At 45.5% G+C, this 144,179-nt stretch overlaps 3 protein-coding genes across 4 annotated transcripts; 2 read left to right on the forward strand and 1 right to left on the reverse strand.

Moving 5' to 3' along the window:
• Positions 1-2,411: 2,411 nt before the first annotated feature.
• On the reverse strand, positions 2,412-69,449 carry nr6a1a (nuclear receptor subfamily 6, group A, member 1a; the record flags this gene model as incomplete). Of its 2 annotated transcripts, XM_079749510.1 has the most annotated exons (11): positions 2,412-2,824; positions 3,505-3,657; positions 3,872-3,993; positions 5,701-5,955; positions 7,137-7,370; positions 8,380-8,546; positions 10,392-10,447; positions 11,271-11,501; positions 29,961-29,984; positions 52,492-52,539; positions 69,383-69,449. In XM_079749510.1, 11 exons carry the CDS (start codon positions 69,447-69,449, stop codon positions 2,688-2,690), a joined length of 1,494 nt encoding a protein of 497 aa, XP_079605636.1. In that variant the 3' UTR covers positions 2,412-2,687. The 2 variants fall into 2 exon arrangements, with proteins under 2 accessions (XP_079605636.1, XP_079605637.1); XM_079749511.1 differs by lacking the exon at positions 29,961-29,984.
• A 3,291-nt stretch (positions 69,450-72,740) lies between these two features.
• LOC307070646 (olfactomedin-like protein 2A) lies at positions 72,741-90,009 on the forward strand. Its single transcript, XM_079729213.1, has 8 exons — positions 72,741-72,991; positions 80,295-80,558; positions 82,662-82,769; positions 82,982-83,158; positions 83,581-83,821; positions 85,253-85,561; positions 86,502-86,687; positions 88,472-90,009. Exons 1-8 carry the CDS (start codon positions 72,923-72,925, stop codon positions 89,074-89,076), a joined length of 1,959 nt encoding a protein of 652 aa, XP_079585339.1. The 5' UTR covers positions 72,741-72,922; the 3' UTR covers positions 89,077-90,009.
• Positions 90,010-128,648: 38,639 nt separating this feature from the next.
• On the forward strand, positions 128,649-130,101 carry LOC307090473 (Golgi-associated plant pathogenesis-related protein 1-like). The gene is made up of 6 exons (XM_079757137.1): positions 128,649-128,679; positions 128,812-128,863; positions 129,029-129,238; positions 129,335-129,412; positions 129,583-129,732; positions 129,927-130,101. Exons 2-6 carry the CDS (start codon positions 128,857-128,859, stop codon positions 129,929-129,931), a joined length of 450 nt encoding a protein of 149 aa, XP_079613263.1. The 5' UTR covers positions 128,649-128,679; positions 128,812-128,856; the 3' UTR covers positions 129,932-130,101.
• Positions 130,102-144,179: the final 14,078 nt, after the last annotated feature.

Here is a 144,179-nt window from a genome sequence, read left to right on the forward strand (position 1 = left end):
CACATGATATAAAAACAACAACATTCACAATAACTAGGTACTTGAAAATGTATTAAAAATCAAACCACAATATAGAATCTACCTGCCACATGTGGAAGGGTAAGGCGTGGTGAGAATAAGAGGAGACAAGAGTTCAGGTTGCTAAGGCTGGAATACACTGTGGTACATAAAAAGGGATATTACCGCTCTGGATGTCACTACGGACCCCTTATCTGATCCTGTCTCGCACATCAAACACCATCCTATTCCACCAAACAAAACAGAAAACCACATCCATAAAACATAAACCAAACAACAACCTTTGTAGACACGTGAATTGTGTGGGAGTGGACACATTCTACAATAAAAGAAAAAGACCTACCAATGTGCTAGGCTACTACTACATGTACACCAGAGTGGATGCTGGGTAACTCCCCGAATGCAACACGTAACACTCACTTTACCCTGTTTTAGTCGCAGGTCTACAAAGACCAGAGAGAGAGAGAGAGATAGAGAGCGAGAGAGAGAGCGAAAGCAAGAGATGGATAGAGGGAGATGCAGAGGGAGAGAGCAAGAGAGATGGATATAGGGATAAGCAGAGAGCGAGAGAGAGAAATGGATAGAGGGAGAGGCAGAGAGAGAGAGATGGATAGAGGGAGAGGCTAAGAGAGAGAGAGCGAGCAAGAGAGATGGATAGAGGGATAAGCAGAGGGCGAGAGAGAGAAATGGATGGAGGGAGAGGCAGAGAGAGAGGCAGAGAGAGAGAGATGGATAGAGGGAGAGGCTGAGAGAGAGAGGCAGAGAGAGAGACGGATAGAGGGAGAGGCAGAGAGAGAGAGGCAGGGAGAGAGAGATGGATAGAGGGAGAGGCTGAGAGAGAGGCAGAGAGAGAGAGATGGATAGAGGGAGAGGCAGAGAGAGAGAGATGGATAGAGGGAGAGGCTGAGAGAGAGTTACACACTAGGTGGGCAGTGTCCGAGGTCGCACTCCAAGGCCTCGAAAAAATCCTGACTGCATAGTGTGCAAAATAAAAAAGTCATTTCAAGAACTGCATTTGTGGAATAATCTGTGTTTTTCTTTTGACTGCACATCAAACGGTCTTACAAACTCAAGGAAACGGAACAGAAAGCAGAGGAATTATTCAATGACAAAAAGAAAAAAGAAAGACACTTCAAGTTGGTTGAAACAAATCATCTCAAACTTCCAAAAATAAGAACCACTTCATATGGCTTCTTTTTCTCTGAAGAATTAAACATTAGAATGTGCATATCTGTGACAGTAGGTGGAGCTGGAAGATTTCCCTCGGCTTCCAACCGTCAGACACGGTGGAGTCCCCCGTCTAAAAAATATAGCAAACCCATCGCTCTTTCATCTCCACCCGCCTATCCTGTCAACACCCACCTATCCTGTCAACACCGCCGGAAACCAGGTACCAGGTTTAGTTATAACCAAGTTAATATTGAATAAAAAACTAATTTCATTGAAAATCCAATATTTAACTATTTTAACCAACTGTTTCTCCCAGTTGCCACCGTGGCCGGTTCACACCACTGTCCAAAAGGGAGCATGTGCTTTGGGCCACAGAACTGGACCCACAAGGACCCTGCGTGTCAGGTTCCAAGGGGTGTTGAGGTGTGTTTTAAGGTGTGTGTGTGTGTGTGTGTGTGTATATGCATGTGTTTGTTTGAGAATTCATGTGTGTGAGGCGGTTATGTGTGCGGGTGAGTTTGCGAGCTTCAGGGAAAACTACCTAGTGGGATCCAGCAGTACACTCATCTGTCCAGCAGAGGGCGAACCCCCTTGTTCCAGACACAAATTGATTTAACTTCTCATCTCCATCCTTCGCCGATAACAAATCAATACTCAGAGCTGATAGCTCGAGACCCATCAATGGGCTTTTGAAAAATAAAAATAAAAAGCATTGCATAACACTTTGGTCAAAAAGCGAGGCTAATCACTATCATTAGCCTCCATCGCTATCAAGTCTTAGATCCCAAGTCTAATGATTGTAGAAAATACCCGTAACACTCCTTAATGGACGACCATCACACACAAATCTAGACACAGTTCATTCACCTCAGGAATCTGGAGACTGAACTGAGTGATGTTTAGGACGCGCTAGAAGGCGCTAAACCCCATCGGTAAATAAGCCGTTTGAGTCACCATCTAAATAGGGACTTATTTTTTGGTTTCTAGGGGCTCAGCCTTTGATTGTGGCGCCAAAGCATTAAATTGCGGTTCTTAAATTCACTGCTTTCCTATCTTTTCTCTTTTTCTTTTTTTTGGGACAGGGCAACTCTTAATTCCTAACTTCAAGAAAAGGTACCTGAATATAACAACTAACATCTTCCTGAGGTAGTCTTAACTCTCTGGCGCACTTCCGTTGGCCCGACCAGACTAAAATACTCCTTCTTGCACTAGGAGTGGCAACACCACGCATCGAGCACATTGGATAAACACTTGTAAACTCCAGACCAACGCATCCACGTGTGCGTCCACGTGCATTTGGTTTCTACAGAAGCATGTGCACAGTGTAAATCAGCATACATTCAGCTCTGTCGTGTAATAAATATATAAAGAAAACTAAATACTAAAAATTAGCTGCTAGTCACATTCAGAGGAGAGGTGTCGGCGTGTACCCCCCCCCCCCCCCCCCCGAGCAGAGGTGGAGCTCCGGGATTGCTCAGGGGGGCAGGGGGTGGGGGGGGTTAGTTTCCAGGCAAAGGCCCAGTCACCAGGCAGGGCGGAGGCCCGGCCCTGTAGCTGCTCAGGCTGGATTTGCAGGAGTGCAAGACTGCTTTGAACAAGAGAGGCAGCTGCTCCAGGGGAACGTTCACCAACTTCCCTGAAAGTGTCCACAAAACATGAGGTTAGCTTCACTTGTTAGCTTGCACGAGTTTGCTTTACATCTACGTTCACCTTCAGACACCTCAAAGGTGTCTGAAGGTGAACTAAAGAGGCTGAAAGAAAACAGACAACAAAAATTGGGTTGGCTTCGTCCTGTTTAGTTTAAGCCACGTTTCCACTCCAACTACCGTTGGACCAAGAGACTACTTCTGCGTTTCCATGGTGTCTTAAAGACCCATGAAGATTAGTCAGATAAAGGTCCTTTAACACCAGGAACGTAACAAATAAATGACACTAAAAAGCGAGAAAAACACTACGCAATAGGATGCAACGAATGCATGAGAGGATTGTTTTACTGCATTTCGACGTGCGGCTGCAGATGTTTAAAAATGGTGGCCGAATTACAGTGATGCAAGTAGCCTACACTTCCCAAAATGTTCCGTGCTGCAAGACCGAACCTAATTTACACCTGAATCCCTGCAAAGGTTTCCCATTCCTGGGTGTAGTTCCTGTGGTGGAAACGCGGCTTTACATAAACACCCAAAGAGCTAAGAACACAGGCATCCACATGGCACAGGTTCACATTTAGTTTAACCAATTTTATTTTACAATGCAAATTGATCAGACAAAATGAACATGTGATAGGATGGGCCCGTGCGCATTGGAGGTGTGACTTACGTGCAATGCAGCGAATCTCAGGCAGACACATCATGATCTCGGGGAAGCGTTTGGGCTGGTGGGGGTACTTGTACTCCGTGTAGTCCTGACACACGTACCAGTAGCGCTTGTTCAGCTGCTCCAGCTGAGACACGTTGGTCAGGCCGCGGATGTCTGGAGAAGGACCCGAAGTTAGAAAGGAGGAGGCCTGACTTCGTAGTCATATCTAACATTGCATCTCCCATTTCTAAAACGTATACTTACTTATATATATATAAACCTTTTTTCTTTTGGTTTCACCCTACAGCTACACAGGTCAGTTTCAGTCAAAATGTATCCAGCCGTCTGCATGGGTAAAGGAGAGGTGAACACGTTTGTCCGGCCCTACCTTGGTTGAGGAAGTTGATGGCTTTCATGCAGGCGTACTCCTCGTTGCTGACCTTCAGCTGGTGGAACTTGCGGAACAGATAGATCAGCCGCTCCATCACCTCCATACCCTCCTCACTGAACCTAGAACCAAGAGAGAACCGTCAGAACACGCACACAGACAGTGACACACACACACACACACAGGGTTGTGAGAGATCGCTTTCTTATAAGCTACAAATATTTGGTGTGCATTTTTGCAACAGAAGAATACTGAAAATGTTTGAAAGGTGTCTCCTGTTTGTTTGAACAGACTGATGCCCAAGGATTTGTAGCCATGAGGAAACCACTACTTATCACTAACTGCGCGAGACAGGAGTGTTGCTTTTTAACAAGCGTTTAGATCTTACTCCTATAACAGAGCCAAATCGAGCACGGCATAATGAATGCATATGTTTTTTCTATATTTCCTAGGTTTATTCATCTGTATTTTAGGGTTTATGTTTCCAATTGAGTTTCGTTCTATAGAAACCATTTTTTGTTATAATGTGGCAATCCTGAACAATACAACCGTAACAAACAACTGGGGATGAATAGAGTCGGAATCTATTGAACCGTTCCTGGCGGTGTTTTACTGAGCAGGAAGGAGATGGGATACAATAGAGAGACTGTTCTCTCAGACCATCCGACCCAACCGGGCACAGGTCCAGAACCACAGGTTCACAGGAGGCGCTAAATCACACATTTAATGCTCAAATTACCTCACAATCTGGAGACAAATTGACCCAAAGACCTCAAAACGGCCCGTAAATCTCCCGCAAAATTAGAAGAAGGGTTATCAGATAACTCATATCTGATTAACAGACCTGACACGCATACACCCACACACAATTACAAACACACCCTTCTTGCCAACCATACACACACTCCCTACAAACCACACAAACACCCTACCACACACTCCCAACCCTAACACATATACACACCCACTTACCCAAGCACACACACACACACTACAAACCATAAATACACACCCTAAAAACACACATATATATATACATACACACACAAACACACACAAACACCAACAACACACACGCACACACAGCCTCCCAACCAAACACACACCCTTCCAACTACCAGTACACACACACACCCTCTGAACAATTCTCCACCCAACACACCACCCTCTCATACACCCAACCCCCCTCATCCGGCCTGGGCCGGAGGTGTATTTCATTCATCAGACGGTGCTGGTCAGAGCTCTGGGACCCTCCCCTCTACGGCTCTCTGGACCCCCGCCAACCACAATAAGGGCGCTGCCATGGGAATTATTACATTACTGCTGCGCTTTTACTTTGGAGATACCGAGCCGGCCCGAGCAGAACAGATTTCTGCTCCGCCATCTGGGACGCCGCCCCCCCCCTTGCTCTGCGCCCCGCGAAATATATTGAGTTGGCATAGGGCCGCGGCTGTGAGACAGAGAGAGAGAGATGGATAGAGAGAGGCACTCATAGTGTCTCTCTCTCTGAAGAGTGTGTGGGTGTTGTACATTAATGGCGGGAGATAGCTCCAACGGAAGGGAGGCAGGAGTAATAGAAATCAGTCTGGCTGAGAAACCTGATCTACTCTTCCTTTCGTTGCGCTTCGTTCACACGTTGCTATAGCGATATAAATATGCGTATACTTTTAAACATACATCATTAATAGAGGCAGTAGGTGGCATTCTTAGCAATCCTGCAGCTTGTAGACTGATGGAGCATTGGTATCTAGCATGCGACTCGGTGAATATATAGATGGAAACGCACACACGATCACCCCGACCCACCCACCCGGCTCGCCATGCCTCACCCCTGCAGTTCGTCGTCTGACGGCGTGTACTTGGCGGTGACGTCGGCCAGGTCTCCGAAGATGTGCGCGCTGTAGATGGTGAGGCAGGACAGCAGGATGAGCTCCTGCCAGGTGGAGCTCAGCAGACAGGTGTAGTCCTCGATGGACAGCTCGCAGAAGAACGGCAGCTTCTTGATCCACGAGATCTGCCTGAACAGCAGCTCGTCGGCCAGCCGGCACAGCAGAGCGAACAGCTCCACCTGGCTCACCTTGTACCTGCAGGGACAGGACCAGCAGCAGGCAGAGAGAGAGGTGAAGCTTGTGAGAATAGATGCAAAACAAATACATTTCATGGAAGGTTTGGTGAAAACCTTCCATGAAATGTAAAGGTTTTCACCACCCCCCCCCCCCTAAAACTATAAACAAAGCAAATAAATACATATTCAATTACTATCCTTCTATCATTTTGTAACTCTTGTGTTGACACCAGAGAGAGGAAGAGCACGAGCCAGAGAGAGTAAGAGAAAGGAAACAAAGAAACACTTTTAAAAATGTGTGGATGTAAGTTTCGAAAGGCAGCCATCGTTGGAATTTCCCGTCTGGGATTTCTAAAGTACACCTAACCATTTTGTGATGTGGTATTTAATCATCTTTAAAAGGAGTTATTTGGAAACAAATACAAATCAATTAAGTTACCTTGTTACCCCCTACAGACCCTTTCTCAGTCAACATCATGATCCCGAAGCATAAGCTTGAGGCAAAACAAAGCAGAAACTCGTGGCAAATACGAAATGTAGGCTACACCAACTATCCAAACTATGTCTTCTTGCTGTGTGGTTGAGTGCCAGGAGTAAAATATTACTGTTGTAGGTATGGATGTCTTACTTAGGTTCACCATTTCGGCCTAAATGCTCCATTTACAATAACCATAGCTTCATAGAACTGATAGTATTTTGCATTCAAATATGTTAGTCACTCTACAGCAAAGTAAACAGTAATTATCGTTTAACTTTTCAATGACTGGAAATAATAAGAATTTTTTAAGTACATTTGCATTGCATATTTTATGTATATTTTATGTTTGTATGCCTATGTTTTGCGTCGGTGGATCTGAATGAGGTATTAATGTAAATGGTAAATGGACCGCATTTACAAATCATATATTTTTTATACCCCTTCACAATAGTGCCTAACATTCACCCATTCATACACACATTCACACACCGAAGGCGGTGTGAGCCATGCAAAGCGACAATCAGCTCGTCGGGAACAGTTAGGGTTAGTTGCCTTGCTCAGGGAGACCTCGACACTCGGAGGAGCTAGGAGGAGCCCGGGATCGAACTAGCAACCTTGCGGTTACCAGCCAAAACGCTCTACCCCTCAGCTACTGAGGCCCACATTATGGAGTGTGAAAACGGTGAATCGTGCAGGGGAACGAAAGGTGAACGTGTTCTCACCCGTCCTCTATGAGCATGGGCGTGGCCAGGGGGCTGAGGTCCTCTGCGGCCACCAGCTGCAGCACCATGGGGTGGGACTGTGGGTAGAGGGAGCGGGGCTGGGGGGTCAGCAGCCCCGACTGGGCCGCGTAGCTGAAGAGGTGGGGCAGCAGCTGGTAGTGGGTGCTCATGGACGTGTTGATGTACTGCTCCCTTAGCGCCGCCGCCGTGTAGCCCGTCATCTCACCTGACCGGCTGGGTGGAAGGGGGGAGGGAGAAAGATCAAAGGTTAGGTGCGGTTTAGACTAATCGAGTGACCGCCAAGCGATGGTTATACACCGGACTTTAGAAAGGCTCGCAGTGTGGGAGGAGCTGGGACGAAGGAGGTAGGGGACAGGAGATTATCAACTGCTCTTGGTAGTTTAGGAACCTGCTGCATGCTGGGAAATGTTGTTCTTTGGGAATCCTGTGATGCCATTAGCCTTTGGCGTATTCACCACAGTACTGAAGTAGCTTTCAATTCATCTATCTCCATCTATATCTATCTCCATCAAAGCAGTTATCCATCCATCTGGATTTCACCAATCAATTGCATGACGTTTACTTACCTTAATAAATAATTAATAACATGCATGTTTATAGAAGCTCTTACGCATATGACTGAAAGGGCTTTAAGACACTCCTTCAGTTTTGCTACACCCAACATCCACCCACCCAGCCACCCACCACCTAAACAAAACGGGCCCACATAGCTGAGACACCCAGGTCACTGCATCGGCATGCTGATAATTCCTGCTGCATTTCATTTACAGATTTCATTTGATTAGAATCACGAGGGGGGGGGGGGCGGGGTTCTTCAGCTATCTGTTATCCTCGCTGCTGAGGGTGTGTTCGTGTTCATGTGCGTGTGTGTGTGTGTGCGTGCGCGCGATAAAGGCCATGTTTACACATCGAGTGATCAGAATACACGGCATGAGCAGACAATATGTGGCCTTGGCAGGAACACAGACAATGCACGTCGCTTGCAGATAACAGCCGCATACTTATTTATTTCTGCTGGTTTTTATTTCTTTCTTTCCATAATTTTGCATCGTGGAGAGGGAGTGTGTGTGTGTGTGTGTGTGTGTGTGTGTGTGTGTGTGTGTGTGTGTGTGTGTGTGTGTGTGTGTGTGTGTGTGTGTGTGTGTGGGGGCAAGAGAGCTCACTTGGAGGAGAGGGTGGAGGAGGGAGGAGGGAGGGTAAGAGGGAGTGGGAGAGAACTCACTTGGAGGAGAGGGTGGAGGCCGGCGAGGGCTGGTTGCCCTCGGACGCCCCGTTGCTAGGGGAGCTGTGGTCGCTGTCTCCAACGTTGCGGTCCCCCCAGGTGTGCTCTGCCGCCTCCTCCTTGAACTCCTGCCCCGACATGATCCTCTCTATCTCCTCCTCTGAGATCTGGTGGGGGGGAGATGATGAGGAGGATTAGGGAGAGAGAGAAGACAATATAGGTTAGAGAGAGATACAAAACGTGGATGAGGATGAGGAGCTAAAAACAAGAGTAGGGAGGAGAAGGGCAGCACTGGGGCAAGCTCGTCTTTAAGAATAATTGTATTATGTCCTGGAGAACCGCTATGCCCCATTCAGACAGCCTGTTTCGAGGGAATGTTGCAGAACAATTTCATGGCACCTCCTGACCAAAACATCTTTAAGTGCGTGCAGAGGCGGTCACAAAGGCCGGATTGACGTCTGTGGACCAAGAAGGTTTGGTGATACAGGGGTGGGAACCTTTGATGACCTGTTACGTGAGCGCCACGCCACAGGAGTTGTTTTTCCATCGGTGGTGAACATAAAGAATAGTCAGAGACCGCTGGGAATGGACTATACAAAGGCGCAAACGTCTCTGTAGACGGTGCCGACCTTTCTGCGAGAATAATTGTGACATAACGCCTCGACACGTTGTGTACGATGCCCAGCCAACGTGCTTGTGTTTGGAGAGTGGTATTCACCCTCCATTGTTGCTCATGAGGCATGTCGCATGCTGTCCTGTATGTTATGTACTAGACACTGACGATGTCATGCTCCACGTCCTGCTCTGATTACAAAACGCCAACACGGGGTAAGAGTCACGTCGCTTTTGTTTGGTTCTTTGGTTATAAAAGCAAAGCCAGCATAATAACGGATCTTCTCTACGGTAATATCGCAGGATCTCTGTATAAAAGGGGCTAGTGTGTGTGTGTGTGTGTAGGTGCGTGCACGTGCGTGTGCGTGTGTGTGTGTGTGTGTGTGTGTGTGTGTGTGTGTGTGTGTGTGTGTGTGTGTGTGTGTGTGTGTGTGTGCGTGTCACTGACCAATGGAAAACTGAAAGGAGCAAGGACACGAAATAAAGAGAAAATGAATGACGGGGCACCACAAGAGTGTGTGGGATGTGAGTGTGTCCACGTGTATGCCAGAGGGTGTGCTTGCATGCATTTGAGTCTGTGTGTCTCTTGAGGGTGACTAGGTGTGTGTGTGTGTGTGTCTGTTTGAGTGTGTGTGTATGTGCATGTGTGTGCATGGCGAGATCGGGCTATGGGTTTTTAGGCGATATGGCTAAAATAATTGAACCTTTGCCGTTCCATGCAAAGACAAATTAAAAAGGGTACCAAACGCATAACAAAGACATTAGCCTGCTAGACCGGGCGCCACATCTCTGCTCTATTGCCTCAAACCGGGTGTGAGGCTTCAATTCAAGCATGTAAATCGAAACGGAAACTCATTGAAATTAATGACATCAGGGTCCCCTTCATTCACGACACAAACCGAGAAACTATTTAATAGCTTTTTTTTTCTTGCACTTTTTGACTCTGCAGGGGAGAAATATAAAGAAGAAAACACACACTCTCTCTGAATTGTGTGATTATGACGGTGTTGAACGCAGCATCCCTTTGTGCACGCGGAGACCTTGGCTGGGGTGTCACGGGGTGGTGCGGAGCCTGGCTGGGTTTGTTCTGAGCCATAACCAGCAGTGTTCTGAACATGGATGCTCGCGGGTTCAGTTGAATGTTGGGTCATAACTACCAAGCACTTTCACAAGCAGCCACGGCAAGCTCTTATGTAAATATGGACGAATTATTAAATCCACACAGTGGCGGGAAATGTGTGTTTATTTGTGATTTTTCTACAGTTTTTACAGCCTCTAAATAACAGGTGAAGAAAGTTACAGCTGAACTTCATGATGATGGATTGTTCATGAAATGAGTTGGGAAATTGTGGGACATAAATGGGACGTGTTCAATGTTAAAATGTTGTTGTTGTCATTACCTGAACCGGACCGATGCTTTTGTTCCTCCCACCTGGCATACCATCTTCTCTGATTGCTGTAAGAAAAACGTCATACGAATCAGAATGTTGAGCTCTTTCATACACACAGCAGGGCCTAGAGCTCCACCTAGTGGACAAAGTAATGAAGCCTTTACAACGGTTGAGTAAAACAATCTATTGTATTGCTTTGCCACTAGATGGGGGTATATCCATACACAGGAGATGGGATGTCTAGATGCAAAGTCACTTGGATGTTAAATTGTTGCGGCCTCCATTGATTCGCCATATGAATGTATTCAGCATGTAGCGACCGATTTAGATAAATCGACAAAATGACTCCTTGGCCTTATTCACATGTTCATCAGCACAATGACCAGACGCTTAGTTTAAAATGCAAATAAAGACCAGGATAAAGGGGAGCCTACTACAGTCTGTCACATCAAATTGGGAGAACAGGTACTTAATTGTGTAGCGTCTACAGTAGCTGCTATCGTTGCTTTACACGGGGAATGGGTTAGCCTAGCGATTGTAATACTTGCACTTGGTTCTATGAACATCTTTACTGTACCGACAGCGATATATTGTTTCACTTCTTATGACAAATGTACTTATTGTAACAAATGCACTTCTTGTAAGTCGCTTAGGATAAAAGCGTCTGCTAAATGACCTAAATGTAAATGTAAATGTAGAACAGGCTACTCTTGCTGAAGGACTTCATAATAAAATAGTTCAGAAAGGAGGCTGTTGCTCAAAGACTGCTTGGCAAATAATTATTAAAATAGTGAGAATAAGAGCGTCTTCCTGAATTACTAAGCAAGATGGGAGCCTCTTGCTGAACGACTAAATGGCAAAAGAGTGAGAATAGGAGTGTCTCCTCACCTTTCCGGTTCATGCCCATCTGTAGACATTTGAGCAGCCGGCAGTATTGGCACCGGTTGCGTTGCTTGCGCGACATCTCGCAGTTCTTGTCGCGGCTGCAGCGGTACACGCGCTTGTTGCAGATGCTGCGCTTGAAGAACCCCTTGCAGCCCTCGCAGGAAATGATGCCATAGTGCAGGCCTGTGGCGCGGTCGCCGCAGATGAGGCAGGTACGCAGCTCAGCCGAATCATCTGTTAGAGAAAAACACAAACACACACACACACAACAAGGGAAGACGTGAATATCGGTTCATGTAAACCCCTTGATTCAGGATTTGTTTTTGCCACACCTTTCACAGGGAAACCTGCGATATCAAACATCCTCTTTTTGGATAACTGGCAAACAACGACAGTGTGTGAATTGTTTTATTGCCCCGTTATTAACAGAAGATGTGGCAACAGGACTGAACCTGTAAAAGACCAGTAAACATAAGAAAACTACGGAGCTGTCACATATGGCTCAAAATATTTTTTATTTATTTTTTTACAATTTTCAGCAGTGGGGCTGGGGTGTGTCCGAGGGGCACCATGGTGATGTGTGAGTGCATGCTGCTGATGAGCGCCGCCGCAGAAAGAGATCCTAGTGTGATTCCGATAGGGCTCAGGTTCATTCACGATAAAAGAAAAGTATAAGCCACATTGTTTTTGCCATTTAAGCAAAAAGAGATGACAATGTATAAATTGAAGAGGGTGCAGATAGGGCACCTATGATACATTTGTTTTAAAGAACGAATAGCATTTTTGGGACGTCTATTGAATAAAACCGATAATACTCTGTTTGCAGCACCACTGCTAGATGCATTTAAGAAAACACTGAGTTTATGTGCTCACCAGCAACGGGTTAATCCAGAGAGTGTTGCTACGATGAGGCTGCGCTACAACGATGTAAGAAGGTAAGGGGGTGCTCAGGAAGTTAAGACATCTTGCATGTTTAATTCAGCCGCTCGGCTCAGAGAAAGCCACCATATTAAATAACAAGAGCGCCTTCGCTTACGTCTCTCCTTTCTCCCCCTCTTCCTCTCTCCCCTCCACCTAACCCTGGTTCTGCTTAGATGAACAGGAAGCTGACATGCATGACTACGCTCAATAAGCTGTGTAGTCTCTTGAATGAAAGTGTGTCTAATGTATACACAGCGTTTATACAGCATGATAAACGCATTATAAACGCCAATGTCCTAAATTACTTTAAAACCAATCCGTCCTTAGTTTAAGCTGGTTTAAATGTTTAATGTAATAAATAATACATATATTTAATTATTACGTTCTTTTAAATGTAATTTTGGAGTTGGTTTCTAAAGTCAAAATAGAGGACAATCAGGAACACATTTGAGGAGGAGGAGGGACAAAGCAAACAGGAAGTACCAGGACAGGATTTCCTGTCCAACGACAAAAAGAAAATGTAGAAATGATGTTCAGAACATTTTGCTGACACAGCATCCACACATCTACCAAATGTTACGATTTCCATATATGTATTTGTGTGTGTCTAATGCAAGTGAGTTTCCATGGTTAATGGAAACGTCTTCTAATAATCAACTTTCTAGTCTATTAATTTAAAATTCAGACATGTAGACTCTAAAACAGCTTTGTGCACATCCATCGAAAAAAACAAAAAGACAAACATCCACCCAGCCCTGCAGCACCTTCAACATTCTATGAAGACATCAACCATCACCAGCCTCAAGCACAGCACAGAGAGGTCTGAGTCAAGGTATCCGCAGACAACTCTGCTTCGAGGCTCGGCCTCTGGGTGGAATGCAACAGAGCGATTATCTATATCTTTACAAGATCAACACCACCTTGGGCTGAGGAGAACATACCAGAACACAGCCCTAGCACCAAGTCTGTTCCTCTCACAATGCAAATGAGTGGAGCAGGATCGACCAGCAGTTAGCGTTATTTGATTCTCTTTGAAAGGTTCTGGGTTCAAACCCATATGCCGACAGTTTAACCTGTAGCAGGCCTCCTCGAGCATGATACTCCCTAACCCCTGTCCACTCTTCCGGGACATGTGTCCCAAGATGTTATGTCATTTTGTCATTAATTCACACGAGGGAAGCTTGTACGAAGAACAAAGGAATCTGAAAAAGTGGTAAAACTGTGCTGTCAGAAAGAATTTTGTTTGAACTGTGCGTTCAGGATGGCACAGGACCAGGGTGTACAGTTATCGGTCGGGGTCATGGCTTAACCCTGAAGACGAGCTTCATTTGAAAAAGGAATGCATTTGAAAAATATAGTTTTAAGAAATTAAATCCCTCAAATACAGCATTGATTCATTTTCTCATGCTGTACCGTGGTGATGGCTGATTTCAACCTGCAGTGGAAACTCAAAGCAGCACTCTATTGTGTAGTTCATTGAATGAGATGGATTAAATAGCAGAATGATTGTGATTGGGGGGGAGGGGAGTCACCTGATCAGGCACGTGACCGAGATAACATAGAAACCACTCCTAAAGAATCAGCTTTTAAAGAAGGCTTGCGTACTCTAGGTAATTAGTGTGTGTGTGTGTGTGTGTGTGTGTGTGTGTGTGTGTGTGTGTGTGTGTGTGTGTGTGTGTGTGTGTGTGTGTGTGTGTGTGCGTGCGTGCGTGTATCACACCATAAGGTTTCAGTGAATGGAAGGTTTGGCAGAGCTCAGAATCAGGGATTTGGCTTTTAAGTGAGTTTTAAAATCCTTCCTCAGTGTTACAATACTGTAAAGCAACAAAGAGAGGGGGGGGGGGTCAAGCAGTGACCTAGTCTCTGGATTAGACTAACTGTTGTAGTCATTAACCCTGCAGACCCCAGAGATGCGTAAGACCCCCACCCCCCTCCTAGTGAACACAAAAGAAGATCACAGGTCTGATAGAATCAATATCATGTTGACGAAATCCCATCTGAAAAAATAGGTTGAATCCTAAAATAAGGGTTCATGACTTTAACGGAAGGCTGGGCAGGTTTCTGCAGTAATGGTGCAAGGCAGGCCAGGACACAAGTGAGACTTGAATGTGATTATTTCCATTCAAGGATTTGATGAAAAGCATCTTCAGACGGCTCATACCAACAAAGCAACGTAGGTGGGGAGGGGAGACGTGTGCCCAATATTGTGGAACACGGTGACATAGGAGAAACAAGACAGGGATGAATGGAAAGAGCCAACAGGACAATAGTAATCAATATGTTTTGTGTGGCACTGGAGTGGTGAGGGAATATTCATAGCACAACTCCACATGTTGAATAACTATACTACATAAACTAGAGACTAACTAGAACCAAAACACTACGCAATAAACTGCACAACAGTACACGTACAAAAAATACAACAAACATGTGCAAAAGCCATCACCAACGAATCACACCAACAATTAAAGAGATTCAGATGAAACCAAAGCACCATTTTAAAGTCCCTGAAAGAAAGTAGTAATTGCAGTTTCAAGGGTGTGCCTTAGCTCATTCTTCTGCAGGAAGAACATGACCCCAGCTGTCATTGTCTTCCCCAAGCCACTAATTTGCCTAGTTAGCAGAGAAGCTTCCAGATATTTAATCTGACCAGCGGGGTTTTTACACAAGAGCTTGTTTAAAGCCTCAGGATAAAGTTCTGTCGCTGCTCCCTCATTCCCGCCCTTCCTCAATGAAACCATTTGTCTGCCCATGTGGCTCCGGCATCGACGCGTTGAAAACCCGACTACACTTCGCCACAAACGCCCGACTTCCTTTAATCAGAAGGGAAACAACAATGGCTTTCAGTTTCCTTCCCTCGCACCCCGCAAAAGACTGATTTATTTGTTGGATCTCTCACCCTCCTCTTTCAAGTGCATGGCCACCGTTATTAAAGGAGAGTTCACACATCCACACACTTGATCTGCCACTGCCACATCCCCCCCCTCCGCCCACCCCATCCCCCTGGATGTGTGGCTTTACTGTCCCTGCTCCCTTCACACCTCACTATTCACCATTCAGCCATTTTGTCTTTTTAGCAGGCGCTTTTATCCAGAACCACATGCAAGGAATCTTTTCAAACGCATGTCCTTACGGAGCACCTTGCTTTAGGATGTCTACAGATAGACCTTGGACATTGGGATGAAACCTTGGGTGGCAAGTCAAACATGAGACTAGCCTGACCCCTCACTCTTATATATTTTAAGAGGCTTAAAGGCCCAGAACCTAGCAGATAAAGAAAAGAGAACTAATGGCAGAGCGCTGATATGAGTAGCAAGCTTACCTAACTGAGGGGGGTTGACTATGCTAGGATGAGAAGCCTGCTGGCAGCTAAGTTAGTTGAGAGGGTAAGCTTTGATGGAAAAGAATAGCTGATTGACACCCGGGTCATGTGACTACAATAAATCCCCGGGAGGAGACATGTGGAAGAGTTATAAAGCCAGTCTTGAACTCTCTCCCTCCCCCTCTCCGCCTCCTCCCCCGTGCCCTGGGTCTCCCCCTCCTAATCATTAAAGGCTGCATTGTTTCCCAAAGGTCACGCCAGGTTTCACTCTAAACTTTTAAAGCCAACTGGGAAACGCCAGCCAAGCATTTTAACCTCCCGTCAGGGCAGCAGTCCAACAGCCAGCCCGGGGCTCCATATGTAGATCAACTGTGCGCACAGCCCCTACCAACTGTAGAATTGATTGGAGATTACAGTCCAATTGTATTTTTAGTTCAAACATATCCAGGTCAGAGGTCCTTGGTGACTTCAGGAGCACATTGAACAATGAGTGAAACGCAAATGCCAATAAGTCCCTACAATACACTGGAGAAAACACAAACACCATCACTGTGGCTTTGACCCGTTCTTTTTGGAAATACACACATAGCTATTTCCAACACAGTCAAATCCTGTCTTTGTGGGCTAGGGAGGAGGACAATAGCAGGGACAGAGAGTAAACCTAAGATAGAAGAAAAGGTGGAGAGAGCTGGAAAGACCTTCACACACACCAGTGGTTTGTCTTCCCTCACAATACCTTCCAGCTGAGAGGGAGAGAATGAGACGGACAGAGAGCGAGAAAGAAATGGAAATATATAAATACACTTTTCACATTTAATAGTACATTTTTCCTGTTTGCTCTTTTTTTTATTTCGTCATGTAAAGGTTTAGTTTCCATGCCGATAAATCTATCTGAAAGAAATTGATAGGTATGAGAGAGGTATTGACAGGTTAGGAGGGGGTGTGAGGGAGGAGGGGAACGGCGAGAGCATAGAGGAACAGCAAGAGAGAGAGAGCAAGAGAGAGAAAGCGGGGGATGGAGAAATCTAGTATTTTTCCGCTGTGAACTGCGACCCTCACACACGGCACATCTGTTGTCAACTGAAGACAGCCACGGTCAGTCGTCCAATGAGACAAATGGCTTCCTCTGCATTTCCTCCAATCAGACGTAAATGTCTCACTAATCTAGCTACACATACATACTCTGTGTTGTAACAAGATACCTCAGACAGATAGAGAGAGTGGGGGAGATAGAGCCCTGTTTTACATTCTGTTACTCTGTTTACTTACTTAAAAAAAACGGTTTACTATTTGAAGCCCAAGTCAAGTACATTTCCAATGTGTAAAAATATTTTTAGATTGTTGATTGTAGATTGACTAGAAAAACCTATTTTTGTGCTTTAGCAATGTAAATGTAAGTTTCCCATCAAAATGTGGCCCATTTGAATTGAAGTGAGAGAGCGACAGAGAGCGACATAAAGAGAGACTATACAGTTAAATGAAGGAGACCCAAGGACACAGAAACAGACAGAAAAAGAGACAGCGAGACAGATATAGAGATATAGAGAGAGACAGAGACAGAGTGAGAGATCAAGACTGACAGAAAGAGAGGGAGGACGAGAGCGCCTTGGGGGTAATAGATACAACACAGATCTTACATTCCACCAGATGCCCCCCACCTCCACCAGCTCCCCTGCCTCCCCCCATTGTCATGCTAATACCAAAAACTTCCATGGAGTTCCACATATTCCAGATGACAATGGTAACCTGTTGACGTTGGCCGTCAAGATAAGATACACCCTGGCTCCGTCTTAACCAGCCCCACCACCATGACTCCCACCCTAACCCCCATTCCGACCATCCCCCTACACCGCTTGCCTGTCTCAGCCAGGACTGGGGCCAGATCATTAACACAGAGAAAGATCGGTTATATGTAGAAGATGTTAACTGAAGGATCATGTTCAATACGTTGGTTTATTGTGGAATAGAATAGAGTTGTTACAGCAGTGGAGGTGTATGTATTTCACAGTTGTGAAAGAGAAGCCAAGTGTTTTTTCCTTCTCAGTAGAAATAGCTACCTTACACCAATGGTGATGTTGTGTATGTATGCAGGCTTATCTGTAGGTGACTAAACATTTTAAATCCCAACATGGTTTGCATGTATAAATTGTTGATGAGTTTACATGTAGGTATTTCCTGTATTACACATATATATGTTGAAATATCGGACATTTGTCAGATCATTGGAACACACTCCATTACTGCTATGCATTAATGATACCATGGTATTAGCATGGTATATACAAGTGTGTGTGGTGTGTGTTTACACAGGGGGAGGGGCCAGTGGGGATAATACACCGTTGGAAAAGAGAGCTGAATATTTTCACACCGTGTGTAAGGTTAGGTCAGGTCAAATAACAAATAAATGAAAAGCAACTTGCACGCCTCTCAGTTGTGTTACAGTACAGGGAGAGGAAATCAAAAAAGCGGATGAAGTGGAGGAAGAAGGAAAGAGAAAATGGCTGCCATGCTGAGGGTTAACTCAGGGGCTATTTATAGGTAAGCAGCCCCCCCTCCTTCCACCCCCTTATTGATCTACACATTACTGCTACCGCACAGATCCAACACACCCGCAAAAAAAACAACACACCAGGCTATGCTGCTGCCTGTAGTTTAATCTCCATCTCCCTCTCTCCTCCTCTGCTCCTTTCCATCTCCTCCTCTTTCAGATGCACCTACTTATCTACGCACACCCGCAGGCACATGCACACACATTCTTTCCTCTGACAAGAATGTGGAGGGGTGGTGGTTATGGGCGGTGGGGGGAGCATGGTTAGCGTCTTAGCATGATGAAGGACTACAGAGTATCTTAACCTGGCAGACTAGCTGAGACACTAGTGAAGATGCTAGCCAAGCAACCAGCAAAGACGCTAGCCAAGTGACTAGTAAAGGCTTCAGCCTAGCAGACTATAGCAAAGACGCTAGCCAAGTGACTAGAAAAGACACTAGCCAAGCAAACTAGCAAAGACACTGGTCAAGCAAACCAGCAAAGACAGTGGCCTAGTGGACTAGCAAAGACACTGGCCTAGTGGACTCGCGAAAGCACTGGCCTAGTGGACTAGCGAAGACACTGGCCTAGTGGACTAGTGAAGACGCTAACCTAGCGAATAAGCCAAGCAATAGCCATGTTGAATCAAGTAGACACTAGGCTAGGGGACCAGAAAGACGCTAGACAAGCAAACTAGCGAAGACTCTAGCCTTTTGAAAAGACATACAGTACAAAGGTTTCCCATACATGTTTATTGTCTCCATGACTGCTGTCTCATTGTGTAGCCAGGACCCAAGATAAGAAAAGACTAGCTGCAGATTATATTGGATATTTAGAGTAAAGAATAGTAGCAAATGGCCATGGGCAATTGACTGAATATGCTGATTGAAAGAAAGGCAGATATAAAAGGAAGAGAGAATGAAAGAGAAAAGAATGGGGCAGGGGTGAGGAGGGGGGATGTGTTTCCTGATGGGAGTGACGTGTTGTGAGGGAGGGGTGGTGCTTGTGAGGGATGCTTGGCTTTCTGACACTATCCTTACAGACCAGCCATGACAATAGCAGACCAGTGAAGACGTTAGCAAAGTGTACTAGCACAATCACTAGCCTAGCGGACTAGCAAAGACGTTAGCCAAGCGAACTAGCACAGTCATTAGCCTAGCCGACTAGCAAAGACGTTAGCCAAGCGAACTAGCACAGTCATTAGCCTAGCCGACTGGCGATGATGCTAGCCAAGGGAATTAGAGAAGATCCTATCCTAGCAGGCTAGTGAAGATGCTAGCCTAGCGGAATTGTGAAGACACAGTAACAAGCTTCCCCATACAGGCTTGTAGTGTCCTAAAATGCTTCCTCATAGTGTAGCCAGAACCCAAGAAAAGGGAACACTAGGTGTAGACGATATGGGATGTTTAGAGTTTAGAATATAGTAGAGAATGGTAGTGAGTGAATGACTCAATATGCTGTTTTCAAGAAATAGCAAGATAATTAAAAGAAAAAATGAAAATAAAATAAAATGTAAAAACAATTGAAGGGAAGAAAGAAAGAAACAGAAAAAAAATACCAAATGCATAAACAAATGCAGTACTGAAATTTGTCAGTTTCGCTTATTTAAATTAAACACAGAAATGTGGTGAGGGGTGGACGTGTGGGTGACCCCAGCAGGGCCCTTGGGGGCTCCTGTTGGTGTGTTTCTACTGGCCCTTCACATAAACACTGCTGACTAGGGACAAACCATTTTCCAGATGGGCAACAAAAGCCCAATAGAGATCAATAATGTAGAGAACAGTTCTTTACAGCACCTAGACTCCCCATCAGTCCTCCACACGCACAAATAACAACACAACGCTCCAAGGCAGAGGCTGTTAATGTGGAAAAAAGGTTTTAAAAAAAAAATCCCTCAAGTGCCGAGGTAAGCTTGGGGATAAAAAACACAAATTGTTTTCCTTGAGTGAGGCTAAAGCGTTCCAAGGACAAACTTCTTGTAATCGGATAGAATACAAAAACATCCAACGTTGTTTTGCTCAACGTTGCCTCACTTTATTATCCATATGTAAATAGGCTGACATGTAAATTCTGTGACATGTAAAATTTTTCCAGAAAAACAGGAAACAAATATTTGACATTATGGTAATATAATCAACGGCAGGGCAAGCTCATAAATTCATTCAGAAGTCAGAAGCCTCTACCCAACACATACAGTTCTCTCTCTCTCTCTCTCTCTCTCTCTCTCTCTCTCTCTCTCTCTCTCTCTCTCTCTCTCTCTCTCTCTCTCTCTCTCTCTCTCTCTCTCTCTCTCTCTCTCTCTCTCTCTCTCTCTCTCTCTCTCTCTCTCTCTCTCTCTCTCTCTCTCTCTCTCTCTCTCTCTCTCTCTCTCTCTCTCTCTCGCCAACCCCCGGTGTGTGAATTTAATCCTTACCTTCCCATGTATCCATCTCATTCTTCTTCTAGTCTGCCCACAGTCCATTAAAGCTTGTAGTTCACTAGAGAGGGAGCCCTGAGGCGTGCAAGCCTTGGCCTCATGATTCTTCCTGTCTTGCTCTCTCTCCCTTTCTCTATCTCTTCCTCTGTGTCTCTCTCTCCAGCAGCCTCTCTCCTCTGCAGCTTGGAGCTCTCTGGTCACTGTGAGAGCCGTGAGCCATACTGGTCTCTTCACTGCCTGGTCACATGACCAACAGAGTTCACCCCCAGGGGTCATGGCTTGGCTTGAGCTCCAATGACAGCTAGGGGTTATCTGGGTAGAACTGATAGTCCTCTTTTCCCTACCGCTCAACAATACACCCCCCTCACCCAAATTAGCCTCCCCAGCCCCCCACCCCCTAGCTAGCCTAGGGCTGCATTAGAGGACCAAAGTGCACCACCAAGCATAAACAGTTTCAAGCTGACAAAACACACAGACACATAACTAATTGAGCCACTCCATTCAGGGAGTGGCGAGCTGACTTTATGCAGCTAGTTGTTTAATGGCTGAAAGTATGGAAACCTTTAAAAATAAATAAATAAGGACCTTGGTGAATAAGGTTGAATGGATGAATCGACAACGGGGAGAACAATTTCGATGTGGGTCCAGCTTTTACCGCTGTTCCTTGTCAGACCGTATGTTGGGTCTGGATGACACGGTAACACGCCTTTATACAAGCTCTTACCAAGACATGATGGTCCATTAATACAAGGTCTGAATAACAAGCTTTTATTAAAACACGCCTCAGTAAAAACGTTCTTACCGTCCAGCGGGTCCTCTTCCTTGACCCCCCCCAGAGAACGGGACAGGGGTACAAACTGAGACACATCCAGCGCTGCTCTAGGAGAGACACACTCCCACGAAAAACTCTCTCCCCCAGACTCCCTTCAGGGGGCTTGAATCTCACAACTTAACCTGGCTCCTCTCTGAATGAACCCAGTATCAGACTAGCGGACACACCGGTCCTGCTCAGAGCACTCAGCCGCCCACCCCCCAACCCCCGTACCCATCGGCCAGAGCTCCACCCTGTAAATGCTAATGCTACTGCTAGCTACTCACACCCACTCACCCCCCCTACCGAGCTCAGAAACCCCCTCCCCATGGACCTGCCAATGCTAATAACCATGGCCCCTTTAAGAGATAATCAAGCTTTTTACTATGAACCACTACCAAGCGAGACAGACTCTAATGTGGTTGTTTAAATAATTCCGGTACCAGTAGGAAAGAAAGGAACGGATGGGCGGTTAGCCTTTGGTAAATAATCGGTTGCATTTCGGAAACCAAGTATCACCGGCAACAGATGTTATGCATTTAAAAAGCACAGCCCAAGCTCCCTGCTCCTGTTGCTCCTCCACATTAAGCCTGCCGCCTGCTGCCATAAGTCAGTGCACCGTACGGCTTACAGTCGCTGATGCGGCGCGCGTAATCTGCTGCGCTACCGCACTCGCCTCTCCAATGCATCAAAACGCTTGTTTTTTTGGCGCTGCACAAGCGGAGGGTCGAGGCCGGTCAACTATCTTCTGGGATTCACCCAAAACATGGCCGCCTGCTCAAAGGGTTTAAAAGTCAAAGATTCAACAAGCGAGAAAGGACTTCCTACATGGAACAGATCATTCATTTTATGACTCTGGATGTGGAAGGCCGTTTGTGTTGATGCCTTATTCCCCAGGAGCGTATGATGTCCCTGTCGATACCAACTGAAGATCAAGGGGGGGGGGGTGCATGGGAAGTAGCCATATGTCACCCTTGACCGCGACTCATTCCCTCTCCCACGTGGCCGAGATGAACAGAATAATCCCCCACGACGTTGCGGTTAACCTTGAAGTGCCAGCAAGCGACCAGGGACAGTTAGGGTCGTCAACTGGGCCCACACTAGGAGATGCCGCTGGTCTGCGGAGCCGGTGGTGGTTGTGACAGGGGGGGGGGGGGGGGGGTTTATCCACTCACGAGCCACCATGGAGCGGGGGATCAGAAATAAGCAGGGGGCTGCAGGGAGTTGTGAATGTTGGAAGGAGATAACACTATGAGAGGGTAAATTTGCCTCAAGGATTTTTGTTCCATGAAAAGGTAATGATAAAATGAGACAAATGCGATTTTCAGAGGAAAACCTCCCTGCGGTCCAAATGATGTGAACTAGCGCTCTATGACTGCCGGATAAAGGAGTTTGAGTGTTTTAAAATCTTTGAAATCACTTTATTATAAGGCTCAAATTGATATCTCTCAAGGGTTATGCCAATATTGTGTCGGTTGAATAGAATGATTATGATTCTGTGGAGCCTTGGACTCAGAACAACCTTGCTTTAAAAGCAAACGGTACCATAGATTCAAAGGTTTGAAACGTAATATACAGTATATTATCCAAGTTGCAGGACTAAATCATATCTGCAGTCTATCTTATCTCTTAACTCTGCTTAAAGACGATTATATATGAACAAAAGAAACACGGGAATAAAGGTATACCATAGAATTCATCCATCTTTCTTTTAAAGTTGAAAAAGAGATAATTAGTCATTTTATTATCCAAGTGATCGAGATGGGTGAACCCATAATCCTTGATTAAATGCTAATTATCAATAATTAAAAAAGAGAAAAAATTATTTAAACAGAATTGACAGAAAAATGTGTATAATTATTTGTAAAAATACATTTGATTCTTAATAATCCAAATAAATCTAAATCGTAAAAAAGGTTCCATTAAACGCATAATACATATTTTAATGGTCAGAATATAAAAGCAGTTATTTAGCCAGGGAAAGTAAAGTTTCACGGATTTAAACCTGAAAGTGCCTGAGGAAATGCACTATTCTTACTCTACATTGTTATTCTGTTCTTGACCTTCTCTCTGCCCCCCCCCCCCCCCCCCGGCCCACTCTCTCTAAAACAAAGAGGAGCCCCAAAGTTAGCTAAAATGCTAATGCCGTGCAGTGTCATTTCAAATGTGCTTATTTGTAATTTAGCTTTTTTGCATTTCACTAAACATTAGATTAACAAAGGCTCCTCCTTTTGTTTGAGCCCCACACGGGCCGCTCAGCTGTCCTCTGGCCCCCTCCCCTGAGACAAAGACTCGCAGGAAAAACTAGACCAACCCACCTCTCTAGTTGTTTGGCACTCCCAAACCTCAGGGGCCAAACCCACTCAGGAGCCACACAAAATGGAGGTTGCTCAAGGGCCACACACACACACACACACACACACACACACACACACACACACACAGTGAAGGGACAGAATTTGATAGGTGAGGTCAGCTTATATGGCTGAATTGTTTTTTTACTAATCTTCTGACAGAATTGCTGAATACCAATTAAGGGATTTACACATGAACACAGTGAAGGGACACAAAGACAGGATGGTACACACACACTTAAGACTTAGGGTATAAGTAGCCTTCTAACAGTATTACTATTGAACAATTTACTAATTCAGTCAACGCCCTAGCAGCTCCACCGCCCTACCCCCCATACTATGGGTCCCTGAAACGTAATGACTCTTAACATTGATACACGACACAATACATTTCAATGACAGCACACATACACAAACACACACCCCTATTAATTATTCATTTGTAATTCTATCCAAGACGGGGTTTAGGTGACTATTTATAACTTTGTTTGCCAATTAAAACCAGAGAAGAAAGCTTTTGACCAGCTATCTCAACTCTCTTATAGTATTTTATATCCAATATTCCCCTTCTCCCTGAGGCTCACACAGAGGTTGAATGGGAGAATGAATGGACAGATTTTAAGGATAAACTTTCAGTTTAAATATGATACAGAGAACAAATAAAATGACTTGAGTCGTAATATTATTGCTATGGTTGAACTATTATACTACGACTAATATTATAATTTGACTTGAACATTGCAATAGCAGCCAGTCCTTTCATATTCATGATAGGGCTATCTTAATAGCATTAGCATATCTTCATTAGCAGTGTTCTTACGGAGTAATGCCTGAGTATAATTAACACAACTGTGCTTCCGAACAGGGGCTGGGGGTGGGTGGAACGGCATGAACAATGCCTTTGTAAACAGCTGAAAACGTAAGGAAGTGAGTGGGGGTTAAGATTTTGAAGAAAACCCACCTCACACATAGAATGGACATTTGTAGCTTTTTATTGTATTGTCTTTATATAACTGCATTGCAATTTTTTAATTTGTATTAGTTCTTCCATTTTCTAATTGACATTTGTTTTGCTTTTTCAATGTCAATGTTTTTTATGCCAATAGAGCCCTTTGATTTGATAAAGCTGGAGTCGAGTGCAGTGAGTGCCTGCAGTTAGAAAAATATACCACTAGAGTGCGCCGTCAGCCAGACCAGAGATTACAAGCAGATTTTATAATAACATTTTCGCCTTTGTTCGGACAAAAGCAACGATTACTTTGAACCTGTAACAACTTGCCTTTTAAACATAGTTCAGAATCCTTACAGCCTGTTCTGGCAAGGCCCATTCCTCATTTTGGCCTTTCTAGGTTTCATAATTGTACCTTTGCTACTAAATCTATTTATTAATAATCATATTAAATCTCAAAATGACATAAGGAGGAACATTTGGAATTTAAACATCAAGAATTATATGTTTTACATCGTAAATTATTTATTTGCAAATGTCAAATTAAATTGTTGGTTGAGGCAAAACATACATATTCCTGATAAGAATATCAACAGGCCTATAACAATTCTGTTTTGTGTTCTGTGTTCCGTTTCCAATTAGATGTGGAACAAAATAGGATTATTGAACACAAAGTCTACCTTAAAATGTTTTTCTGTGTCCCAAAGATGATCAAATGTGTATAACCTTTTTATTATCCATTTCTTATGTGCTGGAATGCAAGTCCTTCGGTGCCAATCACACTAAATGGACAATCATACAAAATAGCCAGGTCCTGGTGATCTGATGTCAGATTTACAGTGTAGACCACCCTCCTATCATCCCTCCATCACCCCATCATCCCATGGCTGATCTAGAAAAGGTTCTTCATCATATACACCAGTGTGTTTCTTTGGTTGAATGTCCTTGATCATACAGACAAACAACTGTGTCCCCAGTGTCCTTGACTGGTTAAACTTTATTAAAATATACAGAATTTAAAAATAAAATAATTCGTCCACGTAACAAAAATAAAATCTGTATCTTTCCAAAGGACGCCGTGACCAGGAAGGTACAGGAACGTTGTTAGCCCTCCCTCTCTCCTTTTTCTCTTCCAAAAGACAAGCAGAGCTGCGGTATCTCTGTCGTCTCGATGTTGTTATCCCTCTCCTTCCTGTCAGCCATGTTGCTAATGACAGGTTAGCGCCGCAGCTCCGCCGCACGCCCCCTAACACACATTACCTCGCTAGGAGAGAGAGGCTGTCAAATTACACTTGGATCCTAACTCTCTCGCCCCCTGTTCCTCTCTCCCCCTCCCTCGCTCTCTCCTCCACCTGTCATCTCTCCCTCTCCTCTCTCCCTTTCCCATCTCTCTCCTTCCATTTGCTTTTGCCATTGATGTTTATTTGTTTGCATGGCTCGGCGTGCGTGCGATCGTGTATGTGTGTGCGTGTGCGTGTGTGTCAGGCAGGCAAGCGCGCGCTCGTGTGTGTGCTTGTTTGCACACTTGCTGGGCCAAAGGCCAATAATTCCCATTAATTTCATTGTACAACACAAAGACCTGAACTAGAATCTTGTAGAAACACAAACCTAAAATTTGCCATCATATTTAAAATATAATATCTTCTACGGCACAATTTGTCAGCCAATGGTTGAATCTGTTTGATGGACAAGCAGCTCAGTGGAAGCCCACACCACCTCTAACCACACAAACACAACTTTAAAGTACATATTAAAAACCTATTAATATAATGTATATGAATACATGGTTGGCTGTTCAGCTCATTGGAGCCGTCCCTTACGATCTCCATGAGAGCTTAGTTCACATCCAGCTAACGTCCATGGCCCCCTTCCTCCTCTCCGCATCATCTCCATCCATCCCTCCATCTCTTTTAACAACCCCCCTCCTCCTCCTCTGGCAATTTATCCCCCTTCTCTCCACTATCTATGAACGCTCTCTCTATCCCTTCACTCAATCAGCTCTCCCTCTCTCCACCCCTGACTCTTCTCTCCCCCTCCCTCCTCTCCTCCCCCCACCATTCTCTTCAGCCCCCCCCCCCCCCCCCCCAACAACCCCACTCTCACCCTCCTCTACTCTTCCCTCCTCTGCCCCCATCTATCCACCCCCCTCCTCTCTCTCCTTCCCTTGTCCAGTTCTCCTCCTCCTCCTCTCCCTGCTCCAGAAATGTCAGATGGAATTACTTCTCTTCACGCTCACAGCCTGTAGCAGAGTCACCGTGAACGCACCACGCGGCCCATAGCAGCACAACCGTGAACTTAGGCCAGGGCCTGTAGCAGAAGAAGGCTGAACTTAGGCTAGGCGTTGTAGCAGAAGAACCGTGAACTTAGGCCATGGCCTGTAGCAGAAAAATACTGAACTTAGGCCAGGCGTTGTAGCAGAAGAACCGTGAACTTAGGCCAGGCCCGGTAGCAGAAGAACCGTGAACTTAGGCCAGGCCCGGTAGCAGAAGAACCATGAACTCAGGCCAGACATTGTAGCAGAAGAACCATGAACTCAGGCTAGGGCCAGTAGCAGAAGAACCATGAACTTAGAGCAGGGCCAGTAGCAGAAGAACCATGAACTCAGGCCAGGGCCTGCAGAAGAAGAACCATGAACTCAGGCCAGGGCCTGCAGCAGAAGAACCATGAACTCAGGCCAGGGCCTGCAGCAGAAGAACCATGAATTTAGAGCAGGGCCAGTAGCAGAAGAACCATGAACTCAGGCCAGGGCCTGCAGCAGAAGAACCATGAACTTAGAGCAGGGCCAGAAGCAGAAGAACCATGAACTTTGAGCAGGGCCTGCAGCAGATGTAGAGCCTACAGGATATAGAGCGGGGCCAGCAGTAGAAGCGTGAACGTTGCGTGCGACCTGTAGCAGAAGAGCTGTGAACGTAGTGAGCAGCCTTTATTCTGCTGCTCCAGTTAGCTCCAATAAAAATCAGCACAGGCTGCTGTCAGTGCAAATACCAACATGACCGCTGAAACACCACCACATCACCCGTACACAACACGACACACCTCGCTCCGAAGGGCAGCGTTAGCAGACGCCGCGGAAAAAGGTCACAGGAAATAAGGAGTTGAAAGATGCTCTGTGTGTGTTTGCGTGTGTGTGTCTTTCTGTGTTTGCGTGCGCGTGTGTATGTATGTGAGCGAGAGGGTGGACACGCTCTGCTGTTTAATGATTCCCTTGACTCTGCCTGACTTAAGAGTCGTTCGACAGCTTTGCTAAGACGCTGCTCATCAGGGATCAGAAAGGATCCATGTCTCAGGGACTGGCAGTGGGCCTTCCAGCTCCGCTAATACACCCTGGCCGGCTTAGCCCCGTGAAATCCACCCTGCAGGGTAGAGATGTGGATGCTTGTGAAAAAATAAAACTAAAAAGACCAAACACTGCTGTGACCGATATAGGACAATATGTGTAGAGTTGTGTATCGTGCAGAGACACGAGGACAAAGTCAACGATGTACACGATATGGTACATGAACAACGTTCATGATGAATACCCTGTGTGGGTGTATGGACCGTTATTAATAACCAAAGAAACATTCCCGGAGCAATTATTAGTTGGACAACAAGCAATCACAGACATATTAATACAAATATTAAGCACAGCGTAATTTTTCCAGTAATCAACTCAGTAGCCAGCCGTGGAAGGCTTAGGCTAATAATCAAAGCAGATTAGCGGAGGCGCTATGATAGCTCATGCGCTAGCCCAGCTAATCGCCAACGTGATAACCGTGAATCACCCAATCGGGGTCAGCGGATAAGCGGATCGTTTCAAATTGCATTTTTTTTTTCCTTAAACAATCTCAGTATCGGCGCCCCCATCGATGACGGAAGGGACTCTGGTTGACTTCTGTTTGCCTTTCCCCCCGTCAAATGTCACAGAGAAACCTCCATCCCAATATAGCAGATAGTTAGCTTTGTGGTGGAAAAAAGGCTGCTTGTGAGCCTCTAGTTACACTGGGGATGTTAAGATGGCTGCTTGTTGACCGCCAGTCAGAATGGAGATGTTAATTGAACTGCTGGTTAGCCTAAATTATGCTAACATAGAGGCTGGCTTGCCTGGGGATTGTTAATATAGTGGCTAGTTATCCTACGGGATAGATAGCCTGAAGTTGTTAATATAGCCCCTAGCTAGCCTGATGATATTATATAGCTGCTTGTTAGCCTGAGGATGTTAATATAGCCCCTAGCTAGCCTGAGAATGTTAATATAGCTGCTGATTAGCCTGAGGATGTTAATATGGCTGCTAGTTACCCTCAGGATGTAAAGCGCAGGCGGGGAGAAGGCGGGAATCATCGGCACCGGTGTGACTGTCAAGCCGCCAGTGCCCTGTGATTTCACCCCCGCGGTGGAATGACAGTCTTAGCTGCACGCTAAGCTACGCTAGAAGAGATGCGCTAATGACACACTGCGTAGGCTGACGCTACCATTAGCCTAACGCTACCATTAGGCTATACTCTCTGCAGCAGCAGCAGCAGAAGGAACCAACAGGAACACAATTCTGTCATTACAACCGAGCGAGACATCTAATCAGGGTGGCGGGGTGGTTGGGGGAGTCACCGGTCGTATTCTGAAGGTGATGGGGGGTTTTGAGGAGGACTACTGTAGGTCTGTACGCTAGCAGACTAAAGCGAACCGGCAACTGGGACAACGGTTGCCTCGCACACGACGAGATTCAAGCTGGGAAACAATCAATCACACACAAAATAATCGCCCCGATTCAGTTAATCACAAACTGATGGGTACAAATAAACCTTAAAAAACAATTTAAGAAATCCTAAAATGATCTCCCTCCCGATAGTTTTAGGATTTCGTGCATTGTTTTTAGACACAGGCCAGCTGGCACACTGACACACTAACTCGCCAGGCATCTGTTTGGTCCTAAGTACCGTTTAGGAACCTCTAGTTGGCAGCCGTATCGCCACGAACACGGCAGCCAGCTGGAACCGAGGGCTCCAGTTTGAGAAGCCCATGTGGAAATGCCTCGGCAACCCCCTGCATAAGACTAAACCATCCCATTCACGGACCGCCACCACCTCGTTGGGTAGGTAGAGTACATACCGACTCCTATACAGATCTATTATGAGTCTGATACGATTTGTGGTTAGGGATGTGCTGATATCACAACCAATTTGAGAATAAAGGAGATGACTGCTGCAACTATTGGACGACAAAACTCAAATTACAACAAATCGAACAAGTATTTTGATGTGCCATTAAGGAAAAGCATTTTAAAAACAGTTATTCCGTGATTGGCTAATCAAAGTACTTTGAATCCAGTTGGGGGAATATTAATACTCAATTTTGTAGCAGTACTTTGCTATGGTAGAGTCGCTAGAGTCGGTATTAGAAGTATGGAATGTACTCACCAAGCTGGCTGTCATTGATGGCATCTGTGAAGAAGAACAACAAGAAAACTCATCAGTCAACAGCAAAGTTAACAACAACATTCAACAAACAACCACCCAAAAGAAATCAAGGACAACATGAGGTAGGGATATTAAATTGTGAAGGTAGATAATTGCGGTTTCTTTTGGGTTTTGTGACGTGGCCGATGTTTAGTCTGCCCGCCGAGTCGATGCGTTCTTTGACTTGCCTGGGCCTGTTTAACCGCAGAACACTGGTAGGTATGTGTGCGTACGTGCACAGATGTGTGCGTGTGTGTGCGCGTTTGTGTACGTGGACAAGTGTGTTTGTGTGTCTTGCACAGCTCTGTGCATGCGTGTAGCATCTCTGGTATGTTTGTGTCACGGTCCAACCAACTCACTACCCACAGTGCAGGTGTTGTGTCTATGTCTCTACATTATGGTTTACTATTCCAAAGGAAGTGAAACACAGTGGCTATTTACAATAATACAATCAACTATTGTGGTTCTGAACTGCACAAATATTTCAGTTTTGCAATTGGTACAAATAATCTTGTTACGTGAAGGGAATTCTAGCCAGAGCTCTCCCTGAACAGGTAGACCAGCACAGATGAAGAAATAGATGAAAAGATACATAAATAGAGATTTATAATTGCCATGTCGATATAGAGCACAACAAATCTGTAGCTTGCTGACATCGCCCTGGCTCACACTGACCAGCGAGTCAGGCAGAAGCGATGACATCACCGGAACAAACCGGAATAAACCACAACAAAATAGGCCACAGCTGTTAGCATCTTTAGGCTACAAATTAGACTGAATATGTCACTGAGCATCAGATCAGCCCGGACACACACACACACACACACACACACACACACGGAGGAAGATGTAAGAAGTGGGTATTTGGTACAAAAGCTGAATTATGGAGACGTTTTGAATTATACATGCCGTGCGCTCCAGAGAACCATGTTAGAGGAGTGTGGGAGAGGCATGGAGGTAGCATGACACTTTGGGAACCATACAACCACAAAGGAGATTCTATGCAAGCACCATTATACCTTGTGGCGTGCATTATCGCTTATCAACGCATCAGACTAATTATTCTCAGGGAGAGCGGGGGCACACACACACGCACACTGTCACCATAACTCTGCATCAAAACACAAAACATGTCCGCCATACCTATAGGCTTCCCTGCATGGGCTCATAGAGGGAAACAAGATGGAGGTCAGAATCTAGGATACTGTCGCCACAGCTGTCTCCATGACAACGACTGGATTATGGGACATAAAGACAGGCTCCCTAGAGCTCTCGAAACCTTCTCACAAAGTCGTCACAAACCCCTCATTCTCCCTCAATAGGTCGGTACCTATGATACTACTTTAAGTTATGGAGTGCTTATTCAGTTTTAACTCTTTCGATTTCTACCAGTGTGCGTTACTTCCTGAAGAACAGCCACATCTCCAGTCTGGGATTAATAAATTACATTGTATCCCATAATCCGATCCAGTGATGTAAGAGCGGAGGAGGAGGAGGAGGATTCTCAGCAGTTAGAGGAAGAATTGGGGGACCATCAGCTGAGCTAGAAGAAGGAGAACAGGGGTCCCTCTCCCCCAGACCTCCACCCGGAGCCTCCAGTGCTAAAAATATCCCCCGGCACCTCAGGGGGAAGGCTTCCCCCGAAACAGCTCAATAATTCACTGGCGGGGTGGGGTGGTAACCATAGGGTGGGAACCAAAGGGTGGGGTGGGAACCTTAGGGTGGGACACAGGGGTGGATGGGTATGGGGACAAAGAACAGAGAACTCTGAGCAGAGGTCTCTGTGAAACCACACAGGGTGGGACTGTGCGGAACACCCCTAGGACGAGACGGTTCCACTTTGGAACATTTGGAAGGAATCACCAAGACGCTTTTATCCAAAACCGCATCAACAAGTGAAGGCTACTTTTGAACCACAGTAGGCGTTCAATATCGGAGCAGCTGAAAGCCAGAAAACCACCTCTGGCTTTCAGTTTTATTTATGTAAAATTATGGTAGATTAACATTGGATCATATTTTATCTCATATCATGGTCTGTTTGATAGTAGTTTGGAGCGTCTGATAATTCAAGGGATATAGCGATTTGTGTTCGTTAAGACATTTGAACTTGTTGGCAACAAGGCTGTGTTATGCTTTTTGTCAAGGAAGAATGGGAGCGTCTAGCTAATGGCATTATGGGGTCCCCCGACACACACACACACACACACACACACACACACACAAACAAAGGGTTGGGGGGGGGGGCCGTCATTAAACAAAGATACAGCCCGTCTCCCAACCCCCCTTCAACACCTGACATCAGACCCCCCCCTCCCCCTCCCACCACCGCAGAGGTGAAGGTCAAAGTGGAAGAGAGAGGAAGACGAAGCCGGGGCAGTGAGATCAAAGTCAACGGTCACCTCAGACGAAAACATTCACCGCTCAGCTCAAAAACCTTGAGAAGCCTGACACCTTCTGCTTCCCCGAGAGACATTTCAACTTAAGCTGTCCTCAGGTAAGCAGTTTGGACCGCTGCTGGACTGAGTCAGGAGGTGCTTCATTGTGAATAGAATAAAAAGGATCAAATAATCCCAACAGTTTAAACCGGTGGTGTTTGATTTCGCTGCAGTAGGTACCGTGTGTGTGTCGCTAGGGGTGAAAGAAAGAGCAGATACCTCGTTTTTTTCTTTCATTTCATGCGTTTCACAAAGAATCATAATCCACACGCCTCACATTAGTTTAAGGCACTCTGTGTGCATTCTGATTTCAGCATCCGTGGATTTCTAACGAAACACTTATGAATGACAGAGGCGAAATGAGGTGGGATATTTTCCACTCGCCCGAGCTCGGGAGCGTTTCATCTCGCTGCTCAAACGCCGGCTTTCTTATTCTGCTTCGGCTTCTTAATGCTGCGGCATTCACGCGCCACGCCGCTTATCGAAGCGCCACGCAACACTTGATGGAATTTGCCGGCGTACAATGGTTGGAAAACACACTTCAAAGGCTCCATGCATCTAATCTCTCCCTCTCTGCTCATTGGCTGATAATACGCTCCTGCCTGCCCAGCCTTCACACAGATCTGAACTGAGGGAGTCTCATCCCTGACTCTCTCTTTCTCCCCCTTTCATTGTGGGGGGGGGGGGGGGATGTTGGGTGAGGGGGTAGTACTGCAGTCAGCGGGAATATCTGCAGAGCTGCATAACAGAAGCGCCTTGCCCACTCTTACGTAAAAGTCCTACTTTCGCTATTATTTATTTTTCTACACGTACAAATGCACACGGTCCTGGATGTTACTTGTGCATGGATGTGCACACTCAACACTCACACACACACACACACACACACACATACACACGAGTGACAGCCCAGCACAGTGACCTAGTTTTCCCTGAGTGGCCCAGATCCGGCATGATGACTGCTCAGATCTGCTAAGGGGGTAAAGTCCTCCTGGGCTCGGGGTGGTTGGTCGACCTCAGTGATCACTGGCCCCCCCACCCGCCCCCAGGTCAAATCCCACCGCCACGGGATTCATCGGGGCCGGGATCTGGGCCGGCTCTCACCTCCACATCCCTCCATGACAGTGCGGTCCCATCAAAACGCCATGCCACGCGATTAATAACCCACCCCGTTGACTTTGAATCGGGGCGCAGTGACGTGCGGTGCGCCGGCTTGTTTGGAAGGCTTGCGGCGTGCAAAAGAAGTAGGGCAAAAATGTAACTTTGGTTAACGAACGGCGATAAGCACATTGTAACCCATTCCTGGCCCGTTTTATCCGGTGGTTGACATTAAGAGAATTCCGGTGAATATTATCCCTCGGTTTTCGAGCTCTTCCATCAACAAGGCTGTAAGCTCCCACCAGAAGCGACTAGGGGGGGGGGGGGGGGCACACGACGACTGTGGTCTTGATGGCCAGGCTGGCAACGCAGCGCAGGTGTCCGGGATCAGTGCATCCCATCCGGACTCAGGGGGGCAACGGGGGGCACAAGGGGGGGCGGAGGAGACCCTGCTGGTGAAGTGCGATGCGTTTGTTCAGCATTGAGAACGGGTCAAGGGACTGATTTTCTACCCCCCCCTCCGCAGCCCCCATGCCCTACATACTCTGCTCCAACCCCACAGGGCTGACAGCGGGAACATGTGCGGCGAGGTCTCAGCGTGGCGATGGAGATGCTATCGCTAAGCGGGCATTAGCATTACAAAGGGCTGCGTTCGAGAAAAATAAACACTAAATAAAACCTCCGGGTTCCGGATGAAGTTTTCCGCGGTATTTCCGTGTCGAACAACACAGGGGGTTTACGTCGAGGCGTGACGGCATGAGAGGTGATGAAGTAGAAGAGGAGGAGGTGTGGTGAGCGAGAGTAGCTCGCGGGCCGGTGAAATTGGCTTTTGCTTTCATCTGATCTGATCGGAGCTAGGTACGCTGCCAAGGGGTGTGGTCCCCGAACAGGGAGTCTGGCACCCCAGCAGTGGAGTGGGCGGGGCTGTACTCATGGGCTGCTCGTGGACCCCCAACAAACCTGATTACCTGGATGCCTGCGCCTCCAGGGCCTGGTATTGGCTTGTTTGTATGTGGACCTCTGCATATAGAAGATTATTCTTCAAATACTGTAGATTAGATCAGGGGGATAAGGGATAGAGTAGTGGTAGCTTGTATGGCCGACAATGTTGGCATCATTCCTGACGGCATCCCCCTCAAACCCACCCCCACCTGCTTCTGAACAACATGCCTTTGGTCACTTGTCACTTTGTATAAAAGTGTTTAACCAAATAATGAATGTGTTAAACAGATGTAATTCCCCCAATGTCAATTGTATAAACACCTATTACGAATCAGGTTAGTAGCACACTATGGACGAATAACTTCAACCAGCGGCCTTCTGTGAGCCACAGTAACATCGCTACAATTGTCCCACAACATTGTAGGACAATACAAAACCATGGTATAGGTTATTGATAGGAATCCAGAGAACATTGGAGTACAAACCTTTACTTTGTCGGCACATGTCATGTAGTCCATGTTTAAATAAAGACGTCAACGTCACCCAAACCATGTTTTCTAGACGTTATAGCGGTAGAAAGGGTCAGAAGAGGCCGAGTGGTTAGTGTGTTCAGCTCCCAGCCCTAAAGGCTCCATGCCCAAACCCCGACCCCAACGTCTAGTGCACGTTGCCTGCTTAACCACTGCAAAAGACGTTGGATAGGAGCGACTGCTGTAAGGATGCAGCCTCAGTAGAGGAAGCCGACACGCTCTCTTAGCATCAGTAGCCCCAGTAACAGCAACGCCAGGAGGAACCCCAGCTCCGTGTTAACTGACTGGAGACGGCAGTGGAAGCGACACGCGGCTTTTTTTACCACTGAGGGTTCGAACGCGTTCAGACATCCTGATGCTTTAAAATGTCAGCGCTTGAACCAAACGCCGGATGAAGTGCGTGGCTGAGCGAGGTAATTTTGAGACCAAAAGCGTGCGCGTGGGGGTGGGGGTCGGAGGGGGGGGGGGGGGGGGGGCTGAGCGTGCGGCGATGCTATCCGGGTCGCTGTGATCTAATCAGGTGTGAATGAAAGCACTTGGCTGAGCTCCAGGCATCTCCACCCCCGCCCTACCCTCAGCACCACACAACCCCTACCCCGCTGTCGTCATCATGGCCCAGGGAGTCGGGGGGGTAGAGAGGGGGGCAGGGAGGGGGGCAGTGCAGGGAAGCGGGATAAGATATGGTAAGCGTGTACATTCGCACATGGACAACTGCACACACATTCACGAACGCACGCATACACACTCCCGAAAAAAGAAAAAAAACGCACATACATGACTACACACACACACAGTTTTTTGTATACAATATTTTTCAATTGTGGCACAGAAAAACTGATAAGGCCAGAGAAAAAAGCAGTTTCTGAGGGCTACTCTGTCATATTTTAGTTGTACATAAAATTATAAAGCATCAAATAATACTAACCTGACAATAATTGTATATCAATGGATTATTCCATTTTTTTGTTAATGATTCTTCCTGAGCATGTTTCATTTCAAAAGTCAAATCTCCAATGATAATGACTATTTTAAAATGGTGATTTATTGGGGAAGTAATGAATAATAATGATGAATAATAAATATCAATGAATAATAATAAATATGTTGTGTTCAGATGCGGTGCCAAAAACTCCAGAAATGTTATTTCTCTTCTCTCTCCTCCGTCTGTCAGCCGTCTGTTAGCCCCGCCCCCAAAGCCCACCATTCAAATGAGGGCAGTTCTGCTTTCAATGGCCCAAGGTTTCCACCAATCAGTGAGCCCTAGCCACGGGCTCTTGCAGAATCAGCCAATCAGGTGGCCCTGAGTGCGGCACATGACAAGGTGGGATCCTGTCTGTCAAGCGGCTCATATAAAGGGCACGCAGGGAAAATGTGGAGCAGTTCAATAAGTTAGTAGCCGGCTACTTTGTCTGGCTAGTTCCTCTCAGAGTGTGTGTATGTGGGTGTGTGTATGTATGTATATGTGTGTGTTAGTGCGTGCATGCCTGCATCTACGTGCGCTTGTGGTTTGGTGTGCGTGGGAATGTGACTGTTTGTTTATCTATGCAGAAGTGAGAATGGAGAGAGAGAGAGAGAGAGAGAGAGAGAGAGAGAGAGAGAGAGAGAGAGAGAGAGAGAGAGAGAGAGAGAGAGAGAGGAGAGAGAGAGAGAGAGAGAGAGAGAGAGGAGAGAGAGAGAGAGAGAGGAGCAGAAGCAGGGAAAGGGGGGGGAGAATCTGGATGCAGACAGAGAGCGAAGCGGGAGAAGAGAGCGCTCCATAGACAACCAGACAGAGTGAGAGAGCGAGAGCGAGAGAGAGACAGTGACAGAGACAGAGTGACAGAGAGAGAGAGAGACAGAGAAGCACACATTGATCCCATTTCAGCAGATACCAGCCGCCATGGGGCACGAAGTTCATCTCACGCATGGAAGAATTTTGTTTTTTTCTGCGTTATGCTTTGTTTTTTCCTCTCTTTTTTTTTGCTGATGAAGTTTTTTCTCACACTCCAATCTTCCGCTCCGACTTAAAGAAGAACTGAAAGCGTTTGGCAGTTGAGGTAAGCGTTTTACTCCAGGGAACTTATTCTTGTTGCATGCACTTCTTGTATAATGACTGACCATGAGGGAATAATTCTGGTATGTTCATGAATTCCAAATATGCGTGTTGTGTAAACGTGTCAACTCTCCTGCCAACTGGGCCAGCTCTGAGGCTTGGGTCTGCTCCTCGTCTCGTCGTTTAAAACGGACTCACACACACACACACTTTTTTCCCAATTCAAGACTCTGGTGGGAAAACTAGATTATCTGGGGGTCTGATTTCGTGGCACATTTATTCGCTTAACCGGGATGGCAGGCTGTAAGGAAAACAAAAACACATCCAAAGGGAAAAGTAACCCAAGACCCAGCCAAACAGCAGCCAGGGGAAACACGTGAGCAAATGGAGGTTGTGGTGGAGGATTGTTTAATGGTGCGTGTGTTACGTGGTGTTTGAACGCTGAAGTTTGTGGAACAAAGTGTACCAAGTCTTCTCCACAAGAGGATCAGTGTGTGGGATCTGAAAGGGAAGTGTGTGTCTGTCTGTGTGTGTGTGCATGTCTGTGTGTGTGTGAGAAAGAGGGGGGAAAAGAGTGAGAGACACAGACACATTGTGTGCATCGGACAAAGTTTGCAAAGTGTGAAAAAGAGCGCGTGCACCAGCGTGTGCGCATGTGTGTGCGTTCTCTGTGGGAATGCAGCCTGCGGTTGCCGGTAGCCATGTTTGCATGGGAGGAACTGAGCCAGACAGCAGACAAAGCGACTCTCCCAGACAGGGGCAGGTCAGCTATTAGCGGGCCGACTGGAGGCCAGGTCAACCAGCTGCTACCACCGCGCACACAAGCCCCCCCGCCCGCGCTAGCCCCCCATGCTAGCTGCCCCTACACCTCGCACAGCGCTAACCCTACCCCCCCACTACCCTCGGCGCTAGCTGCGAGGAGGGGCGCCTGTCGGCCGCGGGGTGAGAGGGTTCACTTCACAACCACCTCTTTAAAGAAGAAAAAAAACGAAAAAAGAAAGAAAAACTAGGGGCACTCAACCTCACCTTGCACCTCACTCCCATCCCCCTCCACTCCTCTCTCTCTCATTCTCTCTCGCTCTCTTACTCCCACCCTTCTGTCTGTGAGCGTTTCTCGCTGGCTTTGGCCCTGTCGTCAAATTAAGTTGAGGAGAAATATGTGTGGTGGAGCAGTCGCGGGCGTCACAGGAAGTAGTGGAGCGGCTAAATATAGCAGGACCGGCAGAAGAGGAGGAAGAAGAAGGAAAGCCTATGATTTCCACAAAGAGAGAAAGAGTCTGTCTCTCTCCCTCGTGTGTCTGCTTTATTGCAGGGGTCACTGGGTCCGGAGTTCGCGACAGGAAGTAGGGCCGATCGCCGCTTTCCCGGGCTGCCCTGCTTTTGTCCCAAAGCCTCGCTAATCCTCCGCAAACGCTGCGGCAAAGAGTCGCAACATCGGAACACACACACACACACATACACCAGACCCCTGTGCCAACACAAATACACAATATTACACACACGTACGTAAAAGGCATAAAAAAAAGGGAAAAAAAAAAATCCATAAAAAAGTGGTGATTGAACGCCAGAAACCGGCTTTGAAGGTTGTTCATGAGAGGATAAAACAATTCTGCACCTCAAGCCTCGATTCAAAACCAACCCGTCTGTTATTGGGAACATGTGCTATTTATAACTTGTAAAAATATGTAAATATATCGTGTAACATCATATTTGGATGACGTCTGGGCTTCTTTGTGCGTGTTTATATGCATCCCCCTACAAAACAACAATCTGACAAAGGCCGAGCGGGAGCGAGCCAGAGACAGGGAGCGGAGAGATTATGAGTCAGCCGGGGAAATGCCTTAACATGTAGTGTCTTGTTACCGACCCATACACATCTGCACTCGGAGCGCCGGGACCGCCGCGCAGGGGCTGCACATTCAGTACGCGGGCGGTTAGAAACCAACAGCCCCCCCACCCCCCCTAGACACACACACACACACTATGAACCACTTGGTAAGGCATTGCTGACACAGGGCTCCGTGGCACCTTTAAAAAAAGCCCAGAGTGAACGCGTGACTTGTTGATCGACAAACGACTGGCTTTAGGGCCCTGGCGCCCTGTGGCTCTGACCTCCCCCCCCCGCCCCCACGCCATGGGCCGGACTTTGGTCCCCCGAGAGGCCCGGCGGCTTGCTAGGCCGTTCTCCCTCGACCCCCATCGCTCCCCCCCAGGGCAAGCGTACCTGGATTTGAATAGAAACCAGACAGCAATGCCCCCCACCCCACAAGCACACACACACACACACACACACATAACCACACACACCCTACCCCCCCAGCCCTGTCATCGCTCCATGAACGGGACAATGAGGATTTGTTTAGCGGTCGGACGCGAGCCCCAGCAGCACAAAGCGCACCCCCCTCTTTCAGCGGTAAGGAGGGTTGGGGGAGGGGGGGGCGGATGATGACGGCGGGGGGCAGGGGGACGGGGGGACGGGACTGCAGAGCTCGGATTAGAGAAGTGCTCTGAGCGGGGGGGATGGGCCCGAGACCCGACAGGAAATTACTGCCTTTGATGAGGCGGTGGGAGCACTGCACGGTGCTAGAGCTGCCACCCAGTCATCTCCTCCTCTTCCTTCTCCTTCTCTACTCACCTCCTGCTCCTCTCCACCACCTCCTACCCTCCAACACCTCCTTCCATCTCCTCCTCCTTCCCCTCCCCCCACCTCCACCACGTACTAGCCAGGACCTCCTCTTCCTCCTCCTCCTCCTCCTCCTCCCCCTCTCTACCAGCCCTTACTCTTCGCTAGGTCCATCCCCTCCTCCTCCACACTTCCCGCCTCCTCCCTTCCGCAACCCGGGAGGGAAAAGGGAGACACATTTGGGAGAGAGATCTTCACCGAGCACTTCCCACGTGTCAGCTCCCCGCTTGTGTTGACGGAGCTGTTAGACGGAGCAGGGAGCGGTTGGAAACATCTCTCTCTCGCTCTGTCCCTCCCCCTCTCCCAGTCCCCCTCTCTCTATCTACCCCTCCGAGTGTTGGATGAGATCGCCCCGTGGAAATCCTGTTAAACCCAGCGCCCGCAACGACAAGCAGTTCACGTGATGTCCCCGAGCACACAATCAGGGAAACCAGAGAAATAAACTCCACTCTAAACGCTTCCAAATCAAAATAAACCCTTTAGGCTAAAACCCTGAACAGATAGAGCAATATAAATCAGAACCAAGGAGACGTCGTCTAAGGGTGACAGACTTGTTGAAACAAACCATTGGAAAAAAAAATTATCTTTTTTTTCTCTTTTGACTCCTAAACCAATTGTCATTTGTCTCGCCGAAGTGCAAACCATCCATCTTCAGTCGTAAGTTTTAAGCACTCTGTTGATCGGGTGAAGGGTTTTTATTATGCCATATTTGGTTTAAAACGAGCGGGACAGATGGCGAATTCAGCTCTTACTCGCTCTCTCTCTCTCTCTCTCTCTCCCTCCAACTCCCCCTCTCCCCACCAATGAAATAAACATCCTGTCTGTCTGGGAACAGGACGTGGATCCTCTGACATTAAAGGGAATCTCTGAACACACAACGATGAGACATGAAGTAGAGTGGCAAGACAGCACGCACGCACATATACGCACGCATGCACACGCACACACGGCTCCCTCCCCGGCTTGCTGAAGAGACTGGGGCTGGTGAAGAGGGAGGGGGCGGGGGATTGCGTGGGTGGGAGAGGGGGGGGGGGGGGGGGGGGGGGGGGGGGGGGGGGGGGGGGGGGGGGCGATGTTATGTTCAGTGAATATCAGGGTCGATTAGGGAGAGGGCCCGTCTGGCCGAGACACACGGCAGATTAAGCGGACGCCCCGAGCTCCGGCCCGTCTGCCGCTCTGACCCACATCGCCGTGATGTCACTTCCCATTCCCCCGACTGCCCGATGATGTCGCATCAGCTGAGCGCGAAGCCCATCTGTGTGTGGGTGTGCGTGTGTGCGTGTGCGTTGCATCCCCCCCTAGGCAGGATTGGGGGAGGGTGACTCACGATGTAAAGTCTTGCTGCGGTGCTGTCACGTTGCTAGTTGCCGAGTGTCCTCCCTGCAATGGCCTCTGGGACAAGTAGTTCTCATGATTATGATGCCGGTGGACCGTGCATGATGCGTTCAGACATACCGTCACTGGCCATGTTCCATGTTTATGCATGGCTTTATATGGTGCTATGTACTGGCTGGCAGGCTCACACAAGAGAGTCTTTGAATCCAAGCCGAATGGTACAGTGTTCAATTCCCAATTCGCCCAGTCTACCTAGGCAGTCGAGACAGATACCCTGATGACTCTCGCTTTTTAAATAGCCAATCACTACTAATCACTAGGACAGAGAGGCCTGATGGTGGAGGTGGACAGAGGGCCTGATGGTGGAGGTGGACAGAGGGCCTGATGGTGGAGGTGGACAGAGGGCCTGATGGTGGAGGTGGACAGAGGGCCTGATGGTGGAGGTGGACAGAGGGCCTGATGGTGGAGGTGGACAGATGGCCTGAAGGTGGAGGTGGACAGAGGGCCTGAAGGTGGAGGTGGACAGAGGGCCTGAAGGTGGAGGTGGACAGAGGGCCTGTTGGTGGAGGACACAGGGATAATTGGCAGCTCCAGAGCCGGAGCTCAGCAGCAGATAAGAGAGCTGGGGGAAAGTAGCATAATCAGCACGGATTAGCAGGCGATAAATCGCTCTGGCTCTGCAAGTATGCTGTCACTGCTGCCACGCGTAGGAAAATAAAGATAGGAGGTGGAGGTGAGAGAGAGGGAGAGAGAGAGAGATAGAGACAGAGGGTAAAAGCGCAAGATAGAGTAAGTCTGAGAAAGCTTAGTACAGAGGAAAGTGGATGTTTTTGCAGTAATTCAAAATGGCAAAACACAATAATGCCATCTATCAGGTCAGGCACGTTGGAGGGAGAGGCGAGGGGTGAGGAGGGGTAAGAGGGGGTGCAAAGAGGGGAAGAAATTAAAAGAGCTGCCAACACTCGGCTAATACAATCTTCTGCCTGTCAGATTACCTTCTTTAATCCAGAGGAGGTTTAAAAACGCCTCTGAAACCCGACATGAATTCAGCAGAGATTTTCCTCTGCTCTCTGGAGGAGGATGAGGAGAAGGGAGGATGAGGAGAAGGAGGAAGAGGAGGGTTAAGTCTCTGTGAGAACTCTGTAAAGCGCTGGCCTCGACAACTCTTCCTCACCGCCCGCGTCGCCGTCAAAAAACTACCCTGGTGACGATCATCATCCCAGTCGGATTACCATGACGATGAGATCCCCCCCCTTCGCCCCCACCCACCCAGCACTCCATCCTTCGTCAGAGTCTATCCCTTCCACCGCAGTGCGTTCTCATCGCCGCTGAATAAGTTAGGAACGCCATGATAATGAGGAGACTGGAGAGGGCCTCAGCCAGGCGTTCTGTATAAGGGGAAGAGGATAGTGGTTCTGTTGATTCGATGATGAATGGTGTCAACGTGCTTTCATCTGAAAAGCTACTTTGGCTAAATGCAACGCTCAATAGACCAAAACATACTGGGTCCCACATTGCGTGTGCGTGGAGTGTGTGTGCGTGCGTACCCCTGCTGTGAGGGGGAGCTTGGGGGTTGGGTGCGGTGTCATCTCAATTTGTGCTCGCCTGGCGTGTCGGACATCCTGAGAGCCGTGCCGAGACGCAGAACAATACGACACACAACCGTGACCGTGCCGGCGACAGAACACCGTCACGAACGGCCGCGGAAACAGCTGATTGGAGGGGACGAGGGTGGCCTTGATTAGAACCGATTAACAGAGACCAGGTCCATAGAGTATCCCTGATAGCCCACTAGGCCTCTCTCTCCCCCTCTTTCCTTGTCTCTCTCTCTCTGGGCTGATCCAGGGGGGGGGGGGGTCTAAGGGCTTGAGACACAGATAAGGATGATCTCCCTCATACATTATTCATGGAGATCCAGGGCACGGCATGAACATCTTCAACTTCTGAGCAAAACCACGCCAAGCGGGTTAGCACTGTTGGTCAAACACAACACGTAATATTTTGTCTCCGGGAGTGGGTTTTTAGAGAGTTTTCTTCTGTTGTTTTGTCACCCGGGTTTAGACACAGGAAAAACAAGGGGTTGCGGGTCAGGCATCATCGCGCTGTAGAAGATGAAAGCGGGGGAAAAAAGGAGAACAAAATATGCAGGAGGGAGCTCAGCATCAAGGATAAACCCAGACGACAGAGAGCTCTCGTCTGGCTTTGTTAGGGATCTGCGCCGGAGGAAGGAGTGGGTTGACATATCCATCATATCTCTCTCCCCATCTCTCTCTCTCTCCCTCTCCCCCCCCCCTCTCTCTCTCTCTCAGCAGATAAGAAGGCTGGAGCCTGGCTGATGTGACATGATCAAATACATCACTCCGGTTCAAAGGTAACCGCTAGAAGGAAACAGCCAGCCAGCCAGACAGAAAAACAGACAGCCAGACAAAGCAAGCCGAGACTAGAATCGATACACCGGCAACAAATGATTTTCATTAATACCGCCGTTGCAAATTTAAAAATATATAATAAAAATGTCTGAAACTGCATAACATGGTAGAAAGGTGACAAAGTGTCAACGCTTAACTCAGAGAAAGGTGAGCGAGGATTAGGAACCTTGGGTATAATCAAGTGCACACACACCCACACACAGACAGAGAGAGACAGAGGGAGACAGAGGGAGTCAGATAGAGTGTTTTGGTGACCAGGTGTGTGGCGATGGTATGGTGGAGATAGCAGATAAGTAGTTTTGGCTTGTGGTCAGATTGGCGGTGGAAGCCCTGAGCCTTGGCAGCATCATGGTGCTGAACACGTGGAGAAGGAGAGGAATGCTTCTAGAAGGAGCTGGCTCTGATCCCAGCCTGAAGACTTTCCTCCTGGGGAGCCCCGGGGCTTGTCCTCTGATTGGCCGTTGTTTCGGTAGCTCCTGTATTCTGATTGACCGTAATATTTGTGTGAGAGTATAAGAGCGTCTGAAGAATAGCACACACTTTTAGTTGTAAGGGGTTGATATTCTTACAGTGACTAACACTGTGACCACATGCATGCGTCGTAAATGCAAGGGGAAATCCAAAATAAATTTCCATACTTGGCCTAAAGTGGGACACCACAACCATTTTTGAAGAAAAATAAAACATAAGAGACTGAATCTAAAAAATTACAAACAGATTATTTTTAAATAGCAATTCAAAAGTTAGCATTCTAACTGTGTTGCTGGTTTAGCTAGTGATACATTTTGACTTTTGAATTCCAAATGCTATGCTAAGTGAATGCTATGCTTAGTACAGATTTCGGTTGTTAAACGTCAGCTAGGACTGTGTTAAACGAGTGCTCCAGGTTAAGTCTAGCTGTGTTATGTGCGGCTACAGCGGTGCGTCTGGGAGTGCTGGTGAGCGGCTATCGGAGCGAGGCGATGGGGAGTACACTGTGTGCTTTTACATTGTCGGACCTCTGGAATGTGCTGACGATGCTCAGTTCACACCAGTTCACTCATACTGTTGCACACCCATCCTCATGCTCTCTCTCTCTCTCTGCCTCTCTGTTACGTGCTCTCTCTCTCTCTCTGCCACTCTGCTCACTCTCCCTCTCTCCCTCCCTTTCCCTCTCTCTCTCTCCCTGTGTGTTGCACTCTGACGGTTTAACTATGCAGACTGTGTGTTTTGCATTTTATCTGCACAACATCCAGACAGCTATTTATTTATATATATATATATATATATATGAGGCAGGCTGGGGGCCACTCCCAACCACTCCCAAGCAAGAGCGTGGTTACAGTTAGCACGCTTTACGTGAGCATGTTTCAGGAAGCACGCTTTGAATAAGCATAGCTTGAGTTGGCATGTTTCAGTAAGCAAGCCTCAATATAGCATAGCCTCAGTTAGCACATTCCAGTTAGCACCCTTTGAGTAAGCATAGCTTGAGTACGCATGTTTCAGTTAACATGGTTTGAACGATCATAGTTTGAGCTAGCATCTTTCAGTTAGCACGATTTGAGTTAGACAAAAAGTAAAGAATACTCAAAAACATACAAGTCCTTCTAACACTGCTTACTAAACTATTTCAGTACCTCTGCTTGAACTTGCAACATGTTCACACATTAATATTTCATCACTATAGTTTAACAGCCACACAAACGGCATTCATTAATTGATTAACAAAAGACAACCAAGTTACATCATTGGTGATTTGGGCAAATAAAAAACAATCCCAAGAATAAATGCCATGCCTTTGCTGTATTCAAAGCATTCCAAATTGCTTCAAAATAAAGCGTCAGTACTCACAACCTCATGCGCTCAGACAACTGCAGACAGATTATCAGTAAACACGCAGGACTCTGAACTGTCATCAACGACAGCTCGGCTCCAGATCTCAATGATTGAAACTGCCAATACCTCGACCATACTGGTTTCACCACTAGAGCTTGCTGTTACCTAAACAGAGGTTTTTTAATTTGCCGTTTGGTGGAAGCAGTCACTGCTGAAGCATTATAAAACTGTAACATTAACCTCTCTTGGAGACGGCATAAAAGCTCAAACGTTGAAAAACACCCACAGAACAAAGGGGACATAAAGAACAGCGCTAAGCCCCCCTCTTCTCAATTCAACGAGCCAGAAGGAGGGTACAGAGGGCATTAATAAACCATGACTGCATTATTATTTTATTTTTAAACCTCAAAGAGTGGCGCGGCACTGTTAGCCCAGAGTTCAACGCGGGGTAACCGGAACACTTAACAGAGCCTGGTTGCGGCACTGCGGCATGCACTGGTTGTGCTAGCACTGCGGCAAGAGCTAGCTACACTAGCACTGCGGCACGCACTACCACTACTAGCACTGCGGCACGCCCTAGCACTACGGCACCCGCTAGCACTACTAGCACTGCGGCACGCGCTAGCACTACTAGCACTGCGGCCACCCGCTAGCACTACTAGCACTGCGGCACGCGCTAGCACTACTAGCACTGCGGCACGCGCTAGCTCTACTGCCACTGCGGGAGGCGATAACTCTAGTCGTAATGTAGCACGTGCTAGCTCTACTATCACTGCGGCACACGCTAGGTCTATAGAACCGCATCGCGCCTCAGCTCTGCTAGCCCTGTGGCGCATGCTTCTACTGCCCTAGACGGTAGACCTAGTCCGTCCAACATGTTTTGGTTCGTTCATTCACGTTTCTGAGTGCCTGTGTTGTGCCTGTTTCCATCAGGTGAAGGTCGTCCAACCCTGAGAGAGATGGAGGATGGCTCATCACATATTCCTGCTGCTCCCCCTCCTCCTCCTCCTCATCATCAGCCTCAGGAGGAGTCCTGATGACATCATAGATGCTAACGACTTAAAATAGCTCCTGAACACTAGCGCAGGTGCACGCAGAGACAGCATTGCCATTCAGCTAGCTGGCTAATTAACTCTCTAAAAGAAGAAGAAAAAAAGTTACAAAAATGTAATCATTTTCCATCATCTGCTTTTTTTATGTTTTGGATCATATACAAAGTCACTCTTGTTAGAGTAATGAAACATGGCGTTCTCGGGGAACATTCAACGCTGTCGGTGAGTTTAAACTCTGAGGAAAACCATCGATCGTTGACTGTACCCTGCGACACGCCGCAAGACGCCACCACAGAACGAGGGTTTTTTGGAACATATTATACCAAGGCACAAAATGTTTATAATCAAATAATCTTTTTTTAATGACAGCTGAAACAACTGCATGTTTAGAACTGATAAAACCAAAAGTTAATAACAATATATCAACATTAATATGTCCTCTGAGGTAAAAACAATTTAGTCGTGATAGAACATTCCATTTCCATGGTAACGATGAAAGGTCTCCGCATGCCTTCACGTGACTACAATACACCTGCGTGAGCACTTCACAGACAAACGGATGAAGCCACACAGAGCCCCTTATCTTAAGGCTGCACTAAACATTCATTGCTGTCGGTGGGTTTCTGGTTGAAACGACTCATTGACGGATGAATGCAGACTGCGGTACAACACGTCACTATAGGGGCTCTGGGTGTGATTCAACTGCTGACCTCAAGGATGGTTCCCCGCCTACGTTCTTCTAGGTGAGTTTTTAACCTCTGTGATGGCGGTTCAGAAGAAGGTTGCTGGTTTCAAACACCCATTTTCCAGGCTACCAGGAGGCAATCCATACGAAGTTGTGGACATGGTCGTAGATTAGCCTCACTGTTTAGAAAGTAACCATCATCTCACAATGTTCTCAGAGTATAAAGAAGATCAACTCTTACATCGCAGCACAAACACATTAAACTCTCTCCCCTGAAAACACCATCAGATCTGAACCCGTAGTTCACCTGTCCATGCTGGTTCTAGTAATGGTGTAACTAAACAGGTTGGTTAACAGGGTCAAAGTCTGTATTGACTTTGACCTGACTTCGAGGCTGGTTAAAGGAGGGTTGGTGGAGTATATGTCAGGCAGCATCTATTGAAATAAAGTATGGCAGAGAAAAAGGTGCCTGATCTTAGCGCATTTTGGTATCACACCCATATGACTATTATACACAGATATTGGCTGGACTTTATTATGCTTCATTATATACCCAGCTTTGTATGCAGAGGTCAAAACCATCCGGCATATCTGTAGTCATAGCCATTTTAAAATTAAATAAATGGAGAAACCACAAATGAATGTTTTTAACACAAATCTTTTTTTTTTATGGGCTGTATTCACAGCCCATATGATTCGTTGCTCTGGCCTGAACTGTTCAACTATATATATATATATATATATATATATATATATATATATATATATATATATATATATATATATATATATATATATATATATATATATATATATATATATATATATATATATATATATATATATATATATATATATACATATATATACATATATACACACACACACACACACACACACACACACACACACACAAATAAGACGGTTTGGGTGAGAAAGGGTTTAAAGTATTTAAACACCCCCCCAAAATATAAATAAAATGTTCTTGTCTGTTTGAAGTGTAATTAATCCCAGAGACCCCCAACAGGCCAAGTACCTCGTTGTTCGGTGTGTAATAGTTCAAGGCTTCCACATATGGAACGGATTGCGCAGTAATTGGCCGTTTAGGTTAAGGTAACATGTTGGGAGATTTCAGACACACTGGCGTGCCCCGGCCAGATGTAACACTTGTTCTGTTCTTCCACTAGGGCTAGGAGAAAGTACATTGACTTAAAGTCAACGTCTTTTAATCGTTACGCTCCAACCAACGACCAAATAATACAGTTCAACTTTGTCTTAAACATAAGCACACTCAATCACTCGTGAGGTAGAGAATGAGACTAATGTTTTGAACAGATCTAGTGTATAGTTTAATATATAGTTAAACGTATACTTATGTGTACAGTATATTTTTGAAATTGAAATCATTGTTAAGTATTGCTGTATATGAGAGGACAGAGGACTTGTTTAGGTATACGTGTACCATAAAGATTTATACTACAATTATATGTATAGTCAAGTGTATAGTTATATATCTATAGTTATACAGGTGTGTATAGCTGTATGCGAGGAGCCAGGGTTTGTATGTAAAAATGGATTGTAAAGTGTATACAGTTCTATATAATTGTATCGTAAAGTGTATAGTTGGATCCAAGGCTTGTGGAGGTCAAAATGTATTGTAAAATGTAAAGTTCCATACAGCTTTGTATTGTAAAGTCTATAGCTGAACACGAGGAGACATTGCTTGTTTACGCCTGCGGAGCTCTGCGTTGTCATCGTGAAGTTATCGTTCCTGACACAAGGAACAGCGTGACCCACTTCTCCACGACCTGGAAACACTCCCCGGGCCTGCCCCCTCCCCCGCAACCCCGACCAAAACCGCGCCCTCCCCCCGCCAACCAGCCCAACGCCACAGTGAGTCGCATCAAGCAAGAGAGGCGGAAAAAATGGAAAAAGAATCTAGGCTAATCATAATTTATTTAAAGCTAAAATGACAAGCGAGTGGTTCAGGTCAACGCACAAAACACTCTGAGGCTCCGCATCGCTCCCCGCCGTCACTGGAGAGCTAAGATGGTGGACACCCATGTGGGGGAGAGTTAGAGTAGAGCAAGATGCTGTCTACCTTTTCTCTTGCTCATTTTATTTATTGGTATGAAATTTGTGGGATAAGGCCACAAACTCAGGATAACAAACCAAGAAAAAAGGATTGACTTTAGGGACACACACACACACACACACACACACACACACACACACACACACACACACACACACACACACACACACACACACACACACACACACACACACACACACACACACACACACACACACACACACACACACACACAATCTGGCCAAGTGGCCAGATTTGTTCCAAGTGGTTCCATATGGGCCAGAGATCATTCGGTCCAGGCAGAGATGAGAACTAAGGAGCGCTGGCGCGAACTCACAGGGGGACTCTGATTCCCCCGTGTGGCCATTACCAAACATTACATGGAACAAGACGACGATTTTTTTTTTTTTTTTCATTTCTTCAATGTTTTAAATTTCAGAATCTAAACTCAATAAAGACTTATTAAACCCGTTTTGTGCTGTAATTTCATAAATTTAATATAATTGCTATTTTCATACATCTTACAGATAATCTCTGGACATTTGGTTAGCAATCAGTTTTCTGTTCATAAAAGTAACCTAACTGAAATCAATATAGGATGATCAGTCAACACATCCACATTACTATGAACTCACTTCTATTTACCATGAATTATTATTTTGAACCCCCAACACCATCACATATTAAGAAAAAAATGAAAAAAATTATCCAAGAGTATACTTAACAAAAGTGTCATGATTTGTGGGGGGGGGGGGGGGGGGGGGGGGGGGGGGGGGATGTTAGTGAATGATTGACTGGAGTACAGAGGTGGGAACCAAAACCCTTGGATGACCTGCCCATCACTGATTAGTTAGCCCTTCCAAACAGTACACAGCATGCTCAAATGATCATGTGAACCAGCCAATGTTATTTGGGTTATGGTCACAATATAGCCATCATTATAGAAATTCCACTCAAGGTTTTAGGATTTAAAATAAATATGTCAATAAAATAAATCGCAAACAATAGGTTATATTATTAGTCATTCGTTTTACATTATTTTATTCTTAATCAGGTTTTCGTTAATCAAAACATAACTAGTGCTAAGGTACCAGTAATATCTTTGATAAACACCATTATCTCATTGCCTAATAGCTTTGCAAAACCAACAAAAATAAACCTCTCATATATACATTGATTTCTTTCGAGCTTTAGTCAATTTTTTGTGTAGCCCTTAACTAGATTTAGAGTCTCAAAGGACTTCACAGGCCACATGTACACAGAGACAGAGAGATGAACCTGAATCAAGTGATTATTACTTTGCGTTTTTGATTGGATCACTGAGGGCCGGGAGGCGGCCATCTTGATCCTACAAGAGCCTCCCGGGGCCCAGCTCTAAAAACCAGCTGTTGCCAACTCCACTATTTGGCCCCTGACCCGGATTTGACCCTCTGAATGGGGCTGTTGGACATTCCCACTCCTCTGAAGATTTTACAAGCCCCAAGAAACATTACACATACACACTATCCCTTGACCTTAGCGTCACCCTTGCCCACAGTGTGTACCAGGACATCTCTGCTGAGGGGTGAGAGACAGATCAGACAGACAGTCAGAGAGGAAAAAAGAGAAAGAGTGACCAAACGAGAGAGAGAGGTTGAGAGACACAGAGGCAGGGAGAGAGAGCGCTGGTCAGGCCACCCCCTCATGTTTACAGCTCATTGGCCCCTCAGCTCCATAAATCCACAGCTCATCCTGAGCCCAGCAACAATCCAGCTCTTTCTTTACGTGCACACATTTAATAGCTTCTCCTCCCCCACACTCCACCCAAGGTTTATAGAGGCCCTGGATGGCCTTTCAGGTGTGTGTGTGTGTGTGTGTGTGTGTGTGTGTGTGTGTGTGTGTGTGTGTGTGTGTGTGTGTGTGTGTGTGTGTGTGTGTGTGTGTGTGTGTGTGTGTGTGTGTGTGAGGTCAGAGAGGAGTCATGGTGAGGTCAGCATGGGTGTGTTAGCAGTTTCTGAACTGAACTGAATGTGACCTCTGACCCTCGAGTGCGACGCCACCTGGCGCCGGGCCGAGGGCGGTCACTGGCGACCTGAGCCTGAACCTGGACCTTAACATTGGACCAAACCCCGCCCCCCCCGACCAATTCCTGCATGACCCCAACCACATCTTCTTCCTGTCTGACCCCCACAACATCCTCCCTATCTGACTACATTTCCTCTCCAACCCTCAGCAAATCCTCCTCATTCCTGTTGGACCCAGACCTCTTCATCGCTTACCAGCTTAACTTCCTGTCGGAGTCCCAGCATTTCCGGTTTGATGACCCGCCCTTCCTCTTCCTATTTTTCAACCACCACTTTCTCTCCTGGTCTGATACTCACAACTTTCTGTCTTTCGCATGACAACATCCTCTCTGGCCACCGGAACTTCCTTTGTGACACCATCACTTCCTAGCTGCCTAATACCTACTCCTCTATTCTGATTGGAGAAGGCCAGGTTGAACTTTCCATTTTAAAATCAAAACGTGGCCAGGATTCACTGCTATAGAGGCTCTGCATAGAGACCATGCAATATGGCAAATCATAAGCAACCTATGAAATGTATCATTGCTCATAGTGCCACACAAAAAAAGGCCAACAAACTACAGCATATTACCGAAAGTAGACACGTTATGAATGTTTATATTTTAATTATGTATTTGTGTGCCTCCAAGAGTCTTGAATTTGGAAGAAGGTAAGAAAGAGGAAGAATTTGTGCCTTTGGTTGTGCCAGGGTAGCAATTTGGAGACAGTTAAGTCACTACATTTAGTGAGTTAATTTAGCCGCCATTTCTACATGTTATACTAGGGGTATCCATATAATTGTGCTGGTTTGCTCTTGATGTTAAGGAGCCCAAGATTACCAGGGCGCTATCGTTGAATAATACTGCCCTCTTGTGGATGTAAAATAAATGTAACTGCATTGTCTCAGTGTGCAATACACAATTTTTCCGCTAGAGGACAGGCTTTGGTTAGATGTTGTTGGCCCTTCCAACCATAACATGTTTATAAGAACCCCTTCCAGCGCAACAGAAACCCATCAGCTTTACAATTAAATCCCATGTGACCGAAGGCAGCCCTGTTTGTTTCTAACAACACTAAAGAGATATCTTGAAATTGATTTGAATTACCTGATTGCGTGATGTTATTAATTGAATGCATGTTGCTTATAGACGTTTGCATTTCTCCTAATTTCTACATCATGTATCAACAAAATAGATTGTTCAATGACTGTTTAATTAGGTAGGTATTATTGGCAGAAAAATTGCTGATATGATACATATATTCCCCCACTAATCTCATGATGGATAAAAACAAATTGGGAGAACGTTATTTGAACTCACCCAAGCTGTCATTCTGCTCCCCTTCTAGCGCATGGTCACCGTAGAAACCTGCAAGAAACAATACACACATTCGGAAAATCAGAAAACACGCAAACAAACAGGTGGGTATCTCTCTATCCCTCAACAAAAACCTTGATGCGTATTATATTGGAGTAAATCTGTGCCATCGGATTTTGAAAATAAAAAGCCATTGAATTCCAAGCACTGAATATTTATGCATTGAAATAACGTATCTGGATTTTTAGCCCCTGAATTTAACTTTTTTAAATTTTTAAATTTTTCAGCTTTATTTTTCAATGTTAAAAAAATTCAAAATCAATAATCAAGTTCAAAAATTCAACTTAAATATTTTCAATGTTTCCAAATTCAACATGCCAAAGACAGCTGCAAAATTCAACGTAGGAAATTCCGCGTTAACATCGGGGACCCAAGGAAGAGCAATCGATCCTAGATGCTAGATAGCGGTCAAGCAAGGAGAGCGAGCGGGTGTTACACAGAATTCTGCATCCCACCGAAAACTGTGACCCCAGGGGGCGCTGTTGCACATTTTCTGCAACATGCACGAGATTGAAGCGTAGACGTTTGTCTCGTCATCGATCACTCAGATTGGGGGTATTCGTTTTGTGACACCGGGCGCACGTTAAGTGGCTGGAGTAAAACGATTGATATGCCTCTGTGGTGGCATAACAAGAGCGCGCAGAGCCAACAGTATTCTGTACCGAGTGACATGATACAGACATGAGGATGAAAAGGTAAAAGCGGGTTGCTGTCGGGGGCTTCTTCCCGAGGCACGACGAGCTTCCACTGGAACTTTAATCTGCTGCCGCTTCAGTTGCCCAATACTGTCGGCTCTGCGCTCTCGTTCCACAGTGGGCTTCCGATCGCCCCAGTATCACACAAAACGTAGGCAAAGGGACCTCGGATCGCCCCAGATTGGTGCACTAATAAATTGGGCTCCTTAACCCACTACAACACATGTCAATATCAAGGCCCGCGGGCAAGACATGGCCCTCCGCGACTTTTAATCAGGCCCGCCAATAAATTCTGACAATCAATCTAATGTGGCCCGTGCGCTGATGTTTACATTTACGTCCATGACAATACAACATTGAAACACAGGAGGCGCTGCAGCGCTCCGCTGCCATGCTCCACTCCCGCGCTCCACTCTCACACTCTCACGCAGAGACAATACAAACAACGTAAATGCTATTTGCCTTTCCAAAGGTAGCTAGCTAGCATTATCAATGGCCCAAAAAAGAAAAGTTGACAATGAAAATCGACAATTTCAAGAAAGATGGGAAACAGAATATTTATTTTGTGAATTAAAAAAATGTGACATACGGCCAATGTGTCCGTATGTCAAGAGGCATTGGCAGTTTTCAAAGAGTATAACCTTCGGAGGCATTTCGAAACGAAGTATGAGCATTATGGAAACATGGACATGGAACAGCGGCTGCAAAAAGTCAAAGAATTAAAATGCAACCTTCAACAACAGCAAAACATGTTTACTCGCATCAACAGTCAGTCTGACGGAGCTGTGAAGGCAAGCTTTATAATAGCGGAGGAAATAACAAGAGCATGCAAGCCGTTCACAGAGGGAGAGTTTATTAAAAATTGCATTGAAAAGGTATGCGATGTTGTATGCCCCGACAAGAAGCAGGCATCTGCAGATATCAGCCTCTCCCAAAATACCGTGGCTAGTCGGGTGGATGAGCTGGCCTCCGACTTACAGATCCGGCTAAAAACTAAAGCTAAGGAATTTGTTTCGTATTCGTTGGCTGCAGATGAGAGTACAGACAGGACACTGCCCAGCTTTCCATATTCATCCGGGGGGTAGATGCTCAGTTTCCGTCACTGAGGAACTTTTGGATTTAAAATGGATTCACGGGACAACTACTGGACAGGACATTTTCATACAAGTGGAACGGTGCATCAACCAATCAGAATTGCAGTGGAATAAACATGTTGGGCTGACAACGGATGGTGCACCTGCGATGTGCGGGGAGGTCTGTGGTTTGGTTCGAGAGAAGATGGGGCACACGGGAGGAAACTTGACAGCCTACCACTGCATCATCCACCAGGATGGCCCCTGTGGAAAGGTGTTGGGCATGGGACATGTAATGACAGTTGTAACCAAAACGGTGAACTTTATTTGTTCACGGGGCTTGAACCACCGGCATTTAAGGGCACTTTTAGAGGAGGAAAACTGTACGAGGATGTGCCATACCACACGGAGGTGCGCTGGTTGAGTAGGGGGAAAGTGTTGCGAAGATTTTATGATCCCCGCGTTGAGATCGCTCGTTTCATGGAAAGCAAACAAAAGGTCATCCCCGAGCTTGAGGATGAAAAGTGGCTGAGCGACTTGGCGTTTATGTGTGACGTAACGGAGCACCTCAATGCCCTGAATGTAAAACTCCAGGGTCGAAAGCAGCTGATCACTGAAATGCGAGACTCAGTAAAGGCGTTTCAAATGAAACTGGGTCTATGGGAGGGCCAGATGCGCCAAGGCAACTTGGCTCACTTTCCTACTTTCCAGTTAGTCAGTGACACAGTCACCATCCCATTCCCGACCAAAGTGTATGCTGACAAACTGAACACACTCAAAGTGGAATTCAGCAGGAGATTTGCTGATTTTGAATCACAGAAATTCAACCTTGATCTGTTCGCAAATCCATTTGCAATTGATGCTGACACTGCACCTGAGCACTTGCAGTTGGAACTCATTGAATTGCAATGTAACGGTGCTCCGAAGACCCAGTACCAGTCAGTTGGGGCTGCTGAGTTTGCACCTCTACTCCCTGAATCAATGCCACAGGTCGCCTTCAGGCTGCACGCATCATGTCTGTTTGGAAGCACCTACTCGTGCGAACAGATGTTCTCCGTAATTAAACTGAACAAGACATCCCACAGATCCCGCCCCATAGACCAGCATCTGGTCTCGATATTGAAAGTGGCCATAGCAAATGACATTAAGCTTAGAATAGACGAGATCATTTCTAAGAAAAGGTGCAGAGTGTCTGGTAAGAGTTTAACTAAATAGCAAGCACAGTGCCTATTTTGCTTAGGTTTGGCATTATAGGCCCTATTGTTGTCCTTTCAAGTTTCCAAAGTAAGCCATACAATTTGAGATACGACTTGTTGCATTGACTATTTTGCTTTTTTAATCAGTTTTGCTGGTAAAAAAGATATTTCTTGTTGTTTTGTTAAAGACAAAAGTACTGTGATGCAAATCTGGTTTGTTTAATTGTGCAGTTATCAATACAAAAACATTGTTCAGCACTTGATAAATACTGTTTTGCTTTATTAATCAGTTATGCTGATAAGAATTACCCACACACATGGAAAAACTGTCTGGCCCCTGATTTTATTCACAGCCCTCAACATGGCCCTCAGTAAGTTTGAATTTGACACCCCTGCACTACAATTACCCTTACGCTGCATGTAAATCCAGCCAGGTCAGTGCAATCTCACACACAGTTCACATACAGGCATTAGTTCATTGTTTATTTCATAATGCAGTAAAAAAAAAAAAAACACGGTGTGCATTATAACAAAAGTATGAATAAAATATATGATTCCCCCCCCCCCACCTTGATATTAAATGTGCTTAATAAATACATTTTATTTTATTAGCATTTTACCGACCAATACAATGGCAGTGTTTCCCGCAGGATTTTTTCAGCAGTGGTGGTGTGGTCCCCGAACCCTCTAGGGGGGTCGGGGGGCATGCCCCCCCGGCCGAAATGTTTTTGTACCCTTTACATTGGAATTCATGAATCTGGTGCACTTTGAGAGGAGAATATGCACTTAAATCCTATTCAAACAGTCCTGTGTATTACTGTAGATGGGATTATTGGTGTTGTAACTTTGCCTTTTGTGTCTTCATTTACAGATTTTTATATTTTGTATAGTAATATTTAAACAAAAAATGCCACAACGCAAATATAATTTGCACAATATATTTACAGATTTTTGCCTAATGCTTAAACACTAAACATGGTTGCTATCCCAAAAAGAGCGACAACACGCACACACACACATAGGCCTACACACACACACACAATACTAGAGGAAAAACGGCACGGAGGTTGCGGTTTATAGATACAATAAAATGATTGGGCTCAGAGGGTTTTTAACACTGGTGGTCATGTAGCGACACATTTTAGCAACTTACTTTCTCTCTCTCTCTCTGTCTGTCTCTCTCTCTCTCTGTCTGGCTCACTCTTTCCTTCTTTCTTCGATCTTCCGCTTCACTCGCTACTGCTAGAATCAATGTAACTTTGCAACCGTGTAGGGTAGCATACTGCCAACAACTGCCACACTCGCTGTGTATTTTTCTTCTTTGACGTTGGTTACGTGACGATGTGCCGCGCAATTGACGTTACGCGCTGTACATTTTCTAAAAGGAGCTACGTAAAAAAAAAAAAAAAAAAAAATTAGGAGAAGGATTTTTATAGCAGCGGCGGAGAAAATTCAGCAGCGGCGCTGCTGTGTGAACGTGGGGGAAACACTGAATGGATAGGGTGTTTAGTAAGGTCCACCACCGTTGCTTCTCTTCCCATAAAAAGCTACAGTAAGTGTTTAATGACGTTGATTTACCTTTGAGCATTTCCTATTATAGGCTACTGTGTAAAATGCTGTTTAGACCTAACGTTTGTAAGAAAGAACAAGCGAGTGACGCTCTTATTCCCGCTCTCCTTGCTTGACTGCGATCTAGCATGGATTGCTCTTCCTTGGGTCCCCGGCTGTTAACACTGAATTTCATACGTTGAATTTTGCAGGTGACTTTGGGATGCTGAATTTGGGGACGTTGAAAATATTTAAGTTAAATTTTTTAACATTAAAAAAATAAAAAGGTGAAAATTATTTGTTTAAAATTTTAAAGAGTTGTATTCAGAGGCAAAAAAATCAAGATACGTTTCTCAATGCATAAATATTCAGTGCTTAGAATTCAATTGCTTTTTATTTTCAAAATCTGATGGCACAGATTTAATTCCAGAATAGTAAATAAAATGTTAACTGTAATTGTTAATTGTATTCGGATAATGAAAGATATATCTATAACACGAGATGATAATTATGTGAACATTTGAATAATTAAGATCAGTTCTTCTGGGTGAATTTCTCAAAAGGGAGAACTAATTAGAAGAAGAAAAGAAAGTATCTAGAAATAGATTCCATCTCGTTAGAACGGAATAATTCTTTACAAAAGGCCTCATTCTTTAAGACTCTTTGAGGATGAACGACCAATACTTGATGCATGACCAATAGTTGATGTATGAGCTTCTTTTGATCAATAGAATTACCCCCCCCCCCATGAGTTGACCGCCCCCGCCATAGCACAGTATACCCTCCCCTTTGTCTCCGGCGTGTGCCTGGTGTATGGAAGCCAAACGCCAGCTTCTCCAGCTCCACTAGGACACGCCATCTGCACATCACCCACCACCCCACACACACACACACACACAGCCCCTTACAGACCCACACTACCCCTAACAGACTCACACAAACACACTGCCCCCTTTCGAATCTCTCTCACACACACACACAGCCTATTTTACACACACACACACACACACACAATAAGCTCCATCATACAGACATCCACACAGATCTGAAGACCGCTCGCTAGCCCCCCCCAACCCAGTGTACCACCCTGCTATCAACAGCTGGACACCCCCTGACCCGACACACGCCAACCCAGCCCTCCCCCGAACCCCCCGGTCAACAGTGGCATATGTTCTCCCTAGAGCATACACACAGACACACACACACACGCACAAAGTGTTCAAAGGCACGTGCCCCATTCACGGACCAACATGCCCCACAGGACAGCACGTGTGCCCCAAGGAGCTCAGGGTAGTGCATGGTCCACGTGCACTGAAGCACGCACACGCCTTATGGAGCGGCATTTAGGCAGAGGTCCAATGATCACTTTCCGATTACTACATTAACCAAGATCCTTCCAGTCCCTAGTATTAACACAAACCCACTTCTCACCATATTAAATATATCTGCCTTTACCACTTCCAAATCGCTAGTATTAACAACGTATTGCTGCTTTTATACCCCCCAAAAAATATAATATTATATTAAATAAATATATCTCCAATAACTGCTTTCAGCAAGACCTTTAAGATAAGACATCTTTATATGTTATACATAAACATATAAATGACATACAAATACATTTGAAGTCATTTTGTTACTATAATTTCCATTTCATCTTAATCACACAGCGAACACTTGCCTTACGACAGGAATCGAATCAACAGATTGAAGACACTGTACATTTCATAAATAAATCACTCAGATAAACAAACACTGATATCTTTCAGCTCTTGTCTAATAGAAAAAACATGATAATGTGAAACCTTTTAGGCCTCATCTGATCAAAATACTTACCTCCATGAGAACAAGGTGGATATCTTAATTTCATGTCAAGGTGGCCACTAATTACAGGCTGAATGCCTTATCAACAATAATTTATGACACTTCCCCAATCAGAAGACGCATCAGCCTGACACACAAACACTATGGAAGCCTTGTGATCAAAGTGAAGAACCACATTTATTCTTTTAATATGGTTACGTAGGAGAAGGTTTGGTATATATATATCCACACTTACCTCCACTGTACATATCTCTTCTTTTATATCCCATTAAACCTTTTTTCAGACCCCTCCCAAACACGACCAGGAGTAACAGGAGAAGGTGCAGGAGACCCAGGAGGTGTTAGCGGACAATAGACCCAAGGAGCAGAGAGGAGGAGGAGAAAGGATCTCTCTCTCTCCCTCTTTGCTTCAGTGTGTGGTCTCTGCTGCTGTCCCTGCAGCCTAGTGAGCACTCCCACCCCAGGGCACACTCCTCCTCCGCTCTGGGTCTTTGTGTGCATCTTTAACCTATGACCTTTAAATCCTCAGCCCCCTCCGACACAATCGCCTCATCATCAACACACCACCCAGACCACGCCTGATGCGGCTGCTTGTGTCAGCGCCGCTGGGGTGTCTGGGACACGTTATGGAGGCAGGCGTGCAACGCCAGCCATGGCCAACATGACCATTATCGCAGCGCATTCAATTATTCCCAGTTCCCCTGTTCATACACGGGCGCTGAATAAATGAACATACTGTCCGGCATCTGAAAGGCTAAAGACGGGTAACTTACTAGAGGTTATGATGCTTGTTTCCGGGTTTACCCATGCACACACACCGATTCAACTAGATTCCATACAGGACTTCCCGACTCTTTACACAATGCAGAAATCTGCACATAATACTAAAGGAAAAGCAAAATAATTTGGTTTACTAAGCAGGATTCAAACAGGCTTGCTTCTATTTACGGCATGTAAACAGAGAGAACCCAAACGTAAGAGTGGTAAACTACGGCGCACAAACTCTTCTCAATGTCGCGTTGAAATCCCGACAGCGCTTATACACGTTGTATAGATGTACACATCTATACATCTATACTAAAGCCAGTACGCGTACTGGCTTTCCTATAGGTTAGCGATTGGTGGGTGCTTGTAAGGGGGCGTGTGATGAGACAGAGGCCAGCGATGCTCCATAGAGAGCGAGGTGTGGAGATCATGTTCTCCATTGAGAGCGGAGGGGCGGTTAGCGCCACGGACCCACCGTGCAGCGGGTGATTAATGTGCATGCAACATACCCCGTTCTCTTTCAAAGTACAGCATGTGAATGATACGCACCCCCCACCAAACCAGAGAAGCCCCCCCCCCCCCCGCCTCGTCCCCAAGGCCATTAACATCGCCTCGTGTGTCACTCCCAACTGCTCCCCACCAGAACCAGCCCGGACCCCAAGCCCCCAAGTACGAGGGGGTCCAGGCCCTTACACCCCAGATGGCCAGGGTTCCGCTTGGCCAGCCGAGGGGCACGTCTCCCCGCCACCCGAGTAGCGCTGGCGGCTGGCCACCATCTTCCTTCCCGCCACTCGGCCAACCCCTCATCCATCTTCCCCCCTCCCTGTTCCTCCTCTCCATTCGCTTTTCTATCCATCCATGCATCCTTCTCTTCCTTCATGCCTCTCTCTCCCCCTCTCGCTGACCCATCCATAAAACCCTGTCCCAAATTTGGGAAGAGGTTGGGGGATGGTGGAGAGGTGGTGTATGGTGGTGGTGCAGCAGGGGTAAAGAAGAGTATGGGGAAGGTGGGGGAGGAGGGGAAGAACAGGACAGAAAAAGGAAGGGGTTCATGACCGAGCAGGTGAGTGATGGGTCAGCAACCAAATCTCCATGACGGACGTGCTGACGACGTGATTCAACAACAACAACAACAACATGCGCCCCTCCCCCCCATCTACAGTTAGATAATACAGTACTGGTGGGATGTGAGCCATGTCAAATCTCACCAATCGATCAGACCCGCCCCCCCCCCCCCCCCCCCCCCCCCCCCCCCCCAGCCCAGTGACGCCAAAGAGATGGATGGGAGGAAACGTTGAACAAACAGATACACCATTGTCCCTGCTACGTTGGAAGCTGTGTGTGTGTGTGTGTGTGTGTGTCCTGGGGCAACACTTGATCCCCCTCGACGGAGGAGTGGAGTGGTGTGTGTGGGGGGGGTCTTGGAGAGGCACACTTGGAACAGATGGGGGGGGGGTCTATGGTGAAGACCACCTGGTGCAGGTCATGTTTAGCTGGCTAGCGATATGTTGTGGTGCTCTGCTGTTTGGAGTGGTTCTTTGAGGACCTGAAGGAAGCACTGCCAGGGCTCTTGCAGTGACTAACAGTTGAACACATTTTTTTATTCCTCACCTGAAATGCACAGTTGAGGAAGCCTGAATGTCATGCATATCATGACCATTAAAAATGTCTCTATGTTGTACACTGTCACACATGACCAACCATCTTTAAACTTGAAATGGAGGTTATCTCTAAGTGGTTCCTGCAGATCTATGCACCGAATCATGCTAGTATATCGATCTCTACCACCAGGTGGCGCGCCCGTGTTCACAAAGATGGTGGCTGAAAAGTGCAGCATAAGTTTTACCATGCTCAGTAAACACAGGACGATTTTTTATAGTAGAAAACGTGAGGGACCACACAACCAGGATAGATAGAGATATATTTAACTTGTTTTTAAGCGAAGGAAATTATTTTGCCCACACAGTTCCCCACACAGTGAACAATTCCATTCCCACAGTTTTGGACACCAACAACCCAGTCCTGATTCTCAAAACCAGAACTCAAGCAAATTGCAATCGCCATCTCGTCATTAAAAGAGTGACTCAAACAAACATGGCTTAAACACACATTGTGGATGGTGGCTTAATTTCCAAACATCCCATAAAAATTCCAAAGTATTATCATGGACAAAGGTATGGAGATGGTTGTATTGAAGCATGAGTAAGACTCGTCCATTTCCCAAATCGACCACACTTCGTCGCGATTTCAGCAATAGGCCACGTTTGATTTTCCTGAATATCTCCTAATGACAAATGACAAATAACTTAGCAGCAATGTTTGAGGTCAAGACACATCCTTCAGCAGCAGGTGGGGGCGAGCTGCCTGCTGCTGGTAGCTCGCCCAACAGCAGGTGAGCTGCCAGGTCGACTGAACATCCAACCAACCATCCTCACCACTAAACGAGACCGTCCAAGTAAAATCAGAACGATGAAATTTCAAATGATACCCAATACCACGCTCCCTGAGAACTCCTCCACTCCTTCCCCTAGCCCCTCCTGTCTGGGGGTGACATGGATCCCAACTAGCCATATCCTCCAGCTCGCCCCCCCGACAGATTATGTAGGAACTCAAGTGTTCACTCCACAGGCTGCTCCACAATCATCCCTCTGACCCCCAGAACGACCCCTGACCCCCGACCCTGTGGTGTAACACGGCACAACCACAATGTCTTCCCCCCCCGCATCCCGGCAGAAGCATGCGCCCGTCAGGCAGCGTCAAGTTCAGCAACAACAGAACCCCTCCTTCAACAGCCCCACACTCTCTTGGGGCAATCAACCAGCCCTGCACTCTCTCCTCCTGGCTACCCACTAGCTCCAACACTCTCCTCCTGGCTACCCACTAGCCCCTGCACTCTCTCCTCCTGGCTACCCACTAGCCCCTGCACTCTCTCCTCCTGGCTACCCACTAGCCCCTGCACTCTCTCCTCCTGGCTACCCACTAGCTCCTACACTCTCTCCTCCTGGCTACCCACTAGCCCCTGCACTCTCTCCTCCTGGCTACCCACTAGCCCCTGCACTCTCTCCTCCTGGCTACCCACTAGCCCCTGCACTCTCTCCTCCTGGCTACCCACTAGCTCCTACACTCTCTCCTCCTGGCTACCAAGCCCTTATTCTCACTCCTCCTGGCAACGGAGGACACATCCTCGAGCCGACCACTGGTGTTGATTTCTAGGGACCAATTTTGAGAATGCACACTATTTATGGCTGGCTCGATCGATCCAAAAGGCATTCCTGAGCTCCAGTTTTGTGCACTGCGTACTAATACAGAGTAAAACGCATGTTCCAAAATTGCCATTTCAGCTGCACACAGCTCTTCGCATGCACAATCACTCCTCCCTCACCTATCTTCCCTCTCTCCGACAGCCTCTCTTTGCTTGTCAGGAGGCCCCCGAAGGAAGACCCTACCGGACTAAAACTTTCTAAACTGAGAAGAAAATACAGTATTCACCAAGAGGAGCAGGAGCAGACATTAACAGCCACTACTGATCATTCTCTTGCTTTTAAAAAAATTATAATTTTAAAGTGGCCTTTCTGTGCATGTTGCATGAAATGATGTCTGTGCGCCCGGGCGTGTGTGTGGGCGTGTGATTATTATCAGATGCTGGTGGACCGGGGCGGTGCGCTGGCCCACTCAGCCGGGCTGTAAAACACTGACCCCCGACCGGATGAAAGGAAACGAGGCCTTTGAGTCCGTCAACCTGTGGTGACGGAGGACCCCCGCCTACACTCCCCCACCCAACTCCTCAAAATAAGACAACAAGAAAGGCCGTGACCACAGCCTGACCTCCGGCACACACACACGCACGCACACACACACACACACACACACCTCAGTGTGCGGTGTACATTAAGGTAATGAGTAGTCATAGGAAGGATTAGGCTCCGCCCACATAGTTTAGCAGTTAGCCGTCAAGTGGGCGGGGGAGGAGGAGGAGGGGCTTGGCAGTTGACTGTGAAGGAGCCTGCGGTGGATTGACACTACGGGCTCAGCTGCTGGGCCAAACTCACCCTCATACTACCAGACTTCCACATAGGACCAAATTGGCTTCACGACACAAGTATGGCCTCAAGCTTTCTCTCATATAAAAATGAGAAAACCATCTCTGATGGTGATGATATGTGTGAAGGACCAGCGTAAAATAATGTGCTTTGGTTTGTTCTGAAAGAATGATCGCTATAAAGTAAAAAGCAACAGATAGACACACACACACGCCGAGAGACAAGAGACAGAGACAGGCAGAGACAGAGACAGTCAGAAAGAGAGACACAGACACACAAAGACACACACACAGAGACAAAGAAAGGGACAGACAGAGAGATTTTTACTGGACATACCAAGTTCAGAGTTTTACAGCTGCCCATAAAGTCATCCTGCAGCCAAATTCAAACTCAAATTGAAAACGTTTATGACGGCTGGCTACTGACGTGTGGCATACCACAGAGTACTGACAATAGTACTGTACTAACACACCCACTTGGCCAAATGTCTCACACACACACACACTCTCCCTCTCTCACTTTCTAACACACACACACACACACACGTCACACACAGGCACACACACAAATGTAAAGGCAGAAAATGGATGTTTACGACCGAGTCTCTCACACACACACACAAGCGCACCCTAAATGCCAGCTGCTGATTGGCTGTGGCCAGAGGTTGAGCGCTGGGCTGTGAAAGGCTGCTGGGGATCAAGTGAAGGTTGTAAATACCTTCCTGGGTCATGCAGAGGTCAGGACAGAGATGCTGTAGCTGGAGCAGCATCTCATGGGTAGCTCCAAGCGTGCGTGCGCACACGCACACACACACACACACACACACACACACACACACACACACACACACACACACACACACACACACACACACACACGTCCCAGCAACACGTAAAATCCAATACACACTCTGAGGCTGTGGTGACCAGCGCTCCTTTCTATAATGCTGTGGTGGTGTGATCGAGGAGGCAGCAGGAGAAGAACCCCAACAGACTAATGAGGAAGGCTGGTTCTTGTTCTGGGGGGAGAACTGGAAGCCCTAGTGGCCAGCCCCAGAGAGGAAGATGCTGTCCAAGCTCCTCTCTATCCTTGAGAAGGACTCCCACCTGCTCCAGAGAGCGCAGTCCGATTAGAAGCGTACGTTCAGCCACAGACTCTCGGCTGCATGGATGTTCCACAGGAATTTCTTTATTCCTGTGGTGCTCCAACTCTTTGTTTCCTCTCACTACCGGAAGTCAGTGAGTGACACTGAACTCTGCATTGTTGATTCTTATTCAACCTAAGTCACGTTGAACTCAGCCACTTTTTATCCTAACCAAATGACCTGTGTAATTTGCATGCAACATGCTTGAGACACTTTACTAAGTGTCAGTTACTTAAAAACGTTATAATGTAAATATATATTTTTATGCAATACATATATTGAGCTGAGCAACTGTAACATTTTCCTTTGGAATCAATAGAATATGTGCATTTGAGCACCAAACACAGGAAAAATGTTAGACACAATAAACTCCACATACACACACAACCAATAACACAATCACACTCACACACAACCAACTGTAACACAAATTTGTTGTGTCACTGCTAAAAAACATACGATCACAACTAATGTGTCCTGGCTCACGGTTTCCATGACCTAGGGATTCATTTCAAATTGTGATTTGATTTTGTATACTAATTGATCCCATGGGGAAATAAATGTTAAATATAACAAACTCAACTTGGAAATTTGTGGGAGTAATGTCCGGTTTAATTAAGGGTTAGGATACAATACCCACAGTGCAGTGTGTTGTTCTTCTGATGTATGCCTAATGGCAGCATGATAGGATATCGTAGCAAATATCATGTAGCTAGGATACTGTGTTTCTGGTGATGGTAATGTAAGTGACTAAAGCTAATGAGTGGTCATAAGAGGGTTACGCAACACGTTTCCTATCCTAAACATCTGGGCACCTATATATAGAAAATTGCAGTTACATTGTGATGGTATTGGGATCGGCTCTGGTCTAATGATCGGCCATCTCCTCCAACAGAGGCAGATATGACCACTGGCATGTCTGTTGCCTAGCAACCCTTAGGTCAGAGAGATGAAGGACCATGCAAATCCCTCCTTCTCTCTGCAGGGTCAGAAGGCTGGACACTGGTGTTATGGTCCATCTACTACTGCCAACAAATACAATTTAGAATGCAAGGATGTATTTGCAAGATTTATATTGTTAATACTTGTATTCATTCCCTTCAATACAAAGAAAAAATGGAGGAGGTAAATTATAGGATATAAATAATTTACCCCAAAATATTTCTGATAAACATAATTGTCGAATAACTTTTATTTCTAATCCTAACTGAAATCAGAAAAATGTGTTGGGGTATGAAGTAAATGGAAAATATTATTACCAAATTAAATGAATGTCATTGTAATAGCAGTGGAAGAGGGCAAGTCTATGAATGAATCTGAAGCATTCTAGTTTCATTGACGCCATTTATTTTTTCGAGAGATAAAAATGCCTTCAATTCATACTTTTTATTGATTAAATAGCCTAATGTGTACATTTTCCAGAAGGTAACGGCTTGGTGGAGGCACAAGCTGGCATGTCCACACATGTCCATCTCTGCACTGTGGTCTGTCCAGACACAATATCTCCACAACAGACATATCTCCACAATACAGCTAGTAGTCCGAGTTAACCGACTCGGGGTTCCTTTTTAAGAACCCATAACACAAGAGGGGTTATCCAAAAGGGAACACAGAAAGCTCAATATAGTAAAGAGGAGAGAGCCAGATGATAAGGGGAAGAGGGTTCTACCCAACTAGCTCCTCTTGATCTAGTTCTTATGAATATAGTTGAATATAGTTCATATCATTTAATATAATTTAATATTTCAGGCCGATTGTTAAAAGATTGAATACAAAAAATATATATTTGTTTTATTCAATATTAATGTTTTTTTCCTATTAGTTTATATAAAAAAACGAGTATAAAACTGATAGGGGAGGACATTGACGGCTACCTATTTCTTTACATCTCAGTTGGTCTGTTTGATTTTAAACAAAAATAAGAATAACATTTTGCCTCATGAAATGAATATTTTATTTACAAAATTAAATAGGAAAAAGTGATGTCCATAATTTCCCATGTTTTTTGATTCAATATGTCATCAAGACTACACCACCCAGCATGAACAGACTATTAATCAAATCAAGAAAATTGCAGACACAAGCTGGTTTAATAAGATAGCTTAAAGTCAAATATCCAGCGTATCATTTTAACCTGTACCATCTTTGATGTTGATATCCTAATCAGTGGAGAGAGAGACGAAACAGAGGGATAAAGAGGAAGAGACAAGCATAGATAATGAGATAGAAAGGAGAGCCAGAGACAAACAAAGATAGAGAGATAAAGAATGAGAGACAAACAGATGCAGATAGTGTGAAAGAGAGAGAGAGATAGAGAGAGGGGGTCTTGCTGACGCAGGAGATTGTAAGGAGGGGTGGGGGGGGGGGTGGGTTAAGTGAAGAAGACATGATGGATCACATCTGCCTGTTTGTGTGCCCCCCCGTCCCCCTTCCCTCCTCCTCCACCGCCCCACACCCAAATCCTATACTGTACCGCAACCCCCCATTCAGCCTCACCACAGGGGGTCCACATCCTGGCCCTCCCACCCACCACTCAGCCTACCCACCCCAGGCCTCGGCATCCCCACCCCCGGCTCTACCTCTGAAGGGAAGGACAGTCCTGTAAACCCTCTCCCCAGCCAACCACCGACCACTTCCCAACCCACCCCCTCCCCTGGATCACCGTCACCGGCCTGACAAAGCACTTTCTTTCTCCAACAATCGTCTCCCGGACCCCATCAGCAGCAGCATCAGGCCCCGGAGCTAGTTTCCCCAAAAATATCCACCACCACACCCACCCCTCACAGAGTTCAATTACATTAAAACAAGCGCCCCATTGACCACACAGTAGAAAAGCCAAAGTTCTGTTGCCACGGGTCAACGTAAAGATCAATGTAAATTGAGTTTAGTCTTTAAATCCGTTTACGGGATAAAAGCAGCAATCACCAATAAGCTGTGGAAAAGTGTTGCATAGCACAGAGGCATGGAGCCATTGTTAAACACCGACGAGTTTGAGTGGAAAGCTAAGGTCCAGCAGATAAGCTTTACTGTCCGTGCTGGAACAGCTGTTGGGAACCTGGTCAGGAGGGAAGGGCTCTCTTTGACCCTTCTCTCACACACACACACACACACACACACACACACACACACACACACACACACACACACACACACACACACACACACACACACACACACACACTTTCTGTTGCTGCAAAGAATGCAAGGATTCATACACTGATGTCACCTCCCACTGTCTTTCAATAAAATAACTTTAATCTGCATCAGGTATGTTTGATTACATGATAAAGAGAGGCTGCTTGTTATGTATATTTGTTTTGGGGAAGAAGAAAAGGCCATTCAAATGCATGTTGTATTTTAAGTTAAATTAAGTGGTATAGGGCTTAGGATAAAATCCCGGGGGATAAAAAGGGCCGATATTGACAATACATTTAAAGACAAAACAAAAAAGACATTCTCCCCGCGACGGTACGCATCACTTAACAGCCTCTGGTGTCACCCCGGCCTTCGTGTATTCGGTTTAGGCTTTATGTAAGCTCTGGTCCTTAATTTCGATTAGATCAAGATCCAAAGTGTAAGAACATTAATCTGGAAATGTCCCCACATCTCAAAACACGCTCACAGAGTTGTCGCTTGGCCGAAACTGCAACGTTTCATAATTTAAGATTAAAAACAAAAATACATATTTTAAGAGATAAGGCGTTGATGTTTATGGAAAGGTCGGATCATTTGATAAAATCATCCCACAGAGGTAAATCAATCAGAAATTGTTAATCGTTAACCTATCGTTTCGTTTTCTTTGATTTACACAAACCCTTATGATTTATGTGACATGATGGTGGCTGCTGGCCTGCTGTTTAAAGCGGTTATATCCAACCGAGAAACCCAACTTTGATATGTTAAAACCCCTTTTATAATGTGGAGACTTCCCCCGTTTTTGTGGCGTAATTGGGAACACCGGATTTTGTGACTACACTCAACAGCTTCGCCAAGTTCAAAAGTTCAGCTTTTACGATCTCTGCCACCCCTCGCCCAAACATTCCTGCTCCGTTCCCAGCAAAGAAAATCCCACACTCATCACAATATATCCTCTATACTCTTTACCACATACAACGTCCACTAAATGTATGCAACAACCATGATCTTAGATGCGTTGAAAATCCCACAACATTTTGCATAAACCAAACCGCGCTCAGATCAAGTTGTTATAAATTGTGGGCCCAGATGAGATTAAGCGTTAATTAGGGTAACAAGGGTCATTTGTTTCGGGGTTTTTTTACACCAAAGTTAACGCGATGAGAGGCATGAACGCAACAAGCCAGTTGTGTGTGTGTGTAAATTGCAACAGGCCCATGTCAATTCCAATAAATAAATACATGTCTTCTATAAAGCATAATAATAAGGAGCCCAAATAAAGATGAATTCAAGCAGCGATGAACCAGCTCGAGTTAAAAGTTTGCCATGTGGTCTGAATAAAGACATCAAGTAGCGTTGTGTTGTGTTTGTGTTTGAAGTAAACCTCACTGCAGATGGACGGATCTTCACCTACCGTTCACGGACTTCGCATTGTTTCTGTCGGGGTACTCGTACCCGTTCGCCCTCTTCTCCACCTCCATCCTCCTTCATGAGCTGTGGCGTCTTCTGTGTGCTGGTGGCTCCTCTGTTGGACGCTTGCAACTTTGATATTCAAATGGCTGGATGATTGCGGAAAGCTGCGTGATGAGTCCGTCCGCGGTGCTCAGTGAGCGGATCGCGGAGCCATGCTGGTGTCAGTCAGCGGGGAATATCTCTCTCTTCACACACCCCACGGCCACAACACATACACGCACAGGTCTGATTACGCAACGACGCGCGATAGGGTACGACTGCATTGTGGGTTATGGGGTTCCTATAGGGCCCTCGGAGAGCCATCTGTAGTCTCACAATTGTGTGTAGAATTTTCTCCGATCGAGAAACGAAATCAACTAACTAACTAACAATTAACTTTGACTTTTCTAAAGCAAGGTCAATTAATAGCTTAGGCCGTAAACGCAAACCTCAATCGCCGTTCAGAGCATATAATAAGACAATGCGTCACATTTTCATAAAAAAAATAATGAAGGCTAATATATTGCATATAACCATAGAGGCTATTTCAAACCGGTGTTACTAAAGATTTGTATATTTGTATTTATTTTATAGCGCCAAGACAACACCAAACTGGAGAAAAAAAACGCTTTTGTTTCGGATTCAAATTGGTTTCCAGTTCATTTTTTAGTGTACATAAGTATACATAATTCTTTCAATATTTGTTATTGGTAAATTGAGCATTGCTTTGTATCATCATGGGGCTACTTGACGTGTCATGCTGTGCAGGGGCCTCTAGGCAAAGTGAGAAGCAGGGGCCACTTTGGGTGGTTGTTTGGGGCAAACAGCAGGGGGCGGTGGAGGTTCTAATTGTATTTTTACTTTCCTCACATGAAGACGACGACGTTGTCTACCGTGCATTTCCATGTCTGCATTTTATATCATTCCTCCTCCATTTTTATAATTACTCATCCACATTACGTAGATAACGTATTGATTTTGAATCTCAGAAAATCCTTGATTCATTAATGTCCTGGATAGATTATCAACAGGCAGCATTGAATCACAATGTTGAATTCTCTCGTGGCCCATGGTCCTCTTCATATGAATAATCCTGCTGAGTGACCTCCCAGACCTCCACCTTCTCTAGCCTTGACCCTTCATCAAGCTTTGCTTCAGTCACACAGGTTAAATGCAATGGAAATTGTCTTTCCATTGTTGGTTCCATCTAGCCTGGTCCTACCAGACTCTCGTACTTCTTTTCATTTGCACAGAGAGTCTGGACCCACTCAATTGACTAAGGTTAACTCACTTGAAGGCGGGTGTCTGTTGAAGTTTAAAACGATTGGATCTGCCCAGTACCACTCTGGATCTGCCATAACCAATCGCTAACGTTTGACCGGGAATCACGCTGCGCGCAGGCTGTAAACAAACCAAACACCGTGCGTGAAGATGTCCGTCAACAGAGCTGATTTAACGTCATTGTTCTCAGCCACTCCCTCTGTTCGCTGATTAGACGCACTAAATTTGAACGGAGAAAACCCACCAACATACCGCAGAACCAGACGTAGTACTGATGGGAAATTAAAATTGAGCTGAAGTACTTAGGCGGGTGTTCATGAATAAAACAGTTAATTGCTTGGCACTACATTTATTCAAGCATCAAGGAACACTGGTGGACCCCAGGAAGATGCCCATAGACTTGCCAGTAACAAATATGAACATTTTGTTATATAATGCAATAATAGTTATGGATATTCCAAAATATAGCAGTGGCAAGTCTGTTGTAAAATAAATAAGCAATAAATTTACTTTTGGGAAACAAAATAAATTTTAAAGTTTGTTTTGGGTTGTAATATGTAGGCTAGAGTCCTTTTATACAGCACAGGTAACTAACGAATGTCATGGGTTGGGTTCAGAGAAATAAATCATATAATACAATTATTAATAATAATTAAAATAACATTAATATCCATAATACAGCTTTACTGTCCGTTCACACTAAAGAACAACAACATAAGTTAATGTTGGACAAAAAAGAACATCTGACATAATATCCTCTGACATAAGAGTTCTTGAACTTATACTGTATATTTTATAATAACAATTTAAAAAGAATGGTAAATAGTAAAAGGTTCCTTATTTTAACAAAAGCTATAATTGATATAGGGTTGATAATTTGAGAAGTCTTTGTAAGCAAACTGAGCTAGAGAGTAAGAGTTTCAGTTAAATTAATTACAAACAAATTTGAATGGCCCTTGAGAGGCGCAAGGCTGTAGGCCTTTGATTCTTATTCTTATTCTTACTATTTTCATGTATTTTAAGTTTATCATTCGAGTAGCTTATTTGTTCTTCAATGGACTATTCAAAATACCTTATACCAGCAACAAACGTGAGGTGGCCCTGTCGCTCTTTTCCAAAAAGCCTATTTAGCAACGAGGGAATATTAAACCAAATATTGAAGTCACACCGGTAACTCCAATAGAGGGTCTGTCTCGGAATTAAACATAAAACTCTTATTATAAATCAATTCATTAAAAAAAATGCAACGAATAGGAAGAAAACCATGAATTTAAAATTTGTAAGAGTTGGAAAGTCGGTCCGCTGTTGAACGGAAAGGCCACAAGGTGTCACTGTCGCGCTGCAAAAGTCCTACCACTCCGTGTCTGCTGCACCACTCGCTGCTCCGCTCTCTCGCTGATCTTCATCGTTATCCGAGACATAATTGGGACATAAGCAGACACTAAAGTTCCACATACTCTGACTCAAATTTTATTTCATGATAAATATTACTTGTATTGATTATCACCTCTGTCCTCGCCTTGTTACCCGGCCTCTACGGAGACATTTGCGTTTCAGCATTTTAAGTTATCGTAAGACTAGGCCTATTTGTTAATTATCGTGCATGTTAAAGTAAACCTTTTTTTACAGGCGCTAAAAGTTTGTTGCTGTTATTGTTATTTCATTGTTATTGAGTCAATGATAGATAGACACATTCTTCAATATAAATCCCAGTCTATAAGGCAATGTGTAACTTATTAAAAAGGATGAGAGGGTAGGACGATGATATTGATGATGATGATGATGATGATGATGATGATGATCTGCTTCACTTATTAAATCAATACAATAGGCCTATAAAAATAAGAATTTTTGCGGTTATAGTATACAGCGTTTATTCTAAACACTGTTTGAAGCAGCCTATTTTCCTTCTCCGTGGTCTTGAGAGGCCGCTCCAAGTTATTTCTATGCTCCTCCCATCTCCGGAGGACCGAGGGGGTCTGACGGACGACGCAAACATTGCGCACTTTAGGAAGCCGTTGGAGACGACTTGCGCGTTATTGCGCTCTGAGTTGCGCACCGTGCATAGACCTTAGTATACAGAACGCTCCTTGCATGGATATACATGGAGATGATAATTCAGTGTTAATGTCTTGCCTTATGGATTGAACTTTTGTGTATTTTGCCGTTATTTTGTTGGCAAAGGAATTCTCCAACTTGTTCCTCCAAAACGCCCAGAAACATGTGGAGATACACGACTCTGTTGGCTTGTCTTCTGGTTGTGTTGAATGATGTCCACGCTCAGAGCAAGGTAAGCAAAGCAAACACACGTCCCCGGTTCTAGTGATAGAGTTTGAATCTCATTCATCATGTTGGGGGACTTTAACGTTTACATCAAGTTTTCCTTGTGCGGAAGGAAGACAGGAGGTGGTCATTTCGTTCTGCATCAAGTTCAACTAATGCATGCATAATGTAAAGGTATATCTACTATTAGTTACAAGTCATTTGACAGATGAAGATCTGTATGGCTAGTTGATGACCAGACGGGGAAGACATGACACGCGTGTCCGTGTGCGTCTGCTGTTGTTTGCACAGCTGCCGGACTCCACTAAACCCTCTCTGGTCCGAGACAGGGACATTCCCAGGGAGGATCCTAACCAACCCTAATCTAATCCTGCACCCGAGAGCGAAGAACAACCGACCCCAAAAAACTCAGAGACTAGCCTACCGTCCTGACACCGGGGGTTAGTCATTGCTTTGGTGATTCTTGGTCACTGTACTAGACAGTGGCTTCGTTAGCTTCGTTTAGGAGCAGTGTGGTCACAGTTGTAGCGGGGCGGTGGTAGGCCTACCGCGACCAGGGGCGATGATTCTGAGACAAAAGTTTAATAGAGAGGCGCACGGCGACGTGGGAACATGCGCGTGCACCTGCTCCTTGTTTTGGCTGTAAACAAACTCCTGTAATACCACCAGAGGTCGATTTGAGGACACGATAGCAGCCTGCCAAAACCGCCATCCCCATTTAACTTTTAATTTAATAGGATGTTTCTTTAAAGTCTTTTAATATTGTTGTTACTGTCAACGGGTCTGGTTACTTCCAACGAGTGACCCACCACCACCACCACACACGCGCACACGCACACACACACACACACACACACACACACACACACACACACACACACACACACACACACACATACAGACCAATACACGCACGCATTCATTGACACTACAGAATAAAGGCTTAATCTGATATTCAGTCTCTGATATTCAGGTGTGGTTATGTCAGCGTAGTGTGAACAAATGTGAACATGTTGATTCAGTTGATTTTTCATCTGGACCACATTGGCACTGGTCAATCTGATCCGTATCTGATATTTCTGAGGCAATTATGCGGCATGCAGTCATACATCGGCCAACGTCGAATGTCGATAAACGTCATCATTCTGCATTTGCGGGACGTCTGTGGAGAGGGAAGGCTGCCAAGGTGTTGGTTACTGTTTAGTCAACTAGATGCTTTTGTCCAAAGCAACTTATAGGTGCATTCAGATACAGCTCAATAAAGAACAGGTAGGAATAAGGGGGCATCACGCCCTGCCATACACACTGGTTTGATTATATGCGGATTTGGATTCCAACCCAGAACCTTTCAGCTGAAAATAAAACACACACAGAGTGTTGGCTTTATTAACAGCAAGCACCGTGTTTTCATTGCCGGTGCAATCTCAACAGCTTCTTCTGTGATGCTAGTGCTCCTGAACGGTGACACACACTAAGCACACCGCTGCTGGGCCAAGGGGAGTCCATGTTGTTGGTCTGGTCATGTGGGCTACCTTGGGAGCGCGGCCAGTTCACACAGCTGTCTGCCTTAATTCACATTCAACAAAATGAATTACGAACAGCCAGACAATGGAATCTAATCCGGGCAGCGACTCTGGAAAATCCTTTTGCTGTAAATCGGCAAATCTTCTAACCAGCATAACCAAAAATCTTTTGACCAGTGCTCACCCCACACTGTCATTGCTTCTCAGTGCCCAGCGGTTGCAGATGTAGGCGTTGTATAAACTACCCGTCACTGACCCCTGATCAAGGGGTCTGGTCCCAAGGACCCTCGCAACGCGTCTGGCGGCCGCCCAAGCATCTGCTGAACAACCAGAGCATCTGGATACGAGGGCTGGCCGCCCACACCATTCCAGACGGGGCTGCGGTCGCTTGGCACACTCCAATCATTAAGAGATTGATACGATAGGTTCATGAGGCGTCCAGACCGTTTATGGGCAAATCTGTGCGTAAACAATGTGTGTGTGTCTGTCTGTGTATCCATCCGTCCATCCATCCGTCTGTCTGTCTTTCTATCAGTCTGTCTGTCTGTCCGCCTACCTGTCTGTCAGTCCGTCTGTCCATCTGTCCGGCCCGTCGTTTGTCCGTCCGTCTGTCCTGTGTGTGTATCAATCTATCCATCCCACTATCAATATATCATTTTGTGTTCTCTATCTGTTTGAATGAATTTGAATCCGACAGTTACATTCTGTAACAGCCTGGGGTCAGGGGAATGTGGATGTGTACTCCTAAAAGCAACAAGTGCTGCACACACTCAGTATCCCTCTAATTACCACCTGGGTGCCAGTGCACAGGCTTGTTTGGTGCCCCGTCCGTCCGTCTTCTGGTCTCCTCCACCCTCCCTAATCCTCTTCCTTAGGAGCTCTGAGATTAGTTTAGGAATCAGGAGTAGAAATCCGGTGTACAAAACCTGGCTCCAAAATGTCCCATCTGGGGACTTTTGAAGACTTGAGGGACTCGTCTTTTCCTGTGCCAGCACCACCACTATATCAGAAACCACCAGCATATGAGCTATCTATGCTGCTGTTTGTGTATTGGGAAGATACAGGTTTCATACAAGGAGTCCAAGCTCTGATTGGAGGCAGAAATGCAAAGGTTATCGTGCACTAAACCAGATGCCTTTGTTGAAATTTCAGCACGGCAGCAGACAGCAACCTGACGACTGGTTTTTGACAGCGGTTCCCTTTTCTTGGCTCATGGACGTAATTTTAGGTCTGAACATTCTTGCAAGCCGAACATTTTTGTGCATCTGCTTCCGCACACATAATTTCACTCCAACAAACATCTGCCTGGAATAGCAATGTCCAAGGAAACACATGCTCATCACACCACACCAACTAATAGCAGTTTGCATGCAGACCTATAAATTCTACTTCATATATCAAAATGCATCATCAAATATAGCTCTCAAGTATTCCAGGACCACATCTGAGTAACAGGGTGACCTCAGCCGGGGTCTAACAGAACCGGTCCTCTTTCGGTCGGCTTCCAGCAGTTTATCTTATAGAGCGTTCTCTCTAGCGTGCAACCCCCCTAGAGAGTAAAGGCCCAGTTATAGTTCCACGTCAATGCAACGTAAGGGGGTTTACGGACCCATTAAGTCCTTGCGCACCATCCCTGCGTCCACTGCAAGGGCCGACGTGCCCACTAAAACCCGACGCAGAACAAAAAAAAGGTTCATGACAGCGTCTTCGTGTTTATTGGGTTGCGTGGACGTGGAACCATAACTGAGCTTAGAGATGTGCATGTATGTCTGGCTTACATTGGTCTCAGCCTGAAACTTGACCGTGCCCGTGGGGGGGGGGGGGGTCATGGTGGGAAGGGGCGCTGGAGCATGTGTTAAGTGTTCTGCTGGCGCTCATTAACCCGCCAGGCTTGATCTCGCTGTCAGTTCTCACGCTGCTTGGCCGGTCGCCATGCCAACGCGTATGATCCCTGCGCGTGTTCATACGCCGCTAGCCAATTCCATCCATCGAACTTTAATCGGAGGAGGCTCTGGGCGTGTGCCTGTCCTCTACCCTACAACCGATCGACTTCGCACTTGCCGGGTGCGACGCTGAGTGCAGTGCCGAGTGTGATGTTGTTTGGATGAGCCTTTCTCGAGAAAGGTACAAGCAGCAATACAGGTGGCCAAGCAATCGGCCTGTTCCGAACAGTCACGTTTTCAACGGGCGCTGAGCTAGTTAATTTAAAGTAGTTTTCAGTAATCATTTGCATGCTAATATCGTAATGTTTATTAATATGTGCTTCTTTAGCACATACTTGTTTTTTAACCTGTGTCTTATTAGGTCTGCGAGTATTAAAAAAAAGGGCTCTATCCTAAATAAAATTCAAATTATTTAAATGAGGAAGACAGTGGACCATTCCACTTGTTTAGCTTCCCCCCCCCCCCCCCCCCATGTGATGAGGACAATGGTACGGTCCTTGTTGACTAAACAGGCCCACGGCCCACCGCAAGCTCGGAATGAGGAATTTTCTCAGGCTCCTGAGGTGCTTCAAGCATCTTATGCTGGAGTTGCCATGGAGACGGGGGACATGATGGTGGGGGCTGGGGGCTTGGGCCCCATTGGGAAGGGGGACAGAGGGGGAGTTGGATCTGCTAATCCTCCGTGTTTTCATTAAGCCGCCCGTCCCGACCTGCTGCCTAGTCACTTGACACGGACCGGCGTCGGGCCGTGCCCTGCTCTGGGGAGGCTGCCCTGGCATCAGACCCTTGTCAATGACTGTGGGGCGGACTAGAAGTTAATAACCCCCCCCCCCCCCACACACACACACACACACACCTTTAGCTGTATCCCCCCTCCCCTCCCCTCCACAACTGCCTCCCTCCCCTTCACGCAACTCGCATTCCTTGACTAATGAGCCAACTACCTTGAGCACACTCACAAATGCACACAGTTAACACACTCAATCTTACAAGCACACACATACACACACGCACACACAAACACAATCTCAAACACTCTCAAACTCCCACACACACACTCACCCAATCACACACACACACACATTCACAATGTTGCTAGTGTGATTAGTTTATTGGCATTCAGTCATTCAAGACTTTGTATTTCATGTACAATTTTTGCTAAATTATTCTTCACCAAAATGAAGCATCTGTCATTGGCAGCTGCACATGATAACTATTCAGTTACCTCAGTTAAGGTCAAACCAGAACTAGGCTCACAAAAACTCACATGCTCTTAAAAAAGGGTTACTAAAAGTGGAATAGAAAGACCCTTAAGATCCTGAGGCATCTTTGATTGGCTGCCAGTCTTAAATATGCACATCCTCTTGAAGTAATTTTAAAGGTTCTCACAAATATCATACCACTCTGGGATTGGTCGCCTGGCTCAGAGAAATAAGACAAAGAAGGCAAAGAAGGTTCCCATCCCATCCTTTTTTGCCATTTGAGACCGAAAATCTGAAAACCCAAAGTTCTCACTTGGTTGTGCATCTTCTTCCACACACAATTGAACCCAATCAATATATGCACTTAATATCAATTCCACAGTGAAAATGCAGATCACAACACACTACATAATTTTAGATGCTTGTAAACGTGCATTATTATATATATGTGCATTATTATATGTCAGCACTATCCCACAACCTCTTATACATATTAGGTGATGCCAAGGTTGAGTACCACAGGATGAGGCAGACAGTAACTGTCTGCTTTCCTCCTGATGCTATACATCCAAACAACCTTCACACTTCACCTGGGATGTACTGTGGTTCAGTGACCTCCAACCGAGAGAAAGCTCTGTTTCATACGGCAGTATATCTTCCTAGACCTGGAATGTAAACAGTAGGTCTCGCTTTTACACTGACTGCAGTGTCTCTAGCTGCAGGGCTGTACATGTGGTGTTTGAGACGTTACATCAGTTCCGACAGTGTGTTCAGGGAGCTGCTGTCAGAAAGGAGGACAGAGGCCACAGCCGGCCTCCTTGATGTATCTCTGGGAAGATGCATTCCTCTGACAGCCTAAATGCTACCACATGTGGGCCCCTGGTTGAGGCCCCTGGTACACCGGTACAGGCCCTTGGGATATAAAGAGAGAGATGACATGTCTGAAGTCTCCACCCTAAACACCTCTCCCCGCCTCCATGCTATTGAACAGCTCCCTCCGACGCCTCCACCTTGGCTTGAACACCTCCCTCCGATCCCTCCACCCTGAACAGCTCCCTCCCCCCTTCTCCCGGAACACCTCCCTACCTACACCTTCCCTTAGCCACCCCCCCCCCCCAGCGCCAACACCATCCTGAACCCCACCTTCCACCACCTCCATCTTGAACACCTCCCTCCACCACCTCCATCACCTTGAACCCCTCCCTCCATTCCCACCACCCCTGAACACCACCCGAAAATCTCTCTGCGCTGAAATTGACTCATTGCACCATTACTCGTGGCTCAGTGTTTTTTTGTTATCTGGGTCAGAGCCATTGGATACACCGCAACACGGCTAGTGGAGCGCCTTCCTCTGACTATGATGGCAGCGTATCCGAGAATGTAGAAACTGAGGAACATGATGAACGTTCACTAATTGCATCACTCAATGTAGCTGTCGACTGATGACAAGTGGGCTGGCCCAGTGCACTGGGGGAACATGCACATAGAGTTGCAGGTACGTAATCTTGTATCAAGTAGTCAACTATATTATAACAGAATGTATTTGGGGAGAAGGCACATAGACTAGGCAGGAAGCCAAGAACTGCAAGGGGCAGAATTACGCCTGCTTTCCTGTTTCGTTACCAGGAGATAATCTGCCGAAGAAAACTAATTTGTGCGAGTGTGAGAAGCTTTCGGAAGGGGATTTTGAGAAGTGTATTTCTACACTGGCCAGTCCACATGGTATTGATTTGAAACCTTTCTTGAGATTTCTTTTTATGGTTTACTACTGCTGGCTGTGATCTTGTTTGCCATTGACACACTTCCAGAAACATGATTGGTCTTAACACTATGAAGTAATATGTGAAACGCCCTGTTCACCCAGATTCAAGTCTTCCTGCCAATACTGGTTTGTAAGACTAGCAAAACATTGTTGCAGGATATAAAAATGTGCTTCTTTGTGGGGTAGCACTGTTAACAAAACAATCCAACCACCGCATAAACTGATCTTGAAATAAAGTTGTCATTTTTCTGACACATTTCCAAGCAATGTTATTCTACAAGCATTAAAAAGGTTTGTTGTTTTATTGCAGTGATTAAACTTGTCATCAATCTCTTTTGATCTAGTTGTTGGTGCAATACCCATCAGGCTTCATGCTTCATGTTCAGGCTTTTGCAGTGATAAGCTGGAGGTGTCGGTGAAACATATGTTCACTACAAGTGCTCTACTCCTGGTGGTCTCCTCATGGCTTCTGTACAGAGTGACCACCAATTTACACAAAAACATACAGTCAACAGGCTTGTTTTTCTATGCCTAACCCTAACGCCAATACGCCTCAACACCCTTACTTTATTTTTTATTATTATTTTTTTTAATCTCTTGAGTCTTTATCTTTTCTTCTATTTATCCTTTCTTCTCTCTTACGCTCTCTTATGGCCCATCTTTGTCTCATCCTCTCCCTCCTGCTCAATCTCTCACTCCCTAGCTCATTCTCCTTCCCTCCTACTCTCTCTGTCCCCTTACCTCCTATCCCCCCCCTTCTCTCACTCCTCCACTCCACTACATACAAATAAAATGATAAAATGTTAAAATTAAACATAACAAAGCATTCTCTCTCTCTCTCTCCCTCTCCCCCTCTCTCCCTCTCTTGCTCTCCCTCCAGATCTTCGGGGACTCTGAGCAGGTGCGTATGACGTCGGAGGGCTCCGACTGCCGCTGCAAGTGCATCATGCGTCCGCTGACCCGGGACGCCTGCCAGCGGCTGAAGACAGGCAGCGCGCGCGTGGAGGACTTCTACACCGTGGAGACGGTCAGCTCCGGGTCCGACTGCAAGTGCTCCTGCACGGCCCCGCCCTCCTCGCTCAACCCCTGCGAGAACGAGTGGAAGATGGAGAAGCTGAAGAAACAGGCCCCGGAGCTCCTCAAGGTGAGAGGGGAGGAGGAGGAGGCTAAAAGGTTTTGCTACCCCTACCTGCTCCTAAATGACAGGTTACATCGGAGATCATTGTAAGTCGCTCCGGATAGAAGGTGTCTTGTGGAAGTGGAAATACTAAATTTCAACCTACAACCTACCTTGAGGCTTTGATGTACTATCCCTAGCTACTGCTTTATGAAGTGTATCTAAATGAGCTGAATCTTGGTTCACTGAACGTAAACTTTCAGTCAATTATATTGTGAAAAGTGTATCCATTCCGATCTTCCAATCACTCAAACTTTCATTTCATAGCATCAATGGCCAAAAAGTGCTTGACAACGGTAACGACACAACAAAATCTGACCTTCTTCTATGCCTTCTAGCAGTTATTTAGTAATAGCAGGTTGTCTAGTCTAGAGGGTGGCTGGTATCATCCTTGGTTCCAGGCAAACTCCCCTGCTGGTCGCCTAAATATCTGGTTGTTGCCTTTTTGTCCGAGTGTGAATGGGGTGAAGGCAGATCATTCATTGTCCAAACAGTGCATTTACTATTTGAGCAACTTTACAGAATGAAACATTGACTCATTATTGATCCATTATTGATCCCTAGGCTCGATGTTGATCAGGTTATGATGCTTTCACTCCACTAACACATGCTAATGCCTAGGGAAGAATGCCCCTGAGGCTAGAGGCTATGCTACAGACTAATGCTAAGAGTTTCTTATCATCACCGGCTTCATCATAGTCATAGTCTGTTATGTTTTCTAACAACACTACTACCACGTCTTATATTGGACTTACCACATATGAGCATACTAATACTATCTCTAATATAGGACTACCAATACAGTTTCTCATAAGATAATGGTATAGGATTGGTCATCTATGATAATTTATTTGTAGAGACCCATTAACCTATATCCGTCCGTCCCCCTTACACACACACCCACGACACTTCTCTTAATTAGCCTCTCACGCATGACCTTTGACCCTTGCAATCAATAACCATCTTGCGCTAAGTGCTTAACTACATTAGTACAGGAAGACAGAGAGGCAGGACTTCAGGGCAGTGATGGAAGACCTAGCCACAATAAGTGGGGCTGGATAGTAAGTGGTTTATGTGTGTTTGACTCCTAAGCTGAAAGGTTCTTGGTTCAGAGAAACAATCTCTACCTGTAGGGGGACCTGCCCCTTAACGACATCTATCACATTTAAGATTGGATCAAAGTGTCTGCCAAATAGTAAATAGTAAGTGGTGAAAGCAAAGCTGTATCTAACCATGGCAAATTTGTGTTTCCAATGGATTCTCGGGGTGGATACTGAGCCTCTTCCCTGTCTTTACGTGGACATTAGGAGGAACACTGTGTTCCACGCGATAAGCCCCAAAGTACATCCAGATGTTTGACCAGACTACAGAGAAACCTTTCCTTTTATAGATGAACCCAATAGAAGACACCTCAACCAAGAGTGTAGATAGATAGAGAGTGTGTGTGTGAGAAAGTGTGTGTGTGAGAGAGAGAGAGAGAGAGAGAGAGAGAGAGAGAGAGAGAGAGAGCGAGAGAGAAAGAGAGCGAGAGAGAAAGAGAGCGAGAGCACGAGAGAGGGAGAGAGAGAGAGGGAGAGAGAGAGAGAGAGCGAGAGTGTGTGAGAAAGTGTGTGTGAGAGAGAGAGACAGACAGACAGACAGACAGAGAGGTAAATGTGCAGTCCTTTAGATAGTTCTTTCAACCGTTGATTGAACAAGGGTCCGCCTTGCAGAGCAGCGGACAATACTGTTAATCAAAATAAGTGCATGAGGATTGGAATTAATGCAAGCGTTGGGTCGATGAGCATTTGAAAGACTTTACATTTACAACAATTTGTCTGCACATTCATGTTTGATGTACATTTTTCGTATTGACGGATTCACATGTTTATTCCTTTTTGTGTTTATATTAACAGATTTTTTATTTTCTATTCTCTCTTTTCTCTCTATTTTTTTTTAATTTATCCGAGCAGAGTAATTATTACAAACACCCAATCATCCACCAACCATTCGTTGGGGATTAATGAAGTATTCTGAATGTGAGCGTGAACATTGAACATGCTCTGCTTGTTGTGCTCATGGTATGCTCAGCTCCAGTCGATGATTGACGTGCTGGAAGGAACTCTGTACAGCATGGACATGTTGAAGGTCCACTCCTACATCAACAAGGTGGTGACTCAGATGAACACCCTGGAGGAGGTGAGAAGAGTAACCAGAAGAATAAATGAGTACAGGAATAAATAAATAACTGCATCATATAAACAACAGTCTTTCTCATTACTTATTACTTTTTCTATTTTCTGTTGTTCATCATGTTCTTACCCACACATGTCTGTATGAAACAAATTCTAATTCATATAACCATAATACATCCTTCATATATGTGCTTTTTGTGACACGCTGTTTCGCAGACCATCAAGACAAACCTGACGCGAGACAACGACTTTGTCCGTGACAGCATGGTGACTCTGACCAATCAGTTCAAGCGGTACGAGAACTACTCCAATGTCATGATAAGCATCAAAAAGGACATCTCCAGCCTGGGACTGCAGCTCCTACAGAAGGACTCCACGGAGAACAGGGAGCAGGTATTTTATCCCACCCAATACCCATCTTGGGAAGCCCACACTAACTGCCTTACTGCCATGTGTTGATGACTCGTTTAATGTGTTGGCTAAACAGACTAGCCCACAGTCTTGATGGATTCACCCATTACTAATCTTCTATTTTCTAACAACTTTGTCTTACATAAACCTGCACTATGACACTTCTTCCACAGCTATTTACACCATTAAAACATATCTGAAGTAGGAGTTTCTCAAGAATGAAAAGCCCATCCCTGAATCCATTCAGGGATTTTTTCTCTGTAAACCATTTCATTCTGGTCGAGTTTTATTAATGAAGAATACACCTCTGTTTCCACATCTTGGCAAATAACTTATGAATACTGTTTTGAATCAAACATCTGATATCTGGATAATAACAAATAATAAATCCCATATTTCCTCAGGGAACGGCTGAAGAGAAAATCAAGGATGGAAAGGCCAGTCCCAAGAAGTCGGCTAGTCCTAAAGCAGCCAAAGAGAAGCCGGTGAAGCCCAAGAAAGAGCTGTCAAAGCCGGCAAAACCCACGAAGCCAGACCCCGGCTCCAAGGAGAAGGTGCTAGGGCACCAGCCTGGGGTGATTCGGGGGATTACCTATTACAAGGCCTCCAAGAGCAACCACGACGACCACGGCACTGCTGGGAGAGGTGAAGCAGAGCCCGTTCCAACCCCCTAACTTCCTGTCCGGAATTAACCTATCGTTTGCTTTACCTGCTATTCTGCAATTGTATAAAAAAATACTTTTTAGTTCACATGCCCCACCCACCAACTTCCTTGGAATACAGGAATTACGTAGTCATTCATACTCGATATTAACCGATGAATGTTCAACCACCATTCTTATATTGATTGTTTGAAACCGAGCTGGTCTCCTCACTTTAGGGCGAGATGTGCAAAAAAGAACTGATCTGTCAATGACTAAATACCTGGAGATAATGGAGAGCCAGTTCTTTTATATACTAATTCCTGGAGATAATTGCAGAGGAACCAACCGCCACATCCTTGACATGGCTGGGCTTCACCCCTCACACCCAACGAAACTCTCTACAGACACCACTTCCTGTCTCCATCCAACCCTCCCCAGTGTTTAGCCACGCCACGTTAGCACCCTTAGCGTGTGGCGTTGCTCAGTCACAGCCTGTGTTCTGCTAGACAATCGCCTGTCTCATCTAGCAGAGCCTCAGTCCACCCTGGCTGACCTTTTCCAGACGCAGGGATAAAAAACCTTTTGGCCCTTGTTTCCATTATCTCCCTGCCGTACTGAAGCAGGATGGCCCATGCTATGCAGCTGAATCCTTTGAAAACCCTGAGGAATCTATCTCAAGTAAAACTCTTCAGCTAGTAATTAGGTCAATCATTGTTTTTCAGTGATACCTGTCGACCTTCTTTAGTAGCAACAAAGCTTTGGTCAGTTCCTAATGATCATGAAATGTTTAATCATCACGCTTTAACAACTTTGTACAACTGCCTTGAGGTAAATAAATAAGTTACAAAGACATTCCTTCAACTACAGGCTGGTTGCTCTTTTTATTTTATTCAGGGTTGAGCTTATTGTTGTTTGAAAAATGTCTTCCAATGTTTTTCCTGTCTTCCTTCTCTGTCTCCTCCGTCTTCTCTCCTAGACTTGATACGGTTGATGGTGCTGTGGTACTTAAAGCAGTGTGCTTTAAGGGGGGGAGTGGCTATGGAGAGAGAGTAGAGGCGGGGGGAGAGAGGGGGGGGGGGGAAGCTGGCATGCGCTCTGGATTGCATAGCAAATAAGTTTCCCTTTGAAGTGGAAGCGGTGGAGGCCTGTGAGGCAATGAGGCAGAGCTGGTTTACACAGTGCATGCAGATGTACTGGCGCTATCAAACCCTGCCCTCCATCAGGCATGGCGGAGTCAGCCCAGGGGAGGGAGACGATGTACCCCCTTGAAGAGAATGACGGTGCCACGGAATTCCTCAAGGATCTTGTTCACCTCGGACCATCCGGGTTTATTTAGAATGAAAACTATCTCCGTAGGGTCTGAGTCTCTGATATCCTTTACTTTGTCTCCCATGACTTGACTCCCTGCTGCTTCTGTGTTTCCATCCTGCAGACCACTCTGCCAAGACTCACAACGTCCACCAAATCAAAGGCAGCCAGTCGGAGGAGGCGGAAACAGAGCTGGTCCTGGAGAACCTGGAGATGAACACAGCCCCACCTGAGGACAGCGATGAAGACCCCACCACCTCCTTCACTACCATCGCCTCCACCACCACCACCACCACTCCAAAGAGTACCACCTCCACCACCACCACTACGGTGCCCACCTCCTCTACCCCCAGGATAGAGAGGCCAGCCCCGACTATAGTGTTGACACTGGACAACTCGGACAACAACAGCCAGCCACTCCTCCACAGAGCCGGTATACACGCTTCAAAAACAACCAGAGATGGCTTTAAATCTGCCCTCTAAACTTTAAAGCAACAGATGTGGCATTAATGTGTACAGAAACTATTCAGTTATTTTGAAGGCACATTTATGAAAAGTGACTTACAGTGAAAGTAGATACATGTCATTAAAGAGCTGCTATGATATTTACATGTCTTTACCATCCAGCTGGGTATTAGCGTTCAATCAATGTCTCCCCATTAAAGCTTTCCTATTAAGGAGGGGAAGCATGTTTATGATGTAAATGGCTCTCAGCATAACTATCAGTTTTATTTGGTTGTGGTCTTGCAACAGTAGTCAGTTTTTTTTTTACGATTTTTGATTAGATTTGGATTTGGATGTTTTATTAGTTGCTTCATATATCGTCTCTTTATGGGGGCCAATGTCTAATTAATTTCACGCTGACCGTAGCTTCAATGCATGCTGTAAATTACATCATTGCTCTATTATCCTCAGGCCGTGTAAGGAGAGAGCTGCCGATTTAACACCAAATCAGCCGCTGGCGTCGCGATGTGTGACTGTGAAATGGGGATGATTTAAAAGACTTAGCAGCGTTAATGGAAAACAGTTGTCTCTCTTACTGCTAGGGAGCTGAGCCTCTTCTTCTTTCTTTTGTATTCCTCTGGGTTCCCAACTGGGAAGATCTTGGAGTGTTCTCATGTCCTTGTGTTCCTCTAGGTTCCTAACAGGGAAGATCCTGGAGTGTTCTCATTTCCGTGTGTTCCTCTTGGTACCCAACAGGGAAGATCCTGGAATGTTCTCATTTCCTTGTGTTCCTCGTGTTCCTCTTGGTACCCAACAGGGAAGATCCTGGAATGTTCTCATTTCCTTGTGTTCCTCGTGTTCCTCTGCGTTCCTAACAGGGAAGATCCTGGAGTGTTCTCATGTCCTTGTGTTCTCTGCATTCCCAATAGGGAAGATCATGGAGTGTGAGGGGACGCTGCAGTCCATCGAAGCCCCGGTGAAGCAGCACTCGTATGGACGCAACGAGGGAGCGTGGATGAAGGACCCGCTCGCCAAGGTTTCCAAAATCTACGTCACCAACTATTACTATGGCAACAACCTCATCGAGTTCCGCAACCTGGAGAATTTCAAACAAGGTGTGTGTATGGATGAGTATTTCGTTTTGGGTAGGATTTAATTGGCCCGTATTCCTGTTTTCCCGGTTGTCGTCGTTGACACTGATCCCAGCAGATGACTCAGTGAGCTTCATGAGGCTGATGAGGAGTCTGGAATGCCGGTCTTGGTTGTTTCACAGCTTCCCTGGGTGGGAGAATCAGCTCTTTCAGCAATGTAACTCAACTGGAGAATTGGATTAGGCTCTCTTAGGAGAGCGAAGATCAGCCGCTAAAGACTGCGGCCGCGTTGATTGAGATGTGCTTTGACAACAGGCTCTTGAACTGCGGGTCCATCCCGGTGCGTCCTGCAGCGTGTGTTGAGCTCACAGGCCCCTTCAGATGACTGGCTCTCATGCGGAGCGGTCGAGATCCCTGCTGAGGTTGACATGTGCCCTGGCCTTTCCTTTGAACCAGACACAGTGCATGGGATTAGAAGACTTAGGGATGGGGTGGGAGGGGGGGATGTCTCTCCTGTTTGTGTGTTTTATGCCTCTGCCGGGGGGAGAGAACGTCATTCTCTTAATCCCACTTCCACTTCCTGTCTTTTGGAAGTTTATTAGGGTAGATTGGAATTCCTGACTGGAATTGATTGCATTTGTTTGTTCTGTAATGCCTAAGGATACCATTCAACATTTTCTGACCAGCTCCAAGTTCCAGGTTTCAAATATGTAATAATTGTAATTGTCTTGAATATTAAAATGACCCTGATAATTTATCACAGATTAAGGAAACATGCTTAATCAAAATACTGGCTTCTCCAACAACAATGAAGCCAGTTTTTTCTCCTTTACAATTTCCGTTCAGGGTAGTTTATTTTTGTTTTGGCTTATGTGTTATGATTCACTTTCCTCTCAGCATCCCTTGTTCCCAAGGAACGAAACCTTTTGGCACAAAAACACAGCTTGCTGTAGCCATGGAAGGTAGCGAACAAACTGGATCAACTGAGATTGAAGTAGTTTTACCCGCTCTAAAACACGGGTAAATCTTGGAGTTGCATTAGAAAGATGGCCTGGGAGACAGACGAATCTGCAAGCTCATGTTTTATTTTCTATGGCATATGTGTCTGGCACCCCTCCCATTCAGACAGATTTCCGGTAGACCTGGCCCGGGCCGGGCAAATACAAACAGATGATCTAATATGGGGCGGGTTTGATACAATGACTGTAAAGTAGGAGCTTCCTATGGGACCGCAGTTGAGGCATTTTCATAAACAACCCCAAGATGGCTGCCGCTGATGTGTTACACGTTCCGTTGCTCTGCTTGGTTGTTTTTCTATCCAATTGGGTTCAAATTTTGCATTTTGGACTGCCCCTGTTGATCCTGTTCCCCTTGGAAATTTGGTTAGAGGGAAAGGTTCCAAAACTAGTATGCAATTGTGAATTGGTCTGGCAATGTCAGGCTATTTCAAAGATGGACACTTAGAGCCCAGAAGAATATCAAGACGGATCAATTTACAGTGTAGAACTCATCATCACTTGTCATTGTCGGTGGAGACTACTCTCTCCAATACTGTGAAATTGGGGCCGCAGAATATATATATATATATAATAAATATATATAAAATGTTGACATGTATATTTTTTATAAAATATTTCTTCTCCTCTTATAGTGTATATCGATTTTCTGTATATATTTGTTTTTATTTGATCCTCTTAATTCTGCTCTGCGATTAATAAAGTAAATTATTTATTATATTATCTTAAAATAATGTACGATAGCAAAGCGCTACGTGCGGGACCATGACGTCATTCTCTATCATGTGCCAGGTCGCTGGAGCAACCTCTACAAGCTGCCCTACAACTGGATCGGCACGGGCCACGTGGTCTACAACGGCGCCTTCTACTACAACCGGGCGTTCACCAAGAACATCATCAAGTACGACCTGCGCATGCGCTACGTGTCGGCCTGGACCCTGCTCCACGATGTGGTCTACGAGGACACCACCCCCTGGAAGTGGAGGGGCCACTCGGACATCGACTTTGCCGTGGACGAGAGCGGGCTGTGGGTCATCTACCCGGCCATGGACTACGACTACTACCAGCACGAGGTGATCATGATCAGCCGGCTGGACCCCGGCGACCTTTCAGTCAAGAAAGAGACCACTTGGCGGACGGGGCTGAAGAGGAACTCGTACGGGAACTGCTTCATCATCTGTGGCGTGCTCTACGCCGTGGACACGTACAACCAGAAGAACGGCGAGGTGAGCTACGCCTACGACACCCACACCAGCACAGAGGCCGTGCCGCACCTGCCCTTCGTCAACGAGTATGCCTACACCACGCAGATCGACTATAACCCCAAGGAGAGGCTGCTGTACGCCTGGGACAATGGCCACCAGCTCACGTACCGCGTGGCCTTTGTGGACGAGTGATGAGAGACGATTTGTGGCTCCTGGGTGTTCAGTATTGGGGACCTGCCACCTCGTGAGGCTGCTCAGTAGGAGATATAAAGGGGTTTGTGTTTTTTTTGGACAACCTAGCTAAGCAGCTATTCTGGGATGAGATGGACGAAGGAAGGACATATCTACATAGCATTTTTCACATAACTACTAGGCCTACTCGCTTTTTTGGTGGTTTACCTGCATAACAGGAAAGAAAGTGTCAACTTTCTTAACGCAAACCTTGCAAAGCTAGTGAGTGGAATGGCACAGAATGATTAAGGATGTTGTTTACACATTTCTGAGCGATCATCAGGTATATTTGGACATGGGACACAAATCATTAACGCTCTGCCGGTGTAGTTTCAGTAAACCCTCCACATGTTCCATGAAGCACTTTCCAGAAGTCCAATGTTTTTATCTCAAGTTACAGCCTGACAATTTATCATTGTTGTCATTTTGAAGGATGTGTTGAATATATTCTATGAAAATAAAGCATCCATGTTTGTTAAATTCTGCCTGTATGACAGATTTTTATTTTTCTGTTTTTTAAAAAATGTATATGGTGTGTCTTTACAAAAGCCTGTATTGCTGTTGCTGTTCATGTATTTTCATAACCACGATTATGTTCGTAATAACTATTAAAGAATAGAGGTATCTTCCCCTCAATGGAAGAAACAAATGAAAATCTAAGAAATCTAAATCATCAATATTACTGTACTGTACTGCCATGTGGAAAACTGTACTGTAGTCCTGTACTATACTGCCATTTTGAAGACCCTAGATTGCAAATGTCCTCATCTCTATAAAAAATGCTTAACAGACTGGCTGTATAAAAATCCTTTTAACGAGACTAGTTCAATGTGGCAAAATAATGATCCAATGCCTCCATTACTGTATTTGACACATTCAGCCTAATGTCTTGTTCCCTTCTGGCCATTTGTAATGATTAATCGAAAAAGGACATGCCAAATACATTAACTGTGTTCACTTACAGTGTTGCGAAGCTGTCTCTGTTTTTCTTCTCTGTTTCTTTTTTGAGGTCTTAAAAAAAAATAGGACCAAATGCTTGCGTCAGCTCCCCCCCGTTCTAAACGGCTGTTGTTGAACCTCAAACTCCTCTCCCTCTGACCCGGCAGACCCAGGGGATAGCATAACATTTGTCCGGAGTTAAAGTGAAAGCTGGGTGACTGAGTGTGAATACCAGCTCTCAGGATCTGGGTTTGCTTTGGGGTTAGGGGTCACCGTGCTCCACTTGATCTGCTGCCCGAATTGCACACAAAAAAAGAGCATTGAAAGGTTCACGTAATAATGGCACCGCGGACACATTTCTGGGAGATGCCTTGAACTCGAACTAGAACTCTTGAATCATGCAATCCTGGAAACCACGAGCTAGGTGTGGTCCATGCATGTGGTCTTCATTAACAGCCCCCAACATCCCCCATCCCCGCACCCCATATGAAACTCTATTTAAAGGTCGTTATGGCACATCATGGTAGAATGTTACTGGCCATTAAGCCGCTGATGCCCCCTCCCCGATCCCCCCAGCTAACGAAGCGTGTCATGGCGTGGCATGGCGCGGCGTGATGAAGGTTATATGGAAGGAGGAGGCAGTGAACGGGGTATGTAGATGAAGACCTCGTCGCTACATGTTGCCATGTGTTGGCTTTGTGATACAAAAATGTTCCACGCCAATTGCGGTGATGAACACTGACAACCCACATGACCTGTGTGTACGGCGGTGTGGGCCTCGCACCGGCAACACAATAGATCTCCTGTTGGGAGAACCAGGACGGCCCCTGATCGAGGGCCCAATAACGGGGCCATGACCTTGTTCAATCAGCTTCTTCTTTCTAAGCCATCCCCTCAACGTCCAATGAGCTGTACCGGACTCCTAAAGCTCCAGAAACATTCATAACCCACTCATCCTCTTCCCCCTACATCCAATCAGCCCTGTCCACCATTGGAGCTTTCAAACATACTTCTTCCACCAATATCCAATGAGCGGAGAAATCTCCAACCTCAATGGCCTTAAATGCCATTGGTGCTCATAACAATCAATGAGCCCCAGTGACCTCTGCACAGCAAGATCCAGAGGTCTGAATGCTATGTCCAAGACACATCCAGTAATGAGCTCATGTGCTTACAGAATGGAAGACTGTCTTTGCATGCCGTCTCCACCCCTCTGGAGACATGGGAGTAATAAGTGAACGCACCCTGGCTGCTCTGTATGCAGAAAGCCATTAGAAATATTCAGGAGACCGCACGTATGTGTATGGATATTACTGAACCACTCAGCATGTTTCAGTGTTTGTTTCATGAAAACATTTCATGACCCATGAAATATTCTCGTGGAATACCTTCGATGCTCAGTTTCCAATAGTCAGGTATACATCACATGTGTATTTAATAAGATTCAAATGTTTAGTTTGCATTTGGGATTTGATTTGCGAGATGCAGCCTGTCACATCTGGAAGGCCTATTAACCAGACACATGCTTTTGATGAACTTTTGATTTGCAAGCCCTTCAAACAGCATGAGATGTTTGTTTTGATCCATCCAATTCACTACATAGTAACGACCCTGATAATGCCCAGGCTGCTTTGACTCTGCACCCTGGAAGTCCACATTCAGTCATTGAGAGCCATGTTGTTGAATGCTATTTCCTGCCCTTTTAATAAGTATTGTAAACACATTGCGGTCGTGCTTAGGGAGAAACTTGTAAAACGGCGTCCAGCCGGACACCATTCACAGCTTCAATGGAACCCTAATTCAGAACAATCAAGCATTTTCCTGTTAGCGTCCTGACTCAAATAAAGGGCTGAACAGAACATTAAGATCCAGTGGACCCCCAAAACAAGCCCCGGTCCTCTCAGAAAACATATCAAGGACTGCTGATGTTTGCTGACTGGGGATTTTCCCCACCAAATGTGCAAAAACAAGACCCAAAGGTCTTACACCGTCTAACACCGTAATTAAAAGACATTCACAACGTTGCGCTTTGCTTTGCCTCGGCCCTCCTTAAAGGGACATGCTTGGCACGTGTTCAATAATTCCTCATTGTGTAAGGCGGGGGGCTTTCCTGGAGGTTTTTGGGTCTGGGTTCGGCTGGGAGAGGAACCAAAGAAAGCCATTGTACATGGCACAATGAGGCCCTTTGGAGCCGGCGGAGGAGTGCTGGTTGTTGCCGGGACCCCGGATCCTACACACAGCAGACGGCGATGTACTAAAGTCCTCCCACCAACCCTGGCAGAGGAGCATCCCCAAGCATTCCCCGCAAGCTCTACAGAGCACAAGAACAACATTGTTCCACTGGAATGGCGCGCTCTCCCAGACCATCACGGTTTACTTAATCACCTTAGTCGCGTATCGTTATTTATTGCACAATGGTGTCTTTCAGCGGGTTCCACCGCCAACAGGTTTGTTGGCAACAACAACGAAGGTAACCGATTGGGGAGTGCCTCAGAAGAAGAGTAATCAACAGATCCTGACTGTACTACAACAGATCCTGACTGTACTACAACTCGAAGATGAGTTGTTATCGTTGCCATGGCAACAATGAAAATAAACATGTCAACAACCGGGCCATGAGAGAGGATCCACTGGTCCCCATGAGAATCCTAATGAATAACTCGGTTGTTTGTCTATTTATAAATAATACATAAACATATTCTAGTGTCCTGGGACTAGTAATTGCTCTGAGTACACAATCAAAGATATTCCCAGCAACAGGAATTTATGTCAAAGCGTCTAACTTTGTGTTTTAACAGAGCAACGGCTAAGGGATCTTCAGTTTTGAGTCATAATCAAAGAAAAGAGGTACATATTTATTTTTATTAAAAGTTTCCCATGAAGTCCAAGGATTTGCCCGTTGACCTCCCTGCAAAAGGTATCGGCAAGATAACATGGAGGTCACCACCAGGTTTACAATGGTTCTGCATTTTTTTTTCGTACTTTACTTGTTGCACATCATCTACATGGCTCATGCACACACACACACACACGCTCACTCACTCATTTACACGTACCAACACACACACATATGTACACACACATTCATCAGCGGTATTGCGTCATCCTCCTCTCTGTAGCGTGTACTAGGTCTGCTATCTCCTTCCTCGGGTCTGACTGATCTCTGTATTTAAAGACAGGTGGATGAGAGCCACTGACTTTACAAGAAAGAGAGAGCGTGTGAGAGAGAGCGTGAGAGAGAGCGAGAGAGCGAGAGTGAGAGGGAGCGATTGACTGTAGTAAGAGTGAGAGAAATCGAGAGATCCATCATGGAAAACATCGCTATCCACCAATTATAATCGAAACAGCTTTTGTCCTGTTAACACCCTTCACCCCTAACACCCCACCCCACCCAAAATGCAAAAATAACAGCAGAATATTTAGCTGGGCTCGTAACGAGAGAGGGAAAGATCAATCCACGTCGTCATGGGATCAGAAAAAACAGGGTGGGGGCGTTGGAGGCTGGCTGAGAGGGTCGGTGGGTGGTCAGAGGTACTGACCCAATAAGCTGGTATCCAGCCACTGTCAACGTATTGTGACGCTGGGGGGGTTGGGGTTGGTTGAGTCAGAGGAAAGGTCAGCCCCACACGCATCCCTCACTACCTCCTGCAGCTGCCTGGGCTTGACTGTCAGCCCTCCTCCGCCTCCTCCCCGTCCTCTTCTTTTACTAACCCCGCCGCTGTTGGCACCTGTCATGGCCGCCACGCCCTAATGTGAAGAGCCCTCTCTAACGAACCGCAACCCTAACGCGGCGTCATAGCATTTAGAGTTATTTCCAGAGATGAACGCCAGACTCATGACGGCGGATGAAAATTTGTCTGGCTTGAGTCTGGCTTGAGCCCACTTCAAGGTCAAATCTGCCGGTCGGTTTGGTAGGTTAGAGATCATAGAGGGACCTCTCACACGTTGGACAAGACCTTGAATCATGGCCATAAGTGATGTCGGGGGGAGGTCGGGTGGGGGGTCAGGACTAAAGTGGTGGAGGTCTCAACAAAAAGGCTGGGATGTTCCCCTTGACATTCACGAGACAAAGCCATCTGCTGGTCGGCTGGTCGGATGAGAGGACGGGGGTGTTCGTTAGAAGTGTGGGCCGAGACAGGCAACCACATGCCGCCCACAGACTCACACAGAATGCGGTCATTGTCGAGACAGAGGGCACGTTTTGTTTCTTCTCCGTTTCTCGAAGCCGCTGGCACTCGACCCATCACAGACGGCTGTTGTCTGCCCACTCATCTTTAGGTGGGGGAGGCGCTGGGACCCGTCTGTCCATCAGAATGTCACAGAGGAATCCACACAGACACAACTTATTCACTGGTCCACACGGGACTAGGGTGCTGTCGTTAGACAGACATATTTTTAGGGATGACGAGACCGCTTGATGGATGGTTTTATGGACGATGGCCAGGGTCCAGCAGATGATTCGGGTGAAACATTCTGGGACATGTGATCCCACCGGGACAGACAGACATACACACAGAGAGAGACAGAGATAGAGACAGAAACAGAGAGATGAAAGAGAGATGAACGAGAGAAAGGAAAGATAGAGGGTGAGAGGAAGACAGAAAGAGAGCGAGAGAAAATATGGAAACAGAGGGTTGAGTAAGCGTTAGAAAAATAGTCAAAAATTTGAATGTGTTACCGTGACTACATTAACCACCACATGACTATAGGTCGGCCACCTTTTCTTCCCTCTCGGGCCCCACATGAAAGGGTGGTTGCTTATTCACATGGAAGCAATATGCAGCCGGACATACAACACCCATCTGGACGCAGCAATACACACACGCACAAACATCTGGACACGCAAATATGCATCTTGACAGAACAATAGTCTATATATGGACGGAGCAGATGAAGGATATGATGTCCATATGTGCAGCGTCCACATGTTTCCTGAATGGGGTGTGGTTTCTAAAATCAAACAGAAAGCTCAGCTCAGCTCCATGGAAACCATTCTGATTTGAGAGTGAGAAAAGAAAAAAAGCTTTTGATAGAAGTCACATGACTATCTGGGATCTCTGCAGGAAGAAAACACACATTCTACACATGCTATACACATTACATTCTCGACTCCACACACTTATACTTTAATATTAAATAATAATAATAAGAAGAAGAAAAGTAAAGCAATAATAATATTGCTTTATTTAATAATCATCAATGTTAATCACATCAAATGTTTTATGTTTCTTGCATCAGGTTTCTTTGGGAAAATAAAGCATTCCTTGTTTCTCCCTGGAGAATGGTGAAACTATGCACGACAAGTGTGATGTGTTGAAGCCAACTGCCGGTGAAAGTTTCCCTAGGTGCCGAGCAGGGCGGGCGGGGTGGGATCTAGCTTAATTCCCTGCTGGTCTCCGCCTAAAACCCCACAGACCCCCAGACCCCTGAGTCCCATGTAAGGAGGATCCAGTTTCACCCCCTCCTCTCCCTGTTCTGTTGGAATGGGCTGATATACCATTCAGACGCATACTGCAAGAGAACGAGACATGAAGGTACAACAGACACATGCTTCCCTTTTAAAGGCTCTAATAGCGGCTTGTATCGGTTATGAGCATTTTTCATTTTATTACACGTCAGTGTTGAAAACGCCTTTGGTCAAATCATGGGACACGAAACAAGGAAATATTCATTACAAACACATATAAATAGTAATATTCAAAGATCAGTGTGCTCACACACAACCTCATGCCAAAAAGTCTCTGGGGTTTATTTATATTTTTATTCAAAATGTTTTTCCAGAGGTTAGTCTGATTGAGATTTAACATCTCTATTACTAAACAAGGTGTGGGGCGAAGAGTGTCCGTGTGGAATATCTGACGACTCGCTCTGAGGTCGGCTGACCCAGAGGTGCTTACAGACAGGAAAGGCAGCTGAAGATGTTGTGAAACTCTAGATGGAGTTTCTGCTTGATTTCTGTAATTTTTCGGTCAAGCAGAGGTGGTGAGGGAATTACAGAGGCCGGTCTTTCCATACCTCTTTCATCGCCGTTCCAGCATAGGATCCCTTCACACCCTTTAAGTCTCTCAGTCGGAGGCCACTTCATGCAGTGACACGGTTCATGATTCATGCTGTTCCTCAGACTAATGTGATAACCTGGAAAACCAGAGAATGGAGAATCTTGATCTGTGATATGCTTCCTGTCTATGAGGCTTGGCTGATCCAACCAAAGTGTCCAAGGTGTCCGAGCCAACAGCAGTCCATTCTCACAGGAAATACCCAGACTGAGACTAAGTCAAATATCTGTCTGGCCTTGGGCCCAAATGACAGGCGACACCAGAACCCGCATGGCTCATAAACTCTGTGATTTAAACTTTGAAAGAAACATTAAAGGAGCCGGTGCTTGGTATTTTTTAAAGCCTCGATAAATTTACTGAATGGGTGTGGATATGATCTGGTGCTGATCCAGATGGCTAATGTCATGCCAGGACACGTCAGCCCCACCATATTTTCAGGCAAACACATCGATCGCACCTCATCCGCTGGAATCGTATGGATTTGTATGCTGATCATTTTCAGATAAAACAAAGGTAATGTGGAATATGCAAAACGTCTCAAACATCAGAAACAAAGACAAGGTTAAAATACAAAACAAGGAGGAAGGAAGAGGACATTCTTCCAGAGTTAATCATGGAACAGTTTTCTACTATGGGGTATTGTAAACCTGGCAGTTGGCATGGAAACGGTGCCAAGGATTTCATCAACAATGATGCCAGGGCGCCAGCTTTGTTCGGAAACACACACACACGCACATATACACCCTCACACACACACACGCTGAGTGGACCTTTCTGCTCCGGTACTCAGCTGGATACACAGGAAGTGCTCCGGATATTGACAGGCGTTCACGTGAACACAAAGAGGAAAAGGCAAATAAAAGGCTGTGATGACTGCAGGATATTTAAACTGATGTCACTCAAGATAAATCCAGAACTACATCTACATCCTACAACTGCTACGAGAAATGAGGAACGACCATATTTAAAACCACTAGCCATTATTAAATCTAAAGTAGTTGGGTTTTCTGCTTTCCTCTGTGGTTTTCCCCTGGTGTTTGAGGCCGTAGGGTTAAGGGAACATGTCAACTTGCGTTTGAATTCTGGGCCTGCTGAAGCCCTATGAGACGATAATTGGGGTAAAGGGTTAAATAAACTACTCTTGAACCTTGACTTGTTTAAACAAAGACAATATCACAGCTCTCTACTTAAAACATGTACAGGTAGGTCAAACAAGCCTCACTCATCCTTTACTTAGCTATATATTAAACATAACTTGCTGTATAAATGCACAACTTTAAGTGACTTGAAGTTAAGAAGTGAAAGTAGTGATGACATAGTAAATAAAGCATAGAGGATAGCATGTAGCTCATTCCAGGCCATTCTGCATTACTTAAAGTATAGGTCTGAGCGACAGACCTCTGTAGAGCCAGCGGTGCTGGGAGAGGTCTGGGGGAAATCAGCGAATGAAACCAAACCCTAATTGGTGTGGATAACAGCTCCGTGAGAACAGACAAAAGTGCATCCTTAAGGAGATGCTTTTAAAACGGCAGCCTTGGGATTGGTTGTCTGTTCACAGGCCAGTAGCCCAGTCCTGGGCTGTTTCAGAAGATAACAGGGAGGGGAAAGCAGCCACTAAGTGCTCCTACGCTACCACTCCTTACCACTCCTTTCCCTCAGCCTGATGGATCGGCTGTCAACATGGTCCTAGGTAGACATTTAAAATGTAGCGTTGCTGGCTAGCTTCCTACGACAACATTTCCTTATGATTCATGATGATGTACATCGGACAATGGTTGGTTTCATGAATTGTCTGTGCAAAAGTTGTTCCTTTGTGGTTAATATCAAACTCTAGACACCGAAGTATAATGCTCAAAATCAAACATAATTTGAATATCTTTTTTCAAGTCAATTTCTGGGCAGACGCTCAGATTTCCTGACTGGGATGAATGAAGTACCTTCATTCTTATCCCTCATCTGATCTTATCACCAGCTCTGTGGACACTATGTCAGTCCCCCGAGCTGGAGAGCTCTATGGCCTCCTTCCAACAGGAGGCCAACGTTCTCCTCCCAGAAGGGGTTAACCATGAAGCAAGGCAGGAGTGTCTAACCCTGGTTATGGAGAGCCCAACATGGCTCTCTGAGGACACCCACTCCCTCTTCTTCCATCCTCCTCGAGTGGAATGTAAAGGATCCTGAGAAGACCCCACAACTCTGTTCCACGGCTGCACACAGGAGACGCGTTGCTCCATCGCCATCTGGATTTCATCGCTGTGATTCTGAGTCTAATTGAGACCAAATGACCACCTGGTTTCTCTAATGGCCAACTGTTACCACCCTCATCACCCGCGGGGGGCTGTTGTAGAGAATTATGTGTGCCAGCAACCGCATCCCAACATTCTAGACACCAAGGATTGAGCCGTGAGAACATACTAACCTACCTGCGCTTACTAGCGGGCTAGCATTTGACTCATTGAAATCCAATCTGATTACATGAGGCTGTTCACCGTGGAGGATTGTAGTCATCGTTAAAATGCACTACATCAAGCTTTGAGTGCTACATTATTTAGCACACAAATCAACAGGGGAGGAGGAAAGGAAGGGGGTTTTACATCCTAAGTATTGTTACGTGCCAGACCTACCGCACTCGTTATTATCCGGGTAGTCAGCACGCAACCTAAGGTCTGTCCCTAAGTGGTGCGTTGAACTTGAGGTATATTCCTAAACTTCTTCCTGAGGGGCAATCTTACCTATCTTGGGGCCACCATAGGCAAACAGCTCTGTGTAATAAGTACACTGTATAATTATCTCTCCTGCAGCCAGCCACCTCCAGACTCTCCACTCAGAGTCTCATTTCCCGACACTCTCACCTCAGCTGTTGCAATTTAACGCTAATGATCACCTCAACACGGCCCCCTCTGTGTGATGTCAGTACTGACCCTAACCCTAAGCATTCAAACGCTATCCCTATTCCTTATATCGTTACAGTATTGATCGATGGTCACCCTGTTAAATGTGACCCCTTTACTGGTCACAGTAATGGTGTCATTACGCTACCACAGGGTTTTTCCACCAACAGGGTGGTCTAAAGACACCTACACTGTACACTCCACTGTGTTGGGGGGATCTGCAAAGAACATGCTGGAACATCTTCAGACCAGGTCCCATAACGTTCAGATCTATCAGGGCGCTAAACAATATCCTTTTGTTATTGTAATATTTGCTTCATAGTTTCTATTTTTGACTACATGGCTTGATGATATTATCATCTTGAAATGGAGGGTTGCCCAGCAAGTTTAATAAGGGCCAAGAAAAACCTAAGCAAAGTAACCAAACTTTTCTTCTCTTGAGTTAACTGTGTGTGTGTGTGTGTGTGTGTGTGTGTGCGTGTGTGTGTGAGTGTGTGAGTGTGTGTGTGTGTGTGTGGTCAGCCTGCGTCTGCCTGTGTCTGAATTACCTTCCATATACTTTTAATGAACTCGCTCATTAATTTTGCATCATTGTGACCCAAAGGTTTTGGTTGGACATCGCATCACATGAACCCTGTGTTTATGCTGGAATCGGACACGGTTGAGCAGAGCTGCCGGCAGCAAAATTCAAGCTTCTCCATTGTCCCAAGCTCTAGCCCTCTCTTGGCAGGTTGTCAGCTAACATGGACCCCAGACTCCCCCAGGAGAACCGGCCTTCAGAGCCCGGAAGAAGAAGCAAAATCTTGGCCCAGAACCCAGGTTCTGGGGTTGCACATGATGGGGTTATGGTGGCACTTTGTGTCAGAGAAAAGTTTCTCCTCCCCGGGGAATCTTCGCATTTATCTTAGAAAAACTGAGGTCAGCTCAACAAACTCTCCAAAGATGGCTGTGTGTTTGTTGTTTTTGAAGAGAAACTGTTAACCAACTTAGTTTTCTCTGGCATCCAACAAGAAGGACGATGATCTATCATCTCTCCTTTAGCCCCCCTGTCCATCTCAGTTTACATTACTGTAGCAAAGTATGTTTTAGTTTTTGACTCACAATAGAACCCACCACTTACTGCATTATGACCTGGTGTGACTGTTATGATTTAATTTCCCCTTCACAACCTACCAACCCAGAATCCTGTTCCCTGTGCCACCACGTTTACACCACATCATTCTTTGGGATTTTGTCCAGAAGGTAAAAATGGCGTGCCTTTAAGGCGTGCCTATCCAGCATGCCATCTGTCCCTCATCAAGACAATGTTCTCCTTCTGAAGAATGGCTCCTCTGCTCCTTTCAATATATTTTACAGACTTTCTGGTGTTTGATCCATCGGCCTGTTTTTACTTTGTTTATTTTTGTCTCTTTCCCTAATGTGGTCAACCACCTCTTTTCTGTTCATGGAGTGGATTAAGTACAGCACCAGTAGGTGTTTCAGACTAACAGCCCGAGCACTCTCCCAAAAATGGTGCATGGCTGGGATTATGAGCGTGACTATATGTATGTGCATGTGTATGTGTCCATGTGGGATCTATACTACCCAGTGAGATATTAAACCTTCACATCGCACATCATCCGCGGACATGGAATCCCCCTTCGCTACACTCTCACAGTGCGAGTGAGAGAATTGAACGGACGGAGAGAAACAGAGAGTCAGAGCTACACCCACACACCCCTTGTTCTCGGGCCATAATAGATGACATCATGGGTAGAGGCTGGGGAACCCCCCGGGTGCTCGTGGTTGCGGGATGGGGAGAGACAGGGCTATCCCCTTGGCAACCATGGAAAGCTACATGTCCAACAAGAGGGGAACATTTCCACGATGATGTCAGCTGGCGGAGCCGCGTCCAACAGCCGAGCTGGGGAGCACCATCTCCCCGGCGAGGGGGGCCAAGGTCAACCGCTTGAGCCAAGTGAGTGTTTAGCGAGATTCAAACTGACAACCTCTATCCGCATGGGATACCCTGTGATACACTGTGGAGGGGGATCCCTGCATGATTGTGGATTACCTGCAAAATACGGCCAAGAATTAGAAAAACAAAAAGGCAGCTCAGAGAAACCCAAGGCCAGGTAATCGGAGCAGTAATTTTACTTTAATTGAAAAGTACGTTTGACAATCCGCCTGCTGCTATTAGACTGCCAGAGAATGGCATCTTGGAGGCCTTCAATACTTCCACTGTACAGCAGCCAGGGCTGTACTTCCCCAGTACTTCTGTCTCCCAAACGGAGAAGCCTTGTCTTCATCCGTCATAGAACATGGACGTTGATAAGGTCTCCGATGGCTCCCTGGGGAACACTGAGCTTTGATGATCTGCTGGCGTCTTGGATTCCGGAGAAACGACACGTTTGGGAGGGAGGCCATAGCGGAACGAGAGACCCTTACATCTGAACGGTTCCATTGTGGGTCGACACCCATTCAGACAACAGGAGACGTTTGGTTCATACCTAGTGTATGACGTACAAAGATAAACATCTTATGTTGCATGGCGATGAAGCAGAACCTCTCTCTCAAACATCCTGAACAACGCTTGTCAATTTCATTGCGATGATTACCTTTCTCTTTCTCTCGACATGACCGTGAAATGAAAGGCTTGTGCCAATACCACAGTGCTTAGTGGTTTGGTGGTCTCAGACCTGAAGACGTGTGTGTGTGTGTGTTTGCAGGTGCTGTGTAGACTATGATCCAAGGGGATAACCAACGTGGCTTTTAAGAGAAAAGAGCTGAAGGAGCTTTACATTCCTTTATTTTAGTAATCAATACTTCAGTACCATCACTAGGGAACAGACTTAGACCCTGCTGAAGAAGACCAAATCATCGCTACTCTGATACCTCATATTTGGCATTTCCACCCTCAATCAACCATCCCACCCACTACATCATTATAGTCAATCGAGTTATCTCCAAGTCTGGAGTAGGTGAGACCTTTAGAAGTGTTTACAAAGAAAAACATTATGAGTATACACACATAACTTAACACAGCACACAATAACACAAAATAACACAATCCTATCACTACAAAAATGCAACCGAACATATGTGAGCAGAACACAATACAACACAACCTAACATAATATAACAACAACATCAGAACGTTTAAATGTTGTCTCAGTGAGAAGTGTTTTTGGTAGAGGTTAATGCTGTATGTGATCATGGGTTAATAGTCTGCACACTAAATGGCAATCTCTTGCAGTGGAGGGGTTAGTGTGACCATTAGCCCAGAGACCCAAGGTTTCGTCTGCTGCAGCCACACCTGGTGCTGGTCACCGAGGCCACCGTTATCATAGTGACAGGTGTGCAAATTAAAATAGACAACACACCCCCCACGACCAACTCCACCACCAGCCCGCTCTGAGTGCTAAACAAACGCACCTGGCCCAAGCTTGAAGTCCTAAAAAGCAGGGTATGGGGGAGGGGGGGTTGGCGGTGAAAGTGGAGACGGACAGAGCCGGCGCGGTGGGTCCCTGCTTCACCTGTTTCCCAATCCGCAAAGCGATGTCACTAATCCCCATTCTCACCCTGACCCCGGTGTCCCCCCCCAACGCACGCCACGGCACCGCTGAAACCTGACCGCGCCCCCGGGTGACACAACGGAACCAGGAGGCCCTGCTTTGGTCAGTGTCTTTTTTTTTTGCTTTGTCTTCAACACCAAGGCATTTGGTAACCAGGGAAACCCTCACACATAACAGCGCTTACCTCTCTCACCTATCGCTCACTGACCTAGCAACCAATCACAAACTGATCCTGAGACAGCGAGGTCATCGGGGTCTGGAAGACGGTGGTGGGGATCTCACACGCCGTGGGGGGGCAGGGGGGGGGGGGGGGTAATGCTGTTGGGCTATTGGATGTAAACTTGATTTGTTTGGTGTGAGGGGAGGTATCTTTGAAACACATGAAACCCTGAGGAAGCTCTACTTGAAACTTTGGACTAAGAGCAGGTAATAATGAATATTTTCTTTCAATTTTTTAGACATGATTAGTATGTTGGTCCATAATGGCTACCTCAACATTCTTATTGTGCATGTACTAGACATATTTGTAGATTTATTCTTGTTTTTTTCCACTTAAATTGGAATATGTTTCACTTCAACTTCACTTCCACATGTTTGATATTATATTGTTTGTGATAATAATGTGCTTTCATATCTTATCCAAACCAATAAAGGTTTCAGTCTCTTTTGATGCAGGATAATTGCTAAAACAATCGCATTTGTAAAGGCTTGTGTGAAAAGGTTTGCGCATCTCACACATGCAGTACATTAATCTTGCTTTTCTGCAACTCCTCTCTGATCACTACCAGGGTTCCACACAGAACTCTCAACACATACATTTCAAGGGCTCTATTTGTATTATTTGGACCAACAGGTTTAATGTGAAAGGAATGCCTAGCTTTGTCCTAATAGGGTACAATATATTCTCATTGGGTCTGGGTACACTCCTGCAGATTTGATGCCTGAGCTGTATTTGTTACTTTTGTGGTCTGCATTTAGTCATAAGCACCCGCAAAAAACTGTCAGTGATCTCCAAGACCAAGTTTGAAGACAGCAAAACATTTGGCTAAGAAACAGATAGAAACACACATGAAAGCTGAAACTGTGATATAACAGTGTGCATATGGGGAGGGATATAGATTCAGCATGTTAATGGAACAGGAAAAAAAACATGTTCTTCATGAGTGACTTCCCTTGGGATGTACTTTATTGGCGTGACATGCTGGTCTTCATGTCCACGGTTCATTTGAGATGAATTATAGAATAATCCAAACTGTTATTAATATTCCTTAGAGGTTTTAACATGTAATTCCTCAAGAATGTGTGTGTGTGTATGAAAGCGATAGAGAGAAAGAGAGCAAGAGTGAAATACATTTTGTAGGTGTTTCTCTCCATCTTTGTGTGAGAGCGTATGTGTGTGTGCGTGTGTGATTGCATGCGTGATTGCGTGCGTGTTTGTCCTTCTATCTGTGTGTGTGTGTGTGTGTCCGTCTGTCTGTGTGTGTTTGTCAGTCTATGTGTGTGTGTGTCTGTGTGTCTGTCCGTCTATCTGTGTGTGTGTGTGTGTCCGTCTGTCTGTATGTGTTTGTCAGTCTATGTGTGTATGTGTGTGTGTGTGTGTGTGTCTGTCTGTCTGTCCACCTATCTGTGTGTGTGTGTGTCCGTCTGTCTGTGTGTGTTTGTCAGTCTATGTGTGTGTCTGTCTGTCTGTCTGTCTGTCTGTCTGTCTGTCTGTGTGTGTGTGTGTGTGCGTGTGTGTGTGTGAATGTATGTCTGTGAGATCAAGAGGGAGTGGGTGTCTCTGTCTACATATTATCTTAACCTAAAACTGCACCCAGCAGAATATATAGCTTGTTTGTATTGAACGCAATTAAAGGCAATTTTTCATCATCTCCCCCACCCAACCTCTCAGGAGAAAGGGAGGACGGAGCTCCAACACTACCCCCTTCCATATGTACGCCAGGCCCCAGACAGCGTTCCCTAGGCTGGGCCCCGGAGCTACCCCAGAGACCCCCATTTCTGGAGGAACCCTGGAGGAGCTGTATGGAGGACTTCAAGGTGACCATGGTTCATCTCTGCTTTCCTTCAATCAACACACTACCTCTCTGGTCTGATCCAATCAATACACTTACACTCTGCTCTCGTCCAATCAACATGCTCTTGTCAAATGAACACAGTCCCTCTCTGCTCTCGTCCAATCAACACGCCTACTCTCTGCTCTCGTCCAATCAACACGCCTACTCTCTGCTCTCGTCCAATCAACACACCTACTCTCTGCTCTCGTCCAATCACACGTTTCCTCTCTGCTCACGTGCTTCGTATCGGCAGTCGTAGCAGTAGCAGTATTTAATGTGTGTATGGTGTTTGTGTAGTAGAAAAAGGTCATAGCAGTAACAGTAGTAGTAGCATTAACTCCTATATATATATATTGTGTGTATGGTTAGTGAGAGGGACAGGCTGCAGGCTGCAGGGGCGCCCGGCCAGTGGCAGACCGAGCTGTAGGACCTGGAGTGGGAGCTACACGGCGAGGAGAGGAGGAGGGAGAAGGAGAGGAGGAGCAGGAGGAGGAGGGAGGACTGGAGGAGAGAGGAGGCCCATGAGCTCCAAAGAGGAGAGGCACGATCACTGCAGGGCACCAGGGCTCTCCACCAGGGCTGACCCCAGACCTGCAACTGCCCTGGGGGGCCACGCCAGACAGAGGGGCCCCCTTACACCAGAGCTGCCCCACACACAAACAGGTCTGTTGTTGAACATTATCTGGAGGAGCATATAGCTATAAATATACCTCAATTCAAGTATTATTATTTTTTACATATTTATTTGTCTTCAGTTTGCAAATCACAATTTATACGGTGATTAGCAACAACATGAAATACAGCAAACATTTTGCTTTACTGTGTAGTGTGGGTGATAAAATGTCATGCCAGGTCAATGTTTTTTGCATAGCTCTTAATCACAGCTCCAGTTTCAAATGGCCAGGGCTTCCCTGGCCATTTCATTCCACCCTGCCCCTAACCCTAAGCCCTCTGAAGAGCAAGGACAACTCTCTGAAACCCAGTGGGAAGAAACCATGAGACTGAACACAGAAGAGGGAACCCTCCATCCAGAGGCGGTTAGGCGGGTGATAGTGTTAGGTGTGCTGTAGGCACTCCTATATACTTACTATGTAATTATTTAATTACAGCAATGAAGCAATTAGCAATGAAGCATACGCTTTTATTCAAAGTCAATTGAGATACAGGCCATCAAGGGGCATGTTGGTGCATCTTGCTCTGAGATGCCTACCATGTCTATAGATTGCTGACATTGGGGATTGAATCTCACATCCAGACAGACCGTGAATACCAATTGTGGTAATCACGCTATTGTCACCGTGTGCGGAAGGACGATTGTCTCTGTGAGTCTGGCTGGGGTTCATCTGGTGATAATGTGCTGATTGAGACCAAAGCTGCTGTTTACTCACTCAGAGAAGCCACTTCAAAGCTCTGCATGATCAAGGACCTGATCAGGGGCCAAGACTGAGAGGAAGCTCGTTAAAGGACCCTGTCACACATTCACACGCACAAAACACACACACAAACACATAGACATTTTCAATTACATTTATGGAATTTAGCAGACGCTTTTATCCAAAATGATTTTCAATAAATAGGTTTGTCAGAAGGAGAAAAAAACATATATTGCTGTCGGAAGAGTTAGGATATTCATAGAACAAGTGCCAATCAATTGCTAGGTTACACGCATGCATACACATATATACCCACCCAGGTACACACACACACACACACACACACACACACACAGACAAAGAAAAACACACGCACACACACACAAATACCCACATCAACAGCCCATCCACACACACACACACACACAGTGACACTTGAATGCGCACACACACACACACACACAGAAAAACACAGACACACGCACAGACATTCAGACGCACACATATGGACACCCACTTTACAAACAGCTTCCATCTGTTTACAGGCTGATTCCAAGCAACAGAAAAAAATGTTTTCTCCACTGGCTCACAGAAACCGCTGCCAGAAGTGTTTGTGGTTGTTAATATAATTATGGCACTCTCTTAAGCAATTCTCTATCTCTCTCTCCCCCTCTCTCTATCTCACAACATCTGTCTAAATGCACCTGACAGGAAGAAGCTGCGTCGTGTTTGAGGCTAAATGTTCAAATCTGTCTGTTGTCCTCGAACAGACAGATGTGTGTCACAGTCATAAAAATGCTGACCATGCCACTTTCAAGATGTCGCATAAACAAACCTTGGCTCATGCAAAATGACATCTGTGACACTCTGTGACGCTTGAAGCGGCCCCCTTAACCTCAGATGACTGTCAGATTTGTGTCCTCATGGTCCCTACACCTCCAGATCCCCTGAGCCACTGCAGCCCGGGCCCCTCTGCTCCCCGGGACTGGCCCGGGGCCCCAGGGGGGGACGGGAGGAGCTACTTCACCTTCTCCAGACTACAGCTGTATCTTCCGTCGCCACTGGGGGAGACCGACGAGCAGAACAGGTGCAGAGGCCATCTTCTGTTCCTCTCCGGACATCTCTCTTCCACGTGCTGCCAGAGCAGTTGACCCCATTTAAAATCCTTTCTTTGTCATTTAGTGGATGCTAAGAGGCAGATTCATCAGAAGCAATAGAATGCAAAAAGGACCTTGGGCATTAAACCCAGAAACGTTCAGTTGAGAGACAAACCCCGTAACCCCTTAACTGCCTGACAATTTCCATAAAATACAACCTGTTCCATTCAAACAGGCATGTTTCAGGCATGTAGTGTAGTGAGTTAGAAGTGTTTAACGGTTTAGATTAGAGGTATAGGGCTTATACATCACCAAGCCTCCACTTGGAAAGTAAAGCAGCATAGTAATGTGATTGGTAGTAATTGTGTTTTTCGTCCTTGTTTACTAATTTATTGTGAAATTATGTGTCATTCTACAGCTTTCTCAAGTGAGACGTAGCAAAATAACGATTTATTAGCTAGGTTACGGTATATTTACGTTTATTTGGGATTTTATATTACAACCACTCTCTCTTTCTCTCTCTCTCTCGTCATCACATCTCAGACCATATTCTCCTCGTTAGCGGTAACGTTAGCAGGACCGTGGCGGCCAGGGAAGCGTGACAGCCATTTGTTTTTGGGTGTGCCTCCGCTCCTTTTTTTCTCTCCTCACATCTGTTGCTTTACCCCTTCCCCCCCTCCACATCATCCCAGCTCACAGTTCTCACTAGTGATGTCATGGTGCGGTGGTGGTGGTGGTGGCAGGAGGGGGCATGTCAAAAGCTAAATTCACGTGTAAACCGCACCAAGACCTTGTGTAAGCTGATGCCCGCAGGCTCTAATGGTGTTCCCTCCCCCACAGCAACAGGCGAGAAGACAGTCTCCCACACACGTCTGTCGATGTACGACCACAACCTCCGGAGACCGCTGAGGTCACCGTGGAAACAAGCAGCCTCTGCAACCCCGGGGTTGAGGTTACCACGGAAACAACCACCACCTTTCAATTTACCGTGGAACCAAGCGCCTCGGAGCACCCAGTGTTTCAGCGGTGGGGATGTTGGCCTTTTAGCCCCGCCCCTCCCCAGAACCCCCCGTCCCAGCCGCGAGGGTCCGGCCACCGGGCGGGCCGCGACTGGAGGAGGGGCAGGGTTGTCGAGGGTGAGAACCTCAGACCGAAGCAGGTTGCAGATGGCGGAACAGGCCCTGACAGCCAAGGAGAACCTCAGCGAGTGAGAGGGGCCCCAGCAACGCAACGTGAGCCTCCTCTGGGATCGGAGACATCTGGCCAGAGGTGGAGGGGGGCCCCTGGCTGGGTGGGGAGGCTGGTCTCCCCTGGGATCTTCCAGGGGAGACCCCCTATTCTGGAGAAAACCACCAAGACTCTGCTGTGGGGCCCCCAGGGACCCCAGGAGATTAAGAGTGTGTGTGTGCTGCAGGGCCAGGGAAGGCCATCGGGTAGAAAGAAATACAACCACAACGTCACGCATATCTGACACCTTGTTGATTTATACTTATTAATTTATGGTGGATGTTTGAATTTATCCCTCATTAAGGCATGCCACAAACATGCATGATGTATCTTGAGAGTGCAACAAACAATTCCGGTTTGATTCCTTGCAAACAAACTCAGTTACTGACTTGCAAGTATTTACAATTCAGTTTATATTATCATGCAGATGGAGTTGCGGGAATTATAATCAACAAAATATATATTTGGGGTGTGTCTTTCGGCTTAGGTTAGGGGTTTGTTTAAGGGTTTGGTTTGAGGATTAGGGTTCGGTTCCCAGGACAGGGCCACTGAGGCCCCCCGGGGTCCAGGGTCCTGAAAAATGACCCAAGGAGGACTTCCGATGGGTCAGACCTCAGAACAGTCCCAGGATAGAGCCCACAGTCCCAGGACGGGGCCCTGCTGTCCCCGGGGTCCTCAGGTCCTGTAAGAGTTCCCTACTTTGCCTCAAACACAGGGACTTTTTAAATAAAAGAATTGTGTATGGCAGAAGAATATTTATAAGCATTATTCTTATTATGTGGTATCTGTTGGGGTCCTCAAAAATGTGACACCACAAAATAGGGTCAGGGGTCCAAAAACGGTTGACAACCCCTGAAGTAGGGTTAAGGAATCTTTCTGCTGGGAGTCAAAAACCCTCACCACTACACTTGCCCCTGGTACATCCAGTATGTATGATGTATTCCCCTAGGTGAAGACAAGGTGGGCTCTAGATTCCACACCATAATATAAGAAGAGTCTCATACTGTGGGATAAGCTTCCATGGCAACAGGAAGGATACGGTTGACTGCCTGCAGGGATAGGTCAATATTGGTCTTGGGGGAAGTCAGAGCGAGGAGGAAGTCCTTACGCCTGCTGATAAAGAGTGGGGACACACACCGGAGAATCAAAAACCCCAGACGGCACCGAATGTCTGGCACACAAACACACACACACACACACATACACACACACACCAGTCCATTGTGATTTGTCTAATCAGCTCACAGCATAACACAGATGAATTAACATGGCTATTGATACATCTAACCCACAAGACTCAGGTCAGATTGTAAAATAACACACAGGGTGAGACAGAAGAAATATACAGTATGTATAACACATTATAAACATACCAGAATAATTTAATATTAATTAATATTAATATTATTAATAATAATATAATAATAATCATATAAATAATAATAATAGTAGTACAGTTGTATAGTGTAATATTTAATGTTGTTACAAACATAAATTAGATAGAACATAGTCATCTCAGACCAACAGTTTGGGTGAAGAAGTAGATTAATAATTACAATATGACCAATAGGATTGTGTTCAGGCGTGCAAATTTTGATTTCTCCACTGGTGTAGGTCGCTCCCGTGTGGTCATGAGCAGGCACTACAATGTAGAATACAGTCGCATGTGGTACTATTACAGTTTATTTAAATTGCTTGAATACTATAGGCAAAAGGTTGGACCAATGTAACACAACTTGAAGTTTTTGTTACTATACCTTAAACACATGTAACAATTCCTTAAACAAAAGCGCTGCTTTGCACTTTAGTTGCTATTCTGCAACACACTTGGTCCTGCACACTACACACTATTTCAAACATAAGACACTTAGTTCAAAAATGACATCTCAGTATATCATTGGGAAAACAAATCTATTCAAAATACTGAACACATTGGGTAATTGCAAATACTTAAATACACACCTCAAAACACTTACTTAGAAAACTGAACACCTATCAGCCGTCTACAAAAAGGCCAAAGGGCAATTGTTCACGTCCCGGGGCAGCGCGGGGGAAATATATCATTGTGTGCCGCCATAAGCCTTTGAGGGTAACTGCACCATTATGCAAAAATAGGTCCCTACAATACCCAATGTAGCCCTTTTACCCCTATAATAAAGAGGGCAGGGCCCTAGGTTCTTCAATCAATCTTAAATTATTAGTTTTGATTTCCTATATTATGCTTACCATATAACACCAGCACCCTTATTAAATATTAACCACTAAACACACACAATATCCACACTACACGTATTTAGTAAGCCAACCAACAAAAGGGTAAGTAGTTAAAACGTTTACTTATTTGAGAACAACATAAGTGCATGTCTAGGGTGACCAGATCCCAATTCACCAGAAGTGGGACAAAGACTACGTTTGTGCGGGACAATGCGGGACAAAGTGTGGGGGGGGGGGGGGGAGAGAGGAGGCGACCTGGGAACTTCAGTGGGATTTCAGTCCGCAATAACAGATAATCCCCCGTTCCCCCCTTGTCCGTTCTATTTAGAAACATATTTGATAAACGTGTTTTATTTCGCTTATTTAGTTATATTTCATAATTAATTAAGGCCGCCACCAGAGGGCGCCTTCAACGCATTTGCCGCCCTAGGCGATTGACTAGGATCGCCCTTGTATTGCTTCTTGGTGGTGGGCGTGCCCTTAACCTGCGTCCGAGACCAAGTTTCATTGATATGATCAAACAACCTGCCCCTCCCCCTGATGACAGCCCTTCTGTCTCCGCACGCAGCTATTTGATAAATGCTAGATCAGGGATGCCGTGGTGGCGGCCCGCGGGCCGGATCCGGCCCGAATTGACATCACATTCGGCCCCGTTACATCAGTGGTTGGGAAGAGTTTTATTTTTATTTTTTGATTTATAAATTTAAATTTTTTTTTTTTTTTTTTTTTATAAATAAAATTATGATACAATATCAACAAATGTAAATGTACTTTTGTTTTTTATCCTTACTTAATGGTTTTAAGTATAATGATTATTTTTAATTATTTTCCACGTAATCCAACAGTTTGTCTTGCCCGTCTCAGTTGCAGCGTGTGCACTGACCAACGTTCTAAGGAACACGTGGCTCCCGCTCGATATCAGTCAGGATGTTATCAAAGAAGCGGAAGGTTGACTCTGAATGTCGTGTCTTTCAGGAGAAATGGAAAGAAAAGTATTTCTTTTGGGAAGTGGGGGGCAAACCTGTATGTTTAATTTGTTCGCAACAAGTGGCTGTGCCAAAGGAGTACAACATCAGACGACATTACGAGACCCATCAGGAGAAGTAGAACGAGTACACAGGGCCGCGCAGGGCACAAAAGCTAAACGAGCTAGCCTCATCCCTCAGAAAACAGCAATCCGCTTTCTCGAAATGCCGAGAGACATATGAAGGTTCGTTTTAATTCTTCTCAAAGTCTTATTTTTACGACAACTGTAGCCTAGTTGTTTTCGAATGGGGATTTCTGTATACTAACATAACATTTTACTTCATGTTTAGGGGCAGTGAAGGCGAGCTATGTCATCGCATGGGAGATAGCTAAAGCTTCCAAGCCTTTCTCTGAGGGGGAATTCGTGAGGACGTGCATCACAAAGGCAGCCGAGCTAGTGTGTCCAGAAAGTCGACAAGCCCTAGCGAACATCAGCTTATCCCGACCTACAGTGACCGAGAGAGTGGAAGAGCTCTCCAGCGACTTGCGCAGCCAACTTAAAGAGAAGATAAAGTCATTCATCGCGTTCACTATTGCCCTTGACGAGAGCACTGATGTGACTGATACGGCCCAGTTGGCGATATTTATTCGCGGAGTGGATGCTGCCTTGAATGTCACGGAGGAGTTTGTTTCCGTGGTACCCATGACAGACACGACTACAGCTAACGACGTGTTCGTTAGCCTTGTCGGGGCCCTTGACAATCTGGAGGTGGACTGGAGTCGCGCTGTCAGTGTGGCTACGGATGGTGCACCTTCCATGGTAGGAAGAAAGGCCGAGGTGGTCGTGAAGTTGAGAGAAAAGGTACGAGAGGCAAACCCAGACCAGGTATTCTGGAACTTTCACTGTATTTTACACCAAGAGGCGCTGTGCTGCAAAAGTCTGAAAATGGAGCATGTTATGAGTGTTGTTATTGCCACTGTCAATTTTATCAGGGCCAGAGGGCTTAACCATCGGCAATTCGATGCATTTTTATTTGAAAATGACATTTACAAGGGCCTTCCCTATCACACCGATGTGCGTTGGTTGAGCCGAGGCGCAGTGCTCAAACGGTTCTACAAATTACGCAAATAGATAGACGAGTTCATGCAGGCTAAAGGGAAGCCTGTGGAGGAATTGGACAACCCCGAATGGATCAGAGACCTTGCCTTCTTAGTGGACATTACCGAACATTTAAACGTCTTGAATGTTACTATGCAAGGTCGTAACAAACTCGTTACCGAGTATTATGACAGTGTCCGTGCCTTTCAAAATAAACTTGCGTTATGGAAGGCACAGCTCAGCCAGCGCAATGCAGCCCATTTCCCATGTTTAAAATCTCTGTCTGTCAACCATCAGAGCATGGTCAAGTATGCAAGCTTGCTTTCCGGCCTCATGCACGAGTCTGACTCACGATTCACGGTTTTCTCTGAACTGGAAAAGGACTTTGCGCTTTTTCGGTCTCCATTCACGACGGATGCTTCCGAGGTCCCAGAGGGGATGCAAATGGAACTGATAGACTTGCAATGCTGTGCGCGGTTGAAAGATGCGTATGCATCTACTGGTATTGAATCATTTTACCAGTCTTTGCCACCCGAGTACCCAATTATCACTGCCTTTGCAGGTAAAATCCTTTGTATGTTTGGCACAATATATTTATGCGAGCAGGCATTTTCAGTAATGAATTTTAATAAATCGAAAGTGCGCAATCGCCTGACACATGGACATCTCAATGATGTCATGAAAATAGCCACGGCCCAGAGCCTGTCCCCCAATGTGGACAAGCTGGTGAAAACTAAAAGGCTTCTGGCTTCGACATGTAAAATGTAGATGGCTTCCTCATGTTTCATAGTGCAGGGAAGTAATGATGGGGAGGAAATAAAGGAGATAGGTATGTGGAAATATTTGTGGGAGTTGATTGACAAAGTTAATGTGCTATCAGTTGCTTGTTGTAATGTTGCAATATTTTTTTTATTATCAGTTTCTACTTAATATTTAGTCACCTGACCTGTTTGAGTACTTAACCTTGGTACATATTTTGACTTCTTTAGGCCTTGGCTACTTAGCCTGGCCATCTTTTTAATTTGCCTAATTAGGCCTGTGCATCCAGATGATTTTATGTGCAAGTTGTCAATAAATTTGATGAAAGTAATTTACAGTTTACTTGTGTTATGTATGTGACCTAGTCAACTTGTTGTTTTTAAAATATTTTAAATGTAAGTTACTGACATACAGAGGTTGATGTTACACAGTTAAAAAGGGTAAATTGCTTTTGGCTGCCATATAATTGTATGCTTCGTTGCGAGGCTATTGTGTATTGCAATTAATTTTTAATGTATAGCAGGCCTTCATTAATTATATCAAATAGCATGTCTATTTGTTTAGTGTTTGGTCTTGCCAGGCCAAAAGTGTACCGGTAATTTGGCCCCCCGAGGTCCCACTTGAAAACAATCTGGCCCCCTGACAGATTTCACCCTGGCATCCCTGTGCTAGATGATAAATCACGCATTTCCAAAAAAAAATAAAATAGAGTCTTACTGTCAATAACAATGCGGGACAACGTCTCAATTTGCGGGACGCGTTCAAAGTCATGGAAATGCGGGACATCTGGTCACCCTATGCATGTCACAGATCCCATATCGCACATCTTATTACCATACAGGCTACAAGTAATTAACATTACTAACTAAGCCGGCACATAAAAGAAACAAAATAAAACAATCCTTTACTAAAGAAAACCCCGTTGCAGGCCTGTTGATGAATAGTCCTCTTCGCTCCTCCGAGCCAAGAGAACTCGGTCGGCTACTCACACGTCCAGGTAAAACGCGATGGGCGTCCTTGAAGGTCCGTGGAAGTCCGTGAGAGTACTGGGAAAGTCCGTGGAAGTCCGTGAAAGTCCTGAGGGAGTCCGTGGAAAGGACACAGGCGCTCCTCACTGCTTGTCGCGCGATTTCCTTCGCCCGAGACCTGTCAGCCCACCCGCGTGGTCACATCCGCTATCTCGTGCGGCAGTCCCTCGGAAACCCCGTGGCAGTAGCTTTCGCTAGCTGCGTTAGTTAGCAGGCCACTGTTCTGCTACTTCTGTCAATTAACTGACCGGGTCGTATGTGAACCGGTCCGGTGAAGCTTTCAAGTTTGTGTTTAACTTTACTTTCATTTACCAGACACAATCTTGAATCTTTTGGGTTGCTGATATGTCATCAGCCTTCAACAAGACTACTCCATCGCAAGCAGGTGCTCCGTCCAGGTGCAACGTCTTTTTTTTCTTTCCTACCTCCAGCACGTCTTCCCTTTCCTCCCCTTTCCTGCCTTCTCCACTTTCACCCGCAAACACCTCATTGCGCCCACTTCTGATTGGATGGCCATATAACAGTTAAATTAAGCAAAGGATATCTACAACATTTACAATATATCAAATAACATTAACAAAGTTCGCAACCATTACACAAACATCAACAAGACATTATGAAAAATAATAAACTCTTATATAATATTGTTTATTATTTTAAATAACTAGAACCCGAATTTCAACTAGGTTACACCCTCCCCCTTCTAAAAGGTCTGTATGTCCTCATACAACACTAAAAGACTCAAACTAAGGGAAATGGAGAGTTACAAATGTTGCTTTAAGTTTGTCCAATCTTAATGACAATACCTCAGTGTACAATGGTCAAAGGCTGATCTCTGGATCTACCCGGCTCATATGTAAGCGTGACTGGTGGCTTTATTGCTCTCTTTGGCCTAGGCTCGGATCTTAGCCTCCCATTATCTTTGGACACATTGAAAGTCTCTTGCTCAGGGCCAGACTCTGAATCAGTATCACTGGTGTCACCAGGAGCTAACTCTCGATCAGACTCTTGGTCTCTCAAGCTATGGCGCTCTGGCTCTGCGTCATCATCAGATGAGGATATAGCATCAGCACCACTTCCATCTGCCTGATGGTTCTTTCCTTGAGCAGCAACTGTGTGTCTAACATTGTCTAGAGCTCTGTGAAACAACTCTCTCGGGTAAGTTCTGCAAGGTGCATAAAACTCAGGGTCAGATGACGAATCAGACATTTCCTGCAACTCCCTTTGTACTTTTTGCATTTCAGGTGAGGATATTTCACTCCTCCGGCGAGTCACAGCTCTGGTTTTTGGTCTGACAGGTAAATCAATCACCGGGTCTGTGTTTAGGATTCTCACAAACTGCCCAATGGGAAGGAGATTGTCTCTGTGAATGGTCTTTGTGCCAGTTCCTCCATTCTCACGTTTTATCTTGAACACCGGAAGATTAGGCATCTTCCCCACCACCACATAAGGATCAGGGCTCCATCGGCATTCTAACTTGTGTTTCCCTCTCATCTCCAAAGACTGTATTCCGACTCTTCGTAAGCCTTCTTGTTTCTCTGGTGCCTTTTATCTGCAGCCACAGATGCTAGCTTGAAGGCTTCTTTCAGGTCTTCTTTTAGCTTTGCTACATAGCGGGAATGACAACCATCCTCAATGCTATCTGGAGAGGTTCCAAAACACACATCAGCTGGGAGTCTGGCGTCTCTGCCGAACATCAGCCGATATGGCGAATATCCGGTGGCGCCAGACTTTGTGCTATTGTATGCGTGGACCAGATGACCAACATGCTGGCTCCAGTTGCGTTTTTTCTCCCAGCCCAGAGTCCCTAGCATGGACAATAGGGTTCGGTTGAACCTCTCTGGCTGAGGGTTTCCCTGAGGATGGTAGGGAGTCGTCTGCGATTTGCGAATCCCCATCAAGGTCAGGAGCTCTTTTATCAGTCGGCTTTCGAAATCTCTTCCTTGATCCGAATGGTTCCTCGCTGGTAGTCCATAATGTAGGAAATACTTTTCCACTAGGACCTTTGCTACAACTTGAGCTTTCTGGTTTCTTGTTGGGAAAGCCTGAGCATAGCGTGTGAAATGGTCGGTGACCACCAATACATTGCTGATGCCTTTCGAATCGGGTTCCATCGAGAGAAAGTCGATGCACACCAGGTCCATAGGACCTTTGCTCACGATCTGGTGCAAGGGGGAAGCTCGCTGAGGAAGAGATTTGTGGGTGACACACTCACCACAATTCTTAATGTACTGCTCAACCTCTAGAGCAGGTGTTTTCAAATTGGGTGAATGTGAGCCTCCCCTTAGAGTAGGTAAGGACAGCCGAGCCCTGCCCCCCCCCCCAAAAAAAAAGAAATATATTCCCGTCCGCCTGACCTAACACACCTCTTCAGTAAATGCCATCTTTTGTGTGCTCCAGGCAATGACGGCTTTCAATAACTAATCAAATGTAAATGTTTTTTAATATTGTATTTGAAGACATTTTATTTCCACAACTTTTTTAAAAGTGCATTCATAAACGATTCTTTGCAACAGCAAATAATTTCCAACTTCATGCAGGCCTAATTGAGGCTACTTTTAACATCACTGAACATCAGTAGGCCTATCCACAAGTCAACAAAACAAAGCTACAACCGACGACACCCGACGGCTGAAATCGGCGCTGTGTGTCTGGGCCTTAAGCACACATTTGAAGGAGATGCACATCGTCTCGAAAGAAATCAGCACAATGGACAGCTCTCGGATCAATGAACGACAACGGCATGTTATGAGATCGAACAGATTCACGTATTTTCATCAAATTTGTTAACGATTTCAGCCACATAAAACCACAGATGCGGCTGAAAAAACAAAATGCGCCATACTCACATCATTTGGTCTACGAGCGGCATCAACCCTATGGCCCAACCAATTTATGAATTCAACACACAACTTTGACCTTCAATTTAATCGTCCATATCAGTGATAACAATAAGGCCTCGCTTTTGATGGCAGAGGTGTTCGATGCGGGGCTGCACTGCAGAGAGAAATAAACGCAAGTTGTCCTCCACCTGCAGCCTTGATCTGTATTTGTTTTTAATCAGGGTCAGTGCGGAAAAAACACACTCACACAAGTAGGTTGAGGTGAAGGGGATTAGGACTTTCATAGCCTTTGTGGAGATCTGGGGGAACTCGCTCTCCACAGAACCAGAAACGCATTCAAGATCAGTTTTTTCTCCTCCGTTAATGCTGACTTCTGGTGACTTGGAACAAGGAAATGATGCATTTTAAAACTAATACAAGCACGCACAATTACCGATATCAATAGAGCTGCATACAGATGTGTATCTTTTCTTTGCGTGTCGTGCCTCCCCTGTGGCTCTTTGGCACCCCCCAGGGGAGGCGCGCCACACCTATTGAAAACCGCTGCTCTAGAGACATCTTTGGCCAAAAGAATCTGCTCCTCAGTTGGTCAACGGTTCTCTCAACCCCCAGGTGTCCTAGGTCATCGTGCATTGACCTCAGAACCATCTCTCGATATTCCTTAGGCAGGACTAACTGACAATTTCCCCAGAAGATCGTTTGCTCAAACGATGCAGCAGTCCATCCTTCATGCTCAACTTCCCCACCTCTCGCTTTAACTGGAAGAGTTCTGGACTGGCATGTTTCTCTACAGGCCATTTTCCATCTTTGATAGCCTGTATGGCGGGTCCTATAGCTGAGTCCCCTTCCTGTGCCCCCTTAAGTTCCTGCCTTGACATCTGTTTCAAGGTATCTGAGGCCAAGAAGGTTGAATGAGCATAAACATCTGGAATGCACCGAGGAGATGCTCCCAACTGATCTACACACCGCAGGGGATGGGTAGGAGTCTCAGGGGTGCAGACACGCTGGCATATGGTCCTCACACCAGTCTGTGATAAAGTCACCCATTCTTCTGAGCTCTCTTCGTCTGGTGCCAATCTTGATAATAGATCAGCATCTATGTTGTGACGGCCAGGACGATACTGTAAATGAAACTGACAAGGCAGCTAGCCATCTGTGCCCTACTGCGTTGAGCTTTGCAGTGGAGAGCACGTACATAAGAGGGTTGTTATCTGTACTGTTAATCTGGCCCCATAAAGATAATCATGAAGTTTGTCAACTACAGCCCATTTTAAAGCTACTGTAGTACTGCACCAAGTCCCTTCAAGCTTGCATCCACGTGCAGGATGTAAGGCTTTTGGGGATTTGCAAATGCCAAGACAGGTTTGTGCGTCAGGCAGTGAATGATCTGTTGGAATTAATTTGTACAAGACTGATCCCATCTGTCCCCGAATGGCTCTGACTCTTTCAGATAGATCTCACTCCTGTCATGAGCAGTTTTCTTGCTCTTTTGGGTAGGAGAGTAACCTTTTGTGAGCTCTGCCAGGGGTCGAACAATGGCTGCATAATTGGCTATGAATCTTCGATAATAGCCGCATAATCCTAAAAAGGACTGTAAGGTCTTCAAGTTTGTTGGTTGAGGCCAGGTTGTGACTGCTTCGATTTTGTCGGGATCAGGAGCAACACCGTCAGTGGACACTATGTGCCCAAGGTATTTCACACTCGGCAAACAGACTTGATATTTGTCAACAGAAAGTTTCAGTCCAACCTCTCCAAGACAATCCAGCACCTTAAGTAGTCTTTCCTCGTGCTCCTCAAGAGTCCTTCCGAAAACTATCAAGTCGTCGAGGTAGACCAACACCTGCAGCAAGTTCATGTCGCCTACTGCCTTCTCCATTAACCTCTGAAAGGTCGCCGGAGCTCCACTTATGCCCTGCAGCATTCGCTCAAACTGGTAGAAACCTAACAGACAGAGGAATGCCGTTTTCTCCTTGTCCTCTTCAGTCATTGCTATCTGGTAATACCCGCTTCTGAGGTCCAGGACGGAGAACCATTGGCTTCCTGTCAAGGCGTTCAGCGCATCGTCAATACAAGGTGTTGTGTATTGATCTGGGATGGTACGACTGTTCAGATGCCTGTAATCAATGCACATCCTAATGGTTCCATTTTTCTTCCTAACGACAACTATAGGGGAAGCATAGGGACTTCGGGACTCTGATATGATACCGGCCTGCAGAAGTTCTTGAAAGTGCTTGTGCACATCTTCAATGTCTGCCGGTGCCAACCGACGTGAACGCTCACGGAACGGTCGTGCGTTGGATAGTTGGATATGGTGTTGTACCCCTTTGGCTAGGCCGACATCCCACTCTTCCGTTGAGAAGACAAGGGATCTTTATTACAGCTTCTCACAAAGTCGGGTCTTCCATTCTGTCGAGATTGGTGAGTCTCCGAAGTTGATCATACTTGCATCAAACTCTGATGAAGTTGTTTCTTTGGGAGGGATGGTAGCGATTGAATAAACCAGGTGCATGTGGCCAATCACTGTTCCCATTGGTATGGCTGTCTCTCTCAAAGAGTCATTATTTATCCATACTCTGAATCTATTGATGTCCATTGCCTGACTGCACACAACCATGGGCTGAAATGTCACACCAGCTGGAAGTGGGGTTATTGGGGAGGAATCTACCATCAAGATTTCCTGGTCAACAGCATGCGTGAGCTCGATTTTGCAAACAGCCTGCATATTACCACCAGGGAGTATAGTCAAAGGACCGGGTCCTTGCCACCTTACACAGCCATCCTCATCTCCTCCCTCCTCCAGCACTTCTGGAGGAGCCTGGTCGCCTGTTTCATATGCTTTGATGCCCAGGGTCTGAGTTACATAAATTCCACTGTCCCTGCATTGCTTCACTAAGCGTCTAACATGACTGGCATTTGTTCCAACAATGACAGAGGTCTGATCTGCCGTCTTGGGGCTCGGGCATATGAGGGCGAGAACCGCCACAGTTTGAGGGGTACCCACAATTTCTGCAGGATACTCCAGGTCTACCACTACATAGCCACGGTAGGGAAAGCTGCCGCTGGATTCACTTAAACCCCAAAGGGCCAAACCGGAGACAGGTTGAAGGGGTATATCTGGCAAGTACTTTTGGTACCAGGGCTCAAATATAATCATCACCTGAGACCCACTGTCTAACAGGGCGGTGCAGCGTTGATCACTAACTTTCAACTTGACGAAACTAGGTGACCCAACCAAACCGTCAGGGATAGTTGTACTCTGCCCAGACACTGCACTCTTCTTCACCCCACAGTTCACATCATCAGCTGCGACATCTCTTGTCTGTTGCTTGTCTTTTGACACTCTGAGGGCTTGAATCAGTCTCTTGATAACCTGGTTTTCAGAGTTTTGACACTTTCCTGCAGAATGCCCACTCTCCCCACAATGGTAACAGAAATTCTCCTCTGCAACCGTTGATGGTCCATGGGGAGAACGGGAGTCATATTTTGAAGCTTCTACTTTTGAGACTGCAGCCGCAGTCTCTTGGTTAGTTGCCTTATGGGTGAACTTTGTTTGTAGCCGCCTCATTTCCTTTCTCAATGCCTTTAGCTCAGAGTCAGGACCAGACTCACTGTGCAGAGATGCATTGAACAGCGTTTTCTCAACATGTTCTAGCATGGCCTGATCTGGCCTAGTCACCACAGCAGCTACTAGGGCCTTGAGCTCTTTTAGTTCTGCCTTTAAGCCCTGGATTTCAGCCTGTTTAATATCAATCTCTGGCTTCACATGAACACTTTGCACAGCAGGGTTGAGCCTTTTCCTTGACGCCTCATACTCCTCTTCTGTCCTCAACTCTTTCAACAGCTGAAGAAAAGTTGGCGGCCTGTCTCTCCTCTCTCTTAGGCGGAGATTGACCAACATCAAGTCAGATGCTACAGCACCTCTCAACAGCTGCTCTAAGCGTACTTTATGTACTCTGTCCAGAATGACACCACCTTTCTTAATCACTTTATCTAGTGACCGCTGAAGACGCCTCAGGAAGTCTGAGAGCTTTTCACCTGATTGCTGCTGCATTAAGCGAAACGTGAAGTACAGATCATCTCCAGACTCTGCTGTCCCAAACACATGCTCAACTGCCTCAAGGCACTGTTCAGGGCTAACATCTGGATTGCCGGCATTGGATGCTTTGACTATTTCCAGCGCAGGACCTTTTAGACTCTCCATTAGTCTATGCCTTTTCTCCTTAACAGAACAGTCACACTCCTCGACCATAAGCTGTGCTTGCTCTCGCCAGTGTTCAACCTGCTCTTCACCTGCTGGAGTGGGCAGGGTTCCAGAGAAAACACGTAAGCAACGATAGCTTCCATTATCAATAGTGGGCTTTGTCTTATCGAGCAAATCACCAAGTGCACGCAGAATGGACTCAGTTTGGCAACTGGGTGAAACTGGAGGAAGGGGACATGCTCTGGGGTTTCTCCCCTGTCCTTTCCTCAGCCTGCTGTGCTCCGGCTAACAACTCACTGAAGTTATCTACCGGTGCATGTAGGGCTCCACCTACTATGACAATAGGCCACGCCTCATTACCATCGGTAGGCATCACTTCAGCAGGAACATTTTTCCCTCTTTAACTCTTCACCACACTCACACAGGATCACAAACGTCTTTTTTTCTTTCCTACCTCCAGCACGTCTTCCCTTTCCTCCCCTTTCCCGCCTTCTCCACATTCACCCGCAAACACCTCATTGCGCCCCCTTCTGGTTGGATGGCCATATGGTTCAATTAAGCAAAGAATATCTACAACATTTACAATACATCAAATAACATTAACAAAGTTCGCAACCAATACACAAACGTCAACAAGACATTCTGAAAAATAATAAACTCTTATATAATATTGTTTATTAATTTAAATAACCAGAACCCGAATTTCAACTGGGTTACACCAACATATCATCACACTTCTAGATGCACTTCATGATGCAGTTGAACAGGACAGATCAGAGCAGCCCGGGTTTGTTTGTTGTCTGGGATAATGTTCATTTCCATTGGGCTGTTTTGGTCCGGAACTGGTACACCAAACATAAACAATTTGAAGTCGTATACTCGCCATTTCTACACCCTATAGAAGATTTTTTTTCGGCTTGAGGATGTAGTATATATGACCGCCAACCACATGCCCGCATGCCTTTTCTGCAGGCAATGGAACAGGCCTGCGGAGACATTGAGGTAAGGTCAATCCATGGATGGATTCGGCACACAATTCGAGGGTCCATAAGCCCACCCACGCACAATTGCCGTGTTTTTCTGTGTTTACAGTTTTTTTCAATTGCTTAAACAAATTTTGCAAAACTTGGCTCACTGTGTCACATCTATGTCAAATTGAAACTCTTCTATCGAAACATAACAATCCTTTATCAAAATGTCTTTCTGATGACAAAATGATACACACTTGTATCATATGAATACACTTTCAGATCAGCAGCAACACACTAGTCTACTTTATGTAGAACACTGCAGTCTTCCATATTCACTCTTTTTATTCAGTTCCACAGAGGGCACGTTTTCACAACAACCAAAGAATCTAATACTGAATACTGTACATTGCAATACAGTACTTTACAGTTCAATAAATTCAGTTTAAGCTAAAATATAACAAACATTTACCAAAAATACACAACTATACTGTACATACAGTACAGTTGTGAGCCAAGTTTTGCAAAATGTGTTCAAGCAATTGAAAAAAAACTGTAATAGGAAAATCCTGTATGTTGTAATAATACGACGGCAATCAATATCTTTCTTCGTAATATATATTCATGGAATCAGGAAAAATAATGTTACACATATTATATATATATATATATATATATATATAACCTTTCGAGTAGAAGTAGGTCTTACATTATTAATATTACATATCTTTCACCAAAAAAAACTGTGTGTGGGTGTGTGTGCGTGTGTGTGTGTGGGGGGGGGTATGTGTGTGTGTGTGTGTGTGTGTGTGTGTGTGTGTGTGTGTGTGCGTGCGTATGCATGCGTGTGTGTGGGCATGTGTTTGCGTGTGTTTGTGTATGTGCGTGCATGCGTGCCTGCGTACATGTGTGTGCGTGGACGTGTGCGTGTGCGGAATATTTAGGTGTATGTTTTTCCTGAGGGGTGTCTTTTACTACACGCTTGGAATGCGTCTGTGTTGCGAAACACAGGTACTAAAACCTGGATTAAAGGCTTCTCACCCAAATCCGACGCCACTTCAGTGCTGCTTTGCATATATGTCCAGTTGTGCGTGTGCGTGTGCGCGTGCATCCCGTCTGCTATACAGTCCCAATGCAGAATTCATTCACCTATAGTCATTTTAAAAAATGCAGTAAGCTAAATTTAGAAAGCAATGTTCACCAGCTTTTTGGTTTTAGTATAGATAGTGTCTTTAGTGTCTCAACATTTAGGGTAGGCCTATATGTGCATAATTATCTTCATTTCATAAATGTGTAGGTGACTGTATAAGTCAGGATTTTATTGATGAACGCACAACTACAAGATTTACATTAAACTGAATGCAGCCTTGTCAACGTGGTTTACAATGCAGTGCTGATAATAATAATCACCATGATAATAATGTATTGCATTTCATAATGCAAAGCAGTCAATTACCTGTCCTACCAGGCTAGATATGCAGTCTACCAAAATATGTAACCTGGTTACATATTTTGCACGGATGTTGCCCTACCATCAAGTGTTTTATTTTGCATACCTCAGACTATTAATAACCCCTGGGGGGCCCCTTTGACCCAGTAGAGGCGGTGGGAGACATGAGAGCGATGACATAGCTAATGTCCCTGATGGAGACCATGTCCCACCCGATGCATGACCCTCTGACTGCACTGGGCAGTTCCTTCAGTGACAGACCGCCTCACCCGCACTGTGTGAGGGAGAGTTCCAGCAGGTCCTTCTGATGCTTTAAAACTGTCCCTGCTGTGGGATTAATAGAGGATTATCTATCTGATCAGATTTCATAACCTTGGTGAATATGGACACGTTTCCTATTTCCTAGCCTGCATTTTCAACCTGCGACATAATGATTCCCCTCTCTATAATGCACAGATGATGCCCTACCATCAATGGTTTTATTCTGTATATACTTCAGATCATACTTGGTGAATATCCTAGCAACTTTTCCAGGGAGATACATATTCTTTCTGACTGCATTACCAACCTGCTACAAAATGTATGCCTTTCAAGCCTAGTAGTACAAGTAACCTAATGGCTTATTTGCTATTCAATTATTATCTTGATGAGTATAAGTTACCCTTAAATGAGGGGGAATTCAGACTCCAACAACTTCCTAAGGTAAGCAATCATTTGCCATGGCTTTACAAGGCTGCATTCAGTTTAATGTAAATCCCAAGGCAGGTAGACATAATTGAGGCAAGCAACGGGTTATTTATTATGCTCTATCAGAAGTGCATTCAAATGAACAAATGCCTTACAAAGGCATAAATTACAGAGTTTATGGGTGTTGCTTTCACACAGTGACAATTGACTACGTGGTACCTTTTTTCAAACGCTATTAGTATCTTCTCAAATAGATATTTTTTCAACATGTGTTTGGGGTTAGTTTTTTGTGTTGACCAAAAATGAAGGAATAACAGAAAGTGCTTGTTTTCCTCTAGATGTGTTTAAGTTTTTCATCGTAGAAGGACACTACCTGTATTAGTGGTTGCAGAAGTTTTTTAGGATTTTTTAAGACAGGAAAAGGCCCTCATAGTGGGGGTTCGTCTAAGATACTGAGCAAGCATAAACACACACGCACACACACACACACACATATATATATATACAAATATTCGTTTGTATTACTATATATGTCAATTATGACATGCCCACGCCATTCCTAACCATCCCTGGGAGGAGGAATCCCTCACTCTTCGTTCCTTCTCATGATTTCTTCCTTGCTAATTAACCCTCCGGTTATGTTGTGGATCAAATTGACCCGGTATCTGGGAAAAATATAAAAAATATCTATTTCAGTTTCAACTTCTTCTGCTGGCCTTAATTAGTGTAAAAAACACTATTGCACTTAATATAGATTTGATTGCTAGCAATGGTGTTACTAATGCGACATTAGCTGACATTTCAGGCATCCAGATCTAATGCTAATAACTGCCATTAGAGGGGACTCCCTATCCCTCTAGATGATGGGGATACTGATGTTAGTGACATTCACAGCACAAAGCCAGAGACAGGTTCAGACAGGTTGCTGCCAGAGCACTACATGCAAATCTTGAATATGTTGTCAAGCAGTCGCAAAGTATATGAAATGCCTGCCTAAGTATAATGGGCTACTAATACCCCCTCATGGCTCCATGGAAAGTGGCTGTGTGTCTAGCCCATGTTTCTGCACTGACGGAGGCGGTGTGTGTGTTTGAATAGGTTTTTTTTATATCCAGCCAACCAGTCAAGCAAGACACATCGCCTGTTTAGTTGGTAAACTTATGTTCACAAACACAGACATGTATCCATAACCGCAAATACCGCAGAGAAACAACAAGCGTATAAACGCAAAGTACTGTTGAAGCCCGCCTTGCGCCTGTTTACGCAGAGTCTGGCTACCTTGTTAAAAAAGCAGCACAAGACTGACGCGCAACAAGAAACTAATTAGCGCTTTGGCTGTGTTGTCCGGCGCTGCTACTCACTATTCAAATTACACAGTACGAATGTGTCGTTTGAAAAGTCCATCAACGTCGTCTGGCTTTGTTAATAAAAATGACTAGCACATCAAATGGTACTGCGGAATATCAATTTTGTGGAGCAGTCTCCTCTATCTAGCATCTGTGTAACCACTGTCGTTAAAATCCATGCTGCGAATCTTGTTGAGCATTGGTAGAATAACTGCTACTGCTCGCCAAGTGTCTGCTAATGGGTTTCAAGTATAGCAGCAGTAAAGTAACATGAACAAGTTTTTGAGTGTGGAGAAGCAATATGGCCCAACATTACCCAGAACACTTAGGATAAAAGAGGTGGAGATGAGAGGAAAGCGGAGGAGAGGAGAGGAGAGAGAAAATTAGGGGAGAGTAGAGGAGAGGAGAGAAGGGAAGAGGAGAGGACAAGACAGATGATGAGAGCGGGAATGGAAAGGAGACAAGGAGGATAGAAAAAAGGAATAGAAGAGCAGATGGGGAGAGGATAGGAGACGAGTAGGGAAGAGAAGAGACAGAAAGAAGGTAGCGTTAGCGTATCCACGCTGGGTTGTTCTAAAAGATTGAATTCTCTTCAGGCACTAGGGTCCACATTTTGTTGTTTCTCTGCCTCAGGGAAGGAGGCTGTTGAAATCGGGTGCCGAGAGGTGAAGGATTACGACTACAACAGCCCTGGGTTCAAAGTAAACACTGGTAATCACAGATGGATCACTGTTAAGACAACCAGACATGGCTGAACACCGCTGCTCTGCACCAATTGTTGAAACCTTTTGTTTGTTTGTGTCTGTGGTGTTCTGTGATAGTGTTGTTGTGTTCTGTGATAGTGCAAAATAATATCATGTTGTGGTTTCACCTGAATCGTACTTGCTGTTCCTGTGAATCACCATGTGACAAAACCATCTATTGCTTCCTGATACCAACTCCCCTATCACAACATCTGACTTTGTTTGCTTGTCAATGCTACTATCCTATGTCCATCCATTGGCAACTATTGCCCACCCTACCATGTTCTATCTCAAGGTTTCCTAACTTGTAAACCCCCTGTAGAACCAGGCAGTATAACCCTGCCAATACCCCCCCTGTATTAGAACCATGCAGTAGAACCCTGCCAATAAAATCCCTGTATTAGAACCCTGCAGTAGAACCCTGCCAATAAACCCCCTGTATTAGAACCATGCAGTAGAGCCCCGACATTATAAGCCCTGTATTAGAACCATTCAGTAGAACCATTCCATTAAAATGTTTATATTAGAAACTTGCAGGTGAACCTTGCCAGTAAAACCCCTTGAATTAGAACCATGCAGTAGATCCCTGACATTAATAACTTGAGTGTTTACAGGCTTTGCACCATAGAAACACTATCACATCAACCATTGTGGTTTGTATTTTGATCTCAAACGGAATTTCCAGTGAATACTTTTTACAATTCCTCAGTTACTGTCAATCAAGATTACATCACTAGATCAAATTTCAATGACAACTGAGTGAACATTGGGGAGCGGCCAACCGTGACAATCTTCACAAGTCCTCCTATTTCTTTTTTTTTTCTTTTTTTTTCTTGCCCTTGTGGGAGCTTGGGTAAAGGGGGGTGTCATACATATTTGGCCTGTTAAGCCCTCTGAGACTGTGATGTTGATTAATGGCTATACAAATAAAATTAAATTGAATTGAATTATTTCTGGTTTGTAGTTAGAAGTCAAAGTTCCAGTCTTCTCACAAATTGTTCCCCGTGGGTTTGGAGAGTTTCTCCTTTAAAGGGCTCAAGGTTTGGGGACTAGGTCACGTTATTGGGACCTCTGAAGCCCTTTGAGCCTGTAGCTGCCTTAAAAGCTGCTGTGTCAAATCTCACTGCGTAGCCATGTCCTGATAGAGCTTAGTTTCTCTTATAGAGACGAATCCACCAGCACCACATGGTTAATTATCTGTGGTATCAGGATATTGTGACAGGGATTCAAACTATTTCCTGTCTGTCACGTCACGTGACAAAACAGAAAACCTTGCCTCACAACAAGTTAGCCCATGTTGTTCCTCCCTTACCTGTTTGTTGTCCCTCCCAGGCCACATAAAACGTCCTTCCAGAAGGTAACACACAAACACAAACTCTTCACTTTGCCAACATGTTAAAAAACATGTTAACATTTGGATTGGCCGAGACGTCTTTGTCAGACTCTCTCAATTTCTGACAATTCTTGCAAGTGATAAATAAATCGCATACATCGAAAACCCCTGCCAATCAGATCGCTCGAAAACCTGAGCCAATCACATAACTCGAAAACCCAAGCCAAACAGTTTACAGTGTAAAAGTAGTAATTTGATAGATCAGGTCATTTGTAACCATGAATTGCAAAATAACATCTTTAGATTAAAAATGACACATTGTCAAAGTCCCCCCCCCCCCAACTCCTGAGGAGAGGGTGGGGAAAGAAAGAGGGGAGAGGAGAGGAAAAGAAGATAGAACAGGAGAGGGGAAGAGGGAGAGGAAAGGAGGCAGCAAGAGGAGAGGCAAGGGACCTTGGATAAATGTCTTGTAACATCCAGCCACACAAAGAGGCCTCCTGAGAAAATTACAAGGCACGGTTGTGTGTGTGACTGTGTGTGTGTGTGTGTGTGTGTGTGTGTGTGTGTGTGTGTGTGTGTGTGTGTGTGTGTGTGTGTGTGTACACGTACAAATACACAACCCCTCCTACACAGAGGATGTAGGGGGTGTGGCCAGGCTGGACTGTATAAGGGCTGTGAGAAGCATAGAGCAGAAATCCAAACCTCCAAAACACACCTGCAGTCCACCACTACCACACAGGTGAGTGACTTTCTCTCTGGTTTACATCCATGTCATCTCTTAAACACAGGTATATGTCAGATACCTGTGTTATATTGTCCTCAGTATTTGGAAGTATAGTTAAAGGGTTTTGTGTGTTTGTGTTCTGTTCAGACTTTTTTCCTCCAGCTGCTTGGCCAGACCAGTTTAGCTGATACAATGGCAGGTGAGTAGACACATAGGAAATGTTTGTGCTATGAAAGTATTTCCTTGCCCTTTCGAGGTTGTGTTGGGGCAGGGGGATTGACCATGGGTGACCTGCCTTTGAACCTGATTAGAATGAACTCTGCCACACAGCAACACAAATAGAGAAGTTCATTTTTCTTGGTAGATGGAAGCTTCCAGCAGGAGTTCCTCACCACGCACAACACCTACCGGCAGATGCACCAGAGCCCCCCGCTGACACTGAGCACAGACCTCAACAAGTCAGCACAGAGTTGGGCCAATCACCTGCTGGACACTGGGATCATGAAACACAGCAGTACCAGCGATGGAGAGAACATATATTGCATGTCCAGCTCTGCACCGATCAACCTGACAGGTAGAGTTAGGGTTAGTGTATCGACTCTGGGTTGTTCTAAAAGACTGAATTCTCTTCAAACACTGGGGTCCACATTTAGTTGTTTCTTTGCTTCAGGGAAGGAGGCTGTTGAAAGCTGGTACGGAGAGGTGAAGGATTACGACTACAACAGCCCTGGGTTCAAAGGCAACACAGGTAATCCCGATGCTTCACTGTAAAGAAAACAAATATACCAGCCCCACGTGGTCAATTATCTGTGGTATCAGGGTAGCATGGTATTGCAGAAATCGTGGCAGGGATTCAAACCCCTGGCTCACGTCAAGGTGACCCATGTTCACCCCTCACCTGTTGGTTCCCCCTCCCAGGCCACTTCACCCAGGTAGTGTGGAAGGAGACTACGGAGGTGGGCGTGGGTCTGGCTACAGACGGCAAGAGGGTGTTTGTGGTGGCTCAGTACAGACCTGCTGGTAACATGAACACCACTGCATACTTTGAAAGAAACGTACTTCCACAAGGTAACACAATAACACACACACACTTCTCAATTCCTAACTGCTAACTCTGTAGACGAGCACTGCTAACGGAACAGGCTTTAAATATATTGACGACGATCTGTGCGCTATTTGCATGCTCTTGCATAGTTTCAGTTCTCTTTGCATTGGTGGGTCTGCAAACACGGCTCACCGTTGTTTTAACTGTTACTTTCCAGTGTAAAGGATGTGCAATTTTCAGCTGGCGGGGGAGGCTACAGCGGAACAGACAGCAATGGAGGAAAAGAAAACTGCACACTGCTGTAAACCCCTGCAAGGAAAAAACGCCTGTATTAGAACCATTGTATTGGTACCATGCTGCAGAACCCTGACAATTAAAAATGAAACCGTTTATCTGCAATAAAGAATGCTACATAAATAATTGTAGTTTGTATTTTTATTCTTTATGCGTTAATATACAGAAGTTATATATATATATATATATATATATATATATATATGTGTGACTGCATACAAATGTGTCCACAGACAGGGTGACGAATGTATCACTTAGTAAGCATTATTGGCCCTTAACACTAATATTCAGAAACAACACTGCCTCAAAAGGCTATTGGCTTAAGCAACACCAGTAGAGGCATATACTTTTCCCTGAACTTTTAAACTTTGCAAACAAAGTCTGTAAAAACATAACTATATATTTGGGTGGCATTCAGTCCAATGCTTAAAATATATCTGTGGCATTCAGTAGGCCAATGCTTTGGTAATGTGAATAAGTATGACCAAGTGTTTCTTTCAATAGATATAACTTTATCAATCCCCTGTAGGAGAAATGTGTAATGTTTGTCCTTATAAAACAATAATGGTAAAAAAATAAAAACAAAACATGACGGTAACTAAGTAAGTCAAACCGTCCAATCTGAAGGCTCTACTTAACCACTCCCCCTACTCACTTCCACCAATGCAAAGCGAACAGAACTGAGTAGGGGAGGGCGTAGCCTAACTACTTTGTGAAAGACCCATAGAAACGCAACGCAAATTCACTGTGAACATTTATGAGGCTTTAATAAAATCCCGGACGATTTTGAAATTCCGCCACACATTTGTGTGTCAAAAAGAAGGCATGTCCGGGCGTAGAACTATAGTTTTCCAAAGTTGAACTACAACAAGTGCTCTTCGATCCATGCGTTATTGTCCCATTGATTTTGATCGCCATCAGTGAGAATCACTTAGGTCGGACTGGGCCAACGGGAATATTTTAGGCCACTTGAATCCCCATTCCAATGTGAAAAAAAAAGAGTCTAAATTTATGTTGATGCTGAAATTAACTGCCCCCGGTAGTCTTTCTTAAATGTGAAGTCGGCATTTTATTTTCTTACGGGGTATATTGTGTTCTTAATTACCAAAAAATTAATTAATTTATATTCAAATAATCATGTTTCTGGAATCATCCCGAATTAGGAGACACAGTGCAATCCCCCCTGCGTCAATCCCTGATCAAATTTCCTTATCAGTTGATCGATTATTCCAGACATAATTATTCATGACCAAAAACTGCGTCTGTTCAAAAGAAATTGCCTGGATGATGTCAAGCAGAATGGCACTAAGGGTGCGTTGCGGTAGACGTTTGAAACAGAAAACGAGTGAGAAACGGTTTCTCACTCGTTTTCCGTGATCACGAATTAATTGTGTTGTTTTCTCGAGATCACAAAATAATTGTGTCGTTTCTCGCGATCACAAATTAACGGCTTCCATACTGAAAGGGGTTATTTTGAACATCAAGGCATGTACACCTATTCTAGTAGTGCCACCAAATGCAATTAGTAACAACAAAAAAACATTTGATGACCCCCTTTATTCAAGACACAGTGAAGAAAACCTGTTTCCAGAACTGGAGCGTGTCCATTTAAGAGAAACATTTCAAAGAATGTTGTTTAACAAGTCTGCTAGTGATCACCAAGAGGAACTCCCAGAGCATATTGTATTTTAAAGTAATCCAGACGACTGAACTGTTTAAGTTTGAGAATTGGTTATTGGTTCATAAAACAGCACATGACTATGAATATTTAGAATATACAGTCAAGTTGATGACATTGCAGTGGTGAAATGACGAGGTCTTTATAATGAAAAATACAAGAAAGTAGGTTACACAACTCCATATACAGTCACATCACACAAATACAAACGTAGTGATTTGATACATCAGGTAATTTGTAAAAATGAAATGCAAAGGAACATCTTTAGATTAAACATAACGCACGAATGAATTGGTTTAAAATACAGATTTAGATAACTGAATTCTCATTGGAAACTGAAGCAAACACTTCCGTCGGGCTACCTGGGTGAATTTTTGCGCATTTGCACTTACTTGACCTCCACATCCTCCATGGTCGTCCTGGCAATAGCGCGTAGGCCTACGTATTTGTACATCATTCCATGCAAACATGAGAAGCGAAAGTTGTCAGCAAATATGCTCGTTCGGGACGCAGTTCAACGCCCCCAAAAATAGTCAACACACAACACGAGGCAGATCAAAACTACAACGCTAGTATAATCTGTAGCCCATTGCACACGTAGGAATATGGAAGAACACACAAAAAATACAGAACGCACCGAAAGGCGGAACTTAAATAACAAGGAAAGAAGACTCCTCAATAACGCAGAATGACAGCATGATTGGTGCGTGAAACCAGTGCGGCCTCTGGTGGTACACATGGGGACAGCAGGAGCTCTGGTGGCTTTATTTAAATGTTATTTATAAATGTGTAAATCACATTGGGCGCATAAAACATGGCTTTGTATTACACGGTAACTTCTGTCCATCTTTGTAAGTAATACACCGTAATGTATTGTTATATATGGTGACATTGGGGTGATATGTGGCGTGTCAGCTTGATTCTCAATGCTTTAGTAAAGGTTTATTTAAAATCTCATGCTATCCTTTACTATCTCTTGCAACAACCCCTCCCTCCTCTCAGTCTGTGTAGAATCTGTACCAGTGTGTGCATGTGTGTGTGTGTGTGTGTGTGTGTGTGTGTGTGTGTGTGTGTGTGTGTGTGTGTGTGTGTGTGTGTGTGTGTTTGTGTGTGTGTTTGAGACTGTACATAGAACAGTGATTAGTGGTCTCTAATCAAATCAACACCAGTCGACTTCCTGACTCATCCATCTGGACCAGAAACAGAACCAAAGCGCTTATAACACACACACACACACACACACACACACACACACACGCACACACACACACACACACACACACACACACGCACACACACACACACACACACACACACACACACACACACACACACACACACACACACACACACACACACACACACACACACGCACACACACATTGACTGTGCTTTTGGAACAAAAATGGGGAAAGGAAAATGGGGAACAGAAATAGTCAATACACACAGCTTGATGAAAAAAAGAGGAAGCAACGATGTTTATATGGGGAGAGACTGATTGGGGAATGAGCTGCACGCAGTGTGTGTGCAGCACTTTATTGAGATGGACGCAGATGTAACAGAGTAAATAAAATGAGTATGTAAATAATGTCAATAATTTAATCCTGTATCATTGGGGCAAGACCTTTATATTGATATTTCGGTGCAGTGTTGCATCCTGGGTATCCTGCAGCAGAAAAGACGGTGTCTGCTGCAGGTAGGTTGAGCATGAAACGTGTCAGCATGAAATATCTGTTATCACTGTCACTTATCTCTAGACGGTTGTTTAATACATTTTTGTGATAATAGGCATAGTATTGTCTCTTTTATTTGATTTTCTATTTTCGTTTGCACGCACATGGTTGTTGTGCAATTTGTAATATTGTATTACAAATTGTAATACAATATCAGGAAATGCTTATACCCTGTCTTTATGTTTGCTGACCTTTTGTTCAGGTAACCAATAAGTTGTTTGACATTTTACACACCTTAATGAGCAGAAAAGACTTGCTGCACTAATTGCTGCAGGCGGACCAGGAAATGCTTATACACTGCCTTTATGTTTGCTGACCCATTGTTCAGGCAATAAAACTGTCCCAGTCCATGCTTCAGAGATAAAAAAAAAAACAACGCAGGTTACAGTGCTGTCGTGATCCGTTTTCTACTGATTGGTCGCTGACCAACAACCCCTACCAGAGGGCCTGTCACCATTCTCTAGCTGGAGACCAGCTAAGGACACATGGGTACTGTGTTATATGTGGGGAGCTGTAGAATATAGGAACTGTTATGGGTGGATATTGATGTGACAGTTTTAGTGCACATAGACATTGTGTACTCTTATTTTTATTTCTATTTTTATTCCTTTTTTTTCCTTCTCTATCCGTCTTTCCCATTGTCATGGCTGTCTCACAGGTTACTGGAGCTCAGGGCTTTCTGACTCCTGTTAGTGTGGGTCGGGGTAGAGGTGTGTTGGGGTTGCCTATCCCTTTCCCACTGCTTAGTGCACCTGTAGGTACGACTGTAGGGATGGCAGCGAGGACTCTGTGTCCTGTTGTTAGTGACTCAACACACACTGCTCACACAGAGCAAGATAACTTCCCCACGCACCAGGCCCCCTGCACTTCCACTCCTTTGACTACAGAGGACCTTGTAGGCCAGATGAGTGGCATCGTGCAACACATATTTCAACAACTAACAGACAGCATTCTCACTAACTTGAGTAGGTCTAGCAGCAGCTTTATCTACTCCAAAAGTACACAGTGATAGCTACGCTCCAGCTCAGGACTCTGTGTCGTCATCTCAGCTACATGTTGTGATTCAGAGTAAGGTGAGAGATCTCCCTACTTTCAGAGGTGAGAATTCAGATTCAGTTACTCTTGAAGAGTGGATTTAGCTGATGCAACTTTCATAAAAAATAGTCTATCTATTGAGGAGCAGGGTGAAGAGATTCTCATCCATTTAAGGGGCAAGGCCAAGGATGTAGTCAGAGTGGGCATTAAATCAAGTGGCATTGACATCAGACATAGTCCAGCTTCTATATAAAGCCTTTTAAGGAAGCATTTCAGTTGCAGGCAGTTTTCACCACTGCCTCTGCAAGACTTTCCTTGAGCCACGGGAAGATCCCTATGACTACTAGCTTCGCCTTGACTGTGCTGCTGATATTGCTGCTGAGAGTGTCATGGAACAGGGTTAGCAGCAAGACGGCCTGTCCATTGAGGTCACGCGTGTGTTCATTACGAACTGCCTAGATTCAGGTCTATTGCTCACTTTTCATTCTAAGACCATCGACAAGTAGTCGGCTGCAGAAGTGCAAGAAGTTTTGAATGAGTACCACTCAGAGAAGGTCATCAGAGCAGCAGGGATAGGGAAAGATAGGCCTGTTGTGGAGAAGGACGTGGCTGTGAACAGGATGGGGGTGAACAGTAGCCCAGCTCCCCTCAGTAGCGCTCAGTCAACACCACAGTCCACATCAGCTGATCACTCTGCTCTGGAGAGGATGATTGGTATGATGGAGAAAGTTCTTATGAATAATGCTCAGTCCAGATCAGCGGGTAGAAGGACAAGTGGTCTACCCCGTATTCAAGGTCTTAAAGACACGCCGTGTTTACTTTGCAAAGACCCCTCTCATTCTGCCTTGTCACACTGTAAGGATAACAGACTGTGTTTCCAGTGTTTTTCTCTCGTATATCCACGTAAAGGAAAGAGTGCAGCACCTGGTGGCCAGGCGTCAAACTAAGAGATCTGCGTGTAGGGGAGGACCACGTAGATTGTGAAAGTATGCTTCCCAATTCTAGCTTTGAGGCTTTTTCTGACTATGAATCTCTTAGTCTGTTGTTCAGTAGTGACTGTTCGTCAGAGAAAAAAGTTATTTTTCAGAATTTGCAGACAGTTCCCAGGTCTGATAGTTTATTTTTCACATCATTTTCAATAGTGAATGGACTCTCTTTCAAAGCGCTTATTGATAGTGGATGTTGTTGCAATGCATTCCAGGTATTTCAAAGCAGTCAGCTCAAGATATTGTGATTGTTGGCTGTGGAGGCCATTGTGTCACTCCAACAGCAATCTATGACCTCCAAGTCAGTGTGTACGGCTGTTAAATGACTGTTCCCACTTTAGTTGTCCCAGGTCAATCTGAGGAGATGATTCTGGGCAGTAACGTCATCAAAAGGCTTTTGACGCATCTGAGAGAGACAGGTGGCTATTGGGAGCTTGTGTCCATGCCCAGCAATAACCAGAGGGATGAGTGCTCTCATTTTTTGTCCCTTTTCTCCAACACTCAGAGGTGGAGAGGGGAGTCTGTGCCAGACAGAGTGGGCGATGTAAAGTTCATGAAAAGGGTAGCATTAGAGCCACAAACCCAGCACCTGGTTTGGGGTAAGCTACCCATTTCTTCAGCCCTGTCTGTGGGTAGCACAGTGATCGTTGAGCCGACCAAGTCAAGATCAAGACCTAAGCAGATAATTGTTGGCAGAGTGATCACACCGCTTTTGGATGATGGCTCCATCCCGGTGAAAGTTATAAACCCAACCAACCACAGAGTAGTGCTGAGGAAAAATGCAAAGATAGCCGACGTGTCACAGTGTATTGCTGTAGAAGACCTGCCACAGCCAGAACAGATCAAGTCAAATGTGCAGCGTACGGTCAGCAGCCACTCCTCAACTCCCGGTTCAGATGAGGAGATGAAACGTGCCCCGTGCAGTTTGAACCTCCCTGACATCGATCTGGAGTCTTGTGAGGTGTCAGCACACTGGAAAGACAAGGTACTTTAGACCATTCAGAGATATGAGTCAATATTCTCAAGGGACCAAATGGACTTCAGCAGTTTCCTGTTCTACCTGGACGATCTCATGGTGTTCGTGCCTTCCGAGTCTGTGGCCCTTCAACGTCTTCCAATGATCTTCTCCCGTCTGTCGAGTCACAATCTGAAGCTGGCCCCAAAGAAATGCTTCTTCTTAATACATTCCGTTATAATCCATGGCCACATAATCTGAGAAAGGCATTGAGACGGATCGAGACAAGGTCGAGGCCATCAGCAAAATCCAGAGAGTTGATCTGACGGAGGCTGACAGGCAGACACCATGTTCCAAGAAGATCACATCGTTCGGTGCTGTATTATCAACACTTTATTGAGGGATGTTCTGCGAAGGCCAAGCCACTCTTCAAATTGACAGCAGGGTCCAATAAGCAAACTCGTGGGAAGTTGGGGAGAAAGCCAAAGAACAGGCCGAGCTTCGCGAAACTCGCACCTACTGACTGGACACCAGCCTGTAAGCAGGCCTTTGAAGTCCTGAAGTCAGATCTGCTACAGAGTGTGACCTTAGCTCACCCGATGTTCGACCAGCCTTTCATTCTGGCTGTTCACGCGTCTTTTGACGGAGTTGGAGCAGTTCTCTCTCAAGTCCCTCCTGTTGAGGAGATAGCAAGACCAGTAGCCTTTGCCAGCAGAACGTTGTCTCGTTCACAGGTGAACTACCCTGCTCACAGACTTTAATTCTTTGTACTGAAGTGGACTGTTTGTGAAAAGTTCAGCCATTGGCTAAAGGAAAGACATTTCACAGCCTGGACTGACAACAATCCTTTAACATACATTTTGACAGAGCCCAGACTGGATGTCTGTGAACAGCGATGGGTGGCTAAACTTGCATCATACAGCTTCGACACAAAGTATGTCCCAGGCCCCAGAAACGTTGTGGCAGATTGTGGCAGGCACCACATTGTTACTGAACCATACATGTCGCTCTTGAGAAATGTCAGTGGTGTTGTGGACGACAAAATGTTATGGATGTACAAAATGCTTTCAGGTACTCCAACAACCATCAGATGGTCTTAAAATCAGGCAAAAATCCACACAACACATCCGCCAATGAAGCCTCAGACACTGGTTCTGTCGGAGCTCCAGATGTTTCAGCTGTTCTGGAAGCTCATACCAGTGGTGGTCTGAGTGAAGTCATGGGTGCGAGTCCAGCTGTTCCTCAACTGCAGCAGACTCGACCATCTCTCACAGTCTCATGAACGCACAAAGGCAGGATAGTACTATCAGCCGAGTCCTCTATACTATATCGAGAGACAGCCTGTCCCAAGTATTGGGACAGGCTGGTTATCCATGATGGCTTACTGTGCAAGGTGGCAAAAGATCAAGGCATGAACCGACAACTTTTTTTCTTTGTCGTGCCCAACTCCCTCAAAGCGCAAGTACTGAATGGAATTCGTGATTCCGCTGGTCACCAAGGGAAGAGCCGAATGCTGTCTCTGGCTAGGCAGAGATTCTTCTCGGTTGGCATGAAAAGAGACATTGATGATCATGGGAAAAACTGTCATCGCTGTGTTGTTGGAAAGACACCAGAGCCCAGTGCTTGCACTCCATTTGAGAGCATCCACACATCAGAGCCGATGGAACTGATCTGCATTGATTTTTGGTCTGCAGAGGTCAGCGATGGGAAGTCCATGGATGTGCTTGTTGTGACTGACCATTTTTCCAAAATTGCTCATGCATTCCCATGCAAAAATCAGTCCACCAAGGAAGTGGCTCGGAAGCTCTGGGATGATTTCTTTCTCATATACGGCTTCCCCAAGAGGATTCATTCTGTTCAGGGAGTGAAATTTGAAAGCAAGTTGATTAAGGAGCTGTTCATCCTTTTAGGTGTCGAGAAGTTGCACACAACACCATTACAACCCCATAGGAAATAGCGTGGTTGAAAGGTTCAACAGGACCCTTGGATCCATAATCGAAACGTTGCCTACTATGTCCAAAGCCAAGTGGCCCCAGATGTTACAGATACTCACCTTCTGTTACAATTCCACAGAGCACGAGACGACAGGTTTTGCACCTTTCTACCTGATGTTCGGTAGAGTCCCTCGTCTCCCAGTTGACGTCCTGTTTCAAACTGGGGTTTCCGACGATTTTGTGGTGGATCACAATGAGTTTGTGTCACGCCTGAAGAAAGAGCTGGACAAAGCGGTGCAGATTGCATAAAGACACAGTCAGAAAGAGCAAACTTGACACGCAAGGCTCTATAAGAGGAAGGTCAAGGGGTCACCTCTAACTATTGGTGACAGAGTGCTTGTTGCGAACATAGGTGAAAGAGGAAGAAGGAAAGTAGCTGACAAATGGGAGTCGACAATGTACGATATTGTGGCTGCAAATCCTGAGATCGATGTCTACAAGATCAAAGACGTCAACTCTGACAAACTGAAGGTAGTCCACCGAAATCTACTGCTTCCTTTGAACTTCTTACCGATTTGCGATGGAGTAGAAACCCACACCAGTGGTAGTGGTGAGGTGGTTCCTAAAGTCAGCCCTTCAGAAGAAGTACATCCCAGTGGTGAGGTGGTGCTTGAAGTCAACCCTGCAGTTGGGTTGGATGTCAGTGAGGAGATGGTTCCCAAAGTCAACCTCCCAGGTGAGATTGATGGCAGTGTTGACCAGACTGTACACTGGGTGCTGTCCAGCCCTGATGAATCTGAGTTGGAGGATCGGCAGACTGCCCTCTCCGAAGCCCATGATGTGTCTTATGGGTGTCTGAGCCATTTGACTCAGCTAGTGTCATCGGCAGTGATCAGAGGATGAAGGACAGTGGTGTTCCCCCTATAATCAATGGCCAACACAGTGCTGAGCTCCATCCCGTAGTCATTGCACATGAAGAGGTAGCCACGGATGCACTTACAGTATTCACTCAACCTCTGGGTTTTGAGGACACAGTAGCTCGAACCAGACGAGGCAGGGCTGTCAACCCTCCAGAGAGGCTAATTCGCGAAATGAATGAGCAAGTCCTTGACACTCTTTCAGTTATTTAGTTAAAAGTTTGTTTTGAGATTCAACATATACAGTGGGGCAAAAAAGTATTTAGTCAGCCACCAATTGTGCAAGTTCTCCCACTTAAAAAGACGAGAGAGGCCTGTAATTTTCATCATAGGTATACCTCAGCTATGAGAGACAAAATGAAAAAACAAATCCAGAAAATCACATTGTCTGATTTTTTAAGAATTTATTTGCAAAATTATGGTGGAAAATAAGTATTTGGTCACCTACAAACCAGCAAGATTTCTGGCTGTCACAGACCTGTAACTTCTTCTTCTTTAAGAGGCTGTTTACCTGTATTAATGGCACCTGTTTGAACTCCTTATCAGTATATAAGACACCTGTCCACAACCTCAAACAGTCACACTCCAAACTCCACTATGGCCAAGACCAAAGAGCTGTCAAAGGACACCAGAAACACAATTGTAGACCTGCACCAGGCTGGGAAGTCTGAATCTGCAATAGGTAAGCAGCTTGGTGTGAAGAAATCAACTGTGGGAGCAATAATTAGGAAATGGAATACATACAAGACCACTGATAATCTCCCTCGATCTGGGGCTCCACGCAAGATCTCACCCTGTGGGGTCAAAATGATCACAAGAATGGAGAACAAAAATCCCAGAACCACACGGGGGGACCTAGTGAATGACCTCCAGAGAGCTGGGACCAAAGTAACAAAGGCTACCATCACTAACACACTACGCCGCCAGGGACTCAAATCCTGCAGTGCCAGACGTGTCCCCCTGCTAAAGCCAGTGCATGTCCGGGCCCATTTGAAGTTTGCTAGAGAGCATTTGGATGATCCAGAACAGGATTGGGAGAATGTCATATGGTCAGATGAAACCAAAATAGAACTTTTTGGTAAAAACTCAACTCGTCGTGTTTGGAGGAGAAAGAATGCTGAGTTGCATCCAAAGAAAACCATATCTACAGTGAAGCATGGGGGTGGAAACATCATGCTTTGGGCCTGTTTTTCTGCCAAGGGACCAGGACGTCTGATCCGTGTGACGGAAAGAATGAATGGGGCCATGTATCGTGAGATTTTGAGTGAAAACCTCCTTCCATCAGCAAGGGCACTGAAGATGAAACGTGGCTGGGTCTTTCAGCATGACAATGACCCCAAACACACCGCCCGGGCAACGAAGGAGTGGCTTCGTAAGAAGCATTTCAAGGTCCTGGAGTGGCCTAGCCAGTCTCCAGATCTCAACCCCATAGAAAATCTTTGGAGGGAGTTGAAAGTCCGTGTTGCCCAGCGAAGGCCCAAAAACATCACTGCTCTAGAGGAGATCTGCCTGGATGAATGGGCCAAAATACCAGCAGCAGTGTGTGAAAACCTTGTAAAGACTTACAGAAAACGTTTGACCTCTGTCATTGCCAACAAAGGGCATGTAACAAAGTATTGAGATGACCTTTTGTTATTGAACAAATACTTATTTTCCACCATAATTTGCAAATAAATTCTTTAAAAATCAGACAATGTGATTTTCTGGATTTTTCTTTTTCATTTTGTCTCTCATAGCTGAGGTATACCTATGGTGAAAATTACAGGCCTCTCTCATCTTTTTAAGTGGGAGAACTTGCACAATTGGTGGCTGACTAAATACTTTTTTGCCCCACTGTAGTTACTGGATGTCAGTGTGGTCAGTCTGTAGACACAGTGAGACACAGTTAGGCAATATTTGAGGTATAGCAGGCATCTCAAGAGTCTACTTTTGGTATTGGGTATGGCGGCATCCCATTCTTTAAGTACTCCTTAGTTGGAGGATTCCTTAATTGGCAGCTAGAGATGTTTGGTTTTAGTGACTTGTTAGTGCCTATATAATCTTTATTTTTTCCTCTCCTCTTCTTCGGTTTTGTGGCCTAAGAGGTATTTTTCTCTCTCTTCCTCTTTATTTTGGTGAGTGTTTTACCGGTATGTCCCCAATTTAGCAGGATTCAAGGGGGGTGTATGCAACGGAGTAAATAAAATGAGTATGTAAATAATGTATATAATCAAATCCTGTATCATTGGGTCAAGAATTTTATTTTGATATTTTGGTGCAGTGTTGCATCGTGGGTATCCTGCTGCAGAAATGACAGTATCTGTTGCAGGTAGGTTGAGCATGAAACATGTCTGCATGAAATATCTGTTAAAGTCATGTTATCATTGACACTTATCTCGGTTGTATACTTTTTTGTGATAATTGGCATAGTACTGTCTCTTTTTTTTGATTTTCTATTTTCGTTTGCACGCACATGGTTTTCGTGCAATTTGTTATATTGTATTTATTTTGTCTAGGCGGACCTGGAAATGCTTATACCCTGTATTTATGTTTGCTGACCCATTATTCAGGTAACCAATAAGTTGTTTGACAGTTTTATGTATGTTTACACACCATAATGAGCAGAAATTACGGTATCTGCTGCAGGTCGACCAGGATATGCTGTCTTTATGTTTGCTGAGCCATTGTTCAGGCAATAAAACATCTGCACCCAAATGAGCGTTCCTGACCATGTTTCAGAGATAAACACAACGCAGGTTACACGCAGGTGAGGGGAATGAGGTGACTGGAAAAGTCTAAGGACATCTGGTGGACAGGGGGAGAATGAACACTTCGGAACCAAAAGACTAACGCCAAATCAGGACAGGTCAATGAAAGAAAAGGGTGACTGGAGGAGATTTTGTTGAGCTGTTGTAATCTCAGGATGCTGCTGTACACTCCTACACAGACTCTTTTTGAGTAATAAAAAGCAGCAAATTAGCTGTCGAGGGGAAATTAAGTTTGTTGTTAGTTTGTTGTGCAGCCTAACTATAAAAAAAAAGTTCATCATTCAGTAAATCGGCAATAGCATTTTGTATAGATAGGCAATATATGTATGGATAATATTGCCTAGTTTTTAAGTTTAGTCTGGAGGTCTATGTGGGACTTCATTTGTTTGTGTGTGTGGGGGGGGAGGGTGCAGACATGTGTGAGTATGTGCGTTTGGGTGAATGTGTATGTCTGTGTGCACCAGACATCAAACACTATGTTGCGTCCATTTTAAATATGACATTGAACACTGAATGCATGGTAAGATCACTTTTCTCGAGATTGAGAAATGGTTAGGGTGTCAACCGTGCCACTCCTAACCATCCCTTGAAGGAGGGATCCCTCACTCTGCGTTCCTTCTTATGATTTAGTCTTTGCTAATTCAGGGGGATTGTTTTTGCCCTCTGGGGGGATAGGGTTAAAGGTGTGGCATCCTAGGCATCCTTTTGTTTAGCTGTTGTAATCTCTGGGCACTGCTGTACACTCCTACACAGACCTTTGTGAAACAAAACTTTGTTGTCAGCAAATGAGCTGTCAAGGGGGAAGGGGTTCGGTCGCCTTGAAAAGAAAAAGGTAATAATTCCGTATATCGGCAATAGCATTTTGCATAGATGTATAGATATGCCACATATACAGTATATGGACAACTTTGCCTAATTACATTTTTGTCTGTTTAGTCTGTAGGTCTATGTGTGACTTCCCTTTTGTGTGGGTGTGTGTTTGTCTGTGCAGGCATGTTTGAGTGTATGTGCGCGCTTGTGTGTGTGTCTGTGTGTCTGTGTGCACCACACATCAGACACTATGATGAGTCAGTTTTAAATATGACATTGCTTTCTCAACACAAACACAGCTCAACCTAAGAGAGGCAGCTGATATTTCAGGCGTCCAGATCTGATGCTGCGTAATAAGTGCCCTTAGAGGGACTCCCACTGATGTTTTTTCACATTGCTTATTACACATAAACACAGACCTGTTAGCTAATTATGTGATTAAGCAACACAAGAATGACACATAACCACAAACTTGTCAGCGCTTTGGCTGTGGTGCCTGGCGCTATTCACTCCCATAAAGAACGTGTGTTTAAAAAAATTCATAAACATCGTCTAGTTTTTTTAATATTATCATACAACATGGTAACATAGAATAAAAATTGTGGAGTAGTCTCCTCTATCTAGCATTTGTGTTACCACTGCCATGCTGTGGATCTTGTTGATCTGGCAGTTATCTTGTTGATAACTGCTACTGCTCGCAAGCGTCTGCTAATGGGTCAAGTAAAGTAAGTAAAGCAGCAGTAAGGTGGCGAGAACAATTTTTGAGTGTGGGGAAGCAATCTGGCCCAACAGAACCCAGAACACTAAGGATAAGAGAGGAGGAAATGGGAGGAAAGCGGAGGAGAGGAGAGGAGAAGGGAAGAGGAGAGGATGACAAGACAGAAGATGAGAGCGGGGGTTGACAAGGATGAAGGAAAAAAGGAAGAGAGAGAAGAGCAGAGGGGGAGAGGACAGGAGACGAGTACGGAAGAGAAGAGACAGAATGAAGGTAGAAGAGGAGATGGGAGAGGTGAGGGTGGGCAAGGAAAGAGGGGAGACTGGTGGGAAGAAAAACGGCAAATCGTTTCTGTCTAAACTGTTTAACTAAAGATTCGTCCGAACTTATAACATTAAGGCTAGTTTATTTGAGTAATAAACATGCACAATCATACAACAAACATTCATTAATCCGAGGCCTCAGATGGGAGGTCGCCCTGCGCCTCTCTATTGGCTACGCAAGAAGTCCAATGCACTGGCAAATGCAGGGGCTACTTATACAGAAGCACAGGTCTCAGAAATGATGAGAACAGCTCTGTATGGAAGCATATATGTAGCAAAATCCAAATGGCAATGCAATTTGCAATTCAATAAGTCATTACATTATGCATTTGACTTATTCATT

This window comes from Pollachius pollachius (assembly GCF_949987615.1).
Source record: "Pollachius pollachius genome assembly, chromosome: 1".
NCBI classification, from domain to species: domain Eukaryota; kingdom Metazoa; phylum Chordata; class Actinopteri; order Gadiformes; family Gadidae; genus Pollachius; species Pollachius pollachius.

Coding starts and splice junctions, on each gene's coding strand:
- LOC307090473 (XM_079757137.1), top strand. Junction 129,239..129,334: donor TGCACCGATCAACCTGACAG/GTAGAGTTAGGG, acceptor TCTTTGCTTCAG/GGAAGGAGGCTGTTGAAAGC. Junction 129,413..129,582: donor TGGGTTCAAAGGCAACACAG/GTAATCCCGATG, acceptor TCCCCCTCCCAG/GCCACTTCACCCAGGTAGTG.
- LOC307070646 (XM_079729213.1), top strand. CDS start 72,923: ATGTGGAGATACACGACTCTGTTGGCTTGTCTTCTGGTTGTGTTGAAT. Junction 72,992..80,294: donor ATGTCCACGCTCAGAGCAAG/GTAAGCAAAGCA, acceptor CTCTCCCTCCAG/ATCTTCGGGGACTCTGAGCA. Junction 85,562..86,501: donor GCCACTCCTCCACAGAGCCG/GTATACACGCTT, acceptor CATTCCCAATAG/GGAAGATCATGGAGTGTGAG.